This window comes from Gorilla gorilla, chromosome 8 (assembly GCF_029281585.2).
Source record: "Gorilla gorilla gorilla isolate KB3781 chromosome 8, NHGRI_mGorGor1-v2.1_pri, whole genome shotgun sequence".
In the NCBI taxonomy this organism is placed as follows: domain Eukaryota; kingdom Metazoa; phylum Chordata; class Mammalia; order Primates; family Hominidae; genus Gorilla; species Gorilla gorilla.
Genome location: NC_073232.2, coordinates 40,363,497 through 40,499,376, shown reverse-complemented (window position 1 = coordinate 40,499,376; position 135,880 = coordinate 40,363,497). Strand labels below are relative to the sequence as shown.

Sequence of the window (135,880 nt, the reverse complement as noted above, 5' to 3'; positions counted from 1 at the left end):
CCTTTGGCTTGGGTAGCAGGTAGAGAGGATCCCAATGATGACTTTTGGCTTGGGCAATAACTGGGGAGGGGCTGGATCATATGCCTTCAGGGCCTGGCATACAGCCAGTGCCCTCAGCTGAAGTACTGAGCCTGGGGCTGGTGGGTGAGGAAAGGAAGGAGCAGTTTTCCAGCATTAGTCAGGAGGCGCAGGGCTGGGGGTAGAAGGGGAGTGGCTCCTCTCTCTGGAACTTGCCCTGCTCACCTGTCTAATGCCTCATGCCTATGACTTCAGGCTGGCAGACATTGCTGTTTCCACAGAGCTTTCCCCAATCCCTCAGGCCAGATGTCTCCTTACGGAGCTGTTGTGGGGGTTTAAAGCATGTCAGGGAATTCAGCCCAGCATGGTGGCTCACATCTGTAATCCCAGCACTTTGGGAGGCCAAGGGGGGGTGGGCATGGATCACTAGGTCAGGAGTTCGAGACCAACCTGGCTAACATGGTGAAACCCTGTCTCTAGTAAAAATACAAAAATTAGCTGGGTGTGGTGGCATGTGCCTGTAATCCCAGATACTCGGGAGGCTGAGGCAGGAGAATTCCTTAAACCAGGGAGGCAGAGATCGCAGTGAGCAGAGATCATGCCACTGCGTTATAGCCTAGGTGACAGAGCAAGACTTCATCTCAGGAAAACAAACAAACAAACAAACAACACAAACAAACAAAAAACAGAATTTTTAGACACTTATGAGGAGATAGAGTCTACGTCCCTTACCTTGAACTAATCTGATCAGACAAGAAAGGCCTCTACGACAGCCTTTTTGAACAGAATGTAGTGGAAGTGATGCCATGTGACTTCCGGGGCTGGGTTAGAAAAGGTCACATTGCATCTCCCAGATTCTCTTGAGCCCTTGATCTGAGAGCCATCAGGTGTCCTGTAAGAAGTCCATCTCCCCTGAGGAGACCTCCATGTGTAGAGACCACACAAAGTAAGAGGCAGCCAGGGGCCCCAATTCATTCAGCCCCTGCTGTTTGAGTCTTTCTAGCCCAGGTGTCAGACACACTCATGAAGAAGCCCTTGAGATGACACAGTCCCAGCCCCAGCCACTCTGGAGCTGTCTGCCATGTGTGAGGTCCAGAGTGAGAACTGCCTAGTTGTGTCCAGGTAACCTCCAAATTCATGAGCAGAATAAAATGATAGGGTATTAGTTTTCAAGGCCTTCCTAGGTAAAACACAAATTGGGTAAAACAACATAAATTTATTTTATCACAGTTCCAAAGGCCAGATCTGAAGTCAAGGTGTTGGTGGGGTTGGCTCCTTCTGAGGGTTCTGAGGGTAATTCGTAATTCTTTTTTTGGGTTTTGTTTTTGTTTTTGGAGATAGAGTCTCACTCTGTTGCCCAGGCTGGAGTGCAGTGGTGTGATCTTGGCTCACTGCAACCTCTGCCTCCTGGGTTCAAGCGGTTCTCCTATTTCAGCCTCCTGAGTAGCTGAGACTACAGGTGCACACCACCCTGCTTGGCTAATTTTTGTATTTTTAGTAGAGATGGGGTTTCACCATGTTGGCCAGGCTGGTCTTGAACTCTTGACTTCAGGTGGTCTGCCCGCCTTGGCCTCCCAAAGTGCTGAGATTACAAGCATGAGGCACTGCACCTGGCCTCTGAGGGCAATTCTGTTCCAGGCCCTTCTCTCACCTTCTGGTGGTAGGTAATGCTTGGCATCCCTTGGCTTGTAGCTGTATCACTCCAACCTTTGCCTCCATCTTCACTTGTGTTCTCTGTGTATCTTTGTGTACAAATTTCCCTCCTCTTATAAGTATACAAGTCATATTGGATTAGGGGCTCACCCTATCCCAGTATGCCTAATCTTAACTCATTACATCTACAATGATTGTATTTCCACATAAGTTCACATTCTGAAGTACTGGGAGTTAGGACTTCAGCATATCTTTTGGGGGGACACAATTCAATCCAGAACAGACAGTTATCATTTGAAGCCACTGTTTTGGAGTGCTTTGTTATGCAGCAGTAGTTACCCAGAACACTGGAAGTAAGGGATGGCTGGGGCAGCAACTAAAATACCAGTGTAAATGTAGTGAGATGAAAAAAATTTACCAGAACATCCTCTGGGAGGCTACTGTACGTGGCTGGAATAATTTATTCTCTGAGTAGTTTGGGGTTGAGGTGGGGCACCAGATCTTCCCCCTAAAAAGTGTATGTTTCAATAGCAACATGTAGTTGAATAATAACAGACAGCTTCCCTAATGCCTTCTAAAGTAGGAAAAGAACCTGGGTTTTGCTTTGTGGGATAGTCCTTTCTCTTAAATAAATGTTGAATTTTTATAGAAAGAGAACCAATTTGAATATTAGAGTGTTTCTGGCCTCTACATATCTCAGAATGGTGTTGTTTACTAATGCTTACTCCATCAGAACACTGATTAACTGTGAGGTGCAGTTGCCTGGTTAAGTGTTGGGCTTCCCCATAGACTGTAAATGACCCTGTGGGGAGGGACAGGCTCAGTCTTGCTCCCCACTAAATTCTCAGAAGTTCTTGGCACAAAGTAGGTGGTTCATAGTTATTTGCTGAAAGCATGAACATTGGAAAAGGAACAAATTGGATTTAAATCTATATGATGACTAAAGACACACAAATCTATTAGCTGCAAAACATCTAACAATGCTAGAAAAATTACTTTTGAAATCCCTTCAGTTAATGGAAGAGCCTTTAAGAAGGTAAGGGAATTACCAGAGGCCAGAAATGAACTGGAAACATCAGTCCAGGAAGTAAGTGATTGTGAAACTGCTGCACACCCTGAGGACACCTACCTCACTGGGCTGCCTGAAACCTCCACAGCTTCTGTGGCACAAGAAAGAAGCAAGAGGTCTTAAAAATTACCAGGAAAATTTAAAAAAGAACCAAACAGAGCTTCTAGAAATTTAAATATATCAGGTATGAAATTAAAAACTCAATGACACAGTTAAATAATTGAATAGACACAGCTGGAGGTGGAATTTGTAAACCGGAAGATAGATCTGAAAAAATTACACATAATACAGCATAGAAAAATGGAAAGTATGAAACAGGTTAAGAGGCATAAAGGAGACAGAGCCAGACTCCATCTCAAAAAAAAAAAAAAAAAGGCATAAAGGATGGAATAAAAAATATTTAATATACATCTAAGCAGAGTTTTGAAAATTATAAGTACAAAGGGAGAGAGGCAATATTCAAAGAGACAGTACCTGAGAGTTTTCCATGATTATTAAAAAACATGAATCCTCAGATTCAGGAATTCCAATGATCTCAAACAGGATAAACAGAAAGAAATCCATACATACTTCATAGATACATCATATCTATAGATACATCATAGTCAAAGTGAAGAATACCAAAGACAAGAAGATCTTAAAAGAACCAAAAAAATAAGTATTTTTTTGTTCACAACTTGTTTTTTTTTTTTTTTAGAAAGGGTCTCACTCTATTGTCCAAACTGGAGTGCAGTAGTATGATCTCAGCTCACTGCAACCTCTGTATCCTGGGCTCCATTGATCCTCCAGCCTCAACCCCCCAAGTAGCTGAGACTATAGGCACATACCACTGTGCTTGGCTAATTTTTGTATTTTTTCTAGAGGTGGGGTTTTGCCGTGTTGCCCCTGTACTCAAGCGACCTGCCAATCTCAGCCTCCTAAAGTGCTGGGATTACAGATGTGAGTCACTGTGCCCGGCCACACAACTTCTATAATTAGAAGAAATTAGACTAATGGCTGATTAGTAATAACAGCATCAATATTAGCGATGAAAGACAGAAAGAATATTAATTTCAATAGGCTTTTAAAAAGTCACAAAACTAAGGACTATACACCCCAGTGAAGAACTACACACCCCAGTGAAACTATCTTTTTGGAGTAAGTGTGGATCCTAGGTGTATACTCAAGAGAATTAAAAACATATATCCACATAAAAACTTGGACTTAACATGTTCATAGCAGCATATTCATAATAGCCAAAAAATGGGCCTGGTGTGGTGACTCACGCCTATAATCTCAGCATTTAGGGAGTGTGTTAGTCTGTTTTTATGCTGTGGATAAAGACATACTTGAGACTGGGTTATTTATTTATTTATTTATTTATTTATTTATTTTTTATTTTTTATTTTTTTGAGTCTTGCTCTGTTGCCCAGGCTGGAGCGCAGTGGTGCCATCTCACTCACTGCAACCTCTGGCTCCTGGGTTCAAGCAATTCTCCTGCCTCAGCCTCCCAAGTAGCTGGGATTATAGGCATCCGCCACCATACCTGGTTAATTTTTTTGTATTTTCAGTAGAGACAGGGTTTCGCCATGTTGGCCAGGCTGTTCTCAAACTCCTGACCTCAGGTGATCCACCCGCCTTGGCCTCCCAAAGTACTGGGATTACAGGCATGAGCCACTGTGCCTGGCAAGACTTGCTAATCTATAAAGGAAAGAAGTTTAATCGACTGACAGTTCCACATGGCTGGGAGGCCTCACAATCATGGTGGAAGGCAAAAGGCATATCTTATATGGTGGCAGACAAAGAGGGAAATGACAGCAAAGTGCAAGGGGTTTCCCTTATAAAACTATCAGAATGGCTGGATGTGGTGGCTCACGCCTATAATCCCGACACTTTGGAAAGCCGAGGTGGGTGGATCACCTGAGGTCAGGAGTTCGAGACCGGCCTGGCCAATATGGTGAAATCCCATCTCTACTAAAAATACAAAAATTAGCCAGGTGTGGTGGTGTGTGCCTGTAGTCTCAGCTACTTGGAAGGCTGAGACAGGAGAATTGCTTGTACCTGGGAGGCAGAGGTTGTAATGAGCTGAGATCACATCACTGCACTCCAGCCTGGGTCACAGAGCGAGATCCTGTCTCAAAACAAAACAAAACAAAAACCTATCAGATCACATGAGACTTATTCACTATCATGAGAGTAGTATGGGGAAAACCGCCCTCATGATTTAATTATCTCCCACCAGGTCCCTCCCACAACATGTGGGAATTAAGGGAGCTACAATTCAAGATGAGATTTGGGTGGGGACACAGCCAAAGCATATCACGGAGGATGAGGCAGGAGTAGCGCTTGAGCCCAGGAGTTTGAGACCAACCTGGGAGCATAGAGGGACTCCATCTCTACATTTTTTTTTTTTAATTAGCCAGGTGTGGTGGCATGTGCCTGTGGTCCCAGCCACTTGAGAAGCTGAGGTGGAGGGGATCGCTTGAACTAGGGACATCAAGGCTGCAGTGAGCTGTGATCACACCACTGCACTCCGGCCTAGGTGACACAGCAAGACCCTGTCTCAAAAAACAAAACAAAACAAAACAAAACAAAAACAACTGAAATGTACATGAACTAATGAATGAATAGATAAAATGTGGTATAGTGGCTGGGTGAGGTGGCTCACACCTATAATCCCAGCACTTTGGGAGGCTGAGGCAGGTGGATTGCTTGAGCTCAGGGGTTTGAGACCAGCCTGGGCAACATGTCGAAACCCTGTCTCTACAAAAAAAAAACAAAAATTAGCTAGGCATGGTGGTATGCACCTGTGGTCCCAGCTACTCAGGAGGCTGAGGTGGGATCATTGCTGGAGCCCAGGAAGTCGAGGCTGCAGTGAGCTACGATTGCACCACTGCACTCCAGCTTGGGTGACAGAATGAAAACCTGTAAAAAAAAAAAAAAAAAAAAAAGTGGTATAGCCATACAATAGAGTATTACTTGTCATGAAAAGGAATAAAATTGTAATTCATGCTACAACATAGATGAACCTTGAAACCATGCTAATTGAAAGATGCAAAGGCCACATGTTGTATGATTTCATTTATGAAATATCCAGAATAGGCAAATCCATAGGGACAGAGAGTAAATTAGTAGCTGCCAGGAGCCAGGGGTATTGGAGGGGAATAGGATTGACTGCTAATGGGTATGAAGTTTCTTTTTTGAGTGACGAAAAGTTCTGGTGTTTGCAAAACCTTATAAACATACTAAAACCACTGAATTATATGCTTTCAAAGGGTGAATTTTATGGTATGTGAATTATATCTCAATAACAAATGCAAAAAACAAGACTAAGTTTGGAAATAAAGACATTTTCATTTATGCTAAAACTGAGAGAATTTATATACAACAGACCCCATGCTCCCCCAAAGGAATTTCTGAAGAATGAACATGAAGAGAAGAAAAATGATCTCAGGGAGAAAGTCTGAAGTATTAAAAAAAATGATGAATTGAGAAAACAATAAAAATATGAGTGAAACTAAATAAACACCCTTACTGTCCAAAAGAATGTCTGTTCCATGGGGTTAAGCAAGAGATGAAGCTAAAAGCCTGGGTCTGATGTGAATGGAAGTAAAGTGTTCAAAGTGCCCTGCATTGTCCAGGAGAAGGGTACGATATTGGTTAATATTAGACTATGTTAAGTTCAGTAATCATTCTAAAATTTGAAGAGTTGGCTGGGCATGGTGGCTCAGGCCTGTAATCCCAGCACTTTCGGAGGCCAAGGAGGGCAGATCACCTGAGGTCAAGAGTTCAAAACCAGCCTTGCCAACATAGCAAACCCAGTCTCTACTAAAAAAAATACAAAAATTAGCTGAGTGTGGTGGCACATGCCTGTAATCCCAGCTACTTGGGAGGCTGAGGCAAAATTGCTTGAACCTGGGAGGCAGAGGTTGCAGTGAGCAGAGATCACACCATTGCACTCCAGCCTGGGTGACAGCAACACTCCATCTCAAAAAAATGAAATAAAATGCCAAGAGTCATCAATAAAAAAATAAGAAATAGAATGCCTGTCTTCCAAACTAGCAAATGGGGGAAAATGGAATAAGTGTGAAACCTGAATCAATTCAAAATAATGCAACAAAGAAGAAGAAAAGAAATCCGTAGAAAGCAGGACAAAAACCAAAACCTTCCAGGCACGGTGGCTCACGCCTGTAATCCTAGCACTTTGGGAGGCTGAGGCGGGCAGATCACCTGAGGTCAGGATTTTGAGACCAGCCTGGCCAACATGGCAAAACCCCATCTCTACTAAAAATACAAAAATTAGCCAGGCATGTTGGTGCACACCTGTAATCCCAGCTACTTGGGAGGCTGAGGCAGGAGAATTGCTTAAACCTGGGAGATGGATGTTGCAGTGAGATGAGATCGCACCACTGCACTCCAGCTTGGGCAACAAGAGTGAAACTCCATCTCAAAAACAAACAAACAAACAAAACCCCAAACCCCAAACCCAAACCAATGCCCAAAATACCACAAAATAAGACCATAGAAATAAAGTCAGGCTGGGCGCGGTGGCTCATGCCTGAAATCCCAGCACTTTGGGAGACCAAGATGGGTGGATCACCTGTCAGGAGTTTGAGACTAGCCTGACTGACACAGTGAAACCCCATCTCTTCTAAAAATACAAAATTAGCTGGGCGTGGTGGTGCATGCCTGTAATCCCAGCTACTTGAGAGGCTAAGGCAGGAGAATTGCTTGAACCTGGGAGGTGGAGGTAGCAGTAAGCAAAGATTGTGCCATTGCACTCCAGCCTGGGCAGTAAGAGTGAAACTCCATCTAAAAAAAAAAAAAAAAAAAGAAAGAAAGAAATAAGGCCAAATACATTTGTAATCTCTAGAAATATAGACTGAACTCTCCAATTAAAAGACATAGACTATCAGACTGGGTTAAAAAAGAGACTAGCTAAATGCTGCTTACATGAGATGCATCTAAAACATGAGGACAGATTAAAAAATTCCAAGTAAAACAGTAAAAAACAAAAAACAACAAAAAAACAAAATCCTGAAAACTACTGACCAAAAGAAAACCAGCATAGACATATCAGTATAGACTAAATAGACTTTAGGGCAAAAAGGTGTTACTAGAGATACAGAGGGTTGGCCTGATGTGGTGCTCCTGCCTATAATCCAAGCACTTTGGGAGGCTGAGGCAGGAGGATCGCTTGAGGCCAGGAGTTCAAGACTAGCCTCGATAACATGGCAAAACCTTGTCCCTACAAAAAAAAAAAAAAGAAATCCAGGCAAGGTGGCATGTGCCTGTGGTCCCAGCAACTTGGGAAGCTGAGGTTGGAGGACCACTTGAGCCCAATAGTTGGAGGCTGCAGTGAGCCAAGACTGGGCCACTGCACTCCAGCCTGGGTGACAAAGCAAGACCCTGTCTCTAAAAAAATAATAATTAAAAAAAGAAATATAGAGGGTGAATAACAAAATTTAAATTCATCAGGAGAAAATTATAATTCTAACTTCATGGATACCCAATAATATAGCTTCAAAATATATGAGGTCTTTTATCAGATATATGATTTACAATATTTTCTCCCTTTCAGTGGGTTGCATTTTCACTTTATTGTTGGTGCCCCACGGGCATAAAAGTTTAAAGTTTTAAGTTCAATTTGTCATTTTGTTTCTTTTGCTGCTCATGATTTTAGGGTCATTCTGAGAATCCTTTGCCAAATCCAAGGTTATAAAGATTAAATAATTAGCCAGGCAGGGTGGCACACGCCTGTGGTCCCAGCTACTTGGGAGGCTGGGGTGGGAGGATCATTTGAGCCCGGGAGGTCAAGGGGGTGCAGTGAGTCTAGACTGAGCCACTGCACTCTAGCCTGGGTGACAGAGCAAGACCCTGTCTCAGAAAACAAAACAAAACTAAACAAAAAACTCTATGTTTTCTTCTAAGAGTTTTACAGTTTAGCTCTTACATTTAGGTCTTTGATCCATTTTGAGTTAATTTGTGTAGTCCATTGACTTATATGCCTATTTTTGTGCCAGTACCAAACTATCTTGATTACTCTTGCTTTGTAGCAAGTTTTGAAATCAAAAGTGTGAGTCCTCCTACTTTGTTCTTTTTCAAGATTGTTTTGGTTATTTTGAGTCCCTTGCAGTTCCATATGAACTTTAGAATCAGCTTGTCAATTTCTATAAAGAGGTCAGCTGGGGCTCTGATAGGGACTGCATTGAATCTGGACTCTATAGTCTTACATCACTGTGTAGGGTGACCACAGCTCCAATCAGCCAGTCCTTCAGAGGACAAAGGGCCTTCTGCCTAAGTTGGTCTGCCATGCCCCCATGTGTATGTCCTCAAGTGGCCCCATTAATGTGAGTGCTATTCGGACTGAACATGTGTATTCAGAGTCTAGATAGCTGAAATAGAAACCCAGGCTTTTGAGACCCTTCTAAGATTGTCACCATGACTGTAGTAATGGATGATCTTAGGTTGGGTCCTCCAGGAAGCAGACCCTGAGATGAAGATTTGAGGGAAAACAGTTTTGTGGGATGTAGGCCCAGGAGACACTGGTAGGGCAGTGGGGAAGTGAGCTGGGTGGGGGGTGGGAGAAAATCAGGAGAGTGTGCCTAAATGAGCACGGCATCACTGTGGGCATCTGAGGCTCAGTCCCTCTGGGAGAGGGTATAGAACAAGGCTTCTCAACCTTGGCCCTACTGACATTTTGGGCCAAATGTCTTTGGAGACAGAGTCTTGCTCTGTCGCCCAGGTTGGAGTGCAGTGATCTCAGCTCACTGCAACTTTTACCTCCTGGGTTCAAGCAACTCTTGTGCCTCGGCATCCCAAGTAGCTGGGATTACAGGTGTGTGCCACCATGCCTGGCTAATTTTTTGTATTTTTAGTAGAGATGAGGTTTCATCATGTTGGCCAGGCTGGTCTCGAATTCCTGGCCTCAAGCAATTCGCCTGACTTGCCCTCCCAAAGTGTTAGGATTACAGGCATGAGTGACTGTATCCGGCCTGGGCTGGATGGTTCTGTGTTACAGGTGGCTGTCATGTGCACAGCAGGAAGTTTAGCAGCATCCTGACCTCTACCCTCTGGATGCCAATAGCAACGACTCAACCAAAATGTCTCAGATATTGCCAAATGTCCCCGGGAGTCCAAAATCATCTCAGATTGAGAACCACTGATGTAGGACATGTCTCAGAATTGTCCCATCCATGAGGTGAGGGAGCTGGGGTATTTATACTCCAACTCCCATTCGTCATTGTTTTAGGGCTGCTTTGTGGGCATCAAGTCCCTAGCACCTCTAGCTTGTCCTGAGGGTTGACTGAACATGATCCCAGGCCAGAGGGAGCTCTCAGGCAGTATCACAGGCACCCATAGTATGAAGCCACCAGTGTGTATGGAAATATTGAGGACTGAGGGGGTGTGGGCACTCATAGTGCAGCTACATGGATCCTGCCATGCGTAGCATTGGAGACCATGATTCCTCCTAAGATTTGCAGCTCAACCTGGAAGCCCGTGTTCCTGGGGCTTTGCAAAAGGAGCATTGCATGTGCCAGGGCATACAGTGTTGAAACCAACCTAACCCTGGGCAAGCCGTTGGCTCCTTGGCTGATTCTTGGTTCTGTGCTCTGTCACAGGCCTGGCCCAACTGCTGCAGAATGAGGAAAGATGGCCTTGGAGAATTTCAGATTGAAAATCTCTAAATGATCTTGTTTGCTGGGTAGAAGGCATTAGGGGAAGGAAGTGCCCATAGAATTCTCTTCCTCTTCCTCCCTCCATCTCAGCTCCATAAAACAAGTCTCAGCTTTCTGTACCCACCTCTGACCTCTAAGGGTGTTCTCCTTTTTCAGTATGCTGTGTGACTCTCGGCAAGGCATACCTCCTCTCTGGGCCTCAGTCTGTCTTCTGTAAAACATGGGGGTGGGGTGGACCAGATGACCTTGAAATGTCCTGCCAGTTCAAGTGGCTGCTGAGAGCCCACGGAGGCAGCGGGGAGCCTCCAGGCAGCCAGAGCCTGGGGGCCAGTGGAAAATGTGACTTTGTTACAGCTCGGCCCCCAGTGGCGCTGCTGGCCTCTGATCTTTGAACATTTCCATAGTGCACCCGACACGTCGGGCCCGGTCATAGCCCGGCGCAGCCCCTCGCTCACTCAGGAACATCTGCTACAGCATTTACCACGTTAATAGATTAGCTTTGAGAATCGGGCAGGTGTTTTCCAACCAAGCCAGAAAACATCAAAATCACATTGCTCTCCAAGCCTTTCCGCACAGGCAATCGAGTTAGAATGACTCATACGGTCTAACAGATAATAAAACACACATAACATTTGCTTTAAGGTACAGGTGGGGGTATTTTGTCCCGCGCATAGGAGAAACAAAAACTCACTCTATTTGGGAATAGGGTAATTGAATACAGATGGGAGGAGGTAAATGAAAGAATTTAGCAAATATCTCAGTGGAATAGCTAATGGGAATGAGACAGAATAGGAAATTAAAAATTATTCGAAGCAGATGGACCATTCTTTGAGTTTTTAAAAATTTATTAGGGCCGCGAAAAAATGTGTCTGTTTATTTTCTGCGGCCATGAAATTAATGACTTGGTGAGTTTTGCTTATGCAATTTTATGACTGCCATGTCATCTGTCATAATTTGGGGACTGTTTGATATGGATTTATGAGTGTCCCCACCCCCCGCCCCTCCCTGATTTATTGGTGTGGGTCATGCGTGAATTAGGCTGTCCCCTTTTGAGGGAGCAGCTCGGATGGTGGCGTAACCTCGCAGGCCCTGGGCAGGGGCTCCGGGGAATTCCTGGCCAAAAGGTGAGTGGAAAAGCTGTGAGGAAGCAGCAGGCTGACCTGGCTGAACTTCCTCTACTCGGGTGACTCCAGCCTGCCCTGGCCAGGGAGGAGGTGTCAAGACCGGGAAAACCAGCCCAGGCTGCTTGTGCTTGGCTGGGGCTAGGGTGGGGCCATTGCTGTAGCCTCAACCCAGTGTAAGGGCCACCTGGCTCCTTGTCCCTCCAGTCCTTACAGCCGTGCTCACCTGCCCCCAGACCTGAAGCTCAGGGAAGGAGAAAAATATTCACATTTATTTGGGGTCTGGTTGTGCATGGCCAGGTGCTGGGGTTTAAGTACATTTTCTAGATGGTGGTTAACATAGGGCTTTGCAACCCGCAGACATGAATCCAGTTTTGCTGATTCTTCTGAGCTGTGTGTCTCTGGGCTGATCACTACCCTCTCTGAACCTTGATTTCCTCATCTTTAAAAACAAAATAGGGCCAGTGCAGTGGCTCATGCCTGTAATCCCAGCACTTTGGGAGGCTGAAGCAGGTGGATTGCCTGAGCTCAGGAGTTCAAGACCAGCCTGGCCAGCATGGTGAAACCCAGTCTCTACTAAAAAGTACAAAAAATTAGCTGGGTGTGGTAGCACGAATCTGTAATCCCAGCTACTTGGGAGGCTGAGGCAGGAGAATCACTTGAACCTGGGAGGCAGAGGTTGTAGTGAGGCAAGATAGTGCCACTGTGCGCCAGCCTGGGCAACAGAGCCAGACTCCATCTAAAAAAAAAAAAAAAAAACCAACCAATCAAACAAAAAACCAAAATAGAAGCATCTAACATTAGGGAGTTTTTGAGGATCAAATGAGATATTGTAACAACCCCTGCCCCCAAATACACATAGCAAAAAGCTAGTAAGTGGTAACTATTATTATTCTTAATAATCATCCCATCAACATCTTACAGTAGATATTGTTATTTCCCCCTGACAGGTGGGGAAACTGAGGCTCAGAGAGTTTGAGTGATTTGCCAGAAGTTACACAGTTAAGGGGATGAACCTGGGCTTTCTTCCATAATGCTGGAGCCCATCTTGTTCTGAATTGGGATATGCCAGGCCTCAGTGGCACAGTTCAGGGCTACAGACTCATGACCTTGTCCTGTAGTTCCTCTGGCTGGGGCCTAATCTCATTCCGTACCCAGCCTAGAGGTCTACTGCAAACTCTGTCCTGGTGACTAGTCAGGCAGCAGAGACAGAGAGCCTCTTATCAATCCCATTGCTGGGGCCAGCTGGGCACCTTGCCCAGGTGAGGGTGGAGGAGTCTGTCCAGTCTCAGGAACAGGCCCATCCCAATCCCCTTACCTATTCTGACCCAGCTCATTGGACATTGGAGAGCAGGGCTTGCAATGGCAGGGCTGGAGGCCCCACTCAGGCCAGGGAGTTCTCTGACGGCGAAGCCCCACTTTTAACTAAATGTCATGCCCTGTGGTGTTTGACCTCAGAACAGGCTGTGGGTAGCATTGGGTCTCATCTAAGTTCTTCTTTTCAGCTCCATCTGTTCCCAGAAGCCCAGTCCAAACCCGCTCTGTGCCTCTCTCAGCATCTCCAAATTAGAAACAAAAAAAACTATTTGCTGGACGAGTGCAGTAGCTTATGCCTGTAATTCCAGCATTTTGAGAGCCGAGGGGGGCAGATCACTTGAGGTCAGGAGTTCAAGACCAGCCTGGCCAACATGGTGAACCCTGTCTTTACAAAAAATACAAAAATTAGCAGGGCTTGGTGGCAGGCGTCTGTAATCCCAGCTACCTAGGAGGCTGAGGCAGGAGAATCGCTTGAACTCGGGAGGCGGAGGTTGCAGTGAGCCGAGATTGCACCACTGCACTCCAGCCTGGGCGACAGAATAAGACTGTCTCAAACATACAAACAAACAAAAAACTCCTATTTGCTGAGCCCCTGTGGTGGTCCAGGCACTGTGCAAGGTGACTTGTTCATGCAGGCAGTCATTTATTCTTACATTCGTTAAATATCTGCTGAACACCTATTATGTGCCTGGCACTGTCCTAGCACTAGGGCTATGGCAGGGAACAACACAGACGAGGTCCCTGCCCTCACTGAACTGACATTCCAGTGGAGAGGATGGGCAGGCAACAGCACATCACTCTGTAACGTGTCAGGTAGCATTAGGAACTTTGAAGAACGTTAAAGCAGAGTAAGGGAGAGGAAAGGATGGGCCTGAAGGAGCAGGGATCTATTGTAGATAGCCTGATCAGGGAGGCCTCTCCGAGAAGGTAACATATGAGCTGTGGCTAGCCATCCAGGGAGTTTCCAGGCACAGGGAATGGCAAGTGCCTAGGCCCTGAGGTGGGAGGATGGCTGGTGAGTTTGAGAACAACAATGCCAGGGTGGCTGGAGCAGAATAAACAAGGAGAATACTTTTATTTTATTTTATTTATTTATTTAGAGATGGAGTTTCACTCTTGTTGCCCAGGCTGGAGTGTAGTGGCGCGATCTCGGCTCACTGCAACCTCTGCCTCCCAGGTTCAAGCAATTCTCCTGCCTCAGCCTCCTGAGTATCTGGGATTAGAGGCATGCACCACCACGCCCGGCTAATTTTGTATTTTTAGTAGAGATGGGGTTTCACCATGTTGGTCAGGCTGGTCTCGAACTCATGACCTCAGGTGATCCGCCCGCCTCGGCCTCCGAAAGTGCTGGGATTACAGGCGTGAGCCACTGCACCTGGCTTATTTATTTATTTTTTTGAGACAGTTTCACTCTCGTCACCCAGGCTGGAGTGCTGTGGTGCGATCTTGGCTCACTGCAACCTCTGCCTCCCAGGTTTAAGCAATTCTCCTGCCTCAGCATCCCGAGTAGCTGGGATTACAGGCACCTGCCACCATGCCCGGCTAATTTTCGAATTAGGAGAATCATTTTAAATTACATTATCTCATTTAATCCTTACCACAGCTTCTCAAGGAGGGTGTTATCAACCCCAATTTTACTGATTGGGACAAGACTCAGGGAGGTCAGGTTACTTGGCCAAAGTCACGCAACAGAGCCAGGTTCCACACTACCACATGACGTCTCTGGATGTTACAGCTGAGGGACACCAGCAGAGCAGGACCAGGGGTTCAGAGGCATTGGGGGGGTGGGGCGGGGGGCAGATGTCTGGAAGGTACAGCTGTGAGCACAAGTAGGGCCTGCTCCTGTGGCCAGGAGCCTTGTGGCAGCCCCAGCTATAAGGATTCTTTAAGGCCCCAGTGCTGGGCTCTGACAGGGCAAGATGGATGGGAGCTGTGGGCTTAGTACCCGGCTGAGTTTCCTGAACGGTCGTCTCCAGATGGTCTCTAGGAAGATGAGGTTTAAGAAGATTGATTCCCTGAGAAGTGAGGACGGGAAGGAGAGGGGGCTCCTAGCTGGCTTGCCGCAGTGAAAACATCTCTTTTCTTTGAATAAAGAAAACTCCTGCTTTAAAAGGTGTGGCTGCTGGGCCTGTGTGATGTGCAGGCCTCGGGAGAGGGGCCGAGGACAGGAAAAGGGTGCCGGGGGCATGGGGCTTTCCTCCTGAGGCAAGTGGCTCCACCCCCCTGGGCAGGGACACCTGCAACCCCTACAGTGTTGTGGGCTTGCTTGGGTCCAGTCTCCTTGGCCAGCTAGGATTTCTCCATCTCCTGCTTCCTCCCTCTTTCACCTTTGAATGACTTCAGGTTCTTGGAAATCCCCTGCACTCATAGCTTCATGCCTCCAGGCCTTTGCTCATGCTGGGCCTGTGCCTGGAAGGCCATCATTCATTATTCTGTGGTAGGGTGACCAGTGAGGGGACATTACTGTATGTATGTAAGGTGGATGGTACATGGAATGTGTATCATTGCAAGAAAACTGGTAGAGAAGGTCTACCTGGGAGAGAAGGTAGAGGGGTCTCCTGGGAGAGAAAGGATCAGGACTCCAACTCCTTTTGTGTAAGTTTGGAAGGTATTAAGAACTGTCGGAGTGTGTGTCTGATAAAGACTGTGGCAATATTCTAAAATTGATGGTGGACTGGGCGTGGTGGCTCACGCCTCCCAGCACTTTGGGAGGCAGAGACCGGTGGATCACCTGAGGTCAGGAGTTCAAGACCAGCCTGGCCAACATGGCAAAACCCTGTCTCTACTAATAATACAAAAATTAGCTGTGCGTGGTGGCGCATGCCTGTAATCCCAGCTACTCAGGAGGCTGAGGCAGGAGAATTGCTGGAACCCAGGAGGTGGAGGTTTCAGTGAGATGAGATTGAACCACTGCACTCCAGCCTTGGCGACAGAGCAAGACTCCGTATCAAAAAAAAAAAAAAAAAAAAAAAAAAAAAATTGACGGTGGTAAGGATTGCACATATCTGTGACTACTCCAAGAACCATTGAATTGTATACTTTAAATGGGTGAATCATATGATATGTGGATTATATCTCACTGAGCAGTTATTAAAACGACAACAACAAAAAGACCCAGTGACAGGGAAAGCCATTGAGGTCCTTGAAATAAAATCACCACAGGAAAGGGATAGGAGCAGTGGCCTGACTGGAGCATGGGGAGGTGGTGCTGGGGGTGGCGGGGGAAAGCAGGCATGGAAATCTGCCTTGATTCAGTTGTCTTGAGTTGCACTCTGAAATTTTGTATGTGGTGAATTATATATATATATAATTTTTAATTTTTTGAGAGGATCTGGCTCTGTTGCCCAGGCTGGAGTACAGTGGTGTAATCTGGGCTCGCTGCAACCTCCACCTCCCAGGGTCAAATGATCCTCCCACCTCAGCCTCCTGAGTAGCTGGACTACAGGTGCGTGCCATCATGCCACGCTAGGTTTTGTACTTTTTTGTAGAGATGGGATTTTGCATGTTGCCCAGGCTGGTGTTGAACTCCTGAGCTCAAGTGATCTGCATGCCTCAGCCTCCCAAACTGCTGGGATTATAGGTGTGATCCACTACACCCAGCCAGTGGTGAATTATATTTTTTTGAATTATTTTAGAAAATTTGACTGGGTGTGGTGGCTCATGCCTGTAATCCCATAACTTTAGGAAGCCAAGGTGGGCAGATCACCTGAGGTCAGGAGTTTGAGACCAGCCTGGCCAACATGGTGAAACCCTGTCTCTACTAAAAATACAATAATTAGCTGAGCATGGTAGCGGGTGCCTGTAATCCCAGCTACTAGGGAGGCTGAGGCAGGAGAATTGCTTGAACCTGGGAGGCAGAGATTGCAGTGAGCCAAGATCGCGCCACTGCACTCCAATCTAGGTGACAGAGTGTGACTCTGTCTCAAAAGAAAAAAAATTTTTTTTAGAAAATTTCAAATAGATACAGATGTCAAAGGATTCTTTAAAAAAAAAGTCAAAAAGTAGCTTTCAAATTTCAAGACAGAAAGAGAATAGTGTAATAAATCCCTGTGTATTTATTGCCCAGCTTCAACGAGGATCAACTCTTGGCCAATCTTTGTTAATCCACATCCCCGCTCATTTCTCCCTTCCCAGATTACATTGAGTAAATCCTGCACATTATGTCATTTTATCTGAAAATATTGTTATGCCTAAAAGAACTAATAGCACTTAAGATAATCAAATATTCAGGCATTGTCCAACTTTCCAAATGTTTCATAAACAATTCTTTAACAAAAATCTAGTATGTATGAATGAGGATCTAAATAAGGTCTTCACATTGTTAGTTAATATATCTCTTTTTCAAACTATAAGTTTCTCCTCTATTTTTTCTTCTTCTTGAGGTTGATTTGTTAAAGAAATGGATTGTTTGCTAGGAAGAGTTTCTCATAGTTTGAATTTTCTTTTCTTTTCTTTTTTTTTTTTTTTTGAGATGGAGTCTCACTCTGTCACCCAGGCTGGAGTGCAGTGGCGCGATCTCAGCTCACTGCAAGCTCCACTTGGATTCACGCCATTCTCCTGCCTCAGCCTCCCGAGTAGCTGGGACTACAGGTGCCTGCAACCACGCCCGGCTAATTTTTTGTATTTTTAGTAGAGACGGGGTTTCACCATGTTAGCCAGGATGGTCTCGATCTCCTGACCTTGTGATCTGCCCGCCTCGGCCTCCCAAAGTGCTGGGATTACAGCCGTGAGTCACCACACCCAGTCAAATTTTTTTGGAAGTATTTGTTAGGATATTGGTTTGGCTGCATTGATAGAGGGTTTATTTCTCTCTTTTCAAGAGAGTAAAAATATAAGATGATAGGCAGTTGGAGCAGGGAAGGCTGCTCCTCAAATTTGTCCAGGAACCCAGCCTCCTTCTTTCTTGCTGTTGTACATTCTCTAGGACAGTGCTGTCCAATAGAACCTTCTGTGATGATGGAAATATTCTCTATCTGGCTGTCCAGTACAGCAGCCAATAGCCACATGTCCAGTGAGCACTTAAAACGTGGCCAATGTGACTGAGAAATTGAGGTTTACATTTTATTTAAATTTTACTATCGATTTATTTATTCAAACAAAAGGGTTTCACATATTTATTTCTGAACCAGCCTACTAGTGCAGCACATATAAACAAAGAGAAAACACATTTTCTCAATCAAACATGTCTGACTGTCTAGATAGTGGTGACCTTGTCAGCTTGATAGTGTAAGATAGTGACCTTGATCCAGCATTAATATGTGTGCCATCTCATGTGCAATTCCTTGCAGGCCTTGCTTGGTTCTTCTCCAATGTCTTGCCTTGGAGTTATGCCTGATTTTATTACCAGTTTTCATCTGAATCCACTGGGGAATGGGACGATTTTGCTTTTGTTTCTTGGCCAGGAATCACCTGACCCTGAAAAGTCTTGTGAGAAGACATGGCGAGAAACAGTCAACTTCACACACCATGATGGCGGAGAAAGGAAGAGCTTAAATTTTATTTAACTTTTATTAATTTAAGTAGCCACACGTGGCTACTATCTCCAGTATCTGGCAGCACAGCACTAGACCCCCTTCATCTGCGAGGCTAGAAGGGCTTCTCACCTATCCACCTTGGAGATTTCTGGCCGGGGCCCCCAAGCAGCTTCCTTTCAAGAGCGTCATCACTTCCTCTCACACCCCATTGGTCAGGACTTACTTAGATGGCCACCCCCTCCCCCAGCTGCAAGGGAGGCTGGGAAATGAAGTCTCTAGTTGGATAGCAGTAAGTCCTGCTGAGTTCAGCAGTTGCTGTTCCTAAAAGGAAGAAATGGGTAGAATGGATATTGGTGGACATTTAGAGACAAGGAAACTGGGCAACTCTAGACTGTTGTCAAGAGTCAGGAGGTGAGGAAAGCTGATACTCAGGCTGTGAGGCCTCAGACATAAAGCTCAAAACTCTCGTTGTGGTGCAGATACTGAGTCCTGCTCACCATGAATCCCCAGCACATAGCATTCTGGGACACAACTGAAGGGTTAACATTGCCTCCCTGAATCTTCAAAGAGGACCTCCGAGCTCCACAGCTAACTGTACATTCATCTGCCTAGCTAACTTTTTTTTCTTTTTCTTTTGAATTTTTCCCCCAAGGCCCTTCAGGAATGAAAATCTTTTTTTTTTTTTTTAGAGACAGGGTCTCTTACTCTGTTGCCCAGGCTTGAGTGCAGTGGTGTGATCATAGCTCACTGCAGCCTCAAACTCCTGAGCTCAAGCCTCCCGAGTAGCTGGGACCACAGGGGCATGCCAATAGGTCTGGTTACTTAAACATTTTTTTTGTAGAGATGGGGTGTCACTATGTTGCCCAGGCTGGTCTCGAATTCCTGGGCTCAAGTCATCCTCCCACTTTGGCCTCCCAAGGCGCTGGGATTACAGCTGTGAGCCACCATGCCTGGCCTGTGCATTCCTTATTTTATCCTCGATAAAACGTCTAGGAGAGAGGAGTGATCACTATTCCCAGATTTAGAGAAATTCACTAATTTCCCCTGGTGTTATCTTCCTGTGGTTGCTGTAACAAATTGCCACAAATTGGGAGGCTTAAAACAACAGAAATTTATTCTCTTACAGTTCTGGAGGCTAGAAGTCTGAAATGAAGGTGTCAGCCCGGTTCTACTCCTTCCAGAGGCTTTAGGGGAGAATCCTTTCCTATGCTCTTCCAGTTTCTGGGAGCCCTGGCATTCCTGGGCTTGTGGCTGCATCACTCCAATCTCTGCCTCTGTCTTCACATCACCTTCTCCTCTATGTGTCCATGTCTTCTCTTCTTGTCTGTCTCCAATTGTTCTCTGCCTCCTCTCATAAGGACACTTGTCATTGTATTTATGACCCACATAGATAAACCAGGATAAACTCTTAAGTCATTTGATTATTCGCATCTTTCACCATAGAAGGTAATATTCACAGGTTCTGGGATTAGGACACAGACACATCTTTTGTGGGGGTCACCACTGATCCAACTACAGCTCAATTCACATAACTGGTCAGCGGGTCCCTGGGTTGCACAACTCCAGGGACACAGTGTTTAATGCAGTGGCCTTGCTGGTGACAGCAAAGCTGGGACTTGAATCCAGGCCAGCCTGAGTCCAAAGCCCACTGTGTTTCCATCTAGAATTTAAATTTTTTTTTTTTTTTTTTTGAGATGGAGTCTCGCTCTGTTGCCCAGGCTGGAGTGCAGTGGCGTGATCTTGGCTCACTGCAGGCTCTGCCCCCTGGGTTCACGCCAGTCTCCTGCCTCAGCCTCCCAAGTAGCTGGGACTACAGGCACCTGCCACCTCACCTGGCTAATTTTTTGTATTTTTAGTAGAGACGAGGTTTCACCATGTTAGCCAGGATGGTCTCAATCTCCTGACCTCGTGATCCGCCTGCCTCGGCCTCTCAAAGTGCTGGGATTACAGGCGTGAGCCACCACACCCGGCCCCCCATCTAGAATTTAAATTCTGAAGGTTTGTGAATCAGAGCAGTTCAACATGGTTGTCTGTTTATCAGTATTGAAGGTTGGATACCTGACGAACCACCCAGTACCAGGCTGACGGCTTTTCCTTTTAATCTCTCTTTCCCCCTTTACTGGCTCCTCCCTTGCCCTGGTGGGGTGCGCTTTGCCTCTGAAAGGATAAGACTTCCTCACATCTGTAAAGTGCTTTACCCTTTATAAAGCAATTTCACATAATATATAATATGATAACTTTTTTTTTTTAAGCATTGGTGGCATTTACCGTTCTTGATTTAAAAAGCAGAGTTGAGTTTCTTTGTTATTTTTCAAGGAAAAACAGACCCCAGATTAAGTGGATTTTTGCATATAACCCCTGCTTGATTTCTTTTGGAGGTCACTGGCCTTTGATAGAAAAAAATCTCCACACTCTTGCAGCCTGAGGAAATGGAAAGACAACAAAAGACTTGAGCAGCCCAAAGCAAGAAGAAATCAGACCAATGCTTGGGGCCTCCTCCTCAGGGCAGAGGGCTGCGGGGAAGGAGGCTGCCCAAAGAACTGGCTTTCCTCTATGGTGAGGGTGGTCCTGGGCTCCTTGGAGGGCACCAGGCTGCTTGTGGCAGCTGTTTCCGGAATCCCAGCACATGTACCCTCGAGGTGCTCATGCAGTCTCTGCAAAGCTGCCCACATGTCCGTACTCATAACCCACATGTGTGCACACACGCATACACATCCCATCTCTCTCACACATATGCACATGGATACATGACAAATGTTAATGCTAACACTTATTAAGCACTTTCTGTGCACCAGCACCATTGATCAAGTGCCTTCTTGAATCATTTCAATCCTTACAACAACTGTGAGACCAGTAATATTATTTTCTCCATTTAGCAAATGTAGAAACTGAGGCAGAGAAAGGCAAAGTAACTTGTTGGAGTTAGATTTCAACCCAGTCCAGCTGGGCCCAGAGTCCACACTGCTTCATCCAGACCCCCACCTACCATAGTACGACACGCACTTGTGCACACACGTACACACAGACCCATGCCTGCACATGTGGGCAAACACACCTGCATTCCATCACACACATGGCCAGACCTATGTGTGTGCAAATGCACTCTGACACAACACTCACCCACCGACCCCACACGTACTGTGCTGCTTCCTCTCCTGCCTGTCTTCTCAGGAACCGGTTTTCTTCTTTTTATTTTTATTTTTAAGAGATGAGTTCTCTCTATGTTGCCCAAGCTGGTCTTGAACTTCTGAGCTCAAGTGATCCTCCTGCCTCAGCCTCCCAAAGCGCTAGGATTACAGGCATAAGCCACCATGTCTGGCCATAGGAACTGGTTTTTTTCTGAAGCCAATGACTGAGGCCAGGCTGGACTGAGCATCAGAGTGAGGATGGGGGTAGGGTGGCCGCTGACAGGGTGATGGAAAGCAGGAAAATCACAAATAAGCAAACAGCCCCGCCTGGACACAGCTTCGGCTGGGCGTTTCCTGAATGTCCAGGGACATGTTTATTTTTTGATGACTGTCCAGAGCTGACCTCAAGTCTCTCCCTTCCCGAGTGGCCGTCATGATGGAGCTGTGGCGCTGTGGGTCTGGCTTAGTTGGGAGTGGTGTTTACAAATGTCTGTCTTCTCCAACGGAGGGCTGGGAGGCCCTCGAGGGTAGGCCCCATCTACTTTTCAACTTCATACCCCCAACTCAGGGTGTTCCTCGGATGCCAGCTCTCTGACCCCAGGAGGTTGGAGTGGGCTGGAGAGTGTTCACTCCAGCCTCCTGGCCTTTGCTCAAGCTGTCCTTTGCCTGGGATATCCAATTCCTGTTCTCAAGGTAAATCCTATTCTCCTTCCTGAATCTCAACCAAATGACACCTCCTCCAGGAAGCTGTCTAGGTTCTTTCAGGGTGTAAGAAATCTCTTTTTTCCCCGGCATTTAATTTTTTTTTTTTTTTTTTGACAGAGTCTTGCTTTTTCGCCCGGGCTGGAGTGCAATGGTGTGATCTACACTCATTGCAACCCTGCAACCTCTGCCTCCTGGGTTCAAATGATTCTCCTGCCTCAACCTCCCAAGTAGCTGGGATTACAGGCATGCACCACTGCCTGGCTAATTTTTGTATTTTTAGTAGAGTGGGGTTTCACCATGTTGGCCAGGCTGGTCTCAAACTCCTGATCTCAAGTGATTTGCCCACCTCAGCCTCTCAAAGTGCTGGGATTACAGGTGTGAGTCACCACGCCCAGCCAAAAAAAATTTTTTTTTGGTGCAAAATACTTCTTAACTTTTCTCTAACTCATTTGCAGCATAAATGTCTGCCGTGGAGGGCTAATTTTTTTTTTTTTTTTTTGAGATGGAGTTTTGCTCTTGTTGCCCAGGCTGGAGTGCAATGGCACAATCTCGGCTCACCACAACCTCCACCTCCCAGGTTCAAGCGATTCTCCTGCCTCAGCCTCCCAAGTAGCTGGGATTGCAGGCATGCACCACCATGCCTGGCTAATTTTGTATTTTTAGTAGAGATAGGGTTTCTCCATGTTGGTCAGGCTGGTTGCGAACTCCCAACCTTAGGTGATCCGCCTGCCTTGGCTTCCCGAAGTGTTGGGATTACAGGCATGAGCCACTTCGCCTGGTCAGCGGAGGGCTAATTTTAATTGTGGTAAAATACGGATAATATAAAATTTACCATCTTAACATTTTAAGTGTCTAGTCTAATACACTTAAATATATCCACACTCTTGTACAACCATTGCCACCATTTATCCACATAACTCTTTTCCTCTTGCAAAACTGATTAAACCCATTAAACGATAACTCACTGTCCTCTTTCCCCCCGGCCCCGGCAACCACCATTCTACTTTCTGTGTCTCTGAATTTGACTACTCTAGGTCCCTCAGAAAAGTGGAATCATGCAGTATTTGTCTTTTTGTGTCTGGCTTATTTCACTTAGCATAATGCCTTCCAGGTTCATCTGTGCTGTGGCATGTGTCAGAACTTCTTTCCTATTTAAGGCTAAATAATATTCCATTATATATATACACACACCACATTTTTCTTATCCATTTATCTGTGAGCGGACACCTGGGGTGCTGCCACTTTTTGGCTATGTGAATAATGCTGCTCTGGACATGGGTGTACAAATATCTCTTTGGCACTTTGTTCTTTTCACACATATTTATTCATTCATCTGTTGACGGAAATTTGGGTTGTTCCCAGTTTTTGTCTATTACAAATAAAGCTGCTATAAACATTCATCTACAAATCTTTGTGAGAACATAAGTTTTCATTTCTCTTAGGCAAATATCTACCAGTGGACTGGATCATTACATATATATATTTTTTCAAGATGGAGTCTTGCTCTGTCACCCAGGCTGGAGTGCAGTAGTGTGATCTCGGCTTACTGCAGCCTCTGCCTCCCAGGTTCAAGAGATTCTCCTGCCTCAGCCTCCCAAGAAACTGGGATTACAGGTGCGTACCACCATGTCCAGCCTGTTAGATGTACATTTAAAGACATTGTTAAATTGTTTTCCAAAGTGGTTGTATCTTTTTTTTTCCAGAAAAGGAAAATTCAAGTAACTGCAAATAGGAAACCAGAGGGGGTCCCTGGCCTGGGACCTACTCACACCCTGACAGAACAGGGGAAGGCAGCTCCTGTACCTGCTATGTTCAGTTCAGTCCCCTTTGTCACTCTGCTGCAGCATCTGAGGGTCTGGGCCCATCTTCCCTGGGACTGAGGTGGTTCATAAGCAGCCTGACACATGCAGCCCCTCTTGCCTGAGAAGACTATCTTGGGGGAGGGGAATGTGAGCAGAATAAGAGGTAATGAGGATGGACATTTGGTTCTGGGAGCAGCAGCCGTGATAGATGTTAAGAATGAAACACTGAACAAAAAACAACTGTCCAGAGGTAGTTTGTGAACCGGAGCCTGGGGGTGGGGCTCTCGAAGGCCGAGCTCTTTGTTATTGGCACCCCATCTGAGGAGGGAGAAACAGGCTGAGTGGTGGAAGCAGGTAGGGTTGAGGCACAGCCCCAGCTCACCTCAGGTGGCTGCCGCAGGCAGCCTGGGCCTCACCTGGACAATAGGTGACCCTGCGTCTGCATCACTGCAATAGAGACTCGGATCCCAGACTGAGGGCAAGGGGGCTGGGGCCCCTGTGAAGAAGGGTAGGTGGCTCAAACCCCTCCTGCCTTCCTTTCTGTACCCCAAAGCAGGCCGTGCAAAGGAGTGCAGGGACTAGCAAAAGGAGGGAAGGAAGAAAAATAGGTGTGAGCTCCACGTGGTGACAAAGACACAAGTTGGCTGGGAGCATCCTGGGGGCCAAGCGTCCCCCTCCACTGGCCACACCTGTTGCTGCCAGGACAGTGGAGTAGGGCACGCCAGAATGAGGGGCTTGGGCTCCTTTTAAGGCCAGGGGAACCCTCCCAGGCACCTCTCTGGGAAACCAAAGGGAACAGTGGAGAAGCAGAGCGGGGGGTCCCCAAACCAAAAGCCCAGAGAGCAATGTCCCTACCGACATGCGCGTGGGGACGCAGTAGGGGCAGGGTGTGGCTAAGTGGGACGCAAGGTGTGGCGCAAGTGTGTGCATGGGTTGGCGGGGTGGCTGGGAGCTGAGGCCAGAGAACTACTCCCCAGTCGACCGGCAGGGGCCCTGCAGCGGCTGCTGCGCGGCGCAGGGGGTGGTGGTGAGAGGGCAGGGTGAAGCGGTGGGGAGGTGGGCCTGGGGGAAGGGAGGGGGCAGCGTGAGCGAGCAGAGCAGTCCAGGCCCAGGAGGAAGCTGCTCCTCCTCTGAGCACTCCGATGCCCTCCTCTCCCTCCTTCCCGGTTTTTTGGGTCGGCCCCTTGGTTTCCTTCCTGGAGTTGTGGTGGGTTTCCGGGTGTCAGCAGCGCCCCTGATTTTGTTGCCCTTTGGTGGCCCCGGGTCTCCCAGGTGTTGGCCGGGCTCCTACGGAGGCTGCCTGCGGCCTGCCCTGCCCCCACTGCTCAGTATAGTCCTTTTCCTGGTTGGAGGCCCACGGCCGGCTAGATTTCGACCTGGACTCTCTCATCTGCGCTTCTCCACCGAGCAGGTGGAAGAGTGGTGGCGGGAATGCGCCAGCTCTGCCCTCCCTGCGGTGCGCGCTGCGGGGCTGGGAGCAACTGTGCTGGGTTCTGAGGCCCATGCGGGTGCCTTCTTGGAGTCGCGCCAGCACCAGAAATCGCCCGGGCTCAAGAGTCCCAATTAGAGGCGATGGTATCGTTTTACATTCCTAGCATCAGTGTACGAGGCCCAGTTCCTCCACATCCTCGCCAACACGTGGTATGGTCAGTCTTTTACATTTTAATTATTTTAATAGGTATGTAGTGGTATCATTGAGATTTTAATTTGCATTTCCCTAATAACCATTTGCCGTTTGTAAATATTTTTTCATAAAGTGTCTGTTCCAATCTTTTGCTGATTATTTTCATATTGGGTTGTTTGTTTTCTTATTATTGAATATTGAGAGTTCTTTATATACTCTGGCTACAAGACCTGTATCAGATATGTGATATGCAAACATTTTCCCAATCTATTACTTACCTTTTTGTTGCATTAACAGTTTTTTTTTTAAATTTTATTTTTATTTTATTTTTTTCTTTTTTTTTGAGATGGAGTCTTACTCTGTCACCCAGGCTGGAGTGCAGTGGCACGATTTCGGCTCACTGCAACCTCTGCCTCCTGGGTTCAAGCCATTCTCCTGCCTCAGCCTACCCAGTAGCTGGTATTACAGGCACACACCACCACGCCCAGCTAATTTTTGTATTTTTAGTAGAGATGGGGTTTCACCATGTTGGCCAGGTGGGTCTCGAACTCCTGACCTCATGGTCTGCCCACCTTGGCCTCCCAAAGTGCTGGGATTACAGGCATGAGCCTCTGCGCCCGGCCTATTTTAATTTTTTTTTTGAGACGGTATCTCACTCTGTTGCCCAGGCTGGAGTGCAATGGCATGATCTCAGCTCACTGCAGCCTCCACCTCCTGGGTTCAAGCGATTCTCTGGTCTCAGCCTCCTGAGTAGCTGGGATTACAGGCACCTGCCACCACCCCCAGCTAATTTTTGTATTTTTAGTAGAGACGGGTTTTCACCATGTTGGCCAGGCTGGTCTGGAACTCCTGACCTCAGGTAATCCGCCTGCCCCGCCCTCCCAAAGTGCTAGGATTACAGGTGTGAGTGTGAGCCACCACTGTGCCCTGCCCTGATTCCATATCTTAAGGGAAGAGCATTCAGTCTTTCACCACAAAGTGTGATGCTAACTGTGAGCTTTACAGGGCCCTTCATCAGGTGGAGGAAGTTCTTTTTATTTCCAGTCTGTAGAGAATTCCATCATGACTGGGTGTTGAATTTTGTCATTTTTTTTCTGCATCTATTGAGGTAATCAGCTGGCTTTTGTCCTTCCTTTTATTAATATGGTGTATTACATTAATTGATTTTTGAATGTTAAATCAACCTTGAATCCCTGGAATAAAACCCTACCTGGTCATAATGTATTATCATTTTTATGTATTGTAATTTGCTAAAATTACAATATGTACAATGATTGTACACAATAATTACATTATCCAAAATTTTGTTAAGAATTTTTGCATCAAGGTTCATGAAGTATTAATATATTGGTCAATACTTTTCTTGTTTTGGTATCAGAATGATGCTGGCCTCATAGAATGAGATTAGAAGTATTACCTCCTCCTCAATTTTCTGGAAGAGTGCGTAGAATTGGTGTCATTTTTTCCTTCAACGTTTGGTGGAATTCACCAGAGAAGTCATCTGGGCCTGTAGTTTTCTGTGTGTATGTGTGTGTGTGTCTGTGTGTGCTTTTCTTTGTGGGGAAGTTTATAACTACAAATTCAATTTCCTTAGTAGATAAAGGAATATTCAGGAAACCCTATCTGTACAAAAATACAAAAATACTAGCTGAGCATGGTGGTACACTCCTGTAATCCCAGTTACTCAGGAGGCTGAGGTGGGAGGATTACTTGAGCCTTGGAGGTGGAGGTTGCAGTGAGCTGTGATTGTGCCACTGCACTCCAGCCTGGGTGACCCAGGTGACACAGTGAGACCCAGTCTCAAAAAAAAAAAAAAAAAAGAAAAGATGATAAGAAAATGATTTCCTATATTTTGTATGGTGTTTTAGTTGTTTCGGCTGGGAGGGAAAGGGGAATCAGTCTGTTACTCTGCCTTGATATAAATGGAAGGCCCTCGATGCTCTTTTGCTTTCGGCAGTAGTACTGATAAACTGAGAGGCTAGCTATGCTGGAGGAGACTGAGGTGGCTGGAAGAAGAGTCACTTTATATGACAGGGTGTACATCTCTGTGCCCATAGTTGTCCTCCCCAATTGCACATCTTCCTGCACATGTACCTGCGTATCTATCTGGAAATCTATCTGCATGTCTGTGTGCACATCTATCTGCATGTCTGAAAGCATTCTGCTGGAGTTTGGGAAGCTGTCTGTGGCTGGGACACAGTCTGTCCTTTTTCCTGCTCAGGGGAAACTCCATGCCACCCACATGATCATCCTGCTACATTTCTTGATGTCCACACTCGAGTCCATCAGGCCTGGGCTGGCTGTGTACAGGGTGCAGATGAGCCAAGTAATTGCCTTTTGTAGTTCTAGTTAGGAAGACAGTATAGGGTCTTCCTAACCAGAAGGGCTTTTCTGTTTTGACTCTGCTGGTGCTGATCTGGGCTTCTGCCTCCCGCTTCCCTTCCACAGTGATCCCATAGGCTCTGGAGACCCACCTGTGGCTTCTGGCTGAAGTGTGGGTCTCTCTTGGACTGGGAAGGGTCTGGTTGCTGCTATAAGCCCAGCCCAGGTCTTGGAGGAGCATAATCTAGTGTTCTACACAATGAGTTTTTCCATGGGTCTACAGGAGAGCTATTATACACCCAGAAGATCCAGCCTTTACCAGCGCTCTCTCCTTTTTCTCTCTTGCTCCCCTTCCCTATGCCAAGCAGTAGGCAAAGGTTGACATTTCCCACCTCCATTGCCCAGCTCATTCTAAGGCCTTTATTTAAAGGGTGGATAATGGCACATAGAAGATGTGTCTATAACAGGTAGCACATTTCCTATGGTGCTTGGCATATGTCTTAGTCTTTTCGGGCTGCTATAACAAAATACCATAGACTGGGTGGCTTATAAACAACAGAAATTTATTTCTAACAGTTCTGGAGTCTGGGAAATCTAAGATCAAGGTGGTGGCAGATTTGGTGTCTGATGACGTTCTGATTCCTAGTAGATGGCTGTCTTCTCGCTATAACTCACATGGCAGAAGGCACAAGGGATCTCTCCGATGTCTCTTTGATAAGTGCACTAAACCTATGCATGAGGGTTCTACCATTAGGACCTATTCACCTCACAAAGTCCCCACTTTCTAACATCATCATCTTGGGGGTTAAAATGAATTTTGTGGGGACTATACATTTAGTCTATTGCAGAAAAGAAGAAAGGTATATTTATTTTTTTACCAGATTAAATTTGATTCAAGGCCTCCTTTGTCAAGATGGATAATCAGTCCAAGAATTCTAGAACTTGTACAAGCCAAAAGAAAAAAAAAAGAAAGAAATAAAAAAGGGGGATTAATTCAATTAAGAATATACATCCCCAATGGCCCATCAATTCAGCTACCTGGGACATCTCTATTCCAGGGGAATTTTCACATGAGTCCGTAATGGGACACATACAGAGATGTTCGCTGTGGTGTTGAATGTGGTGGTCTGGAGTTGGAGGTAATCTGGCTGCTGTCCTGTGTGAGGCAGGATGAGAATCAGTCATGGTTCAGAAGCCTGCAAGGCAATATTCCTCAGTCCATGTGTCTCCTTTCCTGACAGATGGCCCTTGTTTGAACCTTTCATGGGGTAAGCAACTCAGAGTGGCGTGTTTTGCTGCTGGGAAGCTCAGATTGTGCCAGAATTACATCTCCCTGGAGATGATTGTGGTGGGTTTGGTATCTTGGAGGGGTGTGTATGCGTGTGTGTGTGTGTGTGTGTGTGTGTGTGTGCATTTATGGGAAACACTGTGTTTTCATTCATCCATTTATTCATTCATAAAACATATGGTTATGGGGCAACAGCCCCATGCTAGGTTCTGGAGATACAATGACCTCTGCCTTCATGGTGCTTACAATCTAGTGGGGGAAACAGATACAACTGATGATCCTGGCACTATGAGAAATAAGCATTTGTATGACAGGAGAGAGGGAGGACCCAACTTAAGGTTGATGGGCCATAAAGGACTCCTCTGAAAAAAGGAACATCTAAATCAGGCCTGAGAGCTGAGTAGAAATTAGGCAGGGGAAGAAACAGGGGTAGAATGTTCCAGGTGGAGGTAACGTGTGTATGAGGGTGATGTGGTGGGCGAGAGCGTGGCTGCTTCAGGGAACTTCTCTGCCTGGCTGGAGCAAGGCAGGTAAGCAGAGCCAGCTGGAGGAGAGGAGGCTGGGGACACACAAAGCCTGCTGTGTGATAAGGTGACCATGTAATTTATCATCCAGACTAGAATGCATTGAAACTGAAAGGTCGCTCTCCTAATATTGTTGGGATGACGGTCACTCTACTTGTAGGTCAGGGTAAAGAGTTTGAGTTTTAGTCTCAGGAATATGGGAAGCCACTGGGGCCTCAAGGAAAGAGAGATGTGACCTAGTTTGCACCCGGAGGGGCCTGAGATGGGGCTATAGGACTCAGAAACCTCCTACCAGCCTTCCCATCTGCATGGAGGAGACACCTGAAGATTTGGAGAGTATCAGAAGTCTTGGGGTAAATGAGCGAGGCAGCCAGGAGCCCAGAAATGGCCTTTGTAATCCTGTGGGACAGGTGATGAGCACGTTACTGTCGAGTGTGCTGCCTGGTTCCTGCCTGCTTCCTGACAGATGCTCCTCCTAGCAAGTGAATCTGCCCCCAGCTGAATAGGAAGGAGACAGTGATAAGAACTTCCCCATGAGTACCACGACTGGGGGATGCTCTGTCATGCCCCAGCTGCAGATGGAGGTGGGAAGGGAACAACCCCCTTCCCAATGATTTTACAAAGCAGGAGTGTGAGATGTATGGATAAGATGTCCAGGCTCTCATTTTGATACCCAGGCACACTGGTTTCCAGAGTTAACCACTCAGGACATTGTCTGTCCCAAGCAGAGGCCACAGCTTGCTCTGGAGCTTACACATGGGGGAGTGATCATGGGGTCACCCCTGTCCACTCACACATAGATCCATAGACCCGGGTCCAGAGGACAAAGCACAAATTCTCCCCTTCCCCCTTAGGGGTGTTGAGGTAGGCAGACCCCAGAAATAGTGGTTGCTTAGAAGGGAACCAAATTTCCAAAACTCCTCAAAGCTGTCTGTGCACATACCCAGAATATCAGAGTCATTCTCCAGTTGGGACTCAGGTCTCTTCCGTCAGACCAAGAGGTGGCTAAGGATAAGAGCTGGGTGTGGCAGACACTGTCCATTGCATATCCAACAGCCATCCCTGCTCCTTCCCTGTTAACAATGTGACTTGCGTAATTAGCAGCTGGAGATTCTTTGATCTTAGGGAGGCAAAGATCAAGGGCCCTCTGCCAGTCCCAGGAGATGAGTCATGATTGGTCTAAACAAGTCATGACAACTCATTCCCTTGGCCAACGACTGGTATAGGTGGGGAGAAGGTGAGAGAGATGGGATCTGGCCAATCACAGGCAAGGGGAAGTCTGCTGGGGAGGGTTCCTCTTCCCAAATAAAAAGACAAAGCCTTGGCTGGGGGAATTCCTTTTATCCCTTTTTTTTATACCCTCTTCCCTCCCTGGACTGAAGATACGATGCTTTGTGTTGCAGAGGTCTCTTTGCAACCAAAATGCAAGAAGTTAGAATACAAGGATGGTGAAGCAGGAAGATAGAAAGAGTCTCAGTTCTTGAAGTCATCATTGAGCTGCTCCAGCTCTGGATGGCCCTGCCTCTGGGTTTCTTGTTATGTGGGACAAGTAACCTGCACCATGTAAGCTGCTGTAGCTAGGCATTCTGTGATGTGCAGCCGAAGTCTGCCTCTGACTCCCACCCTCATGGGAAGGAAGCTTCCATTTTCGGGGATTCCTGCTTCCATCCTTGAAGGAGGAATTGAATCACACAAAGACATAAGGGGCTCTCAAGATCTCAAGACCATGAATCCTAGCTTGGGCTCTTCCCTAACAAGATGACCTTGGGTAAATTAGTCGTGTTGGGTCTTGGTGTCCTTGTCTGCACAATGGATTCAGTAACAGTACTTGCCTCACAGGGTTGTGGGAAGGAAGTGAGCTAATCAATGGAAATCACTGGATATATAGTAGGTGTTCAATAAAAGTCAGCTCCCTTCCCTCTCTGGGAGTCACACAGAACTGCCCCTCCAACCTGTCAGGTTGCCTACATGTTCAATGTGCATGTCACCCTTCTTACCAGGAGAAGATTTGCATTATGGAACCTTGAGTTTTAAATTAAGTGTCAAATATAATTTGGCAGTTCTAAGAATTAATTATGTGACTGCCCTTAGAAAAGCCAGGAAGGGAGAAAAGCACAGGGAGGGAAGCTCCCTTACTCACCAGGGAATTGGATGGAAGAGGACAAGGATGGTGCTTTGCACATTAGTGCGTTTCCCACCCGGGACTTTCAGAAGCAGGGCTCCTTGAGGAGTGATGAAAGGGGCAGGTGTGAGGGATAGAGAAGAAAATCTTACCAGGAGGTGTCCCCCTGTCATGGGCGGCTCTGTCCTGCCTGGCCCCGCCCTCCAAGGCGTGCGCACATTTGTCAGCAGCAGACACACGTGTGGCTGGTGTCAGTCCTCCTCCTATAAGAGAAGAGAAGCATTTCCTGCAAGAGTGGTGGGGGAAGAGAGAGACATGCAGGCCAGAAGGGAGGCCACATTTGTCTCGATGACAAACCAAGGACAAAAGCTCAGCCTGGAGCATTCCAGGAGGGGCCTGCCTCTTCCTGAGGGTGGAGAGAACTGTTGTCCCCTGTATGTTTCGAAGGGGGAGACAGAGTGCAGGGAGGGAGCAGGTGGACGTGGGCATCGGGAACCCAACCCAAGCCAACCGCCCCCACCCCTACCCCAGCCTCCTGCCACCCTCTCCGAGGAGTCTGGGTTTAATTTTCTGGTCAGCATGAAAAGGAGGAGGAAGAGGATGAGGAGGAGGAGAAGAAAGGAGGGAGTTAAAGTTCTAATGCAGTCGGCTGGGATCTGTCATTCAGCGTACAGCTCACTGACGACTCAGGGCAGCTTCAGCTGTAAGCAGCCTGTGATTTATGGACACCGAGTGAACTCCTGCGGCAGAAACCAGCCTTGAGATCAGAGCAGCAATAGGGCTCTTTTTTGGCAGGAGACAGGGCCTGCATTTTTCTCATTCATGCCAAACTGCTTTGCACGGCAATTAGCTCTGTCCTCATTTAGTCTCCAGTCCCAAAGGGTAATGAAAGTCATATATCATCTTCAGGACTGCTAATTATTGAGCTCGCTTACAGGTAGGCTTTGTAACTGTGAGAAGGGCCTGTCTGACCAATATTTATTACTCTTCCAATAAGTAAGCAAAGAAGGAGGGGGTGGGTAAGGGAGCAGAGAGGGGAGGGAAGGAAAGAAGGGGGAAAAACAACTTTCTTGAAAGACCGCCCAACCCCAGCCCTAGGATCTCTGACATACCTTCTGCAAATGTGCTCATCAGAGGGGAAACATCTTTATTCCACGGAGCCATCTTTCATGCCATAACAAACCAGCCTGCGAGAGCAGACAGTAGGGAGGAGAGGCCCAGCAGAGGGAGCAGCGGGCGGGGAGAGGGGGTTGGCCGGGAGGGTTGCTCTGGAGAGTGGGGAAGGGTACTGGGTTGGGGGAAGGGGACTGGAGGGCGATGGGGAAGAGAGGACAGGAAGGGAGCAAAGCAGAAGTAGAAGAAAAAATTCTCTCAACCCCTACCCAGGTCCAGAACCTTCTATCATCATTCCTGGGCCTGATGCGGGGAATGGTAGTGGTGGGTCAGGGCTTGGGCTGGGATTAGCTATGTCTGTCACTTCCAGGTGTGGAGTGTGTAAGGCTAATACCAGAAACGGTTTCATCTGGGCCCTTCACCTTCAAGTTGATGGTCTCACCACCAGGTGGATGTAGTGTCTGGATTATAGTCTGCCCAGCGATTTCCATGGGTGTGGTTAACTAAGGGGAGGGTCAGTCTTTATTTACACTCAAATGGACTCTAAAAATACAATTACTATTAGCTGGGGTTACTGATGGTTATTTTAAAGAGAGAATGCAATTAAAGCAAGAGCTAAAGAAATACAAGTATTTAAGCACCGTTAGATGCCATACTCCTAATATTCAACATGGAACCAATATTTGAGTGCCTACCTAACAGATAAATCAGGCATACTACACTGACCAAGACGGACAAGGTTCTTGCCCTCATGGAGCTTCTAGTCCAATGATCCATTACTACTTATTGATCATGGTTTGTTTTCCATCTCCACTTAAATGATAATAACAGCCAACAACCCTGACTTATCAACATAACTAACATCTGTGTTTATTGTTTGTTATTATTAGTGCTTATTATGTGCCAGGCACTGTGCTGCAAGCTTTGTGTTCACATTTCTCATTGAATTCTCACAACCACTACACAGTTGGTGCTGGTACCATCTCCGTTTTACAGACAGGTTAAGTTACATGTCCAAAGTCTCACAGGTAGTGAGAAATTGAACCCATACCATCTGGCTCCAGAGTCTATGCTCTAAACCCTGACACCAGATTTTCCTGAATTCATTCTGAATCATCTGAATTTCTAGTTAATGACATTGGTGCCTTGGTCTGCTTGGCAGTAGATGCCCTCCTAGACAGATTTTTCTCTTCTGCTCTCAGCATCCCTCCCACTCTGAGCCTCCATGGATTGTGAACTCATTGACTTCAAACTAAATTGGAGAGAGACTGTTAAGTTGACTTGCAAGCCCTTGCAGTTAGCACCTGCTAATCTGGAATCCTTCCTCAACTGTGGGAGAAACGGTGACGTGGGTGAGTCCTCCTGATTCCATTCAGGGACATCATGTTGAAAGCCGGACACTGACATGATAGGAATATTTACACTATGGAAAATGGCAAATGCTACAAGTCCGGTCTTTGTGTTTGTTTATTTTCCTGAAGAGCTGGTCATTAAGCATTGACCAGCACACTGCTGGAGAGGACCCAAGGGGTCCTTTGGAAGGGGAAAACATTAGGCTGTAGCTGATGGCAACCTCCTGGCAGTCTGTGTCCATGGAGGAGACAGCAGGGAGCACCAGAGAAGGAGACAAGAGAATCATGTTCTAGACCTGGCTTTGCGGCTGAGGGAGCGGGTCTTGAGTTGTTTTTTCTCATTTGTATCGGGTGGGCTCAGCCATAGGAATAGGTATAGAACTATTTTCAGAAATAGCCTGGATGGCCGGGCTCAGTGGCTCACACCTGTAATTCCGGCACTTTGGGAGGCCGAGGCAGGTGGATCACTTGAGGTCACGAGTTCAAGACCAGCCCGGCCAACATGGTGAAACCCTGTCTCTACTAAAAATGCAAAAATTAGCTGGTCCTGGTGGCACGCGCCTGTAGTCCCAGCTACTCAGGAGGCTGAGACAGAAGAATTGTGTGAACCCAGGAGGCGGAGTTTGCAGTGAGCAGAGATTGTGCGCCACTGCACTCCAGCCTGGGAGACAGAGCGATACTCTGTCTCAGGAAAAAAAAAAAAAAGAGCCTGGAGCTAAGAAATAAACTTACTTGAATTTAATTATGTTTTTACTCAAATATAAGGCAGTTCCACTACATGATTAAATACTGGGCTAGGGCTGTGGGTCTGTGTGTGGAGCCCATGTTGCTCTATGAGCCCCTCTGGCATGGGTCATGTTCCCGTGGCTTCCTCCTGCTTTCTTCTCCACCCTTGGAGCAAGATAGAATGGAGCCAGAAAACTGCCTCTTCTCTTCTCTGTGACCTTAGACAAGTTGCTTAGCTTTTCTGTGTCTTCGTTTTCTCTTCTGTGAGATGAGGATAATGGATTGTACCTGCTCATATGGGTGCTGTGAAGCCTGACTGAGATGCACATCAGATGCTGGGAAGAGACTTGGTGCATGAGAAGCCCCCAGTATATGGTCAGTGTTGCTGCCATTTCTTCCTTGTATTGTCTCTTCTTTTGGGGGAAAGGTGTCCCACATCAACCTCCTGGCTTCCAGGGCTTCCAGGGGGCCAGGGCTGAGACAGAGGGGCTGTGTCGCCTCTCCAGAAGGAGCTGGCCTCCTCCGCTGAAGCCGCACATCCTCATAGTTGTGTGTGAACTGTGTCTTTCTAATTTACTTATGACACTCCTAGCAGCTATTGCAAACCTTTTTGTGTTCCTTAAGCTCCCACCACTGGGAGTGAGGTGTGATCCTGGTGTCTCATGTACCCTGATGTGGAGGTTCCAGCTGAAGGGGCATGACCCTGGAATCTGCAGGTGGGTCAGCTGGGAAGGATGCCAGACAAGTATGTGGGATTCCGCAGCCTCTACTTGCTTTGAGCCAGTCTGTCTCTGTCCCCATGGGGTCAGAAGTGCCCTCTGCATGGTCAGCTTCTGATCCTAGCAGAAGGGGGTCCTGGTCCTCTCCTTGTGCTTATGGTGGTGACCATCTGTTGGGTGGCTGCCACCAGTCTGCCACCTCCCATGCTGCAGCTCCCTGGCCCCAGCTCAGGGAGCTTGTAATGCTCTTCTATCATGTCTCTCCCCACTACAGGCTTCTCCCCTACAATATCTGAACACAAGCACACTATGTTCTCTCCCATCTTCCAGTTGCTGCTGTCCCCTGGTCCTAGGGGACATATCCATCTACCAGCCTGGATGCATGCCTGCTCCCCATCCTTTCCTGACCCTCCTTCTGGCTTTCTTTCCAGCCTGCCCTGGAGCCCACCCTCTCTCCTTCTGGGCTTTCTTTCCGTTTCATTCCTCAGTCTCCCATTCCTGTTACCTACCCTCCCATACCTACTTACCAGGGTCTGGCCTTTGTGATACTTTCTGGACCTGTGACTTAAGGCTTCCTGAGGGTAGGTTGAACAGAGTGAGCCTTGAGCAGGGCAGAAGTGAGTGGACCAGGGCCTCCGACAAGATCAGGGTCCAGGTCTCCCTCCTCATTCTGCTGCTCCGTGTTGATTTCATTCCCTCCGCCCAGCTTTTCCTCACATCAGGTCATGGCTGCCAAAGCTATGACCTCATATCCATGCCCCTGGAGGATGAAGGCTATCTATCCCTGAGTCTAGTTGCAAATTCCTGAGGAAGGATTCCAGTTGTCCAAGTTGGGGACATGTGCTTAACCCTGGACCATTCACTGTCCAGGATAGGGTACTGGGGTCAGTCTGCCGGGGCCCCTTCCCACTCTTGTGTGTGGTTAGATATGGTGTTGTCCAGAGGAAAGGAGATGCATGGCTGAGCGAGGAAAACATCACTGCCCTGCAAGTGGAGATGGATGGCTCTGACATTCCAGCACTAGCCATAGCTGTGAGCCAAGCCACACAGGGCACTGAGTTCAAACACAGATGATCCTGCCCTGTCGGGATTTGTCTCAAGAGAGCCACAGTTACATTGGCAGCAAGATCATAATCTTTTTATTTATTTAATGAACTGGAAGTGTTAATTGCAGAAATTTGGGCAAAGTTCTGATGGGGTGGCCCCAGCCAAGGTTTGATTGAGGTGCACTGCCTAGGTCTAGACAGATAAGACAAGAGTAGAGGAAGTGTGCCTGGGCCTGGGGCCTCAGAGCTGCGAGATGATGTCGGGACCTGGGCAGCAGGTGAAGTCTGTGCAGTTGGGCTACATGTTCAAGGCCTTTACCACGCTGTCCTCCATCACCATGGAGAACTCTTGAGCCATCAATTCCCAAACAGTAGCAGCAACAAGTCATCTAGTAACAAATCAGACTGCTTCCCAAAGGCTCCAGTGGGGTCAGCTAGGAGCTGAACCTTGCCTTTTGTGTTGGGGCTCCCTGCCACTCACCAGTCACAGATACAGTGGACACTCAGATTTGCCACCACCTGGACCCACTTGGCCTGCAGAGCCCCAGCTTGCTCCACAAATCCCAGCAGGTGGGCTGTGGAACAACTCAGGGTAAGGGGGCGACTCAGAACCTGTGATGATGCAGGACACTTGCCAATGGGAAACTGGGCTCAGGATAAAGAGGGAAATTCACTGACACTTTGAATTCATGGGTGGGGGTCTCAATGGGAGTCATAGAACAAAAAGTATTTTTCCCTAAACTTTGCTGCCTGTGTAATTTCCCCTCCATCTAGGCATCCATGTTTTTTTCTGTGATCTGCCTGCACCAGGTACAGTAGGGACCAGACGCTTGGTTGAGGGGGGCTGATCTGGCTTTGTCAGCAGTGGTCCACTTCCATGGACCTCTCTGAACTGGCCCAGCTCTCTTGTGAGTTACCATGGGGAAGGCTGGAGGCGTAGACAGACTGCCTCAGGTCTATGGAAAGAGGGCGGCCCTGGAGGGTGAATCTTCCCATGAGTACAACTCCTGCACTTGTAATACTTCTTGCTACTTGGGGGCCCAGAGCAGATTTCCAAGGTGAGAAGGAGTGGGAGCAAAGACTGCTTATGTTAGGGGCAAGGCTTGGTTTTGAATCGTAATAAAATCTGGTGGGACAGAGGGCCATGCTGGGGGAGAGGAAGGGCCAGGGCATAATAGAGGGTGATAACTGAGTCATGGACCAGTCCCAGCCCTAGACTTGCCTCCTGCCCACAGGCCTCTGGGCATGTCCTGACCATCTTGCCCCTATTGTTCGGTTACTTCTGCTGCATAATAAATCACTCAAAATCATTTTATTATGTCAGTTTCTGTGGTCAGAAATTTGGATAGGGCACACTGAAAATGGTTTGTCTCTGAGACTTCATCAGGGCCAACTCGAAGACTGGGGGCTGGAATCTTTTGGAAACATCTTCATTCACGTTTTCAATTGTTTTTATTGTGGTAAAGTACACATAACATTTACCATGGTAACAATTATTATTATTATTTTTTTTAGACGGAGTCTTGCTCTGTCACCCAGGCTGGAGTGCAGTGGTGTGATCTCAGCTCACTGCAACCTCCGCCTCCCGAGTTCAAGTAATTCTGTCTCAGCCTCCCAAGTAGCTGGGACTGCAGCTAACTTTTGGATTTTTAGTAGAGACGGGGTTTCACCATGTTGACTGGGCTATGCTCGAACTCCCAACCTCAGGTGATCTGCCCGCCTTGGCCTCCCGAAGTGCTGGAAATACAGGTGTGAGCCACCGCACCCGGCCTGTAACCATTTTTAAATGTACAGTTCAGTGTTATTAAACACATTTATAGTGCTATGCAGCCATCACCACCATCCTTCTTGAGACCTCTTCACCTTGTAAAACAGAAACTCTATACCCACTAAACAATAATTCCCCATTCTCTCTTTCTTCTGCCCCTGACAACCACCATTCTACTTTTTGTCTCTATGAATTTGACTCTTTTAGGTACCACCTGGAAGTGGAACCGTGCAGAATTTGTGGTTTTGTGACGGCTTATTTCATTTAGCATAGTATTCTCAACATGATGTATCATGTTGCAGAATTCCCTTCCTTTCAAAGGCTGAATAATATGCCATTGTGTGCATATACCCCATTTTGTTTATCCATTCATCTATCGATGGACAAGTGGGTTACTTCCATATTTTAGCTATCAAGAATAATGCTGTTATGAATAAGTCTTCTTTCTCTTTTGGTGAATGATGTTGGCTGTCAGCTGGGACCTTGGCTGGGCTGTGGGTCAGATACCTCTGTTGGCCTCTCCATGTGAACTCTCTGTACAAGCTAGTTGGGCTTCCTCACACCATGGCAGCTGGATTCTAGGAACCAGCATTGCTGGAGAGCTACCAGAAGCTGCTTGGTCTCTCTATGATCTTGGAAATCACTTAGTGTCACTTCTGCCACATTTTATTGGTGGAAGCAGTCACAAGTAGGCTCAGATGGAACAGGATGGGAATTAGCCTCCTTCTCTTCATGGAGAGAGGCAAGGTTATGTTGTAAGGAGAGCATGTGGAGAGATACTGCTGCAGCTATTTTTGAAAACACGACCAACTACATCTTTGGAAAATCCATCTACCACATACATAAACTTAGGAAGATGAGAGGAGTTGTCTCAAATGCACTTCACAGAGTGAGAAACTGAGGCTGCCAAAGTCTTGAACTGAAAAAGAGCCCTGAAAGCCCAACATCCATTCAATTTAGAGATTCCTTCTATAGCATTTGTGGGAGCTAATCATCCAGCCTCTGCTTGAATATCTGTAGTGATGGGGAGACCATTACCTTACAAAGGGACCATTTCAATTGTTGCATGGTTGAGATTGTCAAAAAGTTCTTAGATTGTGATAAAAACTGCTTCCCTGTAAGGCCCTTTCATTGTCTCTGATTTTGCCTCTGATGAATGAGGACCAGATAAGCTAGAAGGAAACGTCAGCTCTTTAGTGCTAACCATGTGCCAGCCTGTGCCTGGGGGTTTCACAGCCATTTCATGGAGAACAAGCATGTGTCAGGCCTCTCAGTGTTGATGGAGATGTCACTTTGCCATCCTGAAGTCTTTCTTGTTTTCCTCAAAGACTGAATTTCCTGACTGCTCATCACCTTTGCCTGTGTTACAGTTTCTCAGAATTCCTAAAACATCATTTGGACATGATGCTCTAGTCTAACCTAGCTCATCTTTATAATTTTATTTTTTTAAAGAAGCCACATCATGGCTGGGTGTGGTGGCTCAAGCCTGTAGTTCCAGCAGTTTGGGAGGCTGAGGCAGGAGCATCTCTTGAGGCCAGGAGTTCAAGACTAGCCTGGCCAACATGGTGAAACCCCATCTCTACTAAAAACAGAAAAATTAGCCAGGCATGGTGATTTATGCCTGTAGTCCCAGCTACTTGGGAGGCTGAGGGGGAGGATTGCTTGAGCCCAGGGGTTTGAGGCTGCAGTGAGCTATGACTGCACCACCACATTCCAGCCTGGGCAACACAGTGAGACCCTGTCTCAAAAAAATCCCCAAAATACCTTATCACACAAGGCTAGCTCATCTTAAACTTGTAGTCAGCTGAAACCCTCCAATCATTTTTCACTGTAACTGCTACTGCTCTGGTCTCTCCCATTGGTCCAGGAATCTTGTCATCACACCAGGACTAGGATAAGGATGAACATCCAGAGGTTAATTTTTGGCCCTGGAGGACTTCTGAGATTAAAATGTGTCTGAAGATTGGGACCTGTGGTCATGTCCAAGGTAGAGGAGGGGTCAGCTGCAGCTCTGGCTTTCTGCTGGAGGGCAGTGGGGACAAGACAAACAGCTTCATTCAGAGGCTGTGAGGACTGCCAGACACTTGCAGTACCCAGTACCTGTTCCTGTCTTGCTTGGGGATGGGCACAAACCACACGGATAGGGAAGTACCATTACTGACAGGCTCAGAAGCTCAAGTGGTTTGGCCCTGGCCTGGAAATAGCTAGATCCATGCAGACTATTCAGACTGACTCCCTGGCATGAGAGGTGAAGTCACAGAGGGGACCATGGGGGAGGAGAGGATCAGAAAAGGCCATCACAGCCCTCCTTGTTCTCTGCCTCAGTGGGTTCTTATTCATGTACATATACATAAAAAGAGGGTAGAATCATGTATTTATTTTAGGTGAATCCTCCTAAATTGACATGTTCCCTGAACACAAGTCTGAGGGCTCTCTTTCATTGCAAGAGACAGAAAACAAACTAAACTTAGAGTAAGCAAGAAAGAGAATGCATTGACTCACTTGTTGGGAAGGCCAAGCATGGAGTGGGCTTCAGCCTTGACTAACTCTATGGACTGGAAAAAGGCATAGGATTTGTCATCATTTGCTCCTGCGATACTTTGGCTTCTTCCAGATAGAAGCTGCCGTGCTGCTAGAAGCTCTGGGGTCCTAGCCTTACTATACTCAATCCAAAAGGATTGAAGAGCATATTTCTTTTGGAATCAATATACAAAAATCCCAGAGAAGGACCCTGATTGGTCCGACATGGTTCACATGCCTATTCCAGGGCCAATCATTACTGGCAGGAAGATGGGATAGAATGATTGGCCAGGCCTGGGTCATATGTTTTTCCCAGTGACCAGTGATTCCACAGGCACCTAAGAGCAAGAAACAGGATACCCAGACCTCAGGGAACAGGCAAGTCCAGCAGTTTGGGAGAAGAAACAGAAGCTAAGCTGTCTTCTTGTGGTCTCCCTGGGATCTCGTGTCTGCTTCTTTTTGCCTACCTCCTCGTTCTTCTGTTTCCCTGTGAACACTGGCTTTGGTATTTTTTTCTTCCTCAGCATGTGTGTACATGGCTCAAAATGGCTGCCCCAGCCCCGGGCCCTATGTGACTTTCAAGAGCTCCACACCACCTGTGGCTGAGTTCAGATGTTCAAGGAAGAGAGAATCCGATGGGTTGCAGGGATAGGTGTTAAATACTGGACCCATCAGTTGTGGCAAGGGTTAGGGATTTGTAGTGTAAACACGGCTTCCGAGGTCTTCTTCCCCTTCAGCTGGCCTGTAGGGGCAGTTCACTGGAGAAGGGGGCTGTGTATGGGGCAGGCATTTCAGAACAAGATATCTTGCTCGTCCCAGGTGACCCAGAGAACAGCAAAGCATGGCACCATCCTGCCCTCAAGTAGCTTCAAGTCTAGCTGAGCAGGTGAGAGGCTCATCTGGGCCAGGGGTCATAGGACATCAGAGGAGGGCAAAGTCATTGTGGGCCAGGACAGGTGGAACAAGTTTCCTGGAGCCAGTGGGAGTGCAGCTGGCCTTTCCAGGTAGGCAGGAAGGAAGGGACATGACCCTGTGCCATGAGGAGGAGACGTTGCCTCAGCAGATGCTCTTTTCTTCACACCTGAGCTGGCCCTGCTGAACAAATATGCAAATAGATTTGGAGAGTCCTGTCCATTAGGGAGCTTTTCCTCAGAGCATAAGCACTGGTCTTCCTGAGGCTTCTGTCTGACTTCTCATAACACCCTCTGTCCTTGGATTACCACAGAGTGCGCCCCCGTCCACTCACCATCTCTCTGTGTGTGTGTGTGTGTGTGTGTGTGCGTGCATGCGTGTGTGTGTAGGTTATGGGGAGTTTTTCATGATGTTTTGGAAAGTCGAGTTTCTTCTCTCCTCAAAAGCCAAGAATGGAAAAAAAAAATCTCCAAGAATAAAAAGAGGGAAAAATAACCCTTTGCATTTGGAGAATGTAAAGAGATCTGTAAGCACCCTAAGGTGGAGACTTCTGTTGTCATGCTGTGGTCCAGGAAAGTCCTGGACTTGCCCAAATTCTCATGGCTGGGACTAGAACCCTGGCTTTTACTGCCAGCCCAGGGCTCTTCTCTGAGCCCTCAGGGACAGTGGGGAGTGGGCCTGGCAGGGGTGGTCTGTATGTGACAGGAGTGGGGGAATGCCCCACCTTCACAAGGACGCAGTAGAGGCTCAATCCTAAAAAACACAGCCCAAACCAAGTCCAGAGAGGATTTGGAGGCTCCGGGGAGGAGCTAAGAGGTTACCAGCGTCTCCTTTGGGAAGGGGGTGAGAGTCCATCCCACATGCCTTATCTGGGCAGATCTCATTTCCTGGTGGAGGAAAAGGAAGAGATCTTTGTGTTTCTCCTCTGTTTTTTCCCTTTCAGACAGACCAGACATCAGATCTCAGTCAGATAAATCCAGCTGAAAGGAAAGGGGCCGAGGCCAGGGGTGGCACAAAGAAAAGGATCCCTTGCCAAAGTCACACAGGAAGATACTCCAAAAGACCCTCGCCCAAAGCAGAGGGCGGACGGGGTTCCCCTGGAGCTCCCTTTCCCTAAGGGCCTGGCGTTCGACTTTCGATCCTAGTTCCACTTGAGGTTTCATATAAATGATTGTATTATTATTATTTTTTTGCATGGGTGAAAAGTCACAAATTATTAACGCTGAATTTCAAAGACTGCAGTCTTCTCACTCTGGGGTGGCATCTCTTCACTGTTCAGGCACGGGCAGCCTCACAGAACGGACGTGGCCCAGACCTCACTTGACCTCTGAGAGGCCCTGAAGGCAGTCGCCCAAGGGCAGGGGCAGGGGACAGGGCGGAGGGGGAGGACACTGAGCGGAGCGGGGAAGGAAGAGAGAGGAGGGGTGGGGAAGGAGAGGAGGGGCGGCGGGGAGCCCGGAGAGAAAGAAAGAAGGGAGACCCGGGAGAGGAAGAGGGGGAGGCCCGGGAGGGTGCGCGGAGGGGGTGTCAGCGAGGGGCCGCCTGTCAGGGTTCTATCTGCGCGATGATTGATGCGGGCCCGGGTTTTTCTGTCAGCCTGTCACGGCGCAGGAATGTTTAATGTTCTCATTATTGGTTACGCTGTTGTGTATATTTCTCTGTCAGCACCGCGGACCCAGCTGAACTGGCAGAGCACTTCAAAGGCCTACGGGTCATTCATCATCCCCATGACGCTCCGGCAAATGCTCAGCTTCAGCCCCGCGCCAGGGATTTGTTATGACTTGCGAGCCGCCTGACAGACAGGGCCGCGGCGGCCGGGAGGGGACGCGCGGGAGGCGGGCTCCGGGCCCTTCCTGTCACGCCGGGCCCGCGACTCCGACTCGGGGGGCAGGCGGCACGGCGCGGGGCGGGCCCGCCTGGGCGACCCCCGGCAGGGGTGGCAGGAGGAGGCAGGGGCGCGCCCCCTCGTGGGCCCCGGGGCGCCCTCACACCTCTCCCTGCAGTCCCGCCCTCCTCCTCCTGGCGGGCGGCGGCCTCTCCCAAAGTTGTGCTGCAGACCCAGAGGGTGAGGGGGGGAAAAGCGAAACTTGCAACCGTCCAGGGCCAGGGAGGGGCGGGAGCTGGGAGCGAGAGCAGGAGAGTATCGGAGCTTTGTTTCCTTTCCCAGGCCGTGACATGATTAATCGTTTTCTTCTGATCTAATTTTGGAACATGAAAAACAGCACATTTGTCTTGAAGAAAAATGATGTGCCGAACTGCGCAGATGGAAATTTCGAGCAATGAGAAAGATTAAAGTGAAACCCCACTCCTTAGACCTAATCATGAGTTGTAGATTATTCTGTCGGCCCAGCCAGATGGTAGCTCTGATTCCACAGCCCCTTCTTATATTAATGAATACTCGACTGTTATATTTGACTTAGGTAAGTGAAATGTCTATCAGAGCTAATGGACTGCCAGCCAGCATAACACATGTTGTACCGCTAAGGGTCCTTCTGCATTTTTCATGTTTTGTACTAATGTAGAACATTTTGTTTCCTACTGTTTTTCATCATTGTCACTGTTTGCTAAATATTTTCACATGGAAGGGGGGAGAGAGAGAGACAAAGTCAGGAGGAAAAAGAACCCCCCTCCAAACTTGTGTCCAAAGCTAATTTCCTCCCGTTGGGCTTGGCTATAACTCTACAAGTAAAACAGTCACCTCGAGCAATGTGTACAGGAACTCAATAGTAACGTGATTAAGTTCCTAGTCAACAAGACTACACTCGACTGTATGTTAACAAACCTAATTATAGCCCCGTGGTGATAAATTGGGCCAGGGCCCTGGCTGCACATCTCTGAGGTCATGTCTAGGAGAGCTGTTTGACCCTCTTGTCTCAGGGAAGAGAATTGTCCTGGAGAGGGGTCCCTGTCTCAGCATGGTAGAGGGGCTGTTTTCTCCCTGACCTAGTTGTCCAGCCCCTGGGAGGATGGGTGGATGCCAGGAAACATTTCAGAGCGGAAGGTCATCGGCATGAGAACTGGGTATTAGGATTTGCTGGAGGAGACCGGAAGGGCAGTGGCTTCTGAGCCATTGGCCCCTTTCACGTTGTGAGTGGCATCAGGATGCCTGAGAGGAGAGCATGTTGTTTCTGCTTCATTGGATCCATGCAGGTCTTGGAGGGTGGTGGCTCACTCTTTCTGGGCCAAGTAGAGGGTGGCTCAGTCACCCCCCCTTCCTCCAGGCTTCTCATCTGTAACTGGTGAAGCCCGGAAGAGCTTGTTGTTCAAGAGGAAATCTTGTGTTACTTCTTTATGAAGGACTCCAGCCTGGTGGAGATGAATGAGTCCTGAAGATGGAATCGAAGCTGTTTGGGCACAAGTAAGCTGGAAGGGGTTGAGGGACATTTTCAAGGAGTGATGTCTTGAGAGAAAAATGGAACGAAATCCACAGGCAGAAAGGAGATATCTAGATATGAAAACATGGGGCAGGGGGAGGGAGAGAGAGAGAAGAGAATGCAGAGAAAGAGAGAGACATACAGGAGAGGACGTGTAGATACCAACAGAGGAGATGGCCCATGAACTCAGAGGAGAAACTCTCCTTGCCTCAGCCAAAGTGAGCTTCCTAAAAAGCCATTTTGACCCCTGCTAAAAATTCTCTCCTGGCTGTGATTCCTACGGGAGTCAGTTGCAGTGTCTTGGCTGGGAATAGGTGAGCCTCTCCATCTACCCCCAGTTTCTCTCTCCAGCCTTATCTCTCACTTGTCCTCAACTGTGACCTTGCCCTTCTGCCACATGAGCCTTCTTAGGGTCCCCAAGAATGCCAGCCTCTTTCAGAACAGTGTGATTTTATCTGTGTTTATTTCTGTCTATCCTACTCTCCTGTATTCTTTCCCTGGCAAACTCCTACTCATCCTTCAAGACCCAGCTCTCAGGTCTCCTCCTCTGTGACATTTTCCTGACATTCCCAGGAGGCATTATTCATCCTCTGACCCCCACCCCCGACTCTGGCTAGTCTGCATTGAAAAATGTCTGTGTTTACAAGTCTCTTGCTCTACACCTTCCTTCCTCTACAGCTATTCCTCTGCTCATTCGTTTACTCATTCAAGAAATGTACATTAAGAACCTACTATGTGACAGATATTGTTCTAGACACTGGGGATTTAGCAATGTACAAAATCCCCTGCCCTTCTGGAGGTGTATTTGTGGATTTCATTCATTTCAGTAGCTGTATTTGTGTATGTATTAATGAGGCTCTTTTATAGTAAGAAACAGAAACTTGCTCAGGCTAGCTCTAGAAATGGGTATTACTGTAAAATGGTGGCAATAAGGAAGGCAGAAAATCTCACAGAGACCCAAGAGCAGCTGCACAGCTGAGCTTCACAGCTTCTGTAACTCGTTAATTGGCTCATTCATGGCCCTTCCTAGGCCCATGTCATTTAAGAAACTTTTTACTGTGATATGAAATACATACACAAAAGTGCATATATCACAAAAGTACAGCTCAATGAATTTTCACAAACTACAGCCCATAAAGAGGTGAAGAAACATAACATTCATTACCCCAGTACCTCCTATCCTCCTTTATTTCATTTTTAAGATACATTCTCATCCCAGCTTCTCCCCAACTGTTTACCATGTGATGTTTTGATTTCTGTTTTCACTGGATTCATTTTATAAACAGCTTTATTTAGGTGAAACCTACATACTGTAAATTCATCCATTATAAATGAACAATCCAATGATTTTTAGTAAGTTTATAAAGAGCAACCATGATCACAATCCAGTTTTAGAACATTTCCATCATCCCAAAGAATCCTCCTGAGTCAATTTTCAGTCAGTACTCAGTTCCAACCCCAACCCCAGCCCCAGACAACCAGGTTTTATGTTTAGGTCTGGGATCCATTTTTTAAAAATAATTTTACTGAGATATAATTCACATACTGTAAAGCCTACACTTTAGAAAGGTAAAATTATGTGTTTCTAATATATTTACAAAGCTGTACAAATATCACCCCTATTTAATTCCAGAACATTTTAATCACCAAAAAGAAACCCCATATCTATTCATAGTCACTCCCCACTTTTCCCTCCCTTTAGTCCTGGAAATCACTACTCTCCTTTCTGTCTCTATGGATTTGCCTATTCTAGACATTCCACATGAATAGAATCATATAATATGTGGCCTTTAACGCCTGGCTTCTTTCACTCAGTATAATGTTTTCAAGATTCATCCATGTTGTAGTATGTATGAGAACTTCATTCCTTTTTATGGCCAAATAATATTCCATTGTATGGATTCACAATATTTTGTTCATCCATTCCTATACTGATAGACATTTGGATTGTTTCTACTTTTGGCTCTTATGATGAATAATGCTGTTATGAACATTTATGTACAAGTTTTTATGTGGCCATGTTTTCAGTTCTTTTGGGTATATATGTAGGAGTGGGATTGCTGGGTCATGCGCTAACTAGGTTTAACTTAAAATTTTTAAATATAAATTAAAAATATTTTTTTTTTTATTAAATAAACAGAGATAGGGTTTCACCTTGTTGCCCAGGCTGGTCTTGAACTCCTGGACTCAAGCAATCCACCTGCCTTGGCTTCCCAGAGTGCTGGGATTGCAGGCATGACCTACCATGCTTGGTGTATGTTTAACTTTTTTTTTTTTTTTTAGACAAGGTTTCACTCTTGTTGCCCAGGCTGGAGTGCAATGGTGTGATCTAGGCTCACTGCAACCTCCACCTCCCGGGTTCAAGTGATTCTCCTGTCTCAGGCTCCCAAGTAGGTGGGATTACAGGTATGTGCCACCATGCCCAACTAATTTTGTGTTTTTAGTAGACATGAGGTTTCACCATGTTGGTCAGGCTGGTCTCGAACTCCTGACCTCAGTTGATCCACCCGCCTCGGCCTCCCAAAGTGCTGGGATTACAGTTGTGAGTCACCATGCTCAGCCTTGTTTAACTTTTTGAATGTGATCTATTTGAAGTTAATTTCTGTGTATGGTATGAGGTAAAAGTTTAAATTTATTTTTTTGCATATGGATATCCAGTTGTCCCCCAAAACTTTTTTTAAATCATGAATTTTCATGGGATTTTGTCAGGTGTTTTTTCTGCATTTACTGAGTGAGCTATTGAACTCTCTGAGTATTACTGTCAAATTATCTATTTCTCCTTTCAATTTCATGAGTCTTTGCTTTACGTATTTAGGGGTTCTGTTGTTCAGTGCATATATATTTATAATTGGTATTTCCTAATGTATTTACAATTTTATCATTATAAAACATCCTTTGTCTCTAATTATCGGGGGAAATTCAGCCAGATATCGGGCAAAATTCACCCCCAATATTTCACGTAGGTTCTTTTCTATTTTCCCTAAGCGCTGGCCGGTTTGAGAAATAAAGGGACAGAGTACAAAAGAGAGAAATTTTAAAGCTGGGCATCTGGGGGAGACATCACATGTCAGTAGGTTCCGTGATGCCCGCCGAGCCGTGAAACCAGCAAGTTTTTATTAGTGATTTTCAAAAGGGGAGGGAGTGTGTGAATAGGGTGTGGGTCACAGAGATCACGTGCTTCACAAGGTAATAGAATATCACAAGGCAAATGGAGGCAGGGCAAGATCACAGGACCACAGGACCGGGTTGAAATTAAAATTGCTAATGAAGTTTCGGGCACCATTGTCATTGATAACATCTTATCAGGAGACAGGGTTTGAGAGCAACCGGTCTGACCAAAATTTATTACGTGGGAATTTCCTCTTCCTAATAAGCCTGGGAGCGCTATGGGAGACTGGGGCTTATTTCATACCTACAGTCTCGACCATAGAAGATGGCCACACCCAAGGGGGCCATTTTAGAGGCCCACCCTCAGGGGCGCATTCTCTTTCTCAGGGATGTTCCTTGCTGAGAAAAAGAATTCAGAGATATTTCTCCCATTTGCTTTTGAAAGAAGAGAAATATGGCTCTGTTCCGCCTGGCTCACCGGCGGTCAGAGTTTAAGGTTATCTCTCTTGTTCCCTGAACAATTGCTGTTATCCTGTTCTTTTTTCAAGGTGCCCAGATTTCATATTGTTCAAACACACCGCTCTACAATTTGTGCAGTTAACGCAATCATCACAGGGTCCTGAGGCGACATACATCCTCCTCAGTTTACGAAAATGACGGGATTAAGGGATTAAAGTAAAGACAGGCATAGGAAATCACAAGGGTATTGATTGGAGAAGTGGTAAATATCCATGAAATCTTCACAATTTACGTTTAGAGATTGCAGTAAAGACAGGCATAAGAAATTATAAAAGTATTAGTTTGGGGAACTAATAAATGTCCATGAAATCTTCACAATCCACATTCTTCTGCCATGGCTTCAGCCGGTCCCTCTGTTCGGGGTCCCTGACTTCCCACAACATCTAATAACATTTCTTTCTTTCTTTCTTTTTTTTTTTTTTTGAGACAGAGTCTCACTCTGTCACCCAGGCTGGAGTGTGATGGTGCGGTCTCGGTTCACTGCAACCTCTGCCTCCCGGGTTCAAGTGATTCTCCTGCCTCAGCCTCCCGAGTAGCTGGGACTACAGACGCGTGCCACTACTCTCTGCTAATTTTTGTATTTTTAGTAGAGATGGGGTTTCACTATGTTGGCCAGGGTGGTCTGGAACTCCTGACCTCATGATCCACTCCCCTGGGCCTCCCAAAGTGCTGGGATTACAGGTGGGAGCCACCACACCTGGCCTCTCTAATAACATTTCTTATATTAAAATCTATTTTGTCTGATAGTAATATAGCCACTCTAGCTCTCTTATGGTTACTGTTTCCTTGGGATATCTCTTCCTATTTTTGTGTCTCTTGTTGACAGCATTTGGTTGGATCTTGCTTTTTCATCCAGTCTGACAATCTCTGCCTTTTGAATGGATATTTTAGTCTATTCCCTTTTAATGTGATTAATGATATGGCTGGGTTAACACCTGCCATTTTTCTTTTCTTTTGTTTTTTGAGACAGTCTTGCTCTGTTGCCCAGGATGGAGTGCAGTGGTGTGATCTTGGCTCACTGCAACCTCTGCCTCCTGGGTTGAAGCAATTCTCATGCCTCAGCCTCCTGAGTAGTTGGGACTACAGGCATGTGCCACCATGCCCAGCTAATTTTTTGTATTTTAGTAGAGATGGGGTTTCACCATGTTGCCCAGGTTGGTCTCAGACTCCTGAGCTCAGGCAATCCACCCACCTTGGCCTCCCAAAGTGCTGGGGTTATAGGCGTGAGCCACCATGCCCGGCCATTTCTATTTGTTTTGTATTTGCTTATTGTCTTTTTTATTTCTCTTTTACTGCCTGGTTTTTTGTTGAATAATCATATTTTTAGTTAAAAAATAACAATTTAAACTATCTTCATTTTATTTTCTCAGTGGTTGCTCTGATGATTACAATTGCATTTAATTTATCATGATCTATTTCAGAAAAATGCTACTTTAATTCTGGTGAAATATAGAAACTTTGCTCCAATACATCTCCTTTTCTTCCCTTCTGCTCTATACTGTTGTCATTTATATTACATCGAAATATGTTATAAACCTAATAATACAATGTTATAATTATTTTTTATTGCAATCTTGCATTTTAAAAAGAAGCTAAGAGAAGAAGTAAGAAAAAATATACACAAAGAGTCTTTTATATTTACTAACATGTATATCATTTCTGGCACTCTTTGTTTCTTTTTGTAGAGTTACCATGTGGGGTCATTTCTGTTTAGCCTAAAGGACTTTACTTAGTATTTCTTGTAAGACAGACATGCTAGCAACATATAATCTCAGTCTTTGTTTATCTGTGAACATCTTTATTTCCCTTCCATGTTGAAGGATTATTTTAGCTGTATATGGAATTTTTAGTTGAACATTTTTCTTTTCATGTAGCACTTTAAATATGTCATTCCATTGTCTCTGGCCTCCATTGTTTCTGATGAGAAGTTAGCTGTCCATTGTATTGTTGTTCTTCAATACATGTGATTTGTTTTCCTCTTTCTGCTTTCAAGGGTTTTTCTTTGTCTTAGGCTTTCAACAGTTTTACTCTGTGGATCTAGGTGTAGATCTCTTTTTATATATCCTACTTGGGGTTTACTGAGATTCTTAGATGTGTAAAGTTATATTTGGGAAGATTTTGGCCATTTTATCTTCAATACTTTTTCTGCCCCATTCTCTCTACTCTTCTTCTAGAATGCTAATTACAGATATGTGGGTACCCTTAATATTTCTTTACATCTCCTCTGCACATGTGCACAGGCTCTGTCGGCCAGGGATGTGTAGGTACCTTTGGTCCTCTTTGGTGTCTAGTATACATACACACAGCCTCTGGCTAACCCAGGATATGTGAGGAATCCCCTGTGGCTTAAGTTTTACCTTTTAAAACTTCCTGATAAATCCCCTCTAGTCCATCAGTCCTTTGCTTAGCTGAAACGGAACTGCAACCTCAGATTGATGGAGCCACTGGTCCTTCCTGTTTGCTTGCCATTGAGATCACTTATCTGACAGTGCTCTAAACCAAGTGTGTCCTTTCCATTATCAGTGGCAAAGCTGCTGGTTGTCATGGTGCTGGAAGGAGCTGGGGTTAGGGACATGGGGTGTGGGCAGCTATAGACTCATATTGTTCTTACCTAAAGTTTAGTAGTCTTCATTAAAAATATTTCTCAGTTTTTGTATCCCTTTGGTAGAATTCTAGAGTGTTGAAGTGGTTTTTGACAATTTTGTTCAGCTTCATCCTTGCTTTCTGGGGAGAGGTTTTGTAGACCTCCAAACTCCATTATGTGAGAAGTCAGAAGGCCCTTGGTATATTTTCAGAGCTTCTAGTTCTGTTACTTAATAAACACCTCAGTCCTCCATATTTTCAGTTCAAATTTCCAATAGAAAGAATCTGACTGGTCTAAACAGGCTTGGGCAATGCCCCTCCTCCGAGCCATTTCATAGGTGGCTGCTTGGCTCTGCCTTGAAAGAGGTGGGAAGGCTAGGGGAGAACTTCAGGTGAGAGAAACAACTGCGTGAGTCCAGGGCCAGGTGTATGTCACAATTTGTTTATTGTGGTTTCTGCCCCAGTCTAATTGATCCCACATATAGTTGGAAAGTGGTTCTGGGCAACTTTAGTGATGTAAATAAGGATTGGGTGAGGGTCTGCTTCAGGGAGGATTGGGATAGTGGACAGCAAGGCTGTTGGATCCACATTGTACCATGTAAAGCCAGGATAAGGCGAGCAGAGTGGGCCTGTCCAGGCTGAACTGCTCTTGCCTCACTCTTGCCCTGTCCTGGCCCTGCTCCTGATTCTTTCTTAATTCACACTTGTCTCTGTCTGGAGTGAGTAGACACTCTAGTGTTGAATATAGGTTCTACACTTTTCTGCAAGCAGTCATTCACTCATTTATCCATGCATGCATTTAAGCAGTATTTGATCACCCACTTGTGTCAGATGGTGTGCTAGAGGGTGAGAATGTTACGGTAAGCAAGGCACAACTGGCCCTTACCCTCCCGAGGTTACAGCCTATTGAAGGCCAAGGATCCTTTCGCTATGCTGGATGACAGTGGCTAAATCTTTTTTTTTTTTTTTTTTTTTTTTTGAGACAGGGTCTTGCTCTGTCACCCAGGCTGGAGTGCAGTGGTACAATCTCAGTTCACTGCAGCCTCTGCCTCCTGGGTTCAACCAATTCTCCTGCCTCAGCCTCCTGAGTAGCTGGGATTACAGGCGCATGCCACCACACCTGGCTAATTTTTGTATTTTTAGTAGAGATGGGGTTTCACCATGTTGGCCAGGCTGGTCTCGAACTCCTGGTCTCAAGTGATCTGCCTGCCTTGGCCTCCTGAAGTGCTGGGATTACAGGCGTGAGCCACCACGCCTTTTGGCCAAAGCAACCTGACTAAATCTTTACAGACAGGTTTGGTTGTTCTTTTTGGTCTCTGGTTGGTTTTTTTTTGGTCTTTGTTTATCAGGTGAACAGCATAAACAAGACTGCAGAGAATACACTTAAACTATTTAAAATACCTTACTTTGTCTAAAGCCTCTAACATTTTCTTCAAATTAATCTTGCTAGTTACTAATGTGTATCATTATTCATTAAAGCAGGCCCAGTGAGACTCTCATTTAGTAAACTTGGTTATTAGTGAAAATATCATGATCTCCAAATGTACAGTAGAAGCTCTGTTAATTGACCTCCTTTTAAATATTTCTTCATTCTCTCTGTAAAACATATGGAGTGATGCCTTTAGTACAATAAACACTCGTGACTGGTTTACTACTCTCAATATGTCCACCAGTTGGGCTGGATGCTACTACAAATCAGTTGTGTATGTTCCTAAACCTGCTTATGTCAGTTGTACTTGTCATTTTAATAATTTGCTTAAAGATCATGTAAATAACAAAATTTAACTATACCCAGGAATAAATATTTTCTATGTTAACTAGATAAATGTTTTAGAAAGCCTCAATAAAGACAAGTAGCAAAAATACTATTTTGAATTTAGAGTGCCATGAAAACTAGAAAAGATTGGAGAAAAAAAATCACAAATATCCAGAAGGAATTTCCATATGTAAAGGATTCTGCATAAAGATTATTTCTAAATTCTCACTATGCCTTAAAGAATACAAAACTAGAACTCACAGATGACTCGTTAAAGGTTTAGTTTTTCTGTAGGAAAAGCTATGTAGAAATCCAAACAGTGGAACTATGAGGGGAAAAAAGGTCTTAGGTCTCGATGAAAAGATGGCTAGATAAGTGCATAATTGTATACTTTAACTGAAAATGTGTAAGATTACACTGCTTTAACTTACTTTAAATATTTAAAAATATTATCATAAATATTATCCGGTTGCTATCACTATCAAAATATTATTATAAATTTTATCATTCTGAGTAGGCATCTTCCTCATTCCTTTCCCTAAAGGTAGCGAATGATGTCAGTTTCTTATTTATTTTTTCATAGACTATTCATGTAAAACCAAAAAGTCTCCATCCCTATTCTGTAACAAATTAACAGACTTTTTTGATAAATCAACCAAATTCAAATCCAAGTTGTATGGAATAAGAAGGCCTCTACTGCATAAAGCACCATTTCACTAAAAAATGTCTTTATACATGTCAAATAAGAAGTGTAACATACTGGTAGAGATCACATGATCACATTATGTTTTCTACTTTTATTTTAAAGTATATAATTAATTTCTAGATATTTGAGGATTAACTATTTATCTTTTGTTAATACAAGTTTTTTTGTTTTGGTAAAATATAAATAACATTAAATTTACCATCTTAACCATTTTAAGTAGTATACAGTTAAGTAATGTTAAGTATTCATATTGTTATACAGCCATTACCTCCATCCATCTTCAAAATTCTTTTAACCTTACAAATCTGAAACTATAACCTTTAAACAGTAACTTTCCAGTCTCCCCAGCTGTTGACAACCACCTTTCTCCTCTCTGTCTCTAAGAATCTGACTACTCTAGGTACCTCATAGAGGTGGAATCATACAATATTTATTATTTTGTGACTTTTTGTGTCTATTCATGGTTTATTTCTGTTAGCATAACATATTCAAAGTTCATCCATGTTGTAGCATGTGTCAGAATTGTCTTCCTTTTTAAGGCTGAATAATATTCCACTGTATGGGTATACCACATGTTGTTGTTAATTTATTCATCATAAATGGTTAAGTGGACAGTTGGATTGCTTCCATGTTTTAGCTGTTGTGAATAATGTTGCTATTAATATGGGTGTACAGATATCTCTTCAAGATCCTCCTTCTATTTCTTTGGTGCATACATGCAGAAGAATTGCTAGGTCATGCGGTAATTCTATTTTTAATTTTTTGAGAAACTGCCTTAATGTTTTCCATAGTGGCCCTACCATTTTAATTTTCACCAACAGTGCACAAGGGTTTCAATTTCTCCACATCCTTGCCAACAATTTTTAATTTTCTGGATTTTAAAAAATAACAGTCACCCTAATGGGTGTGAGGGTAGTATCTCATTGTGGTTTTGATTTGCATTTCCCTAGTGATTAGTGATGTTGAGTGTCATTTCATATACTTATTGACTATTTATATATCTTTTTTTTGGGAAAAATGTCTATTCAAGTCCTCTGTTCATTTTTGAATTGGTTTGTCTGATATTTTTGTTGTTGAATTTAGTAGTTCTCTACATATTCTGGATATAAATCTCTAATATGATATATGACTTGTAAATATTTTCTCCCATTCCATAGGCTACCTTTTTACTTTGTTGATGATGCCATCTGATGCATAAAAGTTTTTAATTTTCATGATGTTGTATTTGTGTATAGGCATACCTCATTTTATTACGCTTTGTTTTATTGTGTTTTGAATGTGTTGTGTTTTTTACAAATTGAAAATTTTTGGCAACCCTGCATCAAGCAAGCCTGTCAGAACCATGTTTCCAATGGCATGTGTTCATGTGCTCACTTCGTGTCTCTGTGTCACAATTTGGTAATTCTTACAGTATTTCAAACTTCTTCATTCTTATTGTATCTGTTATGGCCATCTGTGATCAATGATCTTAGGTGTTATTATTGTAATTGTTTTAGGCACCATGAACCACGCCCTTGTAAGATGGTGAACTTAATTGATGAATGTTGTATGCATTCTGACTGCCCCACCAACTGGCCATTCCCCTGTCTCTTTCCCTTTCCTTGGACTTCCCTATTCCCTGTGACACAACAATATTGAAATTAGGCCAATTTCAATATTAGGCCAATTCAAATTAGGCCAATTTCAATATTAGGCCTGAAATTTCACTGGCTTCAAAATGTCCAAGTGAAAGAAAGAGCCGCACACTTCTCCCTTTAGATCAAAAGCTAGAAGTGATTTAGCTTAGTGAGGAAGCCACATCAAAAGCCAAGACAGGCTGAAAGCTAGGCCTCTTGCACCAGATAGTTAGCCACGTTGTAAATACAAAAGAAAAGTTCCTGAAGGAAATTAAAAATGCTACCCTAGTGAACATATGAATTATAAGAAAGTGAAACAGCCTTATTGCTGATATGAAGAAAGTTTACTAGTCGGGTAGAAGATCAAAGAAGCCATGACATTCCCTGAAGCCAAAGCCTAATCCAGAGCAAGGCTCTAACTCCCTTCATTCTATGAAGGTTGAGAGAGGTAAGGAAGCTGCAGAAGAAAAGTTGGAAGCTAGGAGAGGCTGGCTCATGAGGTTTAAGGAAAGAAGCCATCATCTCCAAAACATAAAAGTGCAAGGTGAAGCAGCAAGTGCTGATCAAGAAATTGCAGCAAGTTATTCAGAAGATCAAGCTAAGACAATTGGTGAAAGTGGTTACACTAAACAACAGATTTTCAACATAGATGAAACAGCCTTCTAATGGAAGAAGATGTCATTTAGGACTTTCACAGATAGAGAAGTCAATGTCTGGCTTCAAAGCTTCAAAGGAAAGGCAGGCTGACTCTCTCATTAGGGACTAATGCAGCTGGTGACTTTAAATTGAAGCCAATGTTCATTTACCTTTCTGAAAATCCTAGGGCCCTTAAGAATTATGGTAGGCCAGGCATGGTGGGACCATGCCTATAATCCCAGCACTTTGGGAGGCTGAGGCGGGAGGATCACTTGAGGTCAGGAGTTCAAGACCAGCCTGGGAAACATAGCAAGACCCCATCTCTACAAAAAATAAAAAAATTAGCCAGATATGATGGCACATGCCTGTAGTCCCAACTACTTGGGAGGCTGAGGCAGGAGGATCACTTGAGCCTAGGAGTTAAGGGGCTGCAGTGAACTATGATAATGCCACTTCACTCCAGTGTGGGCAACATAGCAAGACCCTGTCTTTAAACAAAGGAGTTATGCTATGCTGAAGAGAGGCAATGAAAAAAATGACTTATGTTAAATCTACTCTGCCTGTGCTCTTTAAGTGGAAAAACAAATCCTGGGTGACAATACATTTTTTTTTTTTTTTTGCCTTTACTTTCATTATATGGAAAAGTTGCAAGACAGCACATCTGTTTACAGCATAGTTTACTGAATATTTTAAGCCCACTATTGAGACCTACTGCTCAGAAAAAAAAGATTTCTTTTAAAATATCACTGCCCATTGACAATGCACCTAGTTACTCAAGAACTCTGATGGAGATGTACAAAGAGACTAATATTTCCATACCTGCTAACACAACAACCATTCTTTAGCCAATGAATTAAGGAGCAATTTCAACTTTCAAGTCTTAATAGTCAAGAAATACATTTTGAGACGCTATAGTTGCCAGAGATAGTGATTTTTCTGATGGATCTGGGCAAAGTAAGTGAAAATCTTCTGTCAAGGATTCATCATTCTAGATGCCATTAAGAGCATTTGTGATTCATAGGAGGAGGTAAAAATATCAGCATTAACAGGAGTTTGGAAGAAGTTGATTTCAACCCTCATTTGATCTCATAAATGACTTTGAGGGTGTCAAGACATCAGTGGAGGAAGTAACTGCAGATGCGGTAGAAATAGCAAGAGAACTAGAATTAGAAGTGGAGCCCGAACATATGACTGAATTGCTGCAATCTCATCATAAAACTTGAACAGATAAGATGAGTAGTTGCTTCTTTCTTTCTTTTTCTTTTTTGAGATGGGGGTCTCACTCTGTCACCCAGGCCAGAGTGCAGTGGTGTGATCCTGGCTTACTGCAACCTCTGCTTCCTGGGCTCAAGTGATCCTCCCACCTCAGCCTCTTGCGTAGCTGGGACCACAGGTGCATGCCACCACACCTGGCTGATTTTTTTGCATTTTTGGTAGAGATGCTGTTTCACCATGTTGCCTAGGCTGGTCTCGAACTCCTGAGTTCAAGTGATCCGCCTGCCTCAGCTGCTCAGTGTTGGGATTACAGGCATGAGCCACCATGCCTGGCTGAGTAGTTGCTTCTTGTGGATGAGCAAAGGAAGTGGTTTCTTGAGATGGAAACTACTCTCAGTGAAGATGCTGTGAACATTGTCGAAATGACAACAAAGCATTCAGAATATTTCGTAAACTTAGTTGATAAAGCAGCAGCAGGTTTAGAGAGAATTGACTCTAACTCTGTAAGAAGTTTTACTGTGTGTGAATGCTATCAAACAGCATTACATGCTACAGATAAATCTTTCGTGAATGGAAGAGTCGATTGATGCAGCAAACTTCATTATTATCTTATTTTAAGAAATTGCCACAGCCACTGCATCCTTCAACAACCACTACCTTGATCAGTCACCAGCCATCAACATCGAGGCAAGACCCTCCACCAACAAAAAGATGATGATTCATTGAAGGCTCAGAAGATCATTAACATTTTTTTAGCAATAAAGTGTTTTTAAGTTAAGGTATGTACACTGTTTTTAAGACATAATGCTATTGCACACTTAATAAACTACAGTATAATTTGAACATAACTTTTATATGTCTGGGAAACAGAAAATTAATGTGACTTGCTTTACTGTGATATTCACTTTATCATGGTGGTCTGGAACTGAACTCGCATTATCTCTGAGAGATGACTATATTTTTTATTTTGTTGCCTATGTCTTTGGTGTCATATCTAATAACTAATTGCCAAATACAATGTCATGAAGCTTTTGTTCTATCTTTTCCTCTAAGAGTTTTATAGTTTTAACTTTTGTCTAGGTCTTTAATTCATTTTGAGTTAACTTTTGTATATAGTGTTAGGTAAGGTACTGGTTATCTTTTTGTTACTGATTTTTAGCTTAATTCCATCATGGTGAAAGGACACATTCCATATGATTTTTATACTATAAAATTTCTTGGGAGTTGTCTTATAGTCCATCTTGAAAAGAAAATGAATTCTGAAATTTATGAATACAGTGCTCTAAAATATGTCCATTAGATCAAGAGCATTTTGTACTTTAGATCTATATTCTAGAACTTCCACTTAGAGGAATACGAAGTAGGCTTACTTTTCTCTAAGTATAGTTAAAAACCATGGTCATTATATATAAAAAAAATTAGAAAACTCTGAAGGGTGGATAAAAGAAGAAAGACACTCAATGGACTCAAGGGACGTTTGGGACCTGAGAAATGACCTGGTGAGCTCTCTACGTTTGTCTTATATATCCCAGGCTGGGAGCTAAAGAAGCTGGCAACTCAGAAATGCCAAAGAGCATAGACTAAAAACAAAACAAAATAAAACCTCAACAAAAGCCTACTCTTTCCAGTCAAAGGATCAGGAAAAGGGTAGCCTAGCAAGATAGGAAACTTTCAGACAATAATCATTCTACTCTAGCTAAACACCACAGAAAACATAGGGCTCCACTCCCAGTAGCAAAGGCTAAGTGAGGAGCTTATATTTAATCCTTGGAAGTCTGTAATAAAGTACTCCAAAACCCTACCAGAATGATATCAGAAAATGCTAAGTAAGGAGCAAGGACTTTCATTTTCATCAGCTGGTAATGCAGTACCTTCCTGCAGTCTAGTGGAGACCATGTGAGAAGCTGGAAGTCCCACCCTTGCCTGTAAATAATGAGGAGCTCTCATCTTCAGGTATCATGGATTCTGAGTGGAGAAACTAGACTACTACCTGCACCTAGCAATAATGACGTGGTGTTCCTCTCTCCCCCAACCAGAGCAGTGTCAGAAAAAGTCTGTTAAAACAGAAGGTTTAAAAAAGTCCCATAGTCTCATAACAATATGAAATGTTCAGGTTTTAATAAAAAAACTAAAAAGTATTCTCAAAAACTAGGAAGATGTCAAACTGAATTTAAAAAGACAATTGTTTTAGTCAGGGTTCTCTAGAGGGACAGAACTAATAGGATAGATGTATATATAAAGGGGAATTTATTAAGGAGTATTGACTCACACAATCAGAAGATGAGATCCCACAATAGGCCATCTGCAAGCCAAGGAGCAAGGAAGCCACTCCAAGTCCCAAAGCTGAAGAACTTGGACTCCAATGTTCGAGGGCAGGAAGCATCCAACATGGGAGAAAGATGTAGGCCAGAAGACTAAACCAGTCTACTTTTTCCACATTCTTCTGCCTGCTTCTATTCTGGCCATGCTGGCAGCTGATTAGATTGTGCCCACCCAGATTGGGGGTGGGTCTGCCTTTCCCAGTCCACTGACTCAAATGTTAATCTCCTTTGGCAACACCCTCACAGACACACTTGGGAACAATACTTTGCATCCTTCAATCCAATCAAATTGACACTCAGTATTAATCATTGCAACAATCAATAAATATCCACACCAAGAGGCAGAGATGCTAAAATTATCTGACAGATTTGAAAGCAGCCATGATAAACATGCTTCCATAAGCAATTACAAACATTCCTGAAACAGGCTGGGCACGGTGTAATCCCAGCTGTTTGGGAGGCTGAGGCAGGTGGACCACTTGAGGCCAGGAGTTTGAGAACAGCCTGGCCCATATGCCGAAACCCCATCTCTACTAAAAATACAAAAAAAAAAAAAAAAAAAAAGCTGGAAGTGGTGGTGCACACCTCCCAGCTACTTGGGAGGCTGAGGCCTCCTTTATAAACCTCTTTGCTTTATAAATTACCCAGTCTCAGGTTTGTCTTTATTAGCAGTGTGAGAACAGATTAATACAGTTGTTTTCTCATCAGAAACCATAGAAGTAGAGGCTTCAGCCTCCCAAGTAGCTGGGACTACAGGCGTGCACCACCACGCCCAGCTAATTTTTTTTTTTTTTTTTTTTTGTATTTTTAGTAGAAATGGGGTTTTGCCATATTGGCCAGGCTGTTCTCAAACTTCTGGCCTCAAGTGGTCCGCCTGCCTCAGCCTCCCAAACAGCTGGGATTACACCACGCCCAGCCTGTTTCAGGAATGTTTGTAATTGCTTATGGAAGCATGTTTATCATGGCTGCTTTCAAATCTGTCAGATAATTTTAGCATCTCTGCCTCCCAGCTACCCAGAAGGTGGAGGCTGCAGTGAGCTGAGATCGCGCCACTGTACTCTAGCCTGGGTGACAGAATGAGAACCTGTGTCAAACAAAACAAAACAAACATTCCTGAAACAAATGACAAACTAGAAAGCCTCAGTCAAGAAATAGGATATAAAAGGAAAAAACAAATGAAAATATTATAACAAAAATACAATAACTAAAATAAAAAGTCAAGTGGATGGGATTGGAGGAAAGTGGAATGGAATCAAGAGAAAAGAATCAGCAAACTAGAATATGGAAATATGGAGATTACCCAATCTGAACAACACAAATAAAATAGACTAAAAAATCAAAAATGAGTAGAGCTTCAGGGACATGTAGGTATATAACAAAATACCTAACATTCAGGATACCAGAATCCAGGAAGGAAAGGAGAAAGAGAGTGGGGCTAAAAAAGTTTGAAAAGAAATAATGGTGGAAACCTTTCCATCACTATTTGTTGAAAGACATAAACCTACAATTCAAGAAGCTGGGTGAAATCCAAATAGGGTAAATCCAAAGAAATCCATGTTAAGATACATGATAAGTAAACTACTGAAAACTAAAGATAATGTAAAAAATCTTGAAAGTAGACAGATTAAAAAAAAACAAAAAACATCACTTTAACTATATGAGAAAACAATTAGAATAGTAGCTGGTGATATTGTTTGGCTCTGTGTCCCAACTCAAATCTCACCTTGAATTGTAGTAATACCCATGTGTCAAGGGCATGGCCAGGTGGAGATAATTAAGTGAGTTTCCCCATACTGTTTTTGTGATAGTGAATAAGTCTCACGAAATCTGATGGTTTTATAAATGGGAGTTCCCCTGCACATATGCTCTTGCCTGACACCATTTAAGATGTGACTTTACTCTTCCTTTGCCCTCTGCCATGATTGTTAGGCCTCCCCAGCCATGTGGAACTGTGAATCCATTAAACCTCTTTCCTTTATAAATTACCCAGCCTCGGGTATGTCTTTATTCGCAGCATGAGAACAGACTAATACACTTGGTTTCTCATTAGAAACCATGGAGGTAGAGCGATGTCAGCAAGATGGCAGAATAGGGGTTTTTTGCAATTTGTCTCCATCCACAATGAGAATACCTTTGTGGGAGTTCAGAAATCCAATGGACAAGTTCCAACACACCACTGAGCAACAAATCCAAGAATAGACTCATTCAGAAGGGTAAGAAGAACAGTTGTATTAGATTCATGTCACCCCTCCCACAAGGTAGCACAGCTCAGTCCCAAGAGAGACCCCCATAGCCCTGTGATTTTTGTCATTAGGGAAAAGTGAGAGTGTAGTGAGTGAGCATTTGGTTCCCACAGCCATGTAGGATGCTGCTCACTTCTTTTTTGCACAACCCAGGATACAGAGGTGATCAGCAAAACTAAGTGGGTGGCAGAGGCTAGGAGTAGGAAGGAGAGTCTGGGGACTCCACTAAACACTGTGGACCTTGTCAAGAAGCTTCCACATGAACCCACTTGGGATGCCTTGCCTGTGGTCCCCACTGGGCTTGTGGGCACTCCAAATGCTCTGCAACTCTTCCCCCAACCTGGATTCCTGGGCATGCCCCTGCAGACAGCAGGTGCAAATATCTCATGTAAACAGCCAGCTCAAATCTGTGGGATTGGGAAAAGGGACATGAACTTGAGCATTTCAGGGCACTGACCTAAGGAAAACAAAAGAGAGACCCTCAGAGTCTTGGCTAGCTTTGCCAAATATAGAGAAAGCATACAATCTTAAGAATTTTGCCACTCCTAAGAGGGAACAAGAGATGTGGAGGAAACACATGAGTGAAGTCATTTCTCTCCCAAAGCCAGCCGGTAAAGAGTGGAGGCTTCTTCAAATGTGAAGATACCACAACAATGCAAGACTTCAGGGAACATGAAAAATCAAGGAAACGTAACACTGCCAAAGAACACAATAATATTCCAGTAACCAACCTCAAAGAAATGGAGATCTGCGAATTGCTAGACAAATAATTTAATTGTTTTAAGAAAGCTCAGTGAGATGCAAGAGAACACAGACAACTCAATGAAATCAGAAAAACAATATAAGAACAAAATTAGGAGTTCAATAAAGAAGTAGAAATCATAAAATAAACCAAACAGAAATTCTAAGGCTGAAGAATACAGTAAATAAAAAATGCAATAGCGAGCATCAACAGCAGACTTGATCAAGCAGCATAAATAAATCTGTGAACTTGAAGATAGGTCATTTGAAAATATCCAGTCAGAGGAGAAAAAAGAAAATACAATGAGAAAGAATGAAGAAATCCATAGAAATTATGGGACACCATCAAAAGATCTAACATTCACATTATGGGAGTCTCATAAGGTGAACACAGAGAGAAAGATATAGAAAGATTAGGTAATAAAATAAGGCTGAAAACTTCACAAATCTGGGGAGAGATATATACATCAATGTAGTTATCTATGAGCATCTACCAGCAGATTTCTCAAGAGAAACCTGGCAGGCCAGGAGAAAGTGGAATAATATATTAAAAATTGCCAACCAAGAATACTTTACCTGGTAAAACTATACTTCAGAAATGAAGGAGACATAAAGACTTTTTCAAGCAAAAGCTGAGGGAGTTTATTACTACCAGATCTGCCTTACAAAAAATGCTAAAGGGAGTTCTTCAAGCTAAAATGAAAAGATGCATATTAATAACGTGAAAACATGAAAGTATAAAACTCACTGGTATAATTAAGTATATAGTTAATTCAGATTACCCTAATATTGTAATGATGGTGTATAAATTACTTATAACTCTAGTATAAAGGTCAAAAGACAAAAATATTAAAAATAACTATAGCTGGGCATGGTAGCTCATGCTTATAATCCCAGCACTTTGAGAAGTCAAGGCAGGAGGATTGCTTGAGGCCAAGAATTCGAGACCAGCCTGGGCAACATAGCAAGACCCTGTCTCTACAAAAAATTTAAAAATTAGCCAGGCATGGTGGTGTGCACCTGTAATCCCAGCTACTCAGGAGGCTGAAGTGGGAGGGTTGCTTGAGCCCAGGAGGTCAAGGCTGTGGTGAGCTGTGATCATGCTACTGAATCCCAGCCTGAGTGATAGAGTGAGACCCTGTCTGAAAACAAAAACGAAAACAAGCTATAGCTTTAATATTTTGTTAATGAATACAGAATATAAAAAGATGTAAATTGTGACATCAGGAACTTAAAATATGGGGGTTGGAAGTAAAGTGTGGAGTTTCTATATGTGATTGAAATGGTGTTGTTATCATGTTAACATAAACTGTAATAGCTATAAGATTTTACGTAAGTCTTATAGCAGCCAAAAAGCAAAAACCTATAGTAGATACACAAACAATGAAGAGAAAGGAATCAAAGCGTAACACTACAGAAATTATCAAATCACCAAGGAAGACAACAAAAGAGCAAGAAAAGAACAAAGAATCTACAAAATAGCCAGAAAACAATGAATAACATAGCCATAGTCACTTATCTATCAATAATTATTTTAAATGTAAATGAATTAAATTCTCCAATCAAAAGACATAGAGGAACTGAATGAATAAAGAAAGATAACTCAACTCTAGGCAGCCTACAAGAAATTCACTTCACCTTTAAGGACACACACAGATTGAAAGTGAAGGGATGAAAAAGATATTCCATGTAAATAGAAACCAAAAGAGAGTGGGGTAGACATAAATAGACTTTATATCAAAAGCTGTATCAAGAGGCAAAGGTCATTATATAATGATAAATGGGTCAATTTATGATGAAGATATAATGGTTATAAATATATATATGCAGCCAACAGTGGAGTACCTAAATATATAAGCAAATATTAACAGATCTAAAGGGGGAAACAGACAGCAACACAATATTAATAGTGGACTTCAATGCCCCACTTTCAACAATGGATAGAACATCCAGACAGAAAATCAATAAGGAAACATTGGACTTGAACCACACTTTAGACCAGATCAACCTCATAGACATTCAGAACCTTCCATCCAACAGTAGCAGCATACACATTCTTCTCAAGTGCACATGGAGCATTCTCCAGGATAGATGATATGTTAGGCCACAAACAAGCCTCTTCTTTTCTTTTCCTTTTTTTTTTCTTTTTCTTTTTTGAGACAGTCTCACTCTGTCACCCAGGCTGGAGTGCAGTGGCACGATCATAGTTCACTGCAGCCTCAACCTTCTGGGCTCAAGTAATCTCCCCACCTCAGCCTTTTTGAGTGGCTAAGACTACAGGCACATGCCACTGTGCCTGGCCAATATTATTTTAATTTTTTTTGTAGAGACAAGGTCTCTCTGTGTTACTCAGACTGGTTTTGAACACATGGGCTCAAACAGTCCTCCTGCCTCAGCCTCTCAAAGTGCTAGGATTACAGGCATGTGCTACCATACCTGGTCTCACAAAACAAATCTTAACAAATTTAAGAAGATAGGAATCATATAAAACATTTTTTATGACCACAGTGATATGAAAGTAGTAATTAATAACAGGAAGAAAACTGAAAAATTCACAAAGATGTGGAAATTAAACAACACATTCTTCAACAACCAATGGGTCAAAGAAGAAATCAAAGGGAAATTTAAAATATCTTGAGACAAATGAAAATGGAAACATAACATGCCAAAACTTATGAGATGAAGCAAAAGCAGTTCTTAGAGGGAAGTTTTAAAACATTATTTTATATTTTTATTTTTTTGAGACAGGGTCTTGCTCTGTCTCCCAGGCAGGAGTACAGCAGCACAGTCATAGCTCACTGCAGCCTCAAACTCCAGGGTTCAAGCCATCCTCCCACCTCAGCCTCCCTAGTAGCTGGGACTACAGGTGCACACCACCACTCCTGGCTAATTTTTGTATTTTTTGCAGAGACAGGGTTTCACCATACTGGCCAGGCTGGTCTCGAACTCATGAGCTCAAATGATCCATCCGCCTTGGCCTCCCAGAGTGCTGGGATTCTAGGTGTGAGCCACCACACCTGGCCCAACATCCCACACATCCCACGTCTTTTTTTTTTTTTTTTTTTTTTGAGACAGAGTCTCGCTGTTTCACCCAGGCTGGAGTGCAATGGCACTATCTCGGCTCACTGCAAGCTCCACCTCTCGGGTTCATGCCATTCTCCTGTCTCAGCCTCCCAAGTAGCTGGGACTACAGGTGCCCACCACAACACCTGGCTAATTTTTTTTTTTTTGTATTTTTAGAAGAGACGGGGTTTCACCGTGTTAGCCAGGATGGTCTCGATCTCTTGACCTCGTGATCCGCCCGTCTCAGCCTCCCAAAGTGCTGGGATTACAGGCATGAGCCACTGCTCCCGGCCCCCATTTCTTAATATGGTTACAATAGAAATTAAATTTCAACATAAGTTTTGGAGATGACAGAGGTTCAGATCATAGCAAACAAGTTCTGGAGACCTAACATACATCATGGTTATTAAATAATGTCTTGTGGCCAGGTGTGGTGGCTCATACCTATAATCCCAGCACTTTGGGAGGCTGAGGTAAGCAGATCACCTGAGGTCAGGAGTTTGAGACCAGCCTGGCCAATATGGTGAAACCCCGTCTCTACTAAAAATATAAAAATTAGCTGGCGTGGTGGATTGTGCCTGTAATTCCAGCTACTCAGGAGGCTGAGACAGGAGAATCACTTGAACCCAGGAGGGGAAGTTTGCAGTGAGCCGAGATCGCACCACTGCACTCCAGCATGGGCAACAGAGTGAAACCCTGTCTCAAAAAATAAATAAATAAAATAAAAATAAAAAATTAGCAAATAGATTACAGCAATATATAGGCTGGGCATGGTGGCTCATGCCTGTAATCCTAGCACTTTGGGAGGCCAAGATGGGAGGATCAATTGAGGCCAGGAGTTTGAGACCAGCCTGGTCAACATAGCAAGACCCCATCTCTAAAAAAAATTAAAGAAAAGATAAGAAAAAGAATACAGCAATATAGAAAAATAATTATATACCACAATCACATGTTTTTTTCCTCAGGGATGCAAAGTTGTTTTAATATTTGAAAATCAATTAATCAATGTAATCTACCATATTAACAAGATAAAGAAGAAAATCATAATCTTATAATTCTTGGTGACAGGAATTTGATGAAGAAAAAGCTTTTGATAAAATTTCGCACTCATTCATGGTATAGTTTTGCAAGATGTTACCATTTGGGGAAGTTAGGTGAAGGGTACTGACATGGTTTGGATCCCAAATGTCATGTCAAATTGTAACCCCCAGTGTAGGAGGTGGGGCCTGGTGGGAGGCAATTGGATGATGGGGGCAGTTTCTCATGAATGGTTTAGCACCATCCCCCTAGTGCCATTCTTGTGATAGAGTTCATGAGATCTGGTTGTTTCAAAGTGTGTAGCACCTTTCCTGTCTCTTTCTTCCTCCTGCTCTGGCAATGTAAGAGGAGCCTGTTTCCCCTTTACCTTCTACTTGGATTGTAAGTTTCCTGAGGCCTCCCCAGAAACTGAGTAGATGCCAGAATTATGCTTTCTGTACAGCCTGCAGAACCATGAACCAGTTAAACCTTTTCTTCATAAAACACCCAGTCTCAGGTATTTTCTTGTAGCAATGTGAGAATGGACTAATACGGAAAATTGGTACCAGAATGGGGATATTGCTATAAAGATACCTGAAAATGTGGAAACAGCTTTGGAACTGGTTAACAGGCAGAGGCAGGAACAGTTTGGAAGTCTCAGAAGGAGAAAGGAACATTAGGGAAAATTTGGAACTTCCTAGAGACTTGTTGAATGGTTATGAGCAGAATGCTGTTAGTGCTATAGACAATGAAGTCCAGGCTGAGGAGGTCTCATATGGAAATAAGGAACTTATTGGGAAGTGGAACAAAAGTTGCTTTTGTTATGGATTAGCAAAGAACTTGGAGGCATTGTGCCCCAGCCCTAGGGATCTTTGGAACTTTGAACTTGGGAGTGATGATTTAGTGTAGCTGGTGGAAGAAATGTCTAAGCAGTATAGCATATAGGATTTGACCTGCTGCTTCTAACAACCTAAGCTCATATGCATGAGCAAAGAAATGACCTAAAACTGAAGCATATTTAAAAGGGAAACAGAGAGTAAAAGTTTGGAAAATTTGAAGCCTGGTCATCTGGCAGAAAAGAAAAGCCTATTTTCAGAGAGGAATTTAAGGAGGCTACAGAAATTTGTATAACTAATAACAAGTATTTTTCTTGTTGTTCTTCTAGTATCTTAATATACATTCTCTTAGAATTATTTTAGTAGTTGCCATGGAGCACTCAATATACATCTTTGATTTATTAAAGCCCAGTACAAAATAGTACTTTTACCACTTCTCATTCTATGCAAGCACCTTGGAATACTTTTGGAATACTTTAGCTTTATTTACCACCACCAATTTTTTTTTTTTTTTTTTTTTGAGACAGAGTCTTGCTCTGTCACCAGGCTGGAGTGCAGTGGTCAATCTTGGTTCACTGCAAACTCCGCCTCCTGGGTTCAAGTGATTCCCCTGCCTCATCCTCCTGAGTAGTTGGGTCTACAGGTGTGCGCCACCATGCCCTGCTAATTTTTTGTATTTTAGTAGAGACAGGGTTTCACCATGTTGGCCAGGATGGTCTCTATCTCCTGACCTTGTGATCCACCTGCCTTAGCCTCCCAAAGTGCTGGGATTACAGATGTAAGCCACCACGCCCGGCCCACTGCCAATTTTTTATGCTTTCGTGTATATTAGTTTCACGTTTATCGTTTTCATGTATATTAGTTCCACATATATTTTAAACCACACATGATATAATTTTTCTATGGAAACAATGTTTATTTTTTGGCCAGACACCGTCACTCATGCTTATAATACCAGCACTTTGGGAGGCTGAGGTAGTAGGCTCACTTGAGGCCAGGAGTTGGAGACCAGCCTGCACAACATGGTGAGACCCCATCTCTACAAAAAAGAAATTAAAAATAAAAAAATTAGCTGAGCATGGTGGTGCATACCTGTAGTCTCATCTACTCTGGAGGCTGAGGCAGGAGGATTGCTTGAGCCCAGGCATTTGAGGCTGAAGTGAACTGTATCATGCCACTGCACTCTAACCTGGGCAGCAGAGTGAGACCCTGTCTCAAAACCAACTAACCAACCAACCAACATGTAATTTTTTTTGTTATAATTTGTATTTCATTTTGAGTTTTCCCCACATCCTGGTCGATTTTTAAAAATTTACATACAGTAAATTTTATTCTTTGTTGTGTACTCTTCTACAGGTTTGTGAAATTCACAGAGTTGTACCTCCACCACCAGTCTTGATTTAGAACAATCCATTACTCCAAAATTCCCTTGTTCCGTGTTTTCCCCTTGCAATCAACCTCTCTCCAATTCTAACCCCTGGATGTACCTGTTTTCCTGTGTAGCCTTCTGGCTCTGACTTCTTTCACATAGCAAAATGCATTTAAGATTCATCATACATGTTGTATGAATCGATAGTTTGTTCCTTTTATTGCTGAGCAGTGTTTAATTGTATGGTTGCACTATATAATGTTTATCCATTTGCCAGTTGAAAGACCTCTGGGTTACTCCCAGATTTTGGTATTTATAAATAAAGCTCTTAAAAATTATTTATTTTTATAAACATAGGTTTTCATTTCTCTTGGCCAAGTATGTAGGAGTGGAATTGTTAGTTCATATTGTATGTGTATGTTTAATTTTTAAGAAACTGCCAAGTTGTTTTCCAAAGTGGCTGTACCATTTTGCATTTCCACCAGCACTATTTGAGGTTTCCACCACCAATATTTGAGGTTTCCAATTGCTCCACACTTGGGTAGTACTTCGTATTGTCAGGTTTTGTTTGTTCGTTTGTTTTTTTAGTATCTCATGGTGGTTTTAATTTGCATGTCCCTAATGACTAATTGTGTTGAGCATCTTTTCATGTGCTTATTAGCCCTCCATATAATTTCTTTGGTGAAGTGTGTGTTCAGAACTTTTGCCATTTAAAAAATTGGGTTGCGGCCAGGCACGGTGGCTCATGCCTGTAATCCCAGCACTTTGGGAGGCCAAGGCGGGCAGATCACCAGAGGTCAGGAGTTCGAGACCAGCCTGGCCAACATGGTGAAACCCCATCTCTAATAAAAATACAAAAAATTAGCTGGGCATGGTGGTGTGCACCTGTAATCCCAGCTACTTGGGAGGCTGAGGCAGGAGAATTGCTTAAACCTGCCTCAGCCTGCAAGATTGCACCATTTCACTCTAGCCTGCGCAAAAAAGAGCAAAACTCCTCAAAAAAAAAAGAAAATGGGTTGCTTGTTTTCTTATTGTTGAATTTTGAGCATTTTTTATACATTTTATATGCAAGTCTTTGTCAGAAATATGATTTGCAAATATTTTCTTGCAATCTATGGTTTGCTTTTGTATTCTTTTAACAATGTTATTTGCAAAGCAAAATTTTTTAATTGTAGTAAAGTTAAAATTGTCATTTTTTCTTTTATGGATAATGCTTTTTTGGATCATGCTTAGGGTCATGATTATTTTCTCCTGTGTTTCTTCTAGAAGTACTATAGTTTTACATCGTACATTTAGGTGTATGATCCTTTTTTTTTTTTTTTTTTTTTTTTTTTTTGAGACAGGGTCTCGCTCTATCACCCAGGCAACCAGGCTGGAATGCAAAAGTGTGGTCATTGCTCACTTCAGCCTCAAGCTCCTGGGCTCAAAGGATCCTCCCACCTCAGCCTCCCAAGGTAGCTGGACTACAGACACACACCACCACACCTGGCTAATTTTTAATTTTTTTAGAGACAGGGTTTGGCTTTGTTGCCCAGGCTGGTCTCAAACTCCTGGCCTCAAGTGATTCTCCTACCTCCACCTCCTAAATTTTTGGGATTGTAGGCATGAGCCACTGCATCCAGCCTATGATCCATCTAGAATTAATTATATCTGTATATATATTTGTTTTATTGAGATATAATTCACATACCATAAAATTCACCCCTTTAAATTACATAATTCAGTGGTCTTTAGTATATTCACAAAGTTGTGCAACAATCACCACTATCTAATTCTAGGGCATTTTATTCCCATGCTTATTTGCTGGAATTCCTAGTTTCTCCTCCCCTCAGCCCTAAGCAACTATTAATCTACTTTTTGTCTCTGTAGATTCTTTCACTTAGCATAATATTTTCAAGGTTCATCCATTATGTAGCATGTATCAGTACTTCATGACTTTTTATGGCTGAAAAATATTTCATTTTATGGATATATCAATTTTACTTATCCGTTTATCATTTGATGGACATTTGGGTTGTTTCCACTTTTTGGCTATTATGAATAATCTATGAATATTCATGTACATGTTTTTGAGTACACATATGCTTTTAATTATCTTGGGTATATATCTAGGAGTGTTGAGTTAATTTTTGTATAAGGCGTGAGGTATGGGTTGAGGTTCATTATTCTAGAACCATTTGTTGAAATGACTATCTTTTCTCCATTGAATTGCCTTTGCACATTTGTCAAAAATCAGCTGACTCTATTTGTCTGGGTCTATTTCTAGACTCTGTTCTGTTTCATTGATCTACATGTCTATCTTTTTGCCAATACCGTATATATATATATATATTTTTTTTTTTTTTTTTTTTTTTTGAGACAGGGTCTTGCTTTGTTGCCCATGCTGGAGTGTAGTAGCACAATCAGCTCACTCATTGCAACCTTGAACTCTCAAGCTCAAGTGATCCTCTTGCCTTAGCCTTTTAAGTAGCTGGGATTACAGGTGCAAGGCACAGCACCCAGCTCCACACTGTCTTGATTACTGTAGCTTTAGAGTAAGTCTTGAAATTGGGTGGTTTGAGTTCTTTAACATTATTTCTACTTTTTGAAATTGTTTTGGCTATTCTAGATCTTGTGCCTTTCTCATATACATTTTAGAATCAATTCGTTGTTAGTGATAATAAAAAGTATATGGAGATTTTGATTGGGGTTGCAATGAATCTACAGATGAATTTGGGGGGAATTGTCATCTTAATATTTGATTCTTTTAATCCATAAACATGGCATATCTTTCCATTTATTTAATTCTTCTTTAATTTCTTTTGTCAGTATTTTGTAGTTTTCAACATACAGATCCTGCACATATTTTGGGGGTGCTGTTGTAAATGGTATTGCTTTTTTTTTTTTTTGAGATAGGGTCTCACTCTGTCACCTGCGCTGGAGTGCAGTGGTGTGATCATAGCTCACTACAGTCTTCAACTCCTGGATTCAAGTGATCCTCCCGCCTTGGCCTCCCTCAGTGCTGGGATTGAAGGCATGAGCCACCGTGCCTGACTGCAGTATTGCTTTTATTAGGTTGGTGCAAAAGCGATTGTAGTTTTTGCCATTGAAAGTCATGGCAAAAACATCAATTACTTTTGCATCAGCCTAACAAAAATTGGAATTCCAATGTTCATTACCACTATGTAGAAATACAGTTGATTTTTTTGTATATTTGCCCTGCATCTTATTACCTTGCTAAAGTCACTTGTTAGTTCTAAGAGTTTTTTGGGTAGATTCTTTGGAATTTTCTATATAGGCAACATATTCATTTTGGTTTTACAGACATCTTTACCATTCCTTTAGCTCTTCATTCTTTTCTGAATATCTATGATCTTAATCTGGTTATTTTCCTTTTGCCTGTAGATCTTTCTTTCTTTCTTTCTTTTCTTGATATAAGTGTGCTGGTTATAAATGCTTCAACTTTTGCTTGGCTGGAAATGTCTTTATTTTCCATTTATTTTGGAAAGATATTTTTACAAAATATATAATGATGAGTTGGCAATTATTTTTAACTTAGGACTTTCCAGATATCTTTCATTGTTCTGGCCTTCATTGTTTTTGTTGAGAAGTAAGTTATTGCTACTACTTTGAAGGCAATCTTCCTTTTTTTTTTTTGTCTGACTTTTAAAATGTTTATTGTTTTATTATTTTTTTCTTGACACATAATTAATTGTACACATTTATGGGGTACAGTGTGATTTTTTTTTCAGACAAAGTCTTGCTGTGTGCCATCTCGGCTCACTACAACCTCTGCCCCCTGGGTTCAAGTGATTCTTGTGCCTCAGCCTCCTGAGTAGCTGGGATTACAGGCTCATGCCACCACGCCCGGCTAATTTTTATTTATTTATTTTTATTTTTTTAGTAGAGAAACGATTTCACCATGTTGGCCAGGCTGGTCTCCAACTCCTGACCTCAGGTGATCCTCCCACCTCGGCCTCCAAAGTGCTGGGATTACAGGCATGAGCCACCACACTCAGCCCAGTGTGGTATTTTTGATACAAGTATACAATGTGTGATGATCAAATCATGGTAATTAGCATTCCATCACTTCAAACATTTATTATTTCTTTGTGTTAGGAACATTCAAAATCTGCTTTTCTAGCTATTTGAAAATAGACAACAAATTGTTGTTAATTATAGTTACCCTGTAGTGCTTTGGAATGTTAGAACTTATTCCTCCTGTCTAGCTCTACTTTGATATCTGTTAACCAACCTTTGGCTATTCCCACCCACCCTGCCCCTGGCCCCTACCCTTCCCTACCCTTAGGAATCGCTATTCTACTATTCTGCTCTCTACCTCTGTGAAATCAACCCTTTTAGATTTTACAAATGAGTGAAAACATTTAGTATTTGTATTTCTGTGTCTGGCTTATTTCACTTAACATAATGTCCTCCAGGCACATCCATGTTGCCACGAGAAACAGGCTTTTGTTCTTTTTATGGCTCAATAGTATTCCATTATGTAGATGTAACATATTTTCTTTATCCATTCATATGTTGGTAGACACTTAAATAGATTATATATCTTGGCCATTGTGAATGGTGCTGCAATAAACATGGGAGTGCAGATAATCTCTTTGACATACTGATTTCCTTTTCTTTGGATATACCCAGTAGTGGAATTGCTGGATTATATGGTAGTTCTATTTGTAGTTTTTTGAGGAAGCTACATACTGTTTTCCATAATGGCTGTCCTAATTTACTTTTCCACTAACCGTGTGTAATATTTCCTTTTCTCTGCATCTTCACCAGCATTTTTTAAAAAATCTTTTTGATAATAGCCATTCTAACTGGGGTGAGATGATATCTTATTGTGATTTTGATTTGCATTTCTCTGGTAATTAGTGATGCTGAGCATTTAAAAAATATACCTGTTGACCATTTGTATGCTATCTTTTGAGAGATGTCTATTCAGCTCATTTGCCCATTTAAAAATCAAATAATAATAATTATTATTTTGCTGTTCAGTTGTTTGAGTTCCTTGTATATTCTAGATATCTTGTCAGATAATAGTTTGAAAATGTTTTCTACAATTCTTCAAGTTGTCTCTTCACTCTGTTAATTGTTTTCTTTGCTGTGCAGGGGCTTTTTAGTTTGATGTAATATCATTTGTCTATTTTTGCTTGTTGCTTATGCTTTTGAGGTCTTCTCCATAAAAACTTTGCCCAGACCAATGTCTGGAAGCATTTCCTTTATGTTTTCTTCTGGTAGTTTCATCATTTTGGGTCTTACATGTAAGTCTTTAATTTATTTTAATTTTTTATATGGTGAGAGATAAGTGTCTAGTTTCATTTATTCTGCATGTGGATATCTAGTTTTCCTAACACCATTTATTGAAGAAACTCTCCTTTCCCCAGTGAGTGTTCTTGGCACCTGTGTTGAAAATCAGTTGGCTGTAAACACATATATTTATTTCTGGGTTCTTATTCTGTTCCATTGACCTATATGTTTGTTTTCTGCTGTTATGCCAGTACCATGCTGTTTTGGTTGCTATAGCTTTGTAGGATATTTTGAATTCTGGTATTATGATGCCTCCAGCTTTGTTCTTTTTGTTCAGGATTGTTTTGGCTATTTGGGGTCTTCTGCGGTTCCATACAAGTTTTAGGATTTTTTTTTCTATTTCTATGGAGAATGTTATTGATATTTTGAGAGGGATTGCATTAAATCTGTAGATTGCTTTTGGTAGTATGGTCATTATCACAATATTAATTCTCCCAATCCATGAACATGAAATGTCTTTTCTTTTCTTTTTTTTTTTTTTTTTTGAGACAAAGTCTCACTCTTGTCTCCCAGGCTGGAGTGCAGTGGTGCGATCTCGGCTCACTGCAACCTCTGCCTCCCAGGTTCAAGCGATTCTCCTGCCTCAGCCTCCTGAGTACCTGGGATTACAGGCACATGTCACCACACCCAGCTAATTTTTGTATTTTTAGTAGAGACGGGATTTCACCATGTTGGCCAGGCTGGTCTAGAACTCCTGACCTCAGGTGATCCACCTGCCTCAGCCTCCCAAAGTGCTGAGATTATAGGCGTGAGCCACCGTGCTCGGCCTGTCTTTCCATTTTTTAATATCCTCTTAAATTTTTTTCATCAGTGTTTTATAGTAAAAGATCATAGAGATCTTTTACCTCCTTGGTTAAATTTATTCCTAGCTGTTTGATTTTTTTGTGTAGCTATTGTGAATGGGATTGCTTTCTTAATTTCTTTCTTGGCTAGTTTATTATTGCTGTATGGAAACACTACTGATTTTTGTGTGTTGATTTTGTATCCTGCAACTTTGCTGAATTCATTTATCTGTTCTAAGAGTTTTTTTGGTGGCACATTCAGGGTTTTCTTTTTTCTCTTTTTCATTGAGACTATCGTAAAACAGCATCTTTCTTTCTTTCTTTCTTTCTTTCTTTCTTTCTTTCTTTCTTTCTTTCTTTCTTTCTTTTCTTTCTTTCTTTCTTTCTTTCTTTTTTTGTTACAGAGACAGAGTTTAGCTCTGTTGCCCAGGCTGGAGTGCAGTGGCGTGCTCATAGCTGCCTAATAGCCTTGACCTCCTGCACTCAAGTGATCTTCCTGCGTCAGCTTCCCAAGTAGCTGGGACTATAGGCGTGCACTACCACACCCAGCCAATTTAAACCATTTTTTTTGTTTTTAATAGAGATGGAGTCTTTCTTTGTTGCCCAGGCTGGTCTCAAACTCCTTGCCTCATGCAATCCTCCTGCCTCTGCCTCCCAAAGTGCTGGGATTACAGGCATGAGCCACCATGCCTGGTCAAGCTTTTCTATGTATAAGATCATGTCTGCAAACAGGGACAGTTTGACTTCCTCCATTCCAATTTGGATATCCTTTATTTTTTTTATCTTGCTTAATTGCCCTGTTTAGGACTTCCAGTACTATACTGAATAGAAGTGGTACAAGTGGGCATCCTTGTCTTGTTCCAGATCTTAGAGGATCTTTTCCCTGTTCGGTATGATGTTGGCTGTTGGTTTGTCATTTATGGTCTTTATTGGTTAAGGTATGTTCCTTCTATACCTAACTTATTGAGAGCTTTAATTATGAATGAATGTTGAGTTTTATCAAATGCTTTCTCTGCATCTATTGAGATGATCATATGGTTTTTGTCCTTCATTCTGTTGATGTGATGTACCACATTTATTGACCTGCTGATATCAAATCATCCTTGCATCCAGGGGTTGCATGGTCACTTGATCATGGTGAATGATCTTTTTATTGGGCTGCTGGATTTGGCTTGCTAATGTTTTATTGAGTATTTTGCATCTTTCTTCATCAGGGAGATTGGCTGAGAGCTTTGGTTGTTGTGTCTTTGTCTGGTTTTGGTATCAGGGTAATCTTGGCCTCATAGAATGAGTTTAGAAGAATTCCTTCCTCTTCCATTTTCTGGAAGAGGTTGAGAAGAATTAGTATCGGTTCTTCTTTACAGGTTTGGTAGAATTCTGCTGTTAAGCCATTGGGTCCTGGGCCTTTCTTTGATGGGAGGCTTTTATTACAGATTGAATCTTGTTACTTGTAATTGGTCTGTTCAGGCTTTTTATTTCTTCTTGAGTCAATCTTGGTAGGTTGTATGTGTCCAGGAATTTATCCACTTCCACTAGGTTTTCTAATTTGTTGGCATATAGTTGTTTGTAATAGTCTCTAATGATCCTTTGTATTTCTGTGGTATCAGTTGTAATACCTTTTTGATTTTTGATTTTATTTATTTGAATCTTTTCCTTTTTTTTCTTGGTTTGTTTAGCTAATGGTTTGTACATTCAATTTATGCTTTTAAAAAACAAATTTTCATTTTGTTAATATATTGTATTTTTTGGCCTTAATTTCATTTATTTCTGCTCTGACCTTTATTATTTCTTTGCTTCTACTAATTTTGGGGTTGGTTTATGCTTGCTTTTCTAGTTCCTTGAGATGCATTGTTAGGTTTTTTATTTGAACTTTTTCTACTTTTTTAATGTTGGGATGTATTGCTATTAAATTCCCTCAGCACTGCTTTTGCTGTATCCTATAGGTTTTGATATGTTGTGTTTTTAAAACTTTCTTCTTAATTTCTTCATTGACCTATGTTGTTTAATTTTCAGGTATTTGTACAGTTTCAAATGTTCCTCTTGTTATTGATTTTTAGTTTTATTTCATTGTGATCAGAAAAGACACTTGATATGATTTCAATTGTTTTACATTTGTTGAGACTTGCTTTGTGGCCAAACATGTGGTCTATTCTGGAGAATGTTCCATGTGCTGATGAAAAGAATATGCATTCTGCTGCTGTTGGATGAAATGTTCTGTAAATGTCTGTTAGGTCCATTTGGCCTAAAGTGCAGTTAAAATCCAGTGTTTCTTTTTTGGCTTTCTGTCTAGGTGATTTGTCCAATGCTAAGTGTGGGATGTTGAAGTCCCCAACTATTTTGTATTGGAGTCTATCTCTCCCTTTAATTTATTTTATTTACTTTTTTTAGAGACAGAATCTCACTTTGTCACCAGGTGGGAATGCAGTACCATGATCATAGCTCACTGCAGCCTTGAATTCCTGGGCTCAAGTGATTCTCCTGCCTCAGTCTCCCAAGTAGCTGGGACTACAGGTGTGTGCCACCACCCATGGCTCAAAAAAATTTGTTTTTAGAGATGGGGTCTCATTTGCTTCTTGGCCTTTTGGCTAAGATCAAATGTAGAGATGAAGTCTTGCTATATTGCCCAGGCTGGTCTTGAACACCTGGCCTTAAGTGATCGCCCTGCCTCAGACTCCCAAGTAGCTGAGATTATAGGCACAAGCCTTGGTGCCTTGCTACTGTATCTTCCTTTATATCTAATAATATTTGCTTGATATAGCAGGTGCTCCCGTGTTAGGTGCATGTATATTAACAATTGTTATACCCTATTGTTGAATTGATCCCTTTATCCTTATATAATGATACTTTTGTCTCTTTTTACTGTTTTTGACTTAAAGTTTATTTTATCTAAGTATAGCTACTTCTGCTTGCTTCTGGTTTCTGTTTTTCTTGGAATATCTTTTTCTAGCCCTTCACCTTCAGTCTATGTTTCTGACTGTTTTTAAAAGTTTTTCTTTGTCTTTGAGCAGTTTTACTCTGATGTGCCAAAAGTGTGGGTGTAGTTTTCTTGTATTTATTCTACTTGGATGTCTTAGCATTTTTTGAATAAGTGGCTCGATGTTTTTTGTTTTTGGAAAATTCATAGTCAATAATCTCTTTAAATATTACTTTTGCTCTATTTTCTCTCACCTCACCTTCTGAGACTTCAATTACACATATGTTATGCCTTTTCACTGTGTTCCAAATCTTTAATTTTGTTTTCTTTTTTTCTCCTTTTGTTTCAGCTTGTATGTTTCCTACTGATATTTTTTAGCTTTCTAATTCTCTCTTCATCTGTGTCTACTCTGCTGTTAAGCCTATCTGTCCGTTTCTTAATGTCAGTTATTGTGTTTTTCAGTTTAAATTTTTCAATTGATTATTTTTAACAACATATTTTAAGTTCTCTGTTGAAATTCTCCACTTGGAATTAATTTTCTTTAATGTATTAATGACATTTTAAAAAACTGTATCTGAGAACTCCCATATATAAGTCACCTAGAAGTCTATTTTTATTATTTAGTCTTTCTCTGGTTTTTGGTCACTTGGTCTTGTCTCCTGGTAAGTCTTATAATTTCTTATTAAATGCTGGACATTGTGGATAAGAAATTATAGTGCAGATTTGAGGCTCTAGATAACACTTTCTTCCTCCAGAGAGGATTTTCTTTTGTCTCAGGGTCAAATTGCATCTCATCTTGGATCTGGCTGGTTTAAATCTGTGCTTCAGCTTTTGCAATGGCTGATTTATTTATATATTCTAGAAATAAGGTTAGGCCTTATTTTAAAACTATATCCCATTAGGAGTCCCAGTAGAAAGCTGGAGATGCTTTCTAGGTTCCTTTGCTTATGCCAGCCCAGAAGTCTTTTTTGTTTTTTCTAACCCTGAGTCCCAGGAGACTGCTGAAATCTCTGCTCAGCTTCTGGATCCTTCAACTGTTTGTGTGCAAATCTGCAAATTACTTCTGGAGAAAAATGCAGTCAGATGTCTGCTTCACATGAATGATCTCATTTTTCTTCATGATCTTTGTCTTCATTTCCCTGTTAACTTTTCTTCATTTTCAAACCAGATTTCCTAGTTGGTTTTGGCAAGGAGGCCGGTCTGATATGAGGCAATCCACCATATCCAGAAGCAAAATTAAGAGTATGGACTTTGGAATCAAACTTCCAGGATTCAAATCTCAGTTCCATCATTTACTTGCATTGTGATCATGAGCAAGGTATTAACTTCTCTGAGCCTCAGTTTTCATATCTCTAAAATGTGGATAATACAGTATCCACTGCCTTATAGGGTTGTTGTCATAATTTAGAATGTGTGTGTGTGTGTATGTGTGTAAACTTAGAAAAGTGCCTGGAACACTGAGATGCAAAAAATGCTATATTGGCGTTTGCTATCATTATTTTTATTTGACTAAATTTTCCTTCCAATTATTTTCCATTGTATAATTTCAGTGACACATCCTTAATAGGCCTCCACTGGCTACTGGATAAAGTCCAAACTCTACATCTGCTGTTCTCAGCCCTGGTAGAACAGCAGGGTGATCTGTGGTGCTTTTAAAACTCTTGAGAACCCAGTCAAACCAGGCCAATTACATTAGAATTTTTGAGATAGGATCTAGAAATCAGTATTTCTAAGAGATCCCCAGGTGATTTCAATGTTCAGCCAAGATTGAAAACCTCTGGCTTTCAAGATCACTAACAGTCTAGCCCCAACCTATCTTTCTAACCATAATTCTCCTTTATCCCAACATGAGCATTTCCTTGTAGCAAGCCTATCTATTCAAGGTCCAGACTTCCACCTATATGATCTCCTGGTGGCTCATGCAAGGCTCAGAAGCTGATGGTTTATCTCTTCGCCCTCCCTTCCATGGTGGTGTGGGTGGGGACACAGGCATGAACCTCTGTCTTTGTCCCTCCCTCCTGGCCTTCATTTCCAGTTCACCATAACTTGAATCTGTTTCATAGCAATGTTTCCCATGTGTTCTTTTGTTTTCTGTTCTTCTTCTACTCATCCTTCCAGACCTTTTGCTGAAGACTTTTAACCTTTCTCTGTTCAAGACTAAGACATCTCCCATTCCTCACTAGAAACACACTTTTCATCTATTTCCCTGACATTATCAACTGGCAGCATGGCATGGTAGCTAGTTTCCAATCATAAGGCTGGAGAAACCTGGCCTGCCCTCAGGAACTGACTTTGGCCAACATCATTCTCATTTCTACTTCTGTTTCTTTGGGCTACCTTGTTGGCCTAGAATATCTCTACTCCTTCCCATCTGTCTGCTAATTTGCAGTCTATTCCACCTCAAAGTTTCACTTCTTCTATAACACCTACTAAGCATCTCCAATGCAAACTGTTCTTCTGCTTTTCCTGTGCTTCTACTCACCCTGTCTATTCACAATTTTAGGTCCAAATTACATGTTCCAATGGAGGACTTGGAAACACATTAGAAACTCAATATTTAATACTTCCTTGTTAGACCTATACAGAATTGTCAAAAAAAAAAAAAAAAAGCCTAAGCTGAAAATTCCCAAAACTGATTTTCAAATCATCATCGTTATTATTATTATTATTTGCCTTAGAAGTGAGGCACATGTTGCTAAATGTTAGGGAGCTCTGGAAAGGAGCATGGGTTGGTAGGAATAGGATAGGGAATTGCACTCACTTTCTTCTACTTTATAACAGATGACCACAATCACAGCAGCTGAAAACAACACAGGTTTATTATGTCTCAGCTCTGTGGGTCAGAAGTCCATGTGGCTTGTCTGATTTCTCTGTTTTGGATCTCACAAGGCCAAAATCAAGATGTTGGCCAGGCTGGGATCTTCTTGGAGGCTCCGGGGAAGAATCCATTTTCAACCTCATTCAGGTTGTTGGCAGATTCAGTTCCTGGTAACTGTGGGACTGAGGTCCCCATCTTCTTGCTGGCTACGGGGTCATTCTCAGCCTATTGAGGCCACTCTCAGATCCTTCCATGTGGCCCCCTTAATCTCAGCAACAGAGAATTCCCATGCATTGAATTCTCCTGCCTTATTTTTCTGCTACTAGCTGGAGAAAACTCTCTGCTTTTAAAAGGCTTGTCTTACTGGGTTAAGCCCACCCGGCTAATCTCTCTATCTTAAGGTCAACTGACTTGGGTCTTTAATTATATCTGAAAAATTCTGGTAGGGTGTGGTGGCTCACACCTGTAATCCCAGCACTTTGGGAGGCCAAGACAGGTGAATTGCTTGAGCCCGGGAGTTTGAAACCAGCCTGGGTAACATGGTGAAACCCCATCTCTACAAAAAACACAACAATTAGTCGGGCGTGGTGGTGCGTGCCTGTAGTCCCAGCTACTCGGGAGGCTGGCTTAAGGTAAGAGGATGGCTTGAGCCCAGGAGGCCAAGGTTGCAGTGAGCCGAGATCGTGCTACTGCCCTCCAGCATGGGCAACAAAGTGAAACCCTGTCTTAAAAAAAAATTCTCGGTGGGGCACGGTGGCTCACACTTGTAATCCCAGCACTTTGGGAGGTCGAGGTGGGCGGATCACAAGGTTGGGAGTTCAAGACCAGCCTGGCCAACACGGTGAAACCCCATCTCTACTAAAAATACAAAAATTAGGGTGGTGGCAGGCGCCTGTAATCCCAACTACTCAGGAGGCTGAGGCAGAAGAATCGCTTGAACCCAGGAGGCAGAGGTTGCAGTGAGCCAAGATCGTGCCACTGCCCTCCAGCCTGGGTGAAAGAGCTAGACTCCGTCTCCAAAAAAAAAAAAAAAACTCTCCACAGCAGTACCTAGATTAGTGTTTGGTTGAATAACCAGGGTATGGGAGTCGTGGGGAACCATCTTTAGAATTTTGCCAACCACAGGACTGATGAAGCAGAAAGCCAGAGAACCAATAAGGAAAGGCCCACTTAGGTTCAGTGGACCAGTAGCTTGCAGAGCAAAAGCACCCTTCAGGATCACCTAATCTAGCCCTTTGATTCTTTGGATTGGAACACCAATACCTAGAGAGGGGAAGGGAATTTATAACTAATCTTCTATACATTCACCCTGGGCCAGATGTTGTACTAAATGCTTATGGAGAATATAGAGATAAATAAGACCCAGCATCTGCCCTTAGGATTTTATTACCCATGCATCCAAGGTCCATGGAAGTTTATCTTAAGAAAATAGCTACTTAATCCTTGGAAATTATAGAATTGTGTGGTAGAAATGGACCTCAGAGATCAAATGTTCCAGTGTTTCTTAAGAATAGAAACAGTGACTTTAGATGACATGTAGACCAACATTTTAAATTGTAATCATAACGTCTTTATATTAATGTTACCTTCTACTTATGGCAAATGATGCTATATTCCCTGCATTACAATGACATAAAGTTTCCTTCTGCCCTCTTTCCCTCACTCTCTCTTTTTTCCTTTTGCACCTTGCATTTATGGAACACTTACTGTAGAAGACAACAGAAGATGGTACTTAAGGCTTTGGCTTTGGAAAAAGAGATACCTGGATTCTGATCCTGAAGTCTCTCACTTAAACTTTACAAGTCTCACTTTCTCATCAGATAAGTAAGGAGAAATATATTATTTAAATGACATCATGTGTGTAAAGTGCTTAACAGAGGGCCCATAACATTGTAAGGATCTAATTGATGTTAGCAATTATAAAATTAACCCTTTTCTGGTCCAAGGGGAGAGGGGATTCTGGTAAGGGGAGCTGGGCCTTGTTTCCCTGACCTCTCTGGGAAGTGGCAGCAGTGCTCAGGGCCCTCATCCCTCTCCTCCTCTCTCCTGGGACTTTTGAGAGTCTGGGAAGGTGCCTGAGATCTGGAACTTTCTGGAGAGACAGCAAATGGATACAGAAAGTAAAGGAAATAATGGAAGGTGTCGCCATAGGGACACGCCTATGGGAATCATCCATTCTTTGGAGAAGGAACACACACAGATTGGGCACCAGTGGTGTGCCCTGCTTCGAGAATCTTGCAGAGAGTGAGGCAGCTGCAATAGTTCCTATTCTGTCTCTACCCTAAGCCTCCTCCCAAGTCACTCTCGCTCTTTGCCTCCCTCTCTTTATTGAAAGAGTTGTTGAAGGCCGGGCACGGTGGCTCATGCCTGTAATCCTAGCACTTTGGGAGGCCGAGGTGGGTGGATTGCTTGAGCTCAGGAGTTTGAGACCAGCCTGGGAAACATGGTGAAACCCCGTCTCTACTAAAATACAAAAAATTAGCCGGGCATTATGGTACACACCTGTAATCCTAGCTACTAGAGAGGCTGAGACAGGAGAATCGCTTGAACCTGGGAGGTGGAGGTTGCAGTGAGCCGAGATCGTGCCATTGCACTCCAGCCTGGGTGACAGAGCGAGACTCCGTCTCAAAAAAAAAGAAAGAGTTGTTGAAATATCTCCTCCCTCTAAAAAATCTTCTTGCTCTGTTTGGAGAAGGAAGATGTTTCTCTCATGTATAAAAAAAAGGACTTCAGGTGGCCGTCAGAAGAGGAAAATGGGGGCTAGAGTCAGGCATTCAGATGGCCAAAAGCATCGGGTCACTTGGCAGTAGGTGAGAGGGGAGCTTCGGAAAGAAGATGGGAGAGCCTCCAAAACACTTATTAGCTCATAAAATGTCACCTGAGATAACCTCTGAATGTTTAGAAAACTGCTTGTTGTATGCCACCAGTGGTAGACATTCAAGGTGCTGTGACACGCTGGTGGGGGAGATATTTTGTCAAGAGCTAAAGAGAGCCCAGTGATAGGTGCCTATTCTGCCAACACACGGGCGGGTGTCGCCAGTGAGGAGCCAAACCACCTGTGCCTTGGTGATGCCCCAAGGAGGCAGAGTCCCTGGGGGAAAAGGAGATTGGGGGGCAAAGGCGAATGGTATGGTAGAAAATGGTTTTATACATCTTGATGCTATTTAAGTTATGAAGACATAGCCTATAGGTCTTCTGCCAACCAACCATTGATTCGTCATGGGAAATGGGTTGTGAGACTCTCTGGTTCAGAATGTTTTTCTGGGCCACCTCTCTGCTTAGACTAGGGAGTGAAAACAAGTGACATAGATTTAAAATAATAATAATAAACTGGGCGCAGTGGCTCACGCCTGTAATCCCAGCACTTTGGGAGGTAAGGCGAGTGTATTACTTGAGCCCGGGAGTTTGAGACCAGCCTGGGCAACACGGCAAAACCCTATCTCTACAAAAAATACAAAAATTAGCTGGTGTGGTGGTGTGCGCCTGTAGTCGCAGCTACTCAGGACACTGAGGTGGGAGGATCACCTGAATGGGGGCCTGGTGGTGGGGGCCGGGGGGAGGGGGCGGGGGGGTCGAGGCTGCAGTGAGCCGTGATCACACCACTGCACTCCAGCCTGGGCAACATAGTGAGACCCTGTCTCAAAATAACAACAATAATAATAATAGTCACACACAGAGCAGTGAAACAAGACTTTCAACTCTACTGGTGGGAGTGTAAATTTGTCTGGTCTTTCTTGAGGCATTTGGGCAGTATCAAAGTCTTAAAAATGTTCATATACTTTATCCCAGCAATTCCACTTCTAGGAATGTGTTCTAAGAAAATAGTTGGACAAGTGCACAAAGATCAGCATATAATGATATCCATGATAGTTTTGTTCACAATCGTGAACAACTGAAAACAACCAAAATATCCAGCAATTAGAGATTGGATAATAAATGAAGGTAACTTCATAGAATACCATGCATCTATTGAAAAGGACACTGCTGCTGTCTCTTTTTTGTTTTTGTTTTTTGAGACAGAGTTTCGCTCTTGTTGCCCAGGCTGGAGTGCAATGGCATGATTTCAGCTCACTGCAACCTCCACTTCCCAGGTTTGAGCGATTCTCCTGCCTCAGCCTCCCGAGTAGCTGGGATTACAGGCATGCGCCACCACGCCGGGCTAATTTTTTTTGTATTTTTAGTAGAGATGTGGTTTCACCATGTTGGTCACGCTGGTCTCGGACTCCTGACCTCGTGATCCACGCACCTCGGCCTCCCAAAGTGCTGGGATTACAGGCATGAGCCTCCATACTCCACCTCATATTTATTGATAGGGAAAGATGGTTGTAATATTTTACGTGAAAAGAGCAGATCCCAGGACAATATATTTATTCTGACCCTATTTTTATAGATAAAAGTAGATAAATTCCTCTATTTCAGTCATTATTTCATTAAAGGCGACTTTTTGCTGAGACTGCACCATGTGGACGCCCAGTTTTACACAGGTTACTGCTCCAGATTAGTTTATAGTGCCACGTTGTGAAGGTTACAGTTAGACTGTGTACATTACTTTGCATAGTGTCTGATACATAGTAGTGCTTAGAGGTAGAAAAAGTATTACTTTCAGAAACTCTCTTAAAGTTGTAAGGAGACTGCCCCTCTAGAACAGTTTGATATTTTAATAGAATAGAAACTATAATATGAAAATTGGCAAAGTTTGGTATCCTGAATACATGTAGTCGATATGATCTCAACCTTGAAAAAATAGTATGCACCCATAGGAAAAGTCTGTGAAAATATAAATAAAAATGTTAACAGTGTTTGAGTAATGTTGGATCATGAGTGACTTGTCTCTTTTTTTTGCTGTAACACACCAGCCTCATGTGAATAGAACAGACAATCATTTGTGTCTTTCTCTTCACTCAAAGTTTTTAAAAGAGACTTTAATTACTGATATAAAGTAAAACAATTACTTGTGGGTTGGCTGAGAATTGCTAGAATTAATAAATAGTTTGGAAATATTTAGTAAATTCTAATTACTTAGCAAAAGTAATTAAAATATTTATAAGCGAACACCCATAAAACACCACCAAGCAAATACATTACTCAATAAATGGTTTCATTAGTATTTCATTACTAGAAATTAATCTCAGTAACGAAACATTACTACAAATTACATGTAGGACAGACAACTTATTTTACTGCTATTAATGATTTCAATTACTAAGTTTGTGCAAGCCTAATTTCTTCCTGCTTCCCCCACTCCCTCCTCCTGCTCCCACCCAGGCAAGTTCCCACACACTGGGTCTGAATTAGGATGTTTGGGGCTGGTCTGGAACTGCATTGTTGGGAATCCCTGGCACACAGATTAACAACTTCCCTTGGCTTATTTCTTGGTTGTCTTGCTGAAATACAGGCCCTGGGTGCCTCTTAATCAGCTAGAATCAAACTCCAGGGGCTGGTGGGCTTCTTACTGCAGATATACTCTCCTCTGGAGTCTTCTAAATCACTTGGCTGCAAGGATCTATTCCTTCCCCTCTCCTGTGCCAAGGCCTTTCTGGTACTGTCTTGTATCCCTGGTCCACCTTCCAGGCTGGGTGGGGTGGGGTGGGCCAGGCTACTATCAAGTCATCAGAGGCATTGTTATGCAGTTTAGAAAAAGGAGTCCCTTCCTCCAGGCAGACTCGGTCACACACGAGGGTGGGTTTCAGCTCCCACTTGTTTTTTTAGTCAGGTTCCCCAAGAAACAGACTCGGGATTTGCATGCAGGAGTCTTATTGGGGAACGCTTTCAGGAACTACCACCCCGTATGGGAGCGAGAGAAGCAGGACTGTGCAGAAGGAGAAGTTGAACAACTCCTGGAAAGCTCTGAAGCTGGGATCATCCTTCCAGAATGTCTTGGATTGAGACAAGGGGTGGGCATTGTTATTTCAAATTGTTAACCACACAGAGATGGGTGCCATCGCTTGGCAGGTGACGGCCCAGTGACCACAGCCAAGGAGGATTTAATAGGGGATTTCATTACTAGTAACAAGTAAAGCTGACACTGGGGATAGTTCTCAAAGCAGTGCCTGCCGGTGGTGGGGCAGGGGGGAGGGGGCTTGTGGGTGTGGTTTGCTCCTGGCTTTGACAGCTTTGATACACAAGTTGTCCCAATGTTCTGCTGGCACTGGGGGAAGTGTTGCTTTTGGTGTTAGACTGAACCCTTGCTGGGACTTCTGCCTAGACCATAAGCTCCAGAAGGGCAGGCTCATGTCTCATGGTATCCCCAGACCTTAGCCCAGTTCACAGCTCCATTAATATTTGCTGATTGAATGTATAAGACTAAAGACAAACGGTCACTTAAATGCATTAATGTGAACTTGATACACTTGACAAAGGGAAATAGAGAATCTGATCTAATCTGAGGGGTCAGGGGAGGCTTCTCCAAAGAAGTGACGCTTGAGCTGAGACCCAAGGACTGGGTAAGAGTGAACCAGGCAAAATGGGGGGAAGGAGGTACTTCCCAAGCCTCCCCTGGGCAGGTGTTCAGCTTTGCCACCTCTTGTGTGTGTCTCCTGGGAGGAAACAGAACTGAGAAGGCATGCTCACTGAATGTATCCTGTTATCTGTTGCTGAAATGTATCCTTTGTCTGTATCACAGCCTTATCTTGTACAAGATTCATGTGTCGGTGAGCTCATTTCCACCAGAACTCAGCCCAGGCTGCTGTGGGATGGAATCACCTGCACCCGGATGTTCTTTCTGGTCTGGTACATACAGGCAAGGCATCACGGCTGGAGGTGGAGGGGGCCTAACCCGGGGTTGCCCAGGAAGGGGTTTGCACATGGATTCGGTGCGTTGTGGAGGAACCGAGGGTGGAAACAGCTGGGCCACCCCACACCTAAGCCCGTATTTCCCATCTGTCCTTATCTACTCTGCGCCCACCCTTATCCCCTCTGGGCCTGTCTCTACTCCCCACTGCCCAAAGACTGTGGCCTGTACATTTCATTTCTCTTCCACACCTGTTCAGGGGGCCTCCCCTTTCTGCAGTGCCCCTCTTGATGTACAAAATCCACCCAAATCCCCTCCATGGAGCCCTGCCCAGTGACTCCAGGTCCTGCTATGCTCAGCCCTCCCTGGATTTCTGCAGCCCTAGCTGCAGATTCTTTAGGGCAGAGACTTGGTTTGTTTGAGAAATCCCATGCCTGGTCCCAGGCCTGCTCCAGAGCACGGAGGTTGGGAAAAAGCTGCAGGAGAAGTTGAGCCCTGAAAGAAAACCCAGCATGCCTGTTACATGATGCCCTGGTGGGTGCAAGGCCTTGTGAATTGTGCCGGGGGTGACATCTGCTGGGCCTCCCATGAAGGCAGACTGTACGGGGGCCACAGGCTTGGCTTCAGCTGGTGGTGGCAGGACTGGTTGTGGAGGGGAAAGGAAGATGGAAAGTTCACATTTATCATGTCTGGGACTTTGCCTGCCTTGTCCTTAATCAGTCTATAGCTAATTAGCTGCCTCCTCAGCTTGGCAGAGCACCATTAATCACCGAAGGAGAAAGCCAGCAGCAGTGCCTTGGGGCTCAGGGGAAATCAGGCTCCTTGGGTGGGCCCTTCTTGTCTGTAGCACTGAGAGGGCCACAGGGGCTCCTCTATGAGGGTCCCTCAGGTGGCTGGGAAGGGGCTCTGGGGCCGTGTGGCGTGGCAGTTGAGATGACTGTCAGAGCAAAGGTATGGCATCTCCTCTTCCTACTTGCTTCAACATTCCACTTACGTTCATGGTGAAAATGTGCCTAGCCCCAGACAAGAAATTCCAGACTCCCTTGCAGCTAAGGAAGACCAGATGGCACAGCTCAGACCAATAAGGCATAAGCTGAAACCTTCAGCCTGGCTCTAGGAAGTCTTCCTTTCCTCACAGAAGACATTGGATGCCGCTGGTCCTGCCCCTTCTTGCCCTTTCTCCTTGCTGCCTTGAATGAAGACTTCAAGGCTGGAGTTCCTGCAGCCATCAGCCTTTATGAAGGAAAGACCAAGAGAACTGTAGTGACACCAGCCCTGACATTGTTGCTGATAAACCAATGCCAGTAACCATTCTACCTCTAGATTTCATTATGTGAAAAGAATACATCTCTATTTGTTTAGGCCACTGTTGGCTGGGTATTCTGTTACCTGTAGCCAAAGACATTTCTAATATAGAGGGAATTCTGGTTGGTGCCAGCATCATTGCAGAGATGCCTAAGGTCCATAGAGTACTTCAGACATCCCCAAGCTTCGCCAGCCATGGGGCATGAGAGAGGCTATGGTGGTAACAGTAACCCAGTGTCACCAGCTCTGCCCCTCCAATCATGTAGCCTCTGCACGACTTTGTCCTTTAAAGTCTCATTATCCAACCCCTTTAAGCCACCCATGTCATGAAGAAAGTTTCAGAAAGTAGCTGGTGTGACATTGATATATCAGTGATGTTAAACTCTATGCAGTGGAGTACCTGGTAAGGCAAAACTAGATTTTCTGGCAGATAAACAATGTTTCCTCTCTTAGTTGTATGACTTTGAGGTAAGTAGGAAATGCATTACTCTGGGAAAGGGATGTGACAAGGAATGCTGTGATGCTGAGCAGGTTTGGGTGTGCAGAGCTGGTCACAGAGGTTGGGATATTTCATAGGGGCCAGGCAGTCTCCTAGCAGGACTGAGATCAAGACCCTGACTGATCCTTCTCTGTTGGGGTATAAGGTTACTAGAGCCCTTCTGATGAACTGAGTCAGTCTCTCTAAGACCCTCTGGCATGAAAGGGTAGAAACGACCCCACGGTGGCTCACACCTGTAATCCCAGCACTTTGGGAGGCTGAGGCAGGTGGATCATGAGGTCAGGATTTCGAGACCAGACTGGCCAACATGGTGAAACCCCGTCTCTACTAAAAATACAAAAATTAGCCAGGCGTGGTGAGGGTGCCTGTAATCCCAGCTACTCAGGAGGCTGAGGCAGGAGAATCACTTGAACCCGGGAGGCGAAGGTTGCAGTGAACCAAGATCGTGCCACTGAACTCCAGCCTGGGTGACAGAGCGAGACTCTGTCTCAAAAAAAAAAAAAAAAAAAAAAGAAAAGGAAAAGAAAAAAAAAGAAAGGACCCCAGAGGGGAGCTCACCATCAGGAAATGGGGAGTGGGAATAGGTGAGCCAAGCTGATATCAGGCTTAGATGCTTGTTATGGGGGCTGGCGCCAGCTCAGCATGTAGCAGGGTAGAGATGATCCTGGACCCAGGCGTTCCGTGCTGTGGGAACAATGGCTGCACATAGGAGTGTGAAATAAAGGAATTGTATACTGGAGCACACGGTAGGGCTCCACTATGCTGTGTGTGTCCAGGCATCTGGAGCACAAGAGCGTCACTTGCTGGTGGATATGGAGGGGGTCAAACTGTGCGGGATCAGTGTTCAACAGTAACCTCTTGTGGCAGCTGACTGATAAGACTGTTCAGTTCTGTCTGCATCTGGCTTTCAGAAATGACAGATCCTGATGAAAAGAGTAAGCATCTCTTGTTCTTGGACAGTTTGGAGGAAGTGAGGTGAGGGGATGGAGATCCTGAGAGGTAGAGGTAATATAGCCCAGTGGTTAGGAGAATGGGCTCTGGAGCCAGGTGACTTCGGTTTGTGTTCCTGCTCTGCTACTTACTGGTTTACCTTGTGTACAGGTCTGGCTTCACAAATGTGCAGACTTGTGCAGTCTCACAGGGCCCTGTCCTTAAATAGATCCCTATGCTTGGCTTGAAGTTTGGTGTCTTGAAAATCTTGGTAATTTTTGAACAAGGGCTCCCTCTTTTCTTTTCTCTTCTCTTCTTTTCCTTTTCTTTCTTTCCTTTCTCTCTTTCTCTTTTTTCTTTTCTTTTTTTTTTTTTCAGGGTCTTGCTCTGTCACCCAGGACAGAGTGCAGTGCTGCAATCTTGGCTCACTGCAGCCTCAACTTCCTGCGTTCAGGCAATCCTCCTGCCTCAGCCACCACCCCCCTCCAAGTAGCTGAGACTATAGGCATGTGCCACCATGCCCAGCTAACTTTTTGTATTTTTTTGTAGAAATGGGGTTTTGACCTGTTGCTCAGGCTGGTCTCAAACTCCTGAGCTCAAGTGATCTGCCTGCCTCGGCCTCCCAAAGTACTGGAATTACAGGTGTGAGCCACCACACCCAGCAACCTCAGCCTCTTTGAGTAGCTGAGCCTACAGGCGTGCACCACCACAGTCGGCTTATTAAAAAGAATTTTTTTTTTTTTTTTTTTTTTTTGTAGAGACAGGGTCTCCCTATATTGCCCAGGCTGGTCTCAAACTCCTGGACTCAAGCGATCCTCCTGCCTCAGCCTCCCAAAGTGTTGGGATTGGGATTACAGGCGTTAGCTGCCACACCTGGCCAGGCGCCCCCATTTTCATTTTGCATTGAGCCCTGCAAATTACATAGCCAGTCGTGTCTGGGCCAACTATTTACTTCTCTTATGCCTCTGTTTTCCTATTTCTAAAACGGATTTTTAAAATATTATCTGCCTCGGAGAGTTGTTGTGAATATTAAATGAGTTATATACACATAAAATACTTAGAGCAGGGTATGGCATGTAGTAAGCTCCATGTAAGTGTTAGCAATTGCTATCATGCCTGTTAATTGAGGCAAGTGAGGACTCCGGCAATTAATTTGCAAAACACAGGGATGTGACTACGTTCATGTCTCCAGCTAGTGAAGCAGATCAGATCAAGTACGTAGGGAAACAATGAAGGAGAGGAAAATGTGACCCCTCAACTTATTTCTCACACAAGAAGACATGCCTCATTAATCCCACATCCATCTGGGCCCGCAGGGCTGACAAGAGAGGAGAACGCAGAAGCCCGAGAAGTGTGGAGTCAAGGCCAACCTCCTGCCGGAGGGGCTGGCAGCAGAACTCAGGCATGGCTCTGAGGGGTGGGATAGGGCACCTCCTGGAAGCAGCCTGCATCCTCCCCAAGGGGCCAGCCTAGGGGGCAGGCTGTCCTTAACTCAGGCCTCATTGCCCTTCCCTGAGATGGCACTGCAGTCAAAATGGGGGGCCCAGCCCCAGCCTTCTCTCCGTCGGAGCCTGTCTCACATTTCCAGACAGAGATCAGAGAATAGGATATTGTGAAGGATGGTTTATGATGATGATTATTCTAAAAAAGCTTTTTGTTGACACCTAACATACACACACAAAAGAGGAGAAATAATAGGTTCTCACCTCAAAAGTCCTCCCAAATAATGAGATCAAGAAATAGGACATCCTGGAAGTCCCCAGCGAGCTCCCCACCCAGTTACTCCCTTCTTCCCAAATTCACCACTACCTTGCCTGTTATTATTCTTGAGATGGAGTCTTCCTCTGTCCCATCTCGAGTGCAGTGGAGTGCTGTGGCATGATCTCGGCTCACTGCAACCTCCACCTCCCAGGTTCAAGTGATTCTCTTGCCTCAGCCTCCGAATAGCTGGGATTACAGGCACCCGCCACCACACCTGGCTAATTTTTTTTTTTTTTTTTTTTTGAGACAGTCTTGCTCTATCATCCAGGCTGGAGTGCAGTGGCACAATCTCGGCTCACTGCAACCTCTACCTCCCAGGTTCAAGTGATTCTCCTGCTTCAGCCTCCCCAGTAGCTGGGATTACAGTCATGTGCCACCACGCCTGGCTAATTTTTATATTTTTAGTAGAGATGGGTTTTCACCATATTGGCCAGGCTGGTCTTGAACGCCTGACCTCAAGTGATCCGCCTATCTCAGCCTCCCAAAGTGCTGGGATTATAGACATGGGCCACCGTGCCTGGCCTAATTTTTGAAATTTTTGGAGAGACAAGGTTTCACCATGTTGACCAGGCTGGTCTTGAACTCCTGACCTCAAGTGATCTGCCCACCTCGGTCTCCCAAACTGTTAGGATTACAGGCGTGAGCCACCACGCCTGGCCCCTATTACTTTTTTTTTTTTTTTTTTTTTTGAGACAGAGTCTTGTTCTGTTGCCCAGGCTGGTATGCAGTGGCACAATCTCAGCTCACTGCAAGCTCTGCCTCCCGGGTTCACACCATTCTCCTGCCTCAGCCTCCCCAGCAGCTGGGACTACAGGTGCCCACCACCACGCCCGGCTAATTTTTTTGTATTTTTAGTAGAGATGGGGTTTCACTGTGTTAGCCAGGATGGTCTCCATCTCCTGACCTCGTGATCCGCCTGCCTTAGCCTCCCAAAGTGCTGGGATTACAGGCGTGAGCCACCGCACCCGGCCGCCCCTGTTACTTTTTAAAACCATTAGATTTCACTTTTCCTAATTTTTTAATTTTTAAAATTTCAAATCTATAAAATAAATTGGAAGGCTAGACTAGGATCACCTATATATTCACCTAATATACCAGTCGTTAATGTTTTGCTATATACTCTCTCTCTCTCTCTCCCTTCCTGTTTCTCTTTTTTCTCTCCCACCACTACACATTTTTTGAATCATTTGTGAGTTACTTGTAGACATTATGACACCTTATTTCTAAATATTTCACATCTCCTAAGAACAAGGGCATTTGCAGAGTGCAATTACCACACTCAAGAAATTTAACCTTGCTACAATGTAACATAAGTTTATATTCACATCTCCCCAGTTATCCCAATAATGTTCTTTATGGATATATGTATTTTTAAAATCAATAATCCAATCTTGGGACACACTTTGCATTTAGTTGGATGTCTCTTCAGTCTTTTTTAATGTAGAACTGTTCTACATTTACAAAAAATCTTTTATGACATTGACATTTTTGAAGAGTATAGGCCAGTTTTGGGGAATGTCTTTGAGTTTGGATTTGTCTGTTTCTTCATGATTGAACTCAATTTAAACATTTTCAGCAAGAATGCCACATGAGTTTTAATGTTAACCTTATTTATTACTTATAATTAATTTATTATTAATAATAGTGGCTGCAACTTATTGAGTGTCCATCACGTGATGTGGGGATTATTGTGTCCATTTTGCAGATGAGGTAACAGAGGCAGGGAGTGGCTAAGTACTTTTCCCAAAGTCACATAGAAAGAGGACAGGCCGGGATTAGGTCTGTCTGACTCCAGTGCCCATGCCCATAACCATTGCAGCTGACTACTGTAGTGGCAATCACTACTGCCAGTGACGGCTGGTACCACTGGAAGAAGACCTGAGGCTGTGCCTGGAGGCAGGGCCTCCACTCTGTTCTCTGCAGAGTGCCAAGCTTATCCAGGGCCAAACCCAGAACCAGGGTCCAAATTGTTTATTGAACAAAAAAAATGAATGTTTGTTCTGTGGACAAAAGTTAACATGGAGTCCATGGACCAGTGTCACCAGAGTCACCCAGAAAGCCTGTCGGAAATATACATCTGTGGGCCCTGCTGCCAACCCACTGAATCTGCACCTCAGTTGGTGGGCCCTGAGGATCTAGTGAATTAGGTTTGCCTGATGCTCCTGATATAGACAACATTAAGTTAAAAGAGCAAGTTTTAGAACAGTGCATACTGCGTAATCACGTATTTCTCTTTCTCCGTTTGAAGCTTATGTGGTTATACATGGATTTACAGTTTCAGGAAGGACACTAGAAAACTGTTACCAATATTCACCTCTGAGGAATGGGGCTGGGAACCTGGAGGGCTGGAGGAGGACTTTACCTTCTACCTTATGCATTATTAGACATGACATGTGATAAATTAATACATTCTTAGTGTAAAAAATTAAACATTGCAGATAAGTAGGGTCTATATAATTTATCACTGAAACTGAACACTTTGGGGAGTGAAAGGCACTGCTGTTGTTAGTTTCACCAGCAACAGAGAAAGCAGAAGCCATCCTGGGCAAACCTGGACAGGTGGTCACCGTGTGAAACCTGAAGTCCCCTTTGATCCTCCCATCTGGTTACAACCACCCCCAATCAGAGGTAACCACTGTTATCAGCTTGATGTGTATTTTGCAGACCCTTTAAGTACAATATGTATCCATTGAAAGTGCTTTGGCCATTTCTGTTTTCCTTGTTTTTTTGAGACAGGTACTCTGTCGCAGGCTGGAGTGTGGTGGTATGATCATAGCTCACTGTAATCTGGAGCTCCTGGGCTCAAGCGATCCTCCTGCCTCAGCCTGCTAAGTAGCTGGGACTATAAGCCCACACCACCAGGACTGGCTGTTTTTTTGTTTTTTTTTTCTCTAGAGACAGGGTTTCACTATGTTGCCCAGGCTAGTCTTGAACTCCTGGCCTCAAGTGATCCTCCCGCCTCAGCTTCCCAAAGTGCTAGGATTACAGGCATGAGCCACCGCGTCCAGCCTGGCACTTTTTCTTTTTACATAAATAATATCACATGCAAGTTGTCTTTTTTCACTCAGCAGTATGTCTTGGAGATTTAGCCATGTCCTGCCACATGGAGCTACTTCATTTCTTTGAGCAATGCATGCTGTATAGCATTCTACATATTCCACAGATGAGTCATCTACATCCTCTTGTGGATGGGTATTCAGGTTGTTTCCAATTCTTTGGAATGATTAACAGTGCTAATGATCATGATGATGGGGATCTTATCTCAACAGTGGAACAACATAATATCCATCAGAAGTCAGCCTAATGTTAAACTATTATCAGGAGGTGGCAATTTTTTTTCTTTTTTGAGATGGAGTCTCCCCCTGTCACCAAGCGTGGAGTGCAATGGCGTGATCTTAGCTCCTGCAACCTCTGCCTCCCAGGTTCAAGCGATTCTTGTGCCTCAGCCTCCTGAGTAGCTGGGATTACAGGCATGCACCACCACACCCGGCTAATTTTTGTATTTTTAGTAGGGACGGGGTTTCACCATGTTGGCCAGGCTGGTTTCAAACTCCCGAACTTCAGTGATCTGCCCATCTCGGCCTCCCAAAGTGCTGGGATTACCGGTGTGAGTCACCATGCCCAGCCAGGAGGTGGCATTTTTGAGGCACAACTGAATTTATGCACATGGTCCCTCACTGGGGCTGAGGACTCTCCACTTTTCATACCCAGGGAAGATACAGATGGGGTTCAGAAGTGGGACTCTCCCCAGCTTCACCATCAGAAGATCCTCAGAAGGTCTTTGGCCTCTCCAAATCTTTCCTGCAGTTGAGGTTTAGCAGAGGCTCCCAGGAGAGTCGACTCCTCCATTCTTACTCTTTATTCCTCATCTTCCCTCCCCTCTACTATTCATGAGCCTCTTTTACTTATCCAAGGTGGCATTTGGATATAGTGGAAAGAGCCTGGACTTTAGAACGGGACAGACTGTTTGATTCCTAGTTCCACCACCAACTGGCTGTGTGACTTTGAGTGAATTGCTTTACCTCTCTGGGCCTCCAGTTCGTCCCCATTTTACAAATGGGGAAATATTATCCACCTCCCAGGATTATGAGTTTATAGGTTGAATAACAGAACAGGTCATGTGCATGCCCCTTGCCGCCACAAGGTGAGCACTCCCTAAGTGTTCACTCTAGTCCCCTTCCCTCTCTCGCCATTGCTGTGTGGATTAGTGCCACTCCAATATTGAAATGCCTATGGCTGCTCCAGAGAGCGGGGATTGTCCTTCTCCCCATTTCCCACTAACCCATCTTCCCAAGCCCTGGCACAAGTTTGGGGCATATTTGGAGCCCCCAAAAGGAGGTAGAGATGCAAAGGGGCTGCTGTAGGGGCCAGGCTTTGTCTTTATGCAGGGTCCTGGGAGGGCTACCCAGCAAAGGACAGAGAGGCAAGGCCCTGCCCTCGGATAGATCTCTGCCTCATGGGATTTTCAATCTGATAGGAGCAATAGTTCCTAACCCTGGCGTCTAGAGACCTGGTCTTTTTCCCCAGAAGATCTCCTAGCCTGTTGGGAAGGGCCTAGTCAATATCCTCTGAAGCACCTCGCCTGATGAGGGAGACTTGATTTGATATCAATTCTCAGGAAGTTTCCAGGCTGATGGAGGAAACACACTGTCATCTGGAAAGCCTTCCCAAGGTTCGGTGAAGACTTCCACTTGACGTGAGCCTCTCTTCAGGCACCACTTCCCTATGTATGAATGCGTGCTGGTCTTGGCTGGACTGAGCTGCCTGAATGCAGGCATATTATCTTACTTTTGGGATCTCTTGTCCCAGCTTGTTGCTGGCCATCTTGAAGAATGCTTGCAGATTGGGCACATTCTCATGGGCTCCCTATTTAAAGAAGAGTCAAGGTCCTTTAATAACTCAAGGGCACAGACAAAGCAATTCAGAGCATGAGAGTGAGTGAGTCATCAAGGACAGCTGAGAGTACGGGATGGACCAGGAGGGGCTGCCTGGGCCTAGGGCAGAAGGACCACATGGGAGCCAGGCCTCCGCCTCCCCCAACCACGCCTATCTGCACTGCCTTCTGGAAACTGCTACAGGTCTGTAGGTGGTGTTCTAGAGGAGCACCCACACAACCTCTCCCCATGGGAGCTGTGTCCCGAGTGGGGGCACCTCTGTCCTCGTAGGAGGGGAGAAAACATGTCAGACCCTGAGTTGACGGGCAAGTCAAAACTGCTGGTTAAATGGCTTTAAAGTAGTGGCCATTTATAAGTTAATGAAAGAGAAAATAGGCACATTATACATACAGATTTGTCCTTAATGAGGGGAAAAGGCATTGTTTACTGAGGTTCAGTTCTAATTATCCATGCACAGGGCTAGCTTTTTTCCAGCAGTGCCGCGTGCCTCCATTCTCCCATCTTCCACCACGTTCTTTTAACCCCTTCAGTGCCCACCCAGGCTCTCACTCATCCCCTAGAGCATCAGGTTCCAGTGCTGGCTGAGCGGCCAATTCCTGGCTGACCCTGCGGAGACCTTTGACCCTGGCAGACAGCACAGCAGCTGCTTGTGTCCTCTGCTCTCCTCAGCTGAGCAGCCAGATGGAGGGCAGTGCGGCCAGGACCCTCAGGGCAGCCACCCTCGGAAGGAGGCAGAGCTAAGGGGGGTGCCAGGGAAAACCCAACTGAGGAGGCAGGTGGAGTCTGAAGACTGCAAGCCAGGGACTCCCCAAAAAGCCAGGGCTCGGTAGAACCACCCACCAGTCCCATCCTTTGCAGTTTTTCTGAAATTGTCAAGAAGGGAGGGAGCTCCCCTGGAAAAGGCAAACAGCAGGGTACCTCCCAAATGGGCAGCTCACTGAACCATTGCTGAGGTGACACCTGTCCATCCTCACTTCAGCATGAGCAAATGGGAGATCACTCTGGGATAAACAGATAACCCCTTGCTACCCCATAAGCTCTCCTCTCACCCCAAGATCCCAGCCTGCTAGATGCTGCTTGTCCTCAGTGGAGAATAAATAAGCAATAGATGTGAGAGTGGAACACGCATGACCACTGCTGCCAAAGTGAGCTCAGCGTTGGCTCAGCTTGGGAAATCGGCAAGGAGGAAAGGAGCTACTTGCTGAAAGTGGGGTAGGGAAGATGGCTTGGTCAGACCCAAACCCTAATCATCCAGTGGCACATTTGAGCTGTCTTCAGGAGTCTGTGCTAGGAAGGGATTTGGCTTTTCCTTGAACTTTCTGGGTGAACAGCAGTTCTAACTTGCTGATGCTCAGAATGCATTCTCCACTCTGCCTTGGGAAGCCCAGGAAAATGCAGCAGGTGGCTGCAAGTGGTGGTGGCAAAACCACTACCTCCATGGCCACTAGACAAGAGAATATGGGGTTACCCCACAACACAATTTTGGAGGTTTGATCAAAGAGGGAACTTCCTGGTTGATTAAAAAGGCACTTGGGCAACATTATGCCAATAAACGTGAAAATTTAGACAAAATGGACAAAGTCGTAGAAAAACATAGATTACCAAAACTGACAAAAGAATAGAAAGCCTGAATAATCCTATAACAATGAAAGAACTTGAATCCTGCTGGGCTTGGTAGGTCACGCCTATAATCCTAGCACTTTGGGAGGCTGAGGCAGGAGGATTGCTTGAGGCCAGGAGTCCAAGACCAGCCCGCACAGTATAGTAGGATCCTATCTCTACAAAATAAAAAAAAAAAAATTGGCTAGGCATTGTGGTGCATGCCTATAGTCCCAGTCCCAGGCTGAGGTGGGAGGATCACTTTGAGCCCAGGAGGTTGAGGCAGCAGTAAGTTATGATCATGCCACTGCACTCCAGTCTGGGAGACAGAGCAAGACCCTGTCTCTTAAAAAAAACAAAAAACAAAAACAAACTTGAATCTTGAATGAAAGATCGCCGCACAGAGAATGCCAGGTTCCAATAGCTGCCCTTCCTTTGTTGTTATTGGGCATCTGCTGAGCTTCATTTTTGTTTTGTTTTTTTTTTCTTTTCTTTTTTTTTCTTTTTTTGAGATGGAGTCTCACTCTATCACCCAGGCTGGAGTGCAGGGGCACAATCTCGGCTCACTGCAACCTCTGCCTCCCAGGTTCAAGCCTGCCTCAGCCTCCCAAGCAGCTGGGACTACAGGCATGTGCCACCACACCCAGCTAACTTTTTTTTTTGTATTTTTAGTAGAGACAGGGTTCCACCATGTTGGTCAGGTTGGTCTCAAACTCCTGACCTCAAATGATTTGCCTGCCTTGGTCCCCCAAAGTGCTGGGATTACAGGCATGAGCCACGGTGCCCAGCCGTCTGCTGCTATTCGTGAAGCCAAAGCTTCAATCCACATCCTCCTCCTTATGCCTATTTTCTACACGTTAAAACCTTGAGACAAGGGGAGTTAGGTTTTAATCTTCCTTCCTCTCCTTAAATCAGAGGCGACATCCTACAGCACCTTTTTTTTTTTTTAAATAAAAACCTCGTATTTATTTGCAGATTGGAATGGGTAATCGAAAGACCTTTCATGATATTATTTATTCAGAGTCCTTGCATCAAGCTTGCCACTTATTTAATCTGCCCAAGTGTCCTGCAAGAGAGACACTAGAATCCCTGTCTGAAGCCTGTTCTCTTCCCACGATACCTCCCTACTGCCCCAGAACAAGGCTACTCCTCTCTCAGGAATAGGAGGGTCATGACTGAGTCCTCCCCACCCTCCACTCCCATCTAGCCATCAACATCTAGGTCAGAGTTCCAGGCCCCTCTCCCCTAATAACAGTGCTTGGGAATTTCTTCAGTTGGTCAATGATCTTCTTACACAGCTGTCCCCAGAACTGAACCTGGCATTGAAAGGTACATTTGGCTATCCTGGTTATGTATTGCTGGGTTAGAAATTACCCCAAATTTAGTGGTGTAAAACAACCATTTATTATGTTTATAGGTTCTATGGGTCTGGAATTCAGATGGGGTACAGCAGGGAAGCTTTGTCTCTGCTCCACAGCATATGGGCCTCAGCTGGAAGATTCGAAGGCTGAAGGTGACTCAACTTTTGTGGGCTGGCATCATCAGAAGGCTTGTTCACTCATGTGTCTGGTGGATGGGGCTGGCTGTCAGCTGGGACCTTAGATGCTACTCTGGGCCAGAATATCTTGTGTGTGGCCTCTCCAGATAGCTTGAGCTTCCTCACAGTATGGCAGCCAGGTTCCCAGGAGAGAGTGACAAGTGAAAGCCACATTACCTCTTAGGATTTAGCTTTGCCAGTTGTGCAGCATCACATCTGCTACGTTTCATTTGCAAGTTCTGCCCAGTTTCAAGGAGTGGGGATGTCAAGATTCTAGAAAAGGGGGTGGCACTGGAGATACTACAGTGAACGTTTTTTAAAATTTTATTTATTTATTTTTTTGAGATGGAGTCTCACTCTGTCGCCCAGGCTGGAGTGCAGTGGCGCAATCTCAGCTTACTGCAAGCTCTGCCTTCCGGGTTCACGCCATTCTCCTGCCTCAGCCTCCCAAGTAGCTGGGACTACAGGCACCTGCCACCACACCTGGCTAATTTTTTGTATTTTTAGTAGAGTTGGGGTTTTACCATGTTAGCCAGGATGGTCTCAATCTCCTGACCTCGTGATCCGCCTGCCTCAGCCTCCCAAAGTGTTGGGATTACAGGCGTGAGCCACCCCCAAAGCCTACAGTGAATCTTTTAAGAAAACATCACATAGCTCATCTGCCTCTCTTAGAGGAAGCTCTCCACGTGGGAGGGTCTGGGAGGTGCTCAGGGTGTAAGAACATCATTCATTCAGTCAGCACAAGTGTCAGAGTCTACCGTGTGCCAGCTGCTATCCCCTTATGCCCCTGGTGGTCCATAGCTGCATTGCCTTTCAGCCCCAGCCCCACCCAGGTTCTCCCATTGAGGCCCTGACAGATTTGATCAAGATGAGAGAACTTTGGGCTTAATTCTCTCCAGCCTCCTGGGAAACATTGCTCTGGGTCACTGTGGCTATAGCCCAGAGAATAACTCCTCCCCTGGGAGGCTGCTGTTGAATGGAAGGTTTTTACTCCCATTTCTCAAGGTGTAGGCATGTCGAACAGTTTCTATTTATTGAAGAAGAAAACAAGTTGTTTTTTTATTTATATATAGCTCTTGTTTTTGTTCATCCCGCAAGAAAAAACAGGGTTCCTCAATTGGAAATAGATTCCTGCCCTTCCGTAAGACTTGGAAATGGGAGAATCTGCGTGTGAATTAGGTCACTGTGGTATAGAGAAAGAAGTTGGGAGAACTCCTCTAACCCTTTTTTTTTTTTTAAGCACTGGAGCATGGTTTGTATAGCTGGTTCACTGGCTATTATACTGGAAAGCAGAATGAGTGGGTCAAGACAAGTAGAGGTATAGCTAGCATCATAATCACAATAGGGCTGGGCACAGTAGCTCACACCTGTAATTCCAACACTTTGGGAGGCAGAGCTTTGAGGACTGCTTGAGCCTACGAGTTCAAGATTAGTTTAGGAAACATAGTGAGGCTCCATCTTTACAAAAAAAAAAAAAATTAGCTGGGCATGGTGGTGCATGCCTGTCGTCCCAGCTACTCGGGAGGTTGAAGTGGGAGGATTGCTTGAGCCCAGGAGGTTGGGGCTACAGAGAGCCACGATGGCATCACTGCATTCCAGCCTGGGCAACAGAGCGAGACTCTGTCTCAAAAAGAAAGAAAGAAAATAACTAATCACAATAATAACCAATATATATCATATTCTGGACTCCAAGCATTTTATACAGCATTGTGAAAACGATATTAGTACCTTTCTGATGGCATTGCTAGCAGATTAAATGGCACAAATGAGGAAAGTAATTTCTCTAAGGCCCAGAGATGTTAAGTAATTTGCCCAAGAGCACACAGCTAAGATGTGGTAGAATTGGGATTTGAATTCAGGCCCATGGGCTCCAGAGACTGTCCTCTAATATTAGGCCATGACATGCAGCTAGCAGGCCTGGTAGCTTAAAGGGAGGGGCAGGAATTGGAATATAACAGGCGAGGCGCACAGGCTCTGGGTGTTGGGTCTCTCTTGGTTAGACACCAAAGACTCATTCTGCAGCCTGAGTCTCCTCATCTGGAAATGGGGATAATACCTACCCCAGTGAGTTATGTAAGGCACTAGCACAGCACTCCAGACCCAGTGGGTGCTCAGTGCACTGTTGGAGAGTCCCTTTCCTTTTTTCCTTCCTCCATATTTTGCCGTGGGCCACTCTATGGAGATAACTTTCCTGCCCAGGGAAGAGGGAGATGGCCAGGATGACTTTGCTATCTGTGACAACTCTAAGGGAATCCTGGTTCCCTAAGCTTTTGCTGGATGTCAGAATTCCAGTGCCTCTCCACTGTGCTTTTCATTGGCAGAACTTTAAATGATTTTATAAAACTGCAAATGTACAAGGTAATTGAGTCTTCTGTTTTATTACCCTGAGCTGCCTGGACCTTGCCCGGCCTCCTCCTCCCTCACCGAGCCACCGGAATAAAGTTGGAAGTGTTTGTGCTGGTAATATATAGGACTTAATTAACCTGGCCTTTTATAGCATTTCCAATGGAGGGTTGGAACGAACTTTGAGGCAGCTTGAGAAAGGGAAAGGGGGGCCTGGGGTGAGAGCGTGTATGTACATACAACACTTGATGTTGGTTTTTTCTTCCGTTCTTTTCTCCAGTACTTTAATCAGCATTTAATGACCCAGTCGAAAATTCATTGTTTGGACCCAAGCAGTGGTGGGAAAGGCAGGAGGGGAGGCCTGCCTTCCTTCCTCCCTCCCGAGCCCTGCAGCAGGCCATGGAGTGGTGAGCAAGTTCGTACAGTGCCAACCACATTCCCAGAAACTTCCAGCAGAGGTTAATCCTGCTCCTCTCAGGTAGGAGACAATGAATGGATATTAACAAATGGACTCCCTGTGTTAGCTAATGCCAGTCCCTACTCAACCTAGGATGACTCCAATGGCGCATGTCCCCATTCCCGGGCCCTAAGGCTGCACTAACATGCTATCCTGCCTGCCCCTTCATTCTCCACCCTGCCACATTCCCACTCTCTTCCCCTCCCAACACGAAGCCATGCCTGAACTGGACACCCTTCCATACCAACCCAGGAAAAAGTGATTCAGCTCCGGTCCACCCTGGGTGCAGCGGTCCTTCTGCCAAGATGCCTTCATATTATACAGCTATTATTTTCGGGAGGATTCCAAGTGAGGGCAGTCAGGGTAAGTGCCTCTCACCAGCTGCCTGCTCAGACCATTGCTCCACATACCCTAGCTCATAAATCCTGCCCCAACGCTGCCGAGTGGTTACATCATCCCCAAACCTCATGCAACAATTCGATTTGGAAATAAAAAGGCAGGTGTTAATTGACTCACTCCCTCTGCCCCTTTGTGGTGCCCCTGACCCTCGATAGCTTTTAACCCTGCAGTTAATAAAAGTTTTGGGCCCAGCCCTAGCACAGTTTCTCATTCATTCTTTGACAACATCAGCAAATTCTTCCTGAGTGACTGTAATGCACAAGTCATTGGCCAGAGCCTTAGGGAAGAGGGTTAGGTGGCTAAAGATGAGCAAGAAGCATTTTAAGCATTTCATGCCTTAGGAAAGCCTACAGAGGAGGCCCACAAATAACGCAGATTTGGGCAGGAGTCCTGTGGGCCTCCAGAGAAGCCAGAGTTTTAGAAGCGTCTCCAGCTGTTGAGTTGACTGCTCTTGAGTTTGCCTGTTCAGCACCCATCCCTCCTACAAGAGCAACCAGATTCTCCTTCGGAGAACCCACATCTTCACTAAATCTATGTGGTTCCAAATGTGGTTGAATGTCTGGGGTCCCCAGGAGTCAGCCCATGAGTAGAGCTGGTTAGTCCCCAGCCACAGTGATCATTTCAGCCGTGGGCATTAGACTTGGGCTGGGCCAGTGAAAGCTATTGCTGCAGCTCCTGGGAAGGAGGAGCTCTCTTTTTCCCCTGGGACTGGCCAGAAGTAAGCCTGGAGCTGCTAGTAACCCTCTTGTCTTCACCTGGGAGAGGCTTCAGGAACCTGAGAGTGAAGCCAATCACTTCATTTGCTCCCAAGGGACAGCCTCTGACTTCAGGCCCCTATTGTCTCCTGCCCTGCAATGAGAAGCTCTTGGTTTTTAGGTGTGTTTATTACCCAGGCCCAAGAGACTCTCTGTCTCCCTTCAGCTAGTCTGTGCCCAAGCAGAATATCAAGGAACGCAGAGCTGAGAAATGGAAAGGAAAAGATGGTTAAGGATGTTGGATGGCTGCCAAAGGTTTCTTTCTTTTTTTTTTTTTTTTGAGACAGAATCTCGCTCTGTCGCCCAGGCTGGAGTGCAGTGGCTCGATCTCCGCTCACTGCAAGCTCTGCCTCCTGGATTCACGCCACTCTCCTCCCTCAGCCTCCCTGGTAGCTGGGACTACAGGCGCCCGCCACCACGCCTGGCTAATGTTTTTTGTATTTTTTTAGTAGAGACGGGGGTTTCACCGTGTTAGCCAGGATGGTCTCGATCTCTTGACCTCGTGATCCACCCATCTCGGCCTCCCAAAGTGCTGGGATTACAGGCGTGAGCCACCGTGACTGGCCTGGGGGCCCTTGTTTTTAAGGTTTGCACTTGTGTGACTCTGAGAGTGGGTGCCTCCTTACATTTTGTACCCCAGGTGCCTCTCTCCTCTCCCTGTTCCTGGCCCTGCTTAGGCTGCTGGAAGTCCACCCCTATCTGTCCCTGAACCCAGCCTGAAGAATTCAAAGTTGATTGCTACTGTCTTTCTTCCCCCACAGGTGGGCTTGGCCCATTCTCTAGACTTTGGAAGGTAATGTTCTATAGAGGCCTGTTCTGAAGCTTTACCAGGTCAAACCGGAGAAGAACCCAACAAGTAACTCATCCCAGCCTAACTATTCTTCAAGGGCAATCAACCTACAGCATCCAAGCACAGAGAAATCAAATCCATGGAGAATCTTCAAATTAGGCTCAGAATCCATTTGGGTCACTGAATTTACTGTTATTAAGATCTTAGTTGTGTTCAACCATGATTTGACATACCTTAGAGTGAAAAGATATTCTTCCTGGCCTCAGACTAGTTGAAGGTAGAGAGAGAGACAGGCCCTTGGGTGTGGGGAGACCTCTCCTGGGATAATACACACAAAAAACCAAGAGCTGCTCACTGTGGTGCAGGAGACAGCAGGGCCTGAAGCCAGAGGCTCTCTCTGTGTCCTTGAATACAATGCTTTACTCCTCTGACCCCTGTTACTGTGATTTGGAGAGGCAGACAATATAGGATGGGCTTTGCAGGCAGGGAGGTCCATTTATAATCCCAGCTCTTACTAAGTTGGGTAAGACTCACTCTGAGACTTAGTTTCTTCTGTCATCTCTCAATAGAATCGTAAAGGTACTTTCCTCTTAATGTTGTTTTAAAATTCAGTAAAATAATGAAGGCTTAGCACAGGGTCTGATGTAAATTTTCAGTGAATTATTGTTGTCAATATTGTTCTGGAAAACAAGAGGGCATATTAGAAGATCAAAAGTACTGCCAAGCATTGAAGTGCCAATTCTAGATCCAGTCTCAGCCCTCTGAGAATGGATATCATTGTTTTCAAGCCATTCAGAAACCAATGTGAATTGAACACCTAGTATGAGCTCTCTGAGGGAAGAGCCAAGTCATGCATTTTTTATCTTAAGGGGTCTTCAATACCTCTAGCCCAAAACAGTATCTCCATCAGGATTCTTCTCTGATAGTGTTCATTTCTTTTTTCTCAATGGATGCCTTAAAAAAAAATCCTACAAGGAAACCTATACTCCTCAAATACACCACTCAGGTGACCATTAAATCATTTACATTGTTAATTTCTTTTCAGATGTGTGTCTTTTTCCCTAGTTACATCATCAGGACCTTGAAGGTAGGGACAGGTCTTAGATTTCTTGATGCCCCCATAAATCTAGGTACAGAGTAGGTCTCTGGACATCAGTATAAGGCCCATGAGCCTGATAGCTGCCCAGGTGGGTGCTGTGTGCCTGGGCGTGGGAAGGACAAAAGAGAGGTCACTAAAGGGCTTCCTGGGAAGGAAGAGGCCCTCTGACTTTAAAAGGGAGCCCATACACTTTTTGGACAACTGGAATAATCAGAAAGCTGTTTTTGGGGAGGCAGCAGCCAGAAAAACCTGGGGCATTGGGTCAACCAAAGCCCTTCCCAAGGCTGCAGTGGCCGCAGCTAGTTAGCCCAGCTTCCCTACCAGCCCCAGGGCTGCAACTGAACAGTGTTGGCTTCTTAATAAAAACAGCACCAATGCAAAGCCCTAACTTCACTGGAGAAATAGCCCTGCGCCCTTCCATCCATTAACATTTTGCACCTTAATGCTGCCATATTTTGGGAAAGCCAATTCATATTGTCTGAGTAGCTTATGGGTATGCAGCTCTGGTTAGGGGTGGGGGATCCTGGGAGGGGGGCACTCTGCAAAGGGGTTTTAATTAAGCCTCAGAATGTTTGGTATATGCCCCAAAAGGGGGGTGGTACTTGAGGGACCTAGAGCAAGGGTGATGGGCTTGTCCAAAAGGTATGTGCGTATGAAGGCTTGACCATTTCTGGGAAGTCCCACCGTGACTGCTACCCTTGCTCACCCCCAGCCCACACCAGAGCAGGGCCACCCACTCACCCTTTGGGTCTCTAACTTCGAATTTCCCAAGCAGACCCTATCAGGCAGCTCTTCTCAGATAAAATACATCATCATTTGCTCCATTAGAAAATAAATGTATGGCTATATTATGGGATTTGCATTCCATTACCTTGGTTTGCATGCCATAAAACATTTATTACACCCTTGGGCTAAAGTCTTAATAATGACTGGGTGTGAGGCACTAATGTGGTGCTGGTCTTGCTCAGGAACCAGAGATTAATGCCTTTTGATGTCACTCAGCTAATAGTTGTGCTCACCAATTTGTCCCATCAGAAGACATTAGAGTCAGGCCCTGTGCGAGGGTGGGGGAACCACTGCTCAGCTTCAGCTGGGAATCGAGGCTCCCCGTTCCTTCCTTCCTACCTGGTCTTGTTCAAAATGGCCGGAATGAAATCTCAGTTCCCCCTCTTCAATCTCCCATTCTACTTCTACCCCCACCCCAGCCTTGGCCAAGTCCCCACCCCTGGGTGTGAAAGCTACAAGGAAGGGTTTAAGTGTCTGCCCTCCTATTAGCAGCGGAGGTGGCAGGAGTCTGTGTGTGGGCATGGGTGTGTGTGTGCATGCATGCATGCATACACACACACACACACACACGCAAACACACACACACACACACACTTCTCCCTTCCCTCTTAAGGAATTGCTTTGCCAGTCCTGCCAGCTATGGAAGCCCAGCAGCCCAGAAGAGGAGGCTCCAGTCCACCTTTACCCCACAGCTAGGCTTAGTCACAGCCCCCAGCCCGCGAGACAGGCCCAGGATGGAGCTGAGCAGACCTCTGGGGCTGTATTGTGGGTCTTTCTTGTCATCAGCTGACTTGGCTCGAGCAGTCCCTGTGGCCAGGCCTTGGGGAATGTCCTCTTGTGGGTTGTTGTGATTCTCTGTGGGGTCCAGGAGCATCCTTCTCAGAGACCGGAGATGCCCCCCCACCTCTTTTGCTCAAAGCCATGGCCAGGAAGTGACCAGTTACTTAAACCTTCTGTCTCTGTTTATCCACGTGGAAATGCTGGCATTTGGCATATGTGTGTGTGCTGTCTGCATCCTGCAATGTTCAGGACAGTCTCGCCCAGCAAATAATTCTCCCGCATTCCATACAACTTTTGAAATGCCCACCCAGGTCGCTGTGTACTCCACAGCCCTAGGGGGCACTATTCATTTCCATGATGAAGTAAATGGCTGTGCAGTGCACAACCTGCACAACCATCAGAGAGGTCCTAAGTTTGACAGTCATCCCAGTGGAAAAACCTGTTTACAGTGACCAGAGCTCTAAACCTAGCTGTTTTACATATAAGCACTGAGTATTTTTGCATGGCTCTAATATACACTGGATTTTCTAGGATTGCAACTTTTGTGACAATTGAGAAGGAAATTGTCCTCTGTTCTGCACAGATCCTTACCAAGAGTTGTGCACCATTTCAGAAACCACCATTCATGCAGCCATACTGTGGCCCTTAAGTCACCAGGATGCTGCCCCATGGCAGGTGGCACTGACTACAGTCCCACTGGGAGGGTTTGTCTTTAGGTGCAAGCATTCCACTTTTTCATTATTCCTGAGCATTTACATATTGAAATACATATTTTATTATAACTGACTTTCCTTTGATTTCTCCTTTATCTTACAGGTGGGTCAATATATTGACTTTTTAAAAAATTCCATGGGTAGGTTGCTTATGTTATCTCTGCTTTCCATTCTGAGATAGTAAATGGGGCATGACAACAAACCTGGTAATAAAAGAAAGCTGTGGGTCTGATGGACTGGGTGCTGAAGCCAGAGAATTCCAGCCTCAACATCTCTAGGAAGCCTCTTCTGACCACTTTTACCCCACACTCCCACCCAAAGCCTGCTTTCCTTCCTCCCTGAAATGAAGTACTTCATTATGCCTACTTTGTATTTTTTTTCCTTGATCATCTCAGGGACAATCATGTCAACTGTGTCCCAAGAAACATGAAAGCTCTCCAAGGACAGCCTTGAGGTGGTCACTGTTCATGGCCCTGACCAGGCCCTGGAGAAAAGGACACTAGCTTGGCGTGCTAATCTGAAATACACAAGTCTGGCAGCGGTAGGGCCCCTGGGAGCAGAAACCAGAGACAGGCATCCACAGCAAAGTAATACAAAGTCCAGAAAGCCCCATCACCCAGCTTGATAGAGCTGGGGCAAAATAGAGGGCCCCAAGACTCTAGAAGAGACGTTTCATAAGTCTCATCAAATTAAAGACTAATTAGAAAAAAAAATTTGTGGAAATCATTGAAAAACAAGTAAACCATCCAAAGCCTGAGACTGTTTAAAAATAGCTTATTGGAAATCCAAAGACAGGACATGTTGAGGAATGAAAAAAACATCTTGTGTGGTAAGATGGTGACTTTAAAGCGACTTCTGTGGCAAAGAGGCATCCTTTGTAAATGGGCAGATTGGCCAGGCTCAGAGAGCAGGTTTAGGTAAGTTAATGGATGATAGCACCATGAAAGGTTATTAAGGGGAACTTGGCTCCACTTAGGAGCAGCACTTGTGATATCTGGGGGATGACTGCACATTCCCGAGGCAGAGTCCTTGTGTCCTAACCTGAGACAGACCATGGGCCCAGAACCTGGAAGGAAGGAGGAACTGCTGGGTCTCGGGTTATTTCTAGGGGTCCCCCATATGGATACAATAGTCCATCTCAGTTTTTCCTTTTTTTTTCTTTGAGACGGAGTCTCGCTCTGTCGTCCAGGCTGGAGTGCAGTGGAGTGATCTCAGCTCACTGCAACCTCTGCCTCCCGAGTTCAAGCAATTCTCTGCCTCAGCCTGCTAAGTAGCTGGGATTACAGGTGTGTGCCACCACGCCCGGCTAATTTTTGTATTTTTAGTAGAGACGGGGTTTCACTATGTTGGTCAAACTGGTCTCAAACCCCTGACCTTGTGATCCACCTGCCTTGGCCTCCCAAAGTGCTGGGATTACAGGCGTGAGCCACCGTGCCCAGCCCCACTTCAGTTTTTCAAAGAAAGAAAAAAGGAGAAATGATCGGATTCATGCTGCATTTTCGGAAAGTCAATTTTTAAATGTGTGTGTGTTTCAGGTCAGAAGAATCATGAAAGAAAACCCAGTAGGAGTATAGTGGGTTGACTTCATCGCTGGGTTCCAGACACTGCCTGAGTTCATGTCCTAGCCCCACCACTGCATAGCTGGGTGACCTTAAGCAAGTTATTTAACCTATCTGTGCTTCAGCTTTCTCCCCTCTGGAATGGGGTTAGTAATATTACTTTGCTGGCTTATGAAAATGAAATGAGTTAATATGGTATATGAAAATGCTTAGAATAGTGCATGGCCTATGGTGAGTGCTCAGTAACTATCTGCTTAGGTTGTTGTTACTTTCAAGAAAAGGGCCAAGTTGTATTAGTTCCCACTCCCTTCCTGCTGATTAACCAATGAAGGGTGGCTCTGGGAACATAAGGGAGGAATCAGAGCAGGCATACGTGCCTCTCGCTTTCCCGGAGGAGCGCCAGTGAGGAGGTCAAGTGCTCTGGTCCTGGTTCTAAATCCACTGTTTAGAGTAGCAAGTACATTTGAAGTGGAGATTACCCCCTTGGCCGCAAAGATTCAGTTAGTAGGTGACAAGGAGTGACTGTGTCACTATATAGTTATCTACATAGGTAATCTGTGCCCCCCAAAACATTTTGATCAGAGAACATCGTGCTTAGGAGGAATATTCCCTCTAGGCCATGGCAGCAAATAGGTTTGAGCTCTTTTGTATATACCATTGCTTGATAACAGCTGTGGGCTATATCCTATTGGGGATTCTGAATCCACATCTGGATGCCAGGGAAAGGGTGCCAAGATCAAATAATTAGTGATGTCGGCCAGGGATACAGGAGACAGAAGTGTCAGCATTGGCTGGAGAGTAAAAAACACCGTCTGCTCATAATAGCCTGGCTAGAGGTAGCCTGGGTTCCCACATCCCGAGCAATGGTGTGGCAGGATGGTGATTGCCTGCTACCAAAAGGTAGGCGACCTGACTTTTCAGCTCTCCTCCATCAGGTGTGGGGACCCTGGGTGCTTCACCCCACTTAACTGCTCTGCCTCTGTGTCCCCACATGTAAGTGCCTCAGAGGGACATCCAAGGGGTACTGGGGAAATTGTAGGATGTTTGAACTGTACAAGGTCCTGGAGGCTGTAGCAGACACAGTGCCCCAAGGCCTTTGCCCTTACCATGTCTGTGCTCCGAGCCTGATTCCAGCCACCAGCATCTGCAGTTCTTTGAGAGCTTTCTTCAGCCTTTGGTCTGCCTTTACAAGGCAGGTTGGAAGCAGTCCTCAACCAGTGACCAACAGGATCATTGTGTAAATATCCTAGCTCCTTCGTCCCGCGGGTGAGATAACTCTGAGATGTAGGTTCTACAACGTCTCCCAGAGTTTCCCAATGGGAGAGAGCTCCAGGTACCCGCACTACCAGCTTGCTTAATATATCTCTTACTGCTCCTCCCCTTTCCTGATTCACTTCCCACTCCTAGGGTCACCTCCCAAATCCTCATCTCAGAATCTGCTTCTGCCAAACTAAGGCAGAGGTTAGCTGGCTGCACCACTTTGGGTTACTGAAGCAAGATAATTGCAAACACACTTGCCCACCAGAAGGGCCTCGTGTGAAGGGCATGATAAGTATCCATCTAGCAGGGCCTACAAACAGCCCAGAAAGAATCAGAACTTTTGCATCATTAGGAAGAATTTCCCTCCCCCAGCTCAGGAAATTGTCTCTCTACCCCCCATCCAGAAAATCTTGTAGCCTGTGATGAGACCTCCCTCTCTGGCTTCTGTCTCACCAGCTGTCTGTTCCTAACAACCCCACCCATGCACGGGAGACTCTCTAACTTGATATTGCAGGATGCTGTCACTTGAAATTAATTGCAACTAATTAAAAATGATCTGGTTAGGACAATTGCACAATGGCGCTCCGGAGACTGCTTCATTCCCAGAGGTTTGGTGGCGTTTGTGGCTGCTGCAGCCCTGGTCTGCCGGACGGGGCCATACATCATCATGTCATTTTACATTGTTATTTCTCTGAAAGCAGCAATTTAAAAGAGTCTCAGATGAACCTTGAGCAACTTCGTGCTAAAAAGAAAAATGTTACTGTCCAAGATATGTAAAATATAACATATAGGCTCAAAGAAGCCTCTTGACATGAAAAGAGGCCTTAAGTTTGTGCAGCGATTTGCATATAATATATAATATTGTAGTAAAAGGACACACAAAGCAGAAGGTGGCTGTGGAGCATCGATTCTTATCTCCTTTGTTCAAACTGGGTCACCTACTATTCCTGGTTATTATTTTATCACAGCCATTCCTCACATAAGGTGACAGGACAGTATCTAACCTACAGGGTTGCGGGGACTGCCACACCTCCCCCTTATTTAGTGGAAGACCCAAGGGTCCTTCCTGGCTCTGATTCTGAAAGCACTTCAAGTCCTGCTTGGCCCTGCCTTTTTCCAAGCTGATCCCAGGAGCAGTAATCCTGTTAGGAAGAGCCACTTATTGGGCTTGGGGAAGGCCCAGTAAACCTCGAGTTAGGGCAGTGAACCTCGATAAGCATCTGGAATGCCCCCACATGTCACTAGGAGGGAGTTCAGGCAGCTCAAATGAATTTTGACCCCATGTCCTTGAGCTACAAATCATTCCTCTTAGGCTACCCACTGCCCTATCTAGCTCTGTGGTCTCCATGGTGCCCTTCAAACCTCTCTGCATCAACAATACAGGGAAGAAGCAGGCATTTGAGCAGAAAGTGGTATGTCCCAAAAGCATTTTCCACAATTATTCTTCTAATGCTCTGTGGCTCATTCTGCAAGTTTAAAAAATAAGCAGATTTTCAAGGGTACCAATAAGAATAACAAATCTCTGCAAAATAGAAAGAGAAGGGTTCAAAAATAAAAAATCAAGATCTTTAACATTAAAGATCCAGGAATAGAAAGGAATAGACAGATAAGATGAAAGGAGAAAGAATAGTAAACAGATATGCAGATAAATCTTATGGAATTACTAAACTTTGGCTCTGGGCTTCCTGGAGGCCAAAGCAAAGAAGGAAAATAAGACATATGATTACTTACAAATGTTACGCAATTTTTAAAGAAAAAGCAGACTACCTTCTTAGCAGAAACAAGGTTCTTTTGCATGACCTCATGTGGGTCATGTACCTGGCATCATCCTCCACAAACCCTCATAGTTAAGGCAGGGGTAAGGCTCACGGAGATCCCTGCATTGGAAATGGATGACCTGGCAAAGCCAACTCTCTGGGAAATCCAGGAGATATGCATCAAATAAGTGGTTTACTAATGGATGGTTTCATTCAGGGGTGAGACTTTAATACTGGAAAAGTGCAAGGACTAACTCCAACCTGACCTCCAAATTATTCTCCATACAAAGTGATTCTTTCGGCTCTGCTTTTATTGGAAACTGAACAGCGGATAGTTTAAGGTTATAGTTTCAGTCAAAGACTGGAATGCAGGTATTCCATATGACTGAGAATTGGATTTAGATACGTCAATTACAGCACATCTGTATAGTGGGATACTATGCAAACATCAATAGGAACAAGGGAGACTTTAGACGCTGTTAGGAAAGGTTGTTTAAGATACATTATTAAGTGGGGGGGAAAAGCAAGTTGCAAAACAGTGGGTATAGTATGATCTCACTTGTATCAAAAATTAATAATAAAACATGTGGGTATAGAAAATTTCTAGAAGGATACACAAAAAATTGGTAAGTGTTTAACTTTGGGTGAGAATTTCATAGCTTATCCAAGCCCTCCTTACTATAATTATGTATTGTTTTTTGATATGGTTTGGCTCTGTGTCCAGACCCAAATCTCATCTTGAATTGTCATAACCCCCATGGGTTAAGGGTATGACAAGGTGGAGATAATTGAATCATAGGGGTGGTTTCCCCCATGCTGTTCTCGTGATACTAAGTGAGTTCTCATGAGATCTGATGGTTTTATAAGGGGCTTCCCCCTTCACTCAGCTCTCACACTTCTCCTTCCTGCCATTATGTGAAGAAGGACATGTTTTCTTCCCCTTCCACCATGATTGTAAGTTTCTTGAGGCCTCCCCAGCCATGCGGAACTGTAAGTCAATTAAATCTCTTTCCTTTACAAATTACCCAGTCTCAGGCAATTCTTTATAGCAGCGTGAGAACAGACAATTACACTTTTACATTTAAAAAATGGTTTTTGAAAAGCTAATTGAGAAAACAATGCAGTTTTGTTAAAAAGAATGAAGCATATTAGTGTTACTGAAGAAGTAAGATATGAAGGGAGAATCTGGATAGATATGAAGTAGTTATCTTGGTGGCCGGGCTAACACCTGTAATCCCAGCACTTTGGGAGGCCGAGGTGGGCAGATCACTTGAGGCCAGGAGTTCGAGACCAGCCTGGCCAACATGACGAAACCTCGTCTCTACTAAAAATATAAAAATTAGCCTTGCGTGGTGGTGTGTGCCTGTAGTTCCAGCTACTCAGGAGGCTGAGACAGGAGAATCGCTTGAACCCGGGAGGTGGAGGTTGAGGTGAGCCAGGATTGCGCCACTGCACTCCAGCCTGGACGAGACTACATGTCAAAATAAATAAATAAATAAATACATAAATAAAATGAAGTGGTTATCTTGGGGAGGTTAGAGTACAACAGACTTCCACCTTCTAAGTTAATTTCTGTAACATTTTAATAAGTAGGTATTTACGTTTATAATAATTTTAAAAACACTAAGCTAATACTGTTAAGTTGACTGTCTTTTATGACAATGAAGAAGCCTAAGCAAGACTTGTGCAAATGAATGGCCACCCTACCCCTTCAGGGCAGGGGCCAGGAAAGAATCTGCCAGCAAGACAATAATTTTTCTTAAGAAAATAGTGGGCTATCTATTCTGGCACACAAATCAATGAATGATCTTGACATTAACATTCTGGCCTCACAAACATGGATGCTCATCTGGGAAGGTGCTTGTGGCCGAATCCTGCGGCTGGGGTGCTTTACATTTAAAAATTCCCAGCCGGGCACGGTGGCTCATGCCTGTAATCCCAGCACTTTGGAAGGTCGAGGCAGGCGGATCATGAGGTCAGGAGTTTGAGACCAGCCTGACCAACATGGTGAAACCCTGTCTCTACTAAAAATACAAAAATTAGCTAGGCATGGTGGTGCACACCTGTAATCCTAACTACTCGGGAGGCTGAGACAGGAGAATCGCTTGAACCTGGGAGGCAGAGCTTGCAGTGAGCCAAGATTGTGCCACTGCACTCCAGCCTGGGCGACAAAGAGAGTCTCCATCTCAAAAAAAAAAATTCCCATTGTTTTACAGTGAGATACACTGGAACTATTAACTAATTTTTAAAAATTCTGGCTGCTTCCTTCTCTGTCTCTTTCCAGCCTGCAACCCCTTCAAGTGAAGCTGTTTCATGCTGGATGCCTCAAGGAAGAGAGGACAGCAGAAAGAGATGTCCTGGCTTTCGACTTTTAGAAACCTAGCTCAAAGTGAGAAAAGTGAGGGGCAGGAAAAAGGGTCCAGGGAAAGAAGTAAAAATGACGTAAGAGAATATCTCACTGCCAAGACTAGCAAATGGGGACCTGGGAGGTTCAGAGGTGAGGATCTGAGAGGACCAGGACTGGCCCCTGAGGCACTGTGCCTGGAGCGGAGACAGCATCCAGGGAGCTCCAAAATTCCTCTTAGAGAAGCTGAGTCAGCACCCCTGGTCCACAGAGTCTCCATCTAAGGGTTAAGATGTGGATCAAGAAAGGCCTGGAAGGCTGCAGGGCTTCAGGAGGGAATACAGGAGGCCACTCAGCCTGGGACAGAATTGTTCAATGGTTTGAACCCAAACACTGGGAGCACTCAATAGAAATCTGTCATGGTTTGGCAAGAGTGGGTTGGTGTTTCCAGAGCTGACTGGATCCCTCTCTACCTCTTATCTCTCTCTCTGCACCTGCTTCAGCCTTTCCTGTCACTGCCAAAGATCTTTTCCTGCTCCTCAGTCTATACAGCCTACCATGGCTGCTCTCAGACTCATACATCCTTGATTTCACACCCAGAGCCAGACTGACTTCTTTCTCGGGTCTCAGCACCTTATTCCTGAAGCCATTTGTGATTGGCCCAGCTTGGATCAGGTAGGTGCCCATCAGGCATTCATCCCTGGACCAATCTGCTGCACGTGGGGGTTGAGTCCATTGTATTAAGTCTGCAGATACTCCAATCTATGATGGGAGTGATGAGATGGGAGGGGTGGGGTGGTCTCTGAGCAGACCAGGTAATTTCCCCTTGGCTGCTCCTGGGAGACCATGAATATTCCCCCTGGCTTTCAAGGCTTGCCACACCTACCATCTTACCTCTGCCACTGTCTGCTCAACATGCCTGCCTGCCTCATTCAGTCTATCTTTCAATTAAAAAGAGGGTTTTTTGTTATTGTTTTTGTTTTTGAGACAGAGTCTCACTCTGTTGCCCAGGCTGGAGTGCAGTGGCACAATCTCTGCTCATTGCAACCTCCGCCTTCTGGGTTCAAGCCATTCTCCCTTCCTCAGCCTCACGAGTAGCTGGGATTACAGGTGCCCGCTACCACTGCCCAGCTAATTTTTGTAGTTTTAGTAGAGACAGGGTTTCACCATGTTGGCCAGGCTGGTCTCGAACTCCTGACCTCAGGTGATCAGCCCGCCTTGGCCTCCCAAAGTGCTGGGATTACAGGCGTGAGCCACTGTGCCTGGCCTAAAAAGTTTTTATTGTGTATTTTTCTTAACACAAAAGCAGCATATGTTCACTGTAGAAAGACAGACTCTTATGTGCCCAGAAGCACAAGTCTCTTGGATTCAGAAAATAAAAAATGATGTGGTCCAGAGAGGGAGGTGAACAAGTAACTCAGTGACATTTGTACTGAGCATTGTGATTGGGCTTGTCTACTCCACTAAAGGGCCAGGCACTCCAGAGCAGAGACAGTATCCACCACAGCATCAAAACAGTTCAAAGTAGTGCACAGGTTTTCTGTAAGCACCTGCCTGACTCAATGAACGACTGTACCCCTAGGCTCAGCCTGGCCAGGGTGGCCAGAGTGGCCAGAGTGGCTGGGAAATCTACTCAACCAGGGACAGGATTGTTTAATTGTTTGAACCCAAACACTGGGAGCACTCAATACAAATCTATTGTGGTTTGATAAGAGTAGGTCGGTGTTTTCAGAGTTGACTGCAAGATCAGGGTAATGTACTGTGGGCAACGACCCCCAATCCAAGCCCGAGTTTCCTGGATTGTGTTCAGGTTTGGGAGAGTTCAGGGGGTATTTTCCCAACTGGAGCCCTCTTTGGGTCCCCATGGCACCCTGAACCCATTTCCATTACAGCCCCCTTAGACTCTTGGGGCACTTTCTCATTCACACCTTGGTTTGCCTCTGGCAGAGAGCCACAGAAGGCAAAGACCTTTTCTTGTTCATCCCTGTATCCTTGAGAGCTTCCTTCCAGAGAGATGCAGTGCCTTCCTTCCAGAGGAAGGAAAGAAGGAAGGGAGGCGGGGGGAAGGAAGGGAAGGAGCCAATCTGCTTTTGTACACTGGGAAAAACGAACGTCTTCTTAAGGCGCACAAGCTCCGCCCCTCTTCAGGGTCGTGCACGTATTCTCCATATTCCGCGACTGTCACCTGTGGACGGCTAATAGCCCAGCCCTTCACTGGGCATTGCGCTTGGCTGCAGGGAACTGCTTTGCCAAAAGTTATGGCTCTATCTGTGTGGCCTGTGGCCAGTGACTGGCAGATGGAGGCACAAAGGCCAGCCCTTTGTCTCAATTAAGGACAACTCTGGAGCATCCTGCAAGACTGGATGAGGTATCTGTTGCAACCACATTTGGGGTCATTTTCTCTCCGCCCAATCCTGTCTTCTCAGTTTCCTTACAGATATATCTCCTGAGAGCACTCCCCAATAAACCTGCGTGTACCTCCTTGTCTCAGTGTATCTTTCCAACCGAAGACACTCACCTCGCAGACTCTGGGAACCCGCGGGATATCTGGAGCCTCCATTAAAGGCTGTGGTCACTCACCCACCTGGGACTCCCTTTCCTAGAGACCAAGGAAACTCTGCGCACCGTTCTCAACACCAGACCATGTGAGGCTGAGGGAGAGGCACTGGAATGACAGAATCTGGAAGCCCTGGGTTCTGCCACTGGTGAGCCGGGTGACTTACGCAAGTCCATTAACTCCTCTGACCCACAGGGTTCTCAAATGGAAAACAAGGAGAGGAATTTCCTATCTCATAGGGTTAATTCAGAATTCATAAGTGAATGGGCTTTGCACAGTGCGGGACACAAAGTAGAAATACACAAGTGTGAAAGTTTGGCTTTCAGAGTTTCCTGCCCATCTCCAGCTCCTTACCTCCCTCTATTCCCACCCTCTTTCCACACATCATTCCAGGACAGGTGTGGCCAGCAGCAGAAGGGCCAACTGACCCCCACCAGGGGACCTGTGGCTTTGGCTCTCCACAGTGACTTGGCATACTCTGAAATGCAAGTCACTTAAGGTCTATTAAAAGGTAAGTCATGGGCAGGCACGGTGGCTCACGTCTGTGACCCCAGCACTTTGGGAGACTGAGGCAGGTGGATTACTTGAGGCCAGGAGTTTGATGCCAGCCTGGCCAAAATGGTGAAACCCCGTCTACTAAAAATACAACAATTAGCAGGCCATGGTGGTGCACAACTGTGGATGCAACTACGAGGTGGGAGAATCGCTTGAACCTGGGAGATGGAGGTTGCAGTGAGCCAAGATCACGCCACTGCACTCTACCCTGGGCCACAGAGCGAGACTCCATCTCCAACAACAACAAACAAACAAACAAACAAACAAACAAACAAACAAAAACCAAAGTAAGTCACGTCCACTGTTCCCACGGCTTCCTGTCTTTCTGACCCTTTTCTGCAACTAAACCTCTTATTTTCTCCAGCCACATCAGCCTCTAGCTGTGCATCACTCATACCAGACGGACTCCCACCTGGGGTCTTCACACTTGCCACCCTCTTGTCCTAGAACAGCTTCCCACCCAGCTCACGCTCTCCTCTCCTTCAAATTCTTACCCGAAGGTCAGAGAGGCCTTTCCTGACACCCCTGCCCCATTAAAAATAGCAGAACTCCCCAGCCCTGCCTATCCCAACTCTCCACTTCAGCACTCCTCACCATCCAACATGCCGTGTGGTTTCTTTATTCACTGCTTGTCTTTCTCCATCGGAAGAGAGGACAGTCTACTGTCTCCCAGTACCTACAACAGCATCTGGCATGAAATACATGCACAACATGTTTTGTTAAGTGAATGAATGAGCCTGTTTGTATGCTTCACAGGCAGATGAAACTGAACAAAGCAAATCCACTAGTGAAACCAGGGCAAATTGATACCAACCCTTGGAAAAGGAGGGATAAAAGTCCCCAAGCTTGGCTAGAATCTAGTTTGTGCCAGGCCAAGGCAGTACCTAGGATCTCTCCTGCCACCCCAACCAGGAGCTTCTTGAGGGCAGGAGCCATTGCCCCACTATCTCTCTATTAGCCGCTCAGTGGCCAGATCGGTCCCTGGCAAGTGGAAAAAAGGCTGTGATCCAATGAGTTTGGGAAGGATTAAGTAAAGTTAAACAGGTTTCCCAACTCCAGGATTTTTCAGAGCACCTCTCTTTTTTTAAAATGGAGTCTTGCTGTGTTGCCCAGGCTGGAGTGCAGTGGTGCAATCTCAGCTCACTGCAACCTCTGCCTCCCAGGTTCAAGCGATTCTCCTGCCTCAGCCTCCTGAGTAGCTGGGACTACAGGCACATGCCACCACACCTGGCTAATTTTTTTGTATTTTTAGTAGAGGAGGGGTTTCACCGTGTTAGCCAGGATGGTCTTGATCTCCTGACCTCGTGATCTGCGTGTCTCAGCCTCCCAAAGTGCTGGGATTTACAGGCATGAGCTACTGTACCCAGCCCAGAGGCTTTCATATGTAAATATAAGTTATAAGTCCAAATGGGGGCTTATGTTTTGAAAAGTTTTCCAAACTATCTGACCATGGAATCCATCTTTCTTTTTCCTTTTCTTTTTGAGACAGAGTCTTGCTCTGTCCCCTAGGCTGGAGTGCAGTGGCACAGTCTCAGCTCACTGCAACCTCCACCTCCTGGGTTCAAGAGATTCTCATGCCTCAGCCTTTGTAGTAGCTGAGATTACAGGCCCATGCCACCACACCCGGCTAATTTTTGTATTTTCAGTAGAGACTGGGTTTTGCCATTTTGGCCAGGCTGGTCTTGAACTCCTGGCCTCAAGTGATCTGCCCGCCTCAGCCTTCCAAAGTGCTGGGATTACAGACATGAGCCACTGAGCCTGCGGAACCCATTTTTCAAGGAGAGTAAAGGATCCACAGAGTATGCTTTGGGAAACAGTGGCATAACCTCACTGTCTGAAATGCAAGGGATTCTGGAGGAAATCTAGTGCTCTACATCCTCTTCACAGAGGAGGAAGTGAGAAGTGAGAGAGGGAACCCCAGAGTGGGAACCGGAGGTACTGCACATCACAAGGCAGATCAGAAGTGAGGCTAGGGCTAGAATCAGCCATCTCTAGCCTCCAGAATACATGCTGCTTTCAGTCCTGACTCTGGGGTTCTGGACCTTGGATTATCAGGCCTGCTTTGCTCACTTGCTCTTAACAAGTGCCAGGAACTTAAAAGAGGAAAGGCCTCAGAGATGTGGAAGTCCCACTGCTGACATCACTTGGTGTTCTGGCTTCTGCTTCCTGCCATGACCCAACTCTGGGCTTGTAATCTGTGCCTGGGAGCCCAATGTTTCCCACCTACACCTCCTTCCTTGCCCCCCCACCCCTCTCTGGCTTAGGTGTCATATTAGTCCATTCTCATGCTGCTATGAAGAAATACCTGAGACTGGGCATGGTGGTTCATGCCTGTAATCCTAGCACTTTGGGATGCTGAGGTAGGCGGATCACTTGAGGTCAGGAGTTCGAGACCAGCCTGGCCAACATGGTGAAACCCTGTCTCTACGAAAGATACAAAAATTAGCCAGGTGTGGTGGCACGCACCTGTATTTCCAGCTAGTTGGGAGGCTGAGGCATGAGAATTGCTTGAACCTGGGAGGTGGAGGATGCAGTGAGCCGAGATGATGCTACTGTACTCCAGCCTGGGTGACAGAGGGAGACTGTCTCAAAAAAAAAAAAAAAACAAAAAAAAAAAACAAAACCTGAGACTGGTTTAATACCTGAGAGAGGTTTAATTGACTCACAATTCTGCGTGGCTGGGGAGGCCTCAGGAATCTTACAATCATGATGGAAGACATCTCTTCACAGGGTGGCAGGAGAGAGAATGCGTGCCTTCACTCGGGCGAAGGGGGAAGCTCCTTATAAAACCATCAGATCTTCAGTGAGAACTCACTCACTGTCACGAGAACAGCATGGGGGAACCGCCCCATGATTCAATTATCTCCACCTGGTCCTGCCCTTGACATGTGGGGATTATTACAATTCAAAGTGAGATTTGGGTGGGGGATACAGAGCCAAACTATATCAGGTGTTCTCAAAGTGTGGTTCTGGGACCAGCAACATCAGCATCACCTGGGTGCTTGCTAGAAACGCAGACCCTCTAGATTCACCCCAGACCTACTGAATAAGAGACTGTGGGGGTGGGCCCAGCAACCTGTGTCTTCACAAGCCCTCAGGACGTTGTGACTCAGGCTAAAGTTTGGGAACCACTGCCCTCAACCATGCTAACTCAGACTACGCAGCTCCAGAGAAGGGCCTTTCCTGGGCCTTTCAGTCGCCCAGTGACAAGGTAACCTCCAGGGCTCTTAGGAAGGATCATGGAAAGCCCAGGGCACAAAATCTCCAGAGTTTCTTATAGAGCTCAGTGGGTTCCAACCACTTGAACTTGTCACCACCTAAACCCTGAAGTTAATTTACTCTCTGCTTCATTTCATTCGTTGGTCTAATCCATAGCTGCAATTTTATAAAACACAGACCTGGGCTGGGGAGTTTTTCAGGGTCCCATTCTGAAATAAATCATGGCAGTTGGTGGGCTATATGACACATGCATGGGGTGTCTGGAAGCATCTGAGTTCTACCTCAGTCCATGTAAGCCGAGGTGGGGGGTCTTTTTAGTGCATCAAGAGAGGTGCCTCTATTGAGTTCAATAGGTCCTTTTGGGGAATCCATCTGCTTCCCTCATTTCTATTCAGGTTGAAGTGGGCATGTGGGACTTTTGTAAAGAAACTGTAATCCCAGGGTTGCTGCATGGAATAATTGCAGGGAATACCATTGTGCAATGCGAGGTCTGCATGGCCACACATGATGGTCCCAGAACACTGTGTTAGTCCATTCTTGCATTGCTATAAAGAAATGCCTAAGAGTGGGTAATGTATAAAGAAAAGGAGTTTCATTGGCTCACAGTTTTGCAGGCTGCACAGGAAGCATAGCAGCTTCTGTTTCTGGGGAGGCCTCAGGAAACTTACGATCATGGTGGAAGTTGAAGGGTAAGCAGGTACATCTTACATGGCCAGAACAGGAGGAAGAGAGAGAGGAAGGAGGTTTCACACACTTTCAAACAACTGTCTCATGAGATAGTGAGATCTCATGAGAATTCACTATCTCGAGGACAGCACCAGGCAGGGGAGGCCGGGGAGGATGGTGTTAAGCCATGAGAAACCACCCTCATGATCCTATCACCTCCCACCAGGCCCCACCTCCAGCATTGGGGATTACATTTCAACATGAGATTTGGGTAAGGACACAGATCCAAACCATATCAGACCCCTACCCTCCTTGCTGTCACTCAGAAAAAGGACAACCCCTTCTTTTCCAACCCCCACCCCCAACTGGCTTCACAGATGGGCAGGAAGCTCCTCAAATGTGCCCATCAGAAGGGTGGCTGGGCGAAGGTAGTCCACTATCTGCTCCCCACCAAGCACCACAGCCCTGGTGGTCTCCAGATTGCATCTCTGGTCACTGTCTCAGCTCCCATGGCTTATGCTTCCTGGGGGAGAGTGTAGATAATCTGGGTACCCACCCACTCCGCACTTATCCATGACCCACTCTCTCCTCCCTCCCTCCCTCAGCCCAGGCAGCAGTGCCTCTGCTACGGCAGCCCTCCATCCATCCTCGTCATTCAGAGGCCTCTGAAAGTATGCCTGTCAATATAATGCACGGCCTGTTGAGGGGAAGTGACATTTTGAATAGTGGACACTTTCTGGGAGCATTCATCCTAGGTCAGCCTCGTGATAAATAAATACATTCGGAGTTTGAAGTCAGCAGGCAGGATACAGGGACCAGAACATAAGCACAGATGCACACACCATAAGGCTGAGTTGATGGGGTGGACATGGGATGTGACAGAAAGGGAAAGAGGGAAGGCCCCACAAGCAGATTTTGGGGGCAATTTATTCCCTTTCTTCCTGGCACCTCTAGGGAAAACAGGAAGCAAAAGAAGCTGCAATTTCCTTTATTCCTGAACCACAAGAGGGTCCCTGTTTCCTACCACCCTGTCTGTTCCTCACCTGTGCCTCTCCACACCCCCCAAACCCCAGTCCCGATCTTAATTACCCCTAACAGTGCCCTAAACAAAGTATTTATAAGGCTTACTGTGTTTGTCTTCCCGTTCCTATTAATAAAGTCTGGGAATGTAGGAAAGAAATATGGGCAGGTGACAGGGTATTTAATGGTGCCTCACCTTAAATGCATTTTAAAATATGTAAATCAATAAAAAAATTATTTGTAATAGCAGCCTAAGAGTGCTGGTTAGCCTGGCGCGGAGTGAAATGCATGCTACAAGCCCTATTACCATACATCCTGGGAGCTGTAGTTAGGATTAATCTGTCAAAGGGGATGGTTTAGTGTTGATGAATATGACATGTGACCATTAACGATGTTGATTTTATCTCCCGAGATTAGCATGATTTACTTCGGATGGATAATAATGTCATTTGCTTGATGCAGTAGATCTGTTTACGAGCTGATTAAATTGTAAGGCCTTGCCTCATTTCATGCTATTTGGTTTACAGCTTCATTACCACAATCACAAAAGCTGGGGAAATGTCCCACATTCCATGTCACAATAAATCACTGCTTCACGTTGCTGGGATGGATTTTAGCAGTTCTGCCCAGCATGGACTGTTCTTGGCTCCCCACTAATCTGTGATCCAGAATACATTAGGCGGATCTTCAGGAACACTGGAATGAGAGGGGGAAGGAATCCTCTTGGATCTTTTAATTGAGTGAGATTAAGGAAGTCCTTGAGTAATTAGCTGTAACAAATTACCTTATTATTTAGACAGTGAAGTCACTGTTTTTGTTGCAGGTATGATTATCATAAATATGCAGAAAAGTGACACTCGAGGAACCAGAGGGAAGCGTGGACGCAAATTTCATTTTTGTCCTGTGATCCTTTGTTGCAGGAGAGAGGCCGTCCAAATGCAAGGTGGGCAGGGGGTCCTCATCCCGTGCTTCTTCCAGGTGGGGTGGGAGGGGGTGCACGCCACACACCCACAGCATGGCCTGCTCAGCACCTCTGGGTGGGAAGTGGCTGAAGTGGAAGGAATAGAGTGTCTGGTAACATGGGTTAGAATAGAAGTGTGTGAAGCAGACGTGCTCACTCTATGCCAAACCTGTGCCCAGACTGACCTGGCAGTAGAGACTCTCCCTTCAGTGCATGAGGGAGAGGGAAGAACAACAGAGATGGAAAAGGCAGGGCTACTTACCCCTTGGAAGACTGCGGAGGCAGATTTAACACAGGCCTGAAATGACTGTCTTCATTTCCGGAATACCTAAGAGGTTTAGAGCGCTTACCACCTTCCAGGTCCTGTTCTCCCCAGTTACATAACCCTGGGAAGTTGGGACCATTATTCTCATCCTATGTTACAGATGAGGAAACTGAGGCTCAGGGAGCAACATGCCCATGGTCACAGAGCCAGCCAGCTACAGAGCTGGAGTTTGAACCCAGACAATGGGGCCCTGGAGCTCAGCATGGTACCTATAGGCCACTGAAGCAGGCTCTAATGACTCAGGGTGAGGAGGGCACATTTTCAGGATTTTTGCTTCTGACTCCAGAATTAAAGCCCATAACACCGAATGGGCCCTGTCTGGGAAGGATTTAAGATCAGCAATAATGAGAAGCACTGAGGCCAGGTCTTGAGTGGAAACTTTAGTAAGGTTTTGCACTAAGCGAAATCAAAAAGGATGTGAAACTGCTTCCTCGAGATTCCGCCTTTGGAAATAGAATGCAGTCATGTCAAAGAGCAAAGGTGGCTTCTCTGCATCTCAGCTCAGAATGTCCCTAAAATACCAAGAGACAAAGGGGAAAAAATGTGGCCCCTGAAAATTCTGCAGAAGAGGTAATATTGTTTCAAAGTTCCATGCAATTTTACCTCTGAACTTCAGACTTAGCCCTCAAGTGCCTGCACCCACTAAAAAGAACCCATCATGATCCCCTTATGGCAGTGGCCATACAGACCTCAAATTGCATCATGGCATTCGCTGGAATTATTCAGTGCAGCTGAAATTATAGTTTCTTTATGAAAATCCCACACACTCACTCCAACCTGGAAAGAAATCCAGGCCCTCCAATCTCCATTCCTTCTTTCTCCTGTAATGAAACCCTGATTTGTAATTGATTTTAACAAAATAAAGACTACCTTATCTAGCCTCTCTTGTAGCTAGATGGGTCTTGTGACCGAATTCTGGCCAATAAGATGTAAGAGGAACTGTTGTGGCAACTTCTGGGATGTGCGTGTGTAATTTTTGTTTGTTTGTTTTGTTTTGTTTTGTTTTGAGACAGGGTCTTGCTATGTTGTCTAGGCTGAAGTGCAGTGGTGCCATCACAGGTCACTGCAGCCTCAACCTCCCAGGATTAAGCAATCCTCGTACTCAACCTCCCCAGTAGCTGGGACTACAGGCACACGCCACCATGCGTGGCTAATTTTTTTTGGTAATTTTTGTAGAGATGAGATCTCACTATGTTGCCCAGGCTGGTGTCAAGATCCTAGCTTTGAATCCCCCACCTCAGCCTTCCAAAGTTCTGGAATTACAGGCATGAGCCACTGTGCGTGGCCTGGGATGTGTTCTTAAAGGGAAGGGGTACACTTGTCTCTTCTTATCCCTGTTGGCTGAGAGGGAGATGTGATAGCTGGCACTCATGCAACCAGTATGGACCATGTGAAGAGGATAGTGGAGCAACAAAATAGAACTTTGAGTCTCTGATAACTTCATGAATTTGCCATGCCAATCCTGGGCTGTCTGCCTCCAGATTTCAATTGTGTGTATATGTGTGTATATGCAGTGGGGGGACAAATGGATAAAGAGAGTTATTTTTATTTTCTGTCACTTGCCACAGAACCTAATTCTTTTTTTTTTTTTTTTTTTTTGAGACGGTCTCACTTGGTGGCTCAGGCTGGGCACGATCTCTGCTCACTGCAACCTCTGCTTCCTGGGTTCAAATGATTCTCCCATCTAAGCCTCCCAAGTAGCCGAGACTACAGGCATAAACCACCGTGCTCAACTAGTTTTTGTATTTGTTTTGGTAGAGACAGGGTTTTACCATGTTGGCCAGGCTAGTCTTGAACTCTTGACCTCAAGTAATCCACTTGCCTTGGCCTCCCAAAGTGCTGAGATTATAGGCCTGAGCCACCACACCCAGCCTACAGAACCTAATTCTAATAAACAAACCCATAATTCAGTTCAGCCATGAGCCAAAATGGTGGTAGTCAAATACTCCCTTAAAGTATGAGGGAGTCATACTTTTTTTTCATGTTTCAGTGGTATGTTTAATTAAACAAATGCTCATGACAGATTTTCACAACAGCAACAAATGTTATTTCACAACATCAAATCTTCCTTACTAAGGAAAAAATGGGAACAACAACAAGGCTGATGGATTTGGATTATTTTTCATGTTTCCTGGAGGTAAAAGCAGTGTCCTCACTTGTATTCCTCTGTTTCCTCATGTCGGAGACTATCTGTTTCCATTCTCTTTACCTCCTGTCTGGCTGTGTGTCCCCAGAAGGCAGCCTGGATTTTGACAGCAGCAACCTCTTCTTTTTCCTTATCTTCCTCAGAAGAGTCTAAGATGGTGACTGGTGTCTCTTCCTCCTTCCCAGATATTGGAGAGTTTTCTTGTTTAGGATCACATTTCTCAGGTGGTTCTTGCTCCTCGAATGCATGACTGTTCTAGAAGCAGTCTTCTACCTGAGTCCCCCATTCTGCTGGATCAAAAGTGGTTTTCTCTCTTTTCTCTGGAAAGCTGTCAAAATATGCTGCTGAAAAAGCTGTATATTATCTGGTTGCTCTCTCAGAATCTCGTGGGTCAGCTCTTTAAGAAGACTCCCAAATCCTTGCAGAATTCAGTAGTGGGTATTGGAGAATGGAATCGACATCCTCTTGGTGAGAACTGCCTATGGAGCCTCCTCTTTCTCTGGGAGCTGGTGCCGCTGGTCCAGCTTACTTCCTCCTCTGACCTCATGTTCTAGGGATGCATGATCTCTCTCTTCCGGGGCAATTCAGGACCAGCACTGTCCAGCCTGCATCCTTCTCACTGATATCTGCCTTTCTTCCCCTAGGCTTCCTAACACACTGTTCTGGATTCTCTGGTTGAAGGTTCAGCTGTGGCTGCAGCTCTTGACTTGCTCTTGATGTCAGGACACTGGGTTGGAAACCCGAGGGGCCCATGGTCCTCACTGTGTAACCTGGGAGAAGGTTGGGCTTTTACACATGAGTCCTTGTGATTTTTCTCAAACGGATTCTTCCCCATCCCAGCACACACCTTGCAGCCTCTTGACACAGCACCCATCCATCTAGGGCTGGGGGAAAACCAGAATTTTCTGAGCAGCAAACTCTATTCTAGGGTGCTCCTCAGCCCCCATTCCTCCTGATGTCTACCACAGGTCCAATCCTCTTCCTCTAAGGCTCCAGCTCCTCTTGCCTGAGTTTCTCCCCACTTCTGCTTTCTTTTCTGGGATTTTCAGACCTCCAGGGTCCTGGGAGACCAGGGCAGAGGTCATCCCACCAGAGCATGTATTGGTGACTGCAATCTCTGCCCCTCAGACCCCAGCATTTCCTGAGCTCTGTGGGCCGCCCAGTCATACCCTCACCCAGGCAATCTTGGAGTCACTTTGTGACTCAGCCGCTCAGTCTCCTGGTCACTTAGTCACTCAATCAGCTCTTCAGTAGTTAAATCAACTAACCAGTCACATGCTTGGGCCCTTGGCCAGGTGCTCAGATACTTCTTACTCCGCCATTTCATTTGCTATCTGTTCATTGATCAGCCATTCACTGAACCTGAATGAGCCAGCCCTGTGCTAAGTTAGTGGGGATAAACAGACACCAGGTACAAACCCTGTCCTGAACCAGGGCAGCTGCCAGTCTGTGTCCATCAGTCATTGGTCTGGCAGTCTGTTGGCTGTTTAATTGATCTATTGGTCAATCAGCATGCCAGCTATTTGATCAATGGCCAGATCCTTGCCCTGGCAGGCACTAGTCCTTGTGCTGAACTCTCAGGGTGTGTAGTCATCAGTCCATTCTTCAAAGGTGATTAGGAGACCTCAAAGGCTCCAGGAGGAGGTGCTCTGGAGCTGTGATGGAAGTTTAGGACGAGTCTGGCTCCTGTGGGGACTGGAAGGCCTGTGGGGCTTGCTCCCAAGGCAGGCCTCAGCTCAGGCGCTGGGAGATGTGGGGCAGGAGATGCGGTCTGCTCTGTGTGGTGGGCGCTCCTGTCTGAGAACACTGAGGGCCCTGGATTCCAGCCCCCCTTTCTCCCTCCCTCCTGGTGATGGTGCAGACAGACACACACACACATGTGCATACACACACTGATAATCTCACACATGCACACACAGACTCACACCACACACATAAACTCATGAACTCAGATATATGATCACATATAAATTCACAAACACACACACACACACTCGTACACACTTTCCCATATGGACTCACACAGGCACCAGCACACACTCATAAACACGTAGAGTGTCACTTGGGCTTGTCCAAAAGTAAGTTTGTCCCTCATCACAGGCAGGCCCCCACAGATAGCCCCATGCCACACTCAGAGATAGGTCAAGTAGCACTCTTACATCAAGGCAAGTGCCACATGGACACAACTCCCTTGTCACATCCTCACTCCTAGCCCCTAGCTGGGTAGCTACCCAGCCAGGCCCCTAGCAGGGACACAGCCCTGTAGCCCTGCAGCCCAGCACCCAAATGATGCTCTGGCCATGGAGCCCTGTGCACCTCCCCAAAGCCGCCACCTGGTTGGGGGCATGCTCAGAGTTTGAGGAACCCTGACTCCCCACACTGGGGCCACATTCCCTCTTGAGCCAGTTTTCCTCTGAGGTCTCTTGTCCCCACAGGAGGTGATGCCTCTGGCCACCTCCCTGTCCCCAGCCCCCTGGGACTACCCGTTGGTCTCGAGTCTTCCTCGCTGACCTTCATCCCTCTGCCTCTCCAAGTCTGATGTTGTTCCTCACACAGATGCTCAAAGGGAACTCGGACACCTTTCTGTCCTTGGTGCTGAGACCCCATGCTATCCTCCCTGTTCTCTGCTACCAGACCACCCTTCTCGAGATGGAGATAGATGAGGGATGGGGAGCTGGGAATGTCCTTTTAAGGGGGTTCACTACGGGGCCACGCCAAGGGCAGAGCCTAGGGGAGGGACAAAGAGGTGGCCATCTTAGGGACCCGGAGGCCAGCAAGGCAGTGAGCTGAGAACCAGAAACATGGATAGAGGGACTTGCTACAGCTGGAGAAAGGCCAATCAGGAGACACACAGGAAGGTCACCGAGGTCACCCCTCTTCTGTGTGGCTGGGAGCATTCTCTTGGGATGGGCAAAGTGATACTGGCCTGTCTCAGTTATCTACTGCTACAAGAAAAAGAGTCTCAAATCAAGGGGCTTAAAAACAAGCCCAACTTTTATTTTATTCACAAATTGGCAATTTCGATGAGGCTTAGTGGGGAGGGCTCATCTTGCTCCACTCCATTTTGGTCAGCTGGGGCGGCCCAAAGGCTGGGCCAGGAGTTGTCTGAACCTCGTTCACTCATGTGGCTGGCACTTGACACTGCTGTTGGCTGGGGCTTCAGCTGGGGCTGTTGGCCAGAACACTCCCACATGGCCTGTCCTGTGGCTGCATGGCTTCCTCACAGCGTGGTGACTGGGTCCCAGGGGTGTGCATTTCCAGAGGAAGCTGTTTCACTGGTTACAATTTAGCCTTGGAAGTCCCATGGCATCACTTCCACTCCAACCACAGTCGAGGAAGGAGTGTCAGCTCCATAGTGTGAGAAGAGTATATGGGATGGGATATATTGGTGGCACCAATGATTGGAAAATACAACTGGCAGAATGACTGTTCTTCATAAACCTTCCTCATAAGTTTCAGCCTCCACCCTTACTCTAGCTTTCTTCTTCTGTTTTTTTTCTCCTTGGGTACACATCACTCACACCCCAGGTTTCAGCTTTCTCTTCTCTGTATACAATTCACAAATTTACAGCTCCAGCCCTGATGCAATGCAGGCATCAGAAACTCAAGCCATACAAAAGTCTATCTCCCTGCCAAAGCCTGCTCTCCCTCTAGAATTTCTTCCAGGTACCCAGGCTTGGGTTCTACTTCATCCATTCCCCCATTTCCCCTGGCACATGGAACAACGAGAGACTGGAGATGAAGCCAGAAACTACATTTCACAGCCTCTCTTGCAGCTGGGTGTAGCCACGTGACTATGAGCAACTTCTTTCTCAGCTGTTTGAAAGGACACTGTGCGCTTCTTCCTCCCTCTACCCTTCTGTGGCTGGAATATGCCCAGATTTGATCACAAGAATGAGCACAATATCCTAGGGGACAAAGGAGCTCCAAGATGGAAAGAATCTGGGCCCCTGAATGACATCATGAAGCAGAGTAGCCACAGAGACCATTACCTGAGAGAGAAACTTCTTTCTGATTTAGGTCCCTGTATTTGTTTTACCATTGCGTAGCCCAATACCTGAGTCTAAAGGCCTCAGGATCTTCTTTGCCTTCCTGCTGTCCATTCCAGCTCAGCCATTCACCAGGTAGAGTCCATTCATTCTACCTTCTCACTGCTTCCTGGAACTGTCCTTGCTTTGCTTGTCCTGCAGCTTCTCCCTTGTTTCCAGCTCTCACTTTCTCCCTCTTAACTACAAGACCTCCACATTGGTTTCTTTATATCCAGTCTCTCATTGTTCCATCCCATAATGTTCTTCCTCTGGTCAAAGACCTCCAATGGCTCCCTATTGCTTATTGAAGAACAAGACATGATCTTTCCTGCTTCCATCCCTTTGATCCTGCTGGTCCTTCCTCCTGGATCCCCACATCTGCCATTTTCTAGCCATCAAATGCCTATTCATCATCCAAGCCCAGATCAAGTGCTGCCTCCTCCCCAATGACTTTCACATGTTTCTATTTGAGTTCATCCTGGGCCTCCACTGATTATATCCCTCATCACAGCCCGCCTTAAGGCAACAGTTGTCTCCATGACCCACTAGACTGGACAGTAAGTTATTTGAGGGCAGAGACCCTGTCCTAGTCATCTTCCCATTGCCTCCACTCCTAAGATAATGCTGTGCATGCAGCAGGTGCTCAGTATGTGCTTGCCAGTGAACACTCACTTTCCATGGCTGGAGGCTCACAACTCTGTCTGGGCACTGTTCTTGCCACAGGTGATCAGGGTTGTCTTCCCTCTGGCCTTGAGGGCTTCCCCAGAGAATCTCGGAGTAACTGAGGGGTACTGTCCTCCTCACACTTCCCTGGGGCCTGGGGAAGGAGCAGCTGTGAACATTCTGTTTGCTCTGAGTGCAGAATCTGTGAGTGGAAGTGCACAGGTTTTATTGGCAAGGGCTTTAGAATGAGACAGACCCAGCTTTGAATTTCAGCCCCACCACTTTTTAGCTGTGGGACTTCAGGCATACTGTTTAACCTCTCTGAGTCTCAGTTTTCTCTTTTGTAACATGAGGTTACTGTAGCTACTTATCTCCTACAGGTCTTGTGAGGATATAAAAAGATAATGTAGAGAAAGCACTACATACAGTATTTGGCACAAATAAAGTGCTCACTAAATGGTATCGATAGTCATAATCCAATTTCTTTCCTGATATTCTATCTGGTAAGAGTGGATCAGGGCAGGTTTCACACTAGGCCTGGTCCACTGGAATCCTTGTTGTCAGATGGAGGTTTCTCTGTGGACATGGGTCAGAGGATGTGCCTTGTCACAAATGAGTTGAGTTAGGGCTGGGTTTTGCTGGGTGCTCCCAGAAGGTGGAGGAGAGGGAGCAGGGCTGGTGTCCAATGGGGTGAGGGTGAGGGGCTGGCTGTTTGCTAAGCCCAAAGTGGCTGGGTTAAACCATATCTGGCTGGCAGGAGCCTATAGCCAATGGTACAATGTCAGGGGTAAGATGTGGCAGACTTCAGGGGCTTCCAGGCAGCCGAGGGCTCTCTGCATCAGATGGACTGCCAGAATCATCCCACAGCGCTCAGTTTCCTCTGGTGTAAAGGATCTGGATCTATGTGGGAGGAGGGGTCCAGGACCCCACATGAGCAGGCTTGGTTTCCAGCAGAGGAGAGGTACTGAGGGCAGTTGGAAGTGGCCCACATACAGTGGGGTCAGAGAGGAAGATTACACTCACCCTAAATACCCTACACGCTAATCCTGGGGACAGCAGACCATGTCCAAGTCCTCCTCACTGGCAGGGGGGGCCACTGATTCGGGGCCTGGACAGCTGGATCTGCAGGTTGCAGCCATTTGGACTAGAACAGGTGGGGCCAGTGGTGAGCTGGTAAATGGTGAACAAACAGCTCTTTGGTTGGGGGGGAATCTTTCATTTGTAGTACTTGCCCATTGCTGTGGTATAAATATTCCCACCATGGCTGATTTCAAGCCACTAACATAACATCACTGAGTGAGGAGTTGGGAAGAGATGTGCACATATGGCTGTTGGGAGCCAGTAGGAGCTGATTCCAGCACACCACTGGGTGGGGCCTCACACCTGCATTTGGGGAGAAAGGCAGGTATCTGTGGCTTCAGTGTACGGAGAAATAAAGGTCACTATGCAGTGTAGCAAAGAGTGAAAGGCACAAGAGTAATAGACCCTGGAGCCTAATACACTATAACAAATCCCAGCTCTGCTACTTCTTGGTTGTGGGGTTTTGGGCAAGTCACTTTGCCTCTTTGTGCCTCAGTTTCCCCATCCATAAAGTGGGGCTAATGATAGTGCCTCTTTCATAGAGTTCCAGTGAGGTTGCACAAGTGTACACTGGGCTGTAGTGGGTTGACAGAAATGTTACTTATTGCAGTTGATCACACAGAGTAGTTGGAATGTCTCATTGGTCAGAATAATTTATAAAGGAAAACCCAGAGCCCCTCAGGTCATGTCCAAAGGCCCTGCTTTTTTATCTTTAAAATCTTGGATTTCCTTCAAGGTCAAGGATTTAAAATCTGCAGGCCCATGAACTACATGAAATTAAGTTTCCCACATTAAGCATGTGGACTCATTTCTGTAAAGAGGGGCCACAGCTTTCATTAATTGTCAAAAAAAGGTTGAGGTTTCTGCATCCTTCCCTCAACCCACAAAAGGCTTAAGAACTGCTGATGTGGAGCGTGTAGAATTCCCACACCCTAGGAATTGCCTAATTGCCCCAGAAGGGTTTTGGAGGAGAGGAGATGTTTGTAAAGTGTATGAAAGAAAAATGGCAGAGATGGAGAGACACACAGAGAGTCAGCCGAGAATTCTGAGATGTCTCTTCCTTGTTGAGACCTAAGGCTGGAGGAATCTTCCAGCAACGGGACAACCAAAAGGCTCACATTCATACTCAGTGCCCCTCCTGGTTCCTGCATTCTCCTTACTCCCTCTAGTTTCCCAGGGGTCTCCTCTTCTCTTCTCCAAGTCCCCCTCTCCTCCCAGTGCCCTCTTGGACCCAGTATAGGTGTCCGCTGGGCCACCTCTTTGTAGGTGCATAGAGGTAGGGTTAAAAGTCGCTCACATGGGCCAGGCGCAGTGGCTCATGTCTGTAATCCCAGCACTTTGGGAGGCTGAGGTAGGCAGATGACTTGAGATCAGGAGTTCGAGACCAGCTTGGCCAACATGGTGAAACCCCGTCTCTACTAAAAATACAAAAATTAGCCGGATGTGGTGGCGCATGCCTGTAATCCCAGCTCCTGTAATCTCAGGAGGCTGAGGCAGGAGAATCGCTGGAACCCGGGAGGCAGAGGTTGCAGTGAGCTGAGATCATGCCACTGCATCCCAGTCTGGGCGACAAAACGAGACTCCATCTCAAACAAACAAAACAAAACAAAACAAAACTCACATGTTGCTAAGATTCAGTGACACCATTTGTCTTCTTTATGGTTGGATTTTGTTTCTTTCAGGTTTCTGTAGTTACACTATAATTATTTAAGGCAAGGTCTGCCTCCGTTTTGGGTTGGAGGCTGTATTCAGTTTTTTATTTTTATTTTTTGAGATGGAGTCTCGCTCTGTCGCCTAGGCTGGGGAGCAGTGGTGTGATCTCCGCTCACTGCAAGCTCCACCTCCCCGGTTCACGCCATTCTCTCACCTCAGCCTCCAGAGTAGCTGGGACTACAGGCACCCGCCACCACGCCCGGCTAATTTTGTTTTTGTATTTTTAGTGGAGACAGGGTTTCACTGTGTTAGCCAGGATGGTCTCGATCTCCTGACCTCATGATCCGCCTGCCTCAGCCTCCCAAAGTGCTGGGATTACAGGCATGATTTCTTTTTTTTTTTTTAATCAGTAACATGGAAGCAGGAGGCAGATAGGGTTAATATGCTACTGCCTTTCCACCCAGCTTTGCTTTTCTCCTTTTTTCTTCTTCTTCCTCTTTATTTCCATCTCCCTTTCCCAATATAATTCTTCTTCCTCTTCCCCTCCTCTTCCTCCTCCTTCTCCTCTTCCTCCCTCCTCTTCCTCCTCTTCCTCCCCCTCCTCCTCCTCTTCCTTTTTCTCCTCTTTCTTCTTCCCTCCTCCCCCTCCTCCTCCTTCTCATCCTCCTCTTCCTCCTCCTCCTCCTCCTCTTCCTCCTCAGGGCCAATCCTACCCTACATCATTGCATTGTACATTGATAGGCACCTAAAATTCAACTGAATTGCACCAACTCTGAATTACTACTTCTGAGGGCTTCTCCAGTAGCACCCCTGCCCACTTTATCAACAAGAATTTGTGTTTAAAAGGCAGAAGTCACCATCCTGTGACCCACCGAAGGTCGGCAACAAGAGGGCTCTCTCTTGACTCTGGTTCTGGGTGACACCACTCATGGGGTGTGGGCGAGTCTGCCAATATTCTATTCCTACTCCTGCCCCTCTTAGTAACAAAGCCCTTTGTGTTAGTCAACTTGGGCTGCCAGACAAAATACCATAGACTGAGAGGCTTAAACAACAGAAATTTATTCTCACAGTTCTGGAGGCCAGAAGTCTAAGATCAAGGTGCTGGCTGATTCTGTTTCTGGTGAGGGCTCTCTTCCTGGTTTTTAGACGGCTGCCTTCTTACATGGCCTGTCTTCTATGCATTGGTTGGGGGTGGGAGGTTGGTGGTGTCTCTTCCTTTTCTTAGAAGGCCACAAATCCTCCCAGATTAGGTTCTACCTTTATGACTTCATTTAACTTTACCTTTCTAACAGCCCTATTTCCAAATACAGTTACATTGGGGTGTAGAGCTTCAAATGAATTTTTTGGGGGACACACTTCAGTCCATAGCAGCCTTGAGTTTATCTGAGGTGGCAGTGTACCCAACTAAACATGGCATTTCCCAGCCTCTCTTACAGCTATATGTGGCCAAGTGACTCAACTCTACACAATGAGGTGCAGGCTGAGGAGCGGTGTGGTTTCCAGGAAGACCTATTCAAAGGGAGAGGGTCCCTTTTACCTCTTTTTCCTCTTCCTGTGGTTTGGAATGAGCTGATGGTGCCTGAGCTCAAGCAGCCATCTCGGACTCAGAGATGACGTAAGGACGAAAGCTTCCTGGGTTGGCAGAACTGAAGACAGAAGGACCCTAGGTTCCTGGTAACCGAGGGCTCCCCCAAGCCTGGACTGCCCACCTCTAGTCTGGGAGAATATCTATCTTCCATAAGCCACTATTTAGGAGTCTTTGTTATTGTCAGCAAATGCTATTTCCAGCTGATGCATGGAAGCTCACCTG

The 135,880-nt window shown here is 45.1% G+C and overlaps 1 long non-coding RNA gene and 2 pseudogenes across 2 annotated transcripts; 2 read left to right on the top strand and 1 right to left on the bottom strand.

Annotated features, from left to right (window-relative positions):
- The first annotated feature begins 24,992 nt into the window (after positions 1-24,992).
- On the top strand, positions 24,993-105,931 carry LOC101149896 (uncharacterized). Of its 2 annotated transcripts, none has more exons than XR_008669128.2 (4): positions 24,993-25,591; positions 102,779-102,976; positions 103,208-103,318; positions 104,871-105,931. It is a non-coding gene; the product is annotated as an uncharacterized lncRNA (long non-coding RNA). The 2 variants fall into 2 exon arrangements; XR_008669127.2 differs by having other exon boundaries at positions 25,027-25,586.
- Positions 105,932-119,425: 13,494 nt separating this feature from the next.
- LOC129525078 (protein GVQW1-like) lies at positions 119,426-120,013 on the top strand (annotated as a pseudogene).
- A 6,600-nt stretch (positions 120,014-126,613) lies between these two features.
- Positions 126,614-127,107, bottom strand: LOC101149197 (sperm surface protein Sp17-like; annotated as a pseudogene).
- Positions 127,108-135,880: the final 8,773 nt, after the last annotated feature.